At 37.8% G+C, this 131,118-nt stretch overlaps 2 protein-coding genes across 13 annotated transcripts in view; both read right to left on the reverse strand.

The window, feature by feature from the left end:
- Nucleotides 1-12,313, reverse strand: part of CCDC18 (coiled-coil domain containing 18) — an 89,549-nt gene extending 77,236 nt beyond the window's left edge. For 4 of the 9 annotated variants that reach the window (XM_027854834.1, XM_027854839.1, XM_027854837.1 and 1 more), the window contains exons 1-6: nucleotides 11,824-12,313; nucleotides 9,024-9,158; nucleotides 7,561-7,735; nucleotides 6,349-6,519; nucleotides 5,680-5,786; nucleotides 1,874-2,002 (exon numbers count right to left, since the gene is read on the reverse strand). In XM_027854834.1, coding sequence (XP_027710635.1) covers nucleotides 1,874-2,002; nucleotides 5,680-5,786; nucleotides 6,349-6,519; nucleotides 7,561-7,735; nucleotides 9,024-9,158; nucleotides 11,824-12,275 — 1,169 coding nt within the window. In that variant the 5' untranslated portion in view covers nucleotides 12,276-12,313. Of the gene's footprint in view, nucleotides 1-1,873; nucleotides 2,003-5,679; nucleotides 5,787-6,348; nucleotides 6,520-7,560; nucleotides 7,736-9,023; nucleotides 9,159-11,072; nucleotides 11,485-11,823 lie in introns of those variants that run through there. The other 5 variants (XM_027854836.1, XM_027854835.1, XM_027854840.1 and 2 more) reach the window with 4 other exon arrangements.
- Nucleotides 12,314-59,166: 46,853 nt separating this feature from the next.
- MTF2 (metal response element binding transcription factor 2) lies at nucleotides 59,167-119,957 on the reverse strand. Of its 4 annotated transcripts, none has more exons than XM_027854807.1 (16): nucleotides 119,628-119,957; nucleotides 93,843-94,041; nucleotides 93,632-93,713; nucleotides 92,761-92,817; nucleotides 89,936-90,031; nucleotides 89,405-89,505; nucleotides 88,818-88,966; nucleotides 82,762-82,857; nucleotides 82,010-82,078; nucleotides 79,477-79,600; nucleotides 70,289-70,356; nucleotides 69,726-69,896; nucleotides 64,071-64,179; nucleotides 63,892-63,944; nucleotides 63,686-63,790; nucleotides 59,167-62,904 (listed from the first exon to the last, which is right to left on the reverse strand). In XM_027854807.1, the coding sequence occupies exons 1-16, from the start codon at nucleotides 119,630-119,632 to the stop codon at nucleotides 62,547-62,549; spliced, it is 1,842 nt and encodes a 613-aa protein (XP_027710608.1). In that variant the 5' UTR covers nucleotides 119,633-119,957; the 3' UTR covers nucleotides 59,167-62,546. The 4 variants fall into 4 exon arrangements, with proteins under 4 accessions (XP_027710608.1, XP_027710611.1, XP_027710609.1 ...); XM_027854810.1 differs by lacking the exon at nucleotides 119,628-119,957 and adding an exon at nucleotides 116,598-116,615; XM_027854808.1 differs by lacking the exon at nucleotides 92,761-92,817.
- Between the last annotated feature and the right edge of the window lie 11,161 nt (nucleotides 119,958-131,118).

The raw sequence follows: 131,118 nt of genomic DNA on the forward strand, positions 1-131,118 counted from the left end.
CTGAAGTATAATTTTCCCAATTTATTTTTCTTGCTTTTTTTTTGTAACATGGCTAATATGGACATATGTTTTCATGATTTCACATGTATAATAGGTATCATATTGCTTGCTTTCTGAGTGGGTGGGGGAGGGACTGGACAGGGAGAGAATCTGAAACTCAATTTTTAAAGAAATGTTAAAAATAAATAACTTTAAAAAAATAAATATAGTAAGTTTTTTTTAAAGACTAGAAAGATGGGAGTGGGGTGGGATTAGGTTGTGAAATGCTCTGCATGCCAAAAGGATTTTGTATTTGATCCTGGAGTTGATAGGGAGCTACTGGAGTTTACTGAATATGTTGACATAATCAGATCTGCACTTTAGAAAAATCACTTGGGTGGCTGAATGGAGTAGAAACTGAAATGAGGAGAGACTTAAAGCAGACTATTGTAGCAGTCCAGCAGTTAGATGATAAGAGTCTGTACCATTAACAAACTAATGTCAACTATGAGAGGGTTGTCTCTCTAATCAAGTATTCTTAGCCTTACATCATTCAACATTTTTATGATATAATGCTCCATTCGTTATCCTTCTATCTCAGAGAAAGCACATGTAAGAGAAGAATGGAATAGCCTCTTGTATAAACTAGTTGCTAGACTCTTGCTACCCCAGCCACTTTCTTTCTACCTAACTAGACTAGAATGGCTAAAAAATAAAAAATTACAAAGCAGAAAGTGTGGCCTAAGAGATTTTGCTGGCTTCCTTGGCTTTGGCTCATAATCTGCCTCTGATACTTTGTGACCATGAGTGAATCACTTAACTTACCTTCTATAGTGGGAGACAGACACGTATAGGCACACACAAAACAGACAAAGGTATTTTTGGGCAGGGAAGGCACTAGAAGCTGGGGAGTTCAGGAAAGGAACCCTGTGGCACTTGAGCTGAGTTTTAAAGGAAACTAAGGATAAGAGGAAGGAAGGAAGGAAGGCATGCATTCCAGGCGCAAAGGTAGCCAATGTAAAAGCACTTATATGGGAGTAAGAGGTAGGTCAGTTTGGATGGATGTTAGAGTACATGAAGATTAATGGGTATGAACTGAGGCCAGATGGGGAAGGGCTTTGAGTGTCTACATGTGACATGTGATGCTAGAAGTGATAAGGAGCCACTGGAGTTTACTAAGCAAGAAAGTGACACAGTCAACAGAATCAAAACTGCTTCAAACACCCTAACCTTCAAGGTCCTCAACTTACTCATTTTCCATGACCTACTTATCCACTCCATCTCAGCCCCACAAAGACATGGTCATACCTTTGATCTTGCCATCACCTACAAATTCACCACTTTCATGTTCATTGATTCTCAAATTCCTTTATCTGATTATAATTTGTAGTTATTTTACCTCTTCCTCTGCCTTGCAAACCCAAACCCTATTCTTCAACCTCACTGTGAACTCCAATTCCCTCAAAACCTTTGTTCTTTCCCAGGCCATCATCTCTTCATGGACTACACTCTCCTCCCTTCCCTATCTTGACCCCCTTGGTGAGCCAGTTCAACTTTCCTGTCCCTTGCCCCCTTATCTTTTGCCCTGCCAAGCTTCAGCCTGGATTACTGAAAACATCCACTACCCTTCCTCCTACACACATACTGCTGAACCAAGCTGGAAAAAATTATGAAACTGTACTAACTGAATTTTCTACACAGAGATGAAGTTCTCAATACCAAATGTAAAAAAAAAAATGCTGACATTAAAGAATTCTCATTAAAATATGTTTAACCAGTTGATTTCAGAATTCCTATTTAAATTACTCACCTGTTAGAAACACTTAATTATAAGTGTAAACAGATGTGGTCCTTTATATTCGCTACAACTAAAATGATTTCATTTTTAAAATACCTCTTTCCTTGTTTACTTTGTTCAATCAAATCCAATTTCAACTCTGAACATTTTTCTTTCAACTTCTGTAAACTTTGTTCCTTTTCAATCACAGTTTTCTGGCTCTGTTCTAATTTATCTTCTGCTTCCCTATGAAAAGAAGTGAGGTTTTAAGATAATAAGCAAAAGATGAGTTATTTTAGAATTCTGGTATTTTGTATACTTTAACTTAAATAGGGAATTAGGATTGTCTTTAAAAACACTGCAAAGAGAAAAATCTGAATCTGATATCTTTCGAATTAACTTATTCTCTTACTGACTGCTCAATGAGTCAGCATATATCCCTCAAGTTTCAAAATTCAACCCATTAATAAACATTTTAAATGGAAAGCAACATGGTAATGATTAAACTAATGGTTCCCTGAAACTTTAATAACTCCCACGATAGCAATTATTAGTATGCAGCAGTGATTAAGAAAAGACATGACAAAAGCTACCACGAATTTTATTAAGTTTATATTTTATTAAATACAAAATAATCCATATATATTTTGAAAATAGTAATATATTTATATTTTTGTGATTTCATCAGTAATACTTATATTCAGATGCAGACATTTATGGGTTGCTGTGTTTGGGTTTCACAGATATATTTAAACTTCACAAGTCTGACATCTAGCACAGAAAGCAAGGTTCAGAAAATATTTTCATAAGCTTAATATGTATTTAATTCAAGGCAAAACAAATTATTTTGAGGTAGCTAGATAGTGCAGTGGATAGAGCACTGAAGACCTCAGGAAAACCTGAGTTCAAATCCAACCTCAGGCACTTACTGTATGACCTGGGTAAGTCATTTATCCTAACTGCCTCAGTTTTCTCACCCATATAGTGGGGATAATAATAATAGCACATATGGCCCAAGGTTGTTGTGAGGATAAAATGAGATCTTTGTAAGGTGTTTTTCAAACAGTAAAGCACTATATAAATGCTAGCTATTAACGCCAAATGAGTATAAGGTACTCAGCATCACAAACTCACTATCTGCTACTAAATATCAGCCACAATGATATTTTTCTAAAGGCTCAAGAATTTGCTTCCCAGTCTTTCCTGCTACGGTCATTAGCCAGATTTTGGTGTTTACTCATATGACAAAAGTTAGGAAATAGGTTACCATGTGAACCAGAATGGTGTTCTGGGGGCTGGTAAGTAAAGAAAACGACAGCAGGAGAAAATACCACCTATCCAGCTCAGCTTCATTCACAGCCATGTCCTCTACCACCTGGCCCCTATTCTCAACACAGCTCCTGGAATAGTAACATAAAAACACCCTACCCAGAGGGCCCTTTATCCAAAGCTTTATACCTCCTTCTTCTCAAGGCAAATAACTGCCCTCCCCCACTAAAGAGAGAAGGCAAGTTGCCTGAGGTCAAAGTACCTACATTGTTCGTCCTTGTACCCCAGTGGGGGCCAGTAGGGTTTGAGGTATTTAGTAGGGGCTCAATGAATATCTGCTGACTGAATAAAGGAATGAAAGCTGCAAACATACAGTGGAAATCGTTTATTTAGTAGTAATGTTTGAATAAAGTGAAGAAAGGCAATTATATATTTTTTTACAGTGGAAAGAACAAAGTCCATCTCTGCCACCAACTAGTAACCTTTGCAACTTTGGGCAAGTCCCTCAGCCTCTCTGAGCCCCTGTCTCGTCTTCCATAAAATCAGGGGCATCTTCCCTTCCACCTCTAAATCTATAATCTTGGGATTTTAAGCGCTTGTTTTCAACCTACCCATGAAGGATTGACTGCATTGTTTTAAAATGGATAAGAAAATTAACTAGTTGAAACTTTAGTCAGAATTTATAAACTATACAACAGGTTTAGTCTTTTTTTAGCTCAATTACTGCATTTTGTCATGTGGACTAACAACAGTATTCAATTAACTTTTGTGGAAGGGATTAACTCTTTGCCATTAATTTTAATTATACCTGGAGCACAAGACTTGTTTTCAACTACTGCTAATTATATCTCCTCTGCCTACTTACTCTGCATTGAACCTACAGCCTTATCCTAGGCTACAAGTAAAGAGAAAATCTTTTTGCCAAATGAAATGTCTACTTCCTCAGTTGAAAACACATTTTTCATCAAAGATTGGAAAATACTTATTTAAATACCTTTCCACAATCCCCACACAAGTCAAAACCACAATGACAGTAAACTTAAGACAATAAAATCTCTTCAGAATGATAATTGCTTTGCTTCCAAAAGGTGGCGCTTTCCATCACAGGTGTATAACTGGAAGTTAGGAGGTGAACAACTGGGGCAATTGTTCAACTGCCTCTCTAAGCTGTCACATACACATTCATTATTGTATATGAAAATGTCAAAAATTTCCAGACTCTCTGGCACAAAAGTATATGCTACAGATTTTTTTCTTTTTTTGGGTTAGGCAATGGGGTTAAGTGACTTGCCCAGGGTCACACAGCTAGTGTTATGTGGCTAAGGCTGGATTTGAACTCAGGTCCTCCTGAATCCAAGACTGGAGCTCTATCCACTGAGCCACTTAGCTGCCCCTTATGCTACAAATTTTTTTAAAAAAATCTGGGGGATTCACACATGTGGCTCATGATGAGGTGTTTTTTTTTTAAATATTAGCATATTTAGTAAATGTTTACTGAACTTTATGCATATAGGTTTTTCTGATCCCTACAACTCATAGATCACCTTGATGGAATCTAGCCACTGCCCCCAATCCCAATATCTCAACTTCCTCATATGCCTCACTAGAACAGCAGGTGTATCAACCACATCCATCAAGTCTCAAAGAGGACCACAACAGTCAGCCATCCACCTTGCCCCAGACAGACCACAATAACCAGCCAATCAGAAAGCAGCACCAACAGGACCTAAAGTAGGATATCTGACCACTAAATCACAGCCTAAGTGGATGTCTATGTAGTAATAGCAAACAACAGTCCTAAGGTGAACTTATGATGTAGAGAGGCTTATTATAACATCATTATCATACAATAATGCCCTCTCAATGGGTTTTTCTGTATCCAATCTGGGTAACCGCATGCACAGTTCCAACAAGGTTAGGGCCACTCCCATAGCAATAAACCCCGCCTATATTTTAATATTCATATATTCTATAATGACATAATTGCATCTTTTGCTCTATAAAAATCCCTGTCTTGCTTTGGATAAGCTGCTGGTTCCTTCTTGGAGCATAGCCCACTTTCTAAGAGGTGTAATTCTCAATAAATGCCTTTGTTTGGGTTGGTGGTCTGAGTCTGTGAATTCTTTTGAGATGTCTCCACAACACACCTTGAACTTCAACAACCTCACCCAGATGCTTCCCAGCTTCTTCAAACTCCATTAATCTGATCACATCTTCTTCCCTTTTAGTCTCTGGTTTCTCTCTTTTAGAGAATTAAGTAAGATTAAGGAAAGATGAGGAGAGTAAGAAGTCTCAAAACATCCCATTTGTGGTTTGCTTGGTGTTTTGCCAGTGAAGATAAGTATTCTCTATTATATGATGGTACAAAATGTGGCAAAAATAAGGTACAGAATTTAATATATACCATATCTCTCTAATTATTAGAAATGTGTATATTTTAATGAAGTGGCACAAGGTACAAATATATCATCACACTTAAAAAAATGCATTATAATAGAAAGGAAGGCTCTGAAGATTAGATTCAGTGAACACTGGGCACTGTTTCTAAAAATACTGAAAGCTACTGACCATTGAGAATGTGCTGGAAAAAACAAAATTTAGTAAGGCCATACATTTAAGAAAGATAATGATGTAGAACGTTTCTTATTTTCTACCTCAAAACTTTATCTTGGGCTGAAACTTCTGCTTCCAAATTTGTAATCTGTTCTTCTAAAACTGGGACGCTAAAGGACTGTGATTGAGTACTTTCAAGAACACAGATCTGAAATTAAAAAAAAAAAAACATATTTAGTCTCTCTGAGCCTTAGTTTCCTTATCTGCAAAATGAGACTGAGCTAGATCAGAGCTCCACAGCCCCTCCCTCCACAAACACCTTGATGATCACTCATAAAATGGATAAATGTAGTAAGTTTTAGAGTAACCACCAATCTCTTTCCTTTAAAGACCTAAGTATCAAAAGAAACAACCCTGTTCCCCTTCTCTTCCTTCATTGACCTGAAGGTCATATTTACTTACCTTATTTACTTATTTAACAATTCAAGTATCTCCAATTATCTGGGCAGAGATTGTGTGGGGTGGGAGTACACAAAAAGGAAAGGGAATCAATTTTCCATTTCCCCAGAGTATATGATGCCAACCCCTTGTCCTACTCTAAAAAGTTCTAATTGGTGTAATACAATTGCCATAAATAAAATTCATCAAGGAGCAAGCAATACTAAATCAAATACAAGAATAATGTTTTCCTTTAATCAGGAAATGTAAAAAAAGAGTAGTTAATTACCTTTTGCCCTAAACACAAGGATTTACCATTTTAAGATACATACTTTTGTTCTTGATTGTGTCAATTCAAAATGGAGAGATTCTATTTTATTCATTAGCATATGATTCTGAGAGATCAAAGAAGCATTATGTTGCCGAAGTTTATTCAGTTTCTCCCGAAGGCCTTTATTTTCCTGATCCACACTTGTGTTAGTGATAGAAGACACAACATAAGACTAAAGCAAGAAAGAAAGTCATCTATTTTGGATCATCTTACTTCAAAAATCAAAGTCATTATACATTATAAATGAGAAATAAAGATTAACAACAGTTTTGTCAGTCAATGAGTGCTAACTATTTATTTACAAATAGGTCCAAAAATGAAGAGTCAGTCTAGGTACACTATTTTCAAATTACATTAATTAATAAATATGAACTAGATAAAGTATTTAACTAGGAGAATATGGTCTCCTGAATCCCACAGAATAGAAGAAAGAGTACTAGATATGGCTATTGGTACTGCTCACTACCTGTGTGTAACCTTGGCTAAATTGTTTAACCTCTTTGTGCCTTAGTTTCCTTATATGTAAATTAAGTGCCTTAGACTAGATTTCATCTCTGATGTGACTTCCAGTCTTAAATCCTGTGATCCTTCATAGCATTTGTAGGAATTTAGGTTGTAAACAAAAGTTACTTCTATCATCTGGCTTGAATCAATTCATTAAACTAGCCATGCATATTCCTTAAAAAACAAAATTGTCCACTAGTGTTCTCAGAATTGGAAAAATTGTGAAGGAATAGTAGGTAATACTGAGCACTAAATGTCTAGTAATTTCTGAATCCTAAAGGTAACAAGTGTAGTAATAATAGGGTTTGCTATTAAGAAACAATTACTCCTGGTAACTGCCACCATAATCAAACAATAAAACCAAGTTCTAAGCACCCTAGCTAGCATCACAGGTGGAGGTGGGGATGGGTTGGAAAACAAAGAAACAGATGGCAAGGCCCTTGCCCTCATGCAGCTAAAATTTAGTTGTGCAAATAAACTATGTACATACAAGAGAACATGACTAACAATACACAAAAGTTTGAAAATATCACTGCACTAAAACAGATACTTTTTAGGCAGCAAATATGAACAAGCATTGTAGTGTCTTTGTGCCCAAAACTATACCAGAGTTCTGAGAAATACAACACATAGTGACAGTCTCTATAAAAACCATAACACATTCAGAGAAGAAATATTTTACTCAAATAATGCTAAAAATAATAATAACCTTGTCTCTTGATTTTCTTTGGAGATCACTATTGCTGTAAGGCATTTTACCAACGTTTTTATGAGTAGAATAATTTACAAATCCAGGGTGGAAAGACTGAACAAGATCATCCACTGAGAGTTTCTCAAACCTTGTTGGATGGATGCTGTTCTCAGAACTGTCGCCTGGACTACTACTAGGAAAAAAAAGAAAAAATTCTTCTAGTCCTTAAATAAATACATGAAAAAAGCTCTTAAGTTCACAGAAATGAAAATAGAAAACAAAAGGAAATATTGGATTCACATATTTGAAGTTATTGGTTCTTCTATTTATTTAAATTTTATGTCTTTAAAAATTAAAATTTGTTTTGAAATTGTAAACCCCAGATATTTTCCAGAGTGTATGTTTCAGATTGCTTAGGATCGAAATAACAGTAATAATAAGCCTGCTGAAATATAGTGTAGCATAACAGCTAGAATACGACACTTGTGTCCAAGCTCTCTGTGTGACCATGGGCAAGTTACTCAACCTAAGCTGAGTTACAGAACAGCTGAGATTTGCCTCCTAGAGTATTAAAATAAACACCTGCTTTAGTCTTTGTACACAAATTTTAGATCACAATTCAAAAAAAATTTTAACATTTATCAAGCACGAATTCTGTCAAAGCATTCTTCTAGATAATTGAGAGGCACACACAAAAGTGAAAGTCATTGCCCTCCCTGCAAGGAGCTTACCCCATAAAGAGATGGGAGATTGATGTGCTCTAGGAAAGTATAAACAGACAACACTTTGAGCTTCAGGAATCCAGGGAAAGGTACAAAGGAGGTGGTGCCTAATGTTAAAAGGATTCTAAAAGACAGAGATGAGAAAATACTGTGGCCATGCGGACAAGAGACAGACTGATTTGTTAAGGGAACACCTAACAGTTCAAGTTTGTATGAAACACAAAATATTTTAAGAGAAATAATGTGAAAATAATTTGGAAAAATAAAATACGGTCAGACTATAGGTGGTTTAAATGCCAGGTTACAAAATTTACATTATACAAAGAAAGTCTGACTGAAGGGATTTTTTTTGTTTGTTTGTTTAAGCAGAGGAATGCCATGGTCATACTTTTCTTAGGAAGATTATTAAGCAGTTATGTGTAGGATGGATTAGAGAGGAGAAAATCTGGAGGAAGAAAGAAGACCAATTAGGAGGTTATTAAAATAGTTCAAGGGAGATATGATGAGGGCCCCACATGTCCAGATCTTAGTTTTCTCATCTATAAGGAAAAATATGATCTCTAAATCTAAAATTATTTGATTCCATGCTACAATTTTCTCTTAATATGAATGCTTTTCAAATATTTCTATTTTTTATTGTGGGTTAACTGTTTTTTCCTAAGTTGGGAAGGAAAAAAAACATTCAAATTTTTAATTTTCCTGGTATGACAATAAATTTAGGCATAACATACATAATTCTAGAAATTATCTATCATTTACCTATTAGAAAGCTCTTCTCCTAAATTCTGTAAACTCCATTCTGTTTTCTCCAATTCATTTCTTAATGAAGCAACATTTGCTAACAGATCTTCATTATCTTTCTGGTAGTATTCCAGTGAAACGGGTTCCACTTGGCTGGGGGGAAAAAAGTCACATTCTTCTATTAGCTTTCTTGATAAGTCACTTTAACCTCTCTGGACTTTAGTTCCTCACCTGTAAAATGAAAGGGTTGGACTAAATTACCTCTAAAGTCCCTTCCACTTCTAAGCCTATATTATCCTCTAATTACATGCAATTTTGTATGAATAAAAAATGCTAGTGTTCAACATGAGCAATTCTTTGATCTGGTAACTTCCAGATTAAACTGAGACTAGTCTAACCTATTTTTTAACTTCAGCTACTCTAAAATCTTTCATAATATAGTGCACTTTCTATATTACTTAAAAGCTTCAAGTCAATGAAAAATCTGAATGACATAATCATGCTGATAAACTAATTTATTATCTAATCCAAGTTCTTATTTGTCTTTAACTGTTTGGTTTTATACTTATCTATATTTGTGCTTTATAGATACCATTTTCAACAGTAGTTTCCTGAATTTTTTTTTCAAAATTAGTTCAAATATTCCCCTATATAGAAAACTTGATCTTTATCACATATATTTATAGAGAAAAAGGAATTGAGGAAGTTTGTGTAATAAAATGTCATGACAAAGATATACAAAATGAAGCCTCATCACATTGTTACCATCACTGCCAAAACCATTCAGGTCAATACTGTTTTTACTTTTGGAAGTTCTATCCAAATTAGAAAAGGTTAATCTTTGATAAGCACCTCTATAATGAATATTGCATCTTTGAGAGCACTAAAACTTTCCCCAACTGAATTCATCTTCCACAAAATACCATTTTCTGCATAATAATAGTTGAGTGATAAAGAAGTTGTATTAATTTAGGACTGTGATTCTTTTCTTTTACAGCTTCCTTCCTAATATTGAAATTAAATTGCTCATTCACCCACTTAAACAATCTCTTAACACTCTTATCAGCATGTCAGGGACTTATTATGGCACCCCTTCCCCTAATTCCCTCCAAAAAACATGGAGACAATATACCTACTGAAAAAGTGAGGGAACAAATAGTTTACAAGCCTAATAACTAGTAACTAATGCCAAATCATTTTCATTGGAAATTTTCAGAGTAACTTCACAAACACCAAAAAAATACACTCTGGCAGTGAGTAAGTTGACATTGTTTTTTCTTAATACATGAAATAACTGGACTCTTTTCAATTCTCAAAATTTGTTTTTGGCTTTAATGAACTTTTCCAGAGAAAATGAGTTGCCCAAAGGTCCCTTGCCCACGCTGCCTTACCTTTAATTTTAACATGGTCCCTAGTTCCCTGTGAAGAAAAAAGGAAATACAGGAAAACGTTGGATAAAGTTAAAGATAGGGAAGACCACTGGAATCCAACACTAAAACAGAAGTTGGTAGCTACTTTACTATATTTTAACATACACATATATTTAATGTAAAACTCTTTGGTTCTCCTAATTATTAACTAATAAATTTGAAGCCTATTGGCATATGTCCACACGTGAAACTATGCATAATGTACATATGTGTGTATGTATATATATGCACACAGAGATTCTTGGTGGATCATTTTCAGGTGGATAGGTTACTTTTTTCCCCTCACAACTATTATAGGGTCAATTCCTAAATTGGCTTCCTATACAATTACATACAAAGGTGACAATGACTCCTAAGGAATCAGTATTTCCCTCCCACTCTTCTACGTCATTTCAAAGTCCAAGAACAATGAATTTATTCAAGATGACGGCAGTCTCCCCCTACCCACATCCACCCGTGACTGTGGCCCTTCCCAGCCTCAATAACATTCGTCTCTCTCTCTACCCAATCCCGGCAGAACTTGGTATAATCGATTGACAATGGTAACTAAGACGATTTTTTCCCCTTCCCTCTTCCAAACAAAACTCTTCAGGCTCTACTCTTTCCGAGGAGGGCAGAATCCACCACAGACACACACCTTAAAGAGGCTCTCGGATGGAAACTGCTGAGAGCTGGGGAGGAAGAAGATGGGAAATTCTCCTTCAGCTCCCAACTAAGATCTGAACCAGACCCAAAGACGTGCCTCGAGGAAGCAAAGGTGGTAGTAATCTGGCTTCTCCCTTTTCGAGGGGAAAGAGAGCCAATCCTATCGCGATCCGACCACCCCAGCGCGGCGAGGGAGCGATGGGAGCCGGAGTTCATGGTTTCCCTCTGGCTGACAACGGCGCTCTCGTCAGGCCCGGCTCCAGGTTCAGTCTCTCCTGGACCAGCGCTAATCGCCCCCCACCGGGGCGGTATTTGATGACGGAACCTAGCCCCGTAGCAGCGAACACCTCTGTTTCTCCCCTGCCCTCAGTCGCTGCGGCCTCTCTATTAGGCCCGCTTGGGAAAGGTCCGAGCTACCGCACCAAAGCTCCCCTTCGCACGCCTCCCTCTCCACCTCTGATTTGTAACAGCCGCGAGAACCGTTAAAAACACCCCCCTTCCCGACTCTCCTATTCCGCGCAAGCGCAAGAAGCATCCGGGATGCTGCTGGAGCGGACAAGGCCTTTCGGGGACTGTAGTCCACGGAGCTCGTCCAAGTTGCGCCCTTCGGCGGCCCTAGGAACTACATTTCCCACAATTCTCCCACGAGGACAACGGCGGAAGGGGGAAACCTGAAAGGTCCCTTCATTGGGGCGTAACTTACCCAAAGTCCTCGCCCCGAGTGCGTTCTCACACTTACTCACCAGGAGGCTTGGGCTGTAGACGGTTGCGGAGGCGGCGGAGGCGGCGGCGTGGAGGTCTCGGGCGCCGGGTAGAGAGCGGCCGTGGCTCCAACTTGTGTTCCGCTCCCATGACCGGACGAGAAGTGGTCCTTGGTGACAAGAGCTGCTAGGTCTAGGGCTGAGACTGTGAGTGGGGCCGGCGGGGGCGGCCGAGCGGTATCGGGAGGCGACCTGTGGACTATCGCCCGAGACACCAAGCCGACCCTGTTGGATCGCGTCCAGTGAAGAGAGGACGCCTCGTACCGCCTCAGGAAGCCGGAAGGTACCGCGTCTGTCCAGCTGCAAACCTCGGTCAAGATGGACGAGCCCGGGGTCTGGATCCCCTTCTCTCTGCTCTTGGCCGCGGGCCCACTGGCGCTGCTGCCGCCTGCGGTGTCGGGCTTCTCGCCTTCGCTGGACAGCGACTTCACCATCACCCTTCCGGCTGGCCTCAAGGAGTGCTTCTATCAGCCCATGCCCCTCAAGGCCACGCTGGAGATCGAGTACCAGGTAAGCGGGGGCGGACCGCCCGCCGCCGGATGACCCCCCCCACTCCCACCCCCCGCACCTCTGGGACGGCCTGGGACGGACGCACCTCTCTCTGCACTGATGGGGTCAGCGGACTACATTCTGGGAGGCGAGGGGCCTCCCCTAAATGCAGCCGCCACCTCCCGGGGGTGCGACGCGGGGGCCTGTCGCCGCGTCATCTGGCAGGCGGGGAAGCCAAGCGGGCGTGACCCGGACTAGACCATCCGCCTTTGCCCCAGTGGGAACCGGGCTGGAATTGGTGATGTTCATGACTTTCCCCTTTGTTTCATAACATGCCCGTAGCTTTTCCTGCCAGCACTTGCATGCATGTGTGCTAGGGCTATGGTTGAAAGTTGCAGGACGGTGAGACACGTTGTCGTTGGGTTATTGGACGAAGGGGTTAACATTCCCCTAAATTTCTCCCGCTCTCTTCTTCCCCGAAGTCTTTTGCTTCAGTAAAGCATTCTTCCCTTGTGACCATATGGTGGTTATCCCTGCCTTAAAGTTGGATGCTTTGGGAAGTTGTCCATTTTTTGCCCTAGCAACTGCAGTAGATTTTAGTTAATGGAGTGAGCCCCTCCTTCCCTCCCTCGTTTCCGTGTTACCTGTTTTCAGAGTGTCAACTTCCACTTGAGTTTTGTTCACTGCAGCAAAATAGAGGAAAGGGAGGAGCAAATCTCGGGCCTTTATAAGAAATTAAGAATTTAATTTAAAAAATTAAGAATTTTAAAAGAAATTTGTAAATTCTTACAAATGTCATGCCTTTGTGCTTTAATTTAGCTTCTGTGGATGTTTGTCTTTGGCTTTCTCCCTTCCCCCTCCACCCTTTCTTTGGCCTTTTCTCCAGAGACTGATTAGAATTTTATTTAGAACATACTGGAGGAGAAAATAATATCATCGTCTAGTTTTGGGGGCAGCAACTGAAAACGAATATACTTTTCTGTTTTGCTTTTCTTTATTCATGTTTTTTGCTTCAGTCTTCAAGGCCAAGTCACAGAAGAGCAAACTGCATCAAAGTATTTGTTGTTAGTAGAATCCAAGTGTGACTGAAATGCATGCTGCTTCTAGGCTTCCTTTCAGTTTGTGAGTTTGTAAAAGCAGAATCCTTTAACTTTCTCTAACTAAACACACTAGAAAAAAAATTAAGCAGAAAAGAGCAAAAAATAAGAACATTTTTTATCTACATTTAGAACAAGATCAAAAATTTTCTGGTGCCTATTTTCTCACTGCAGAATAGGCATTATTACCAAAATGAGCTTATTTATAAAGAAATCATAAATTAAATTTATTTTTCTAGAGGCTAATTGTTCAGTTTAATCAATAAATATTAAGCAACTACAATGTAAAGGAAGCTACTTTGCTACGTGCTGGAGATAAAAAGTCAGCAACAAAAATAGTTCCTTCCCTCAACAGGCTTATTATATTCTGCTCTAAAGGATTTATTCTTCTATTTTGCAATCTAAAAGGTCTGCAAGTAGTATGATGAATAGTGAATTGAGAATGAGGGAAAGAGCACTAAGGGAGAGAGGGAGGAGCTGTGATTCATGGAAGGCTTCACAGATTAGGGGCCACCTAAACTAAGCCTTGAAAGAAGACCAGGATTCTGAGTGGTGGAGATGAGGAAGTAGTGCATTCCAGGCATGGAGATGGTTTGTGCAAACACACAGAGGCTGGAGATGAAACATCTAGTTCCAGGAACTAGTAGTAGCACCCTACTACTTTTAACTGGGTCTAGTGTGAGATAAGGTTGGAAAGGTGGTCAGCACCCTGATTGTATGAGGACTTCATTGTCAGAGAAGGAATTTATATTTTATCCTCATGGCAATGTGGAGTCACTGGAGGTTTTTTGAGCAAGTCAGCAGGTGACATGATCAGACCTTTGCCTTAAGATTATTTTGGCAGCATATGGAAAATGGAGTGAACAGAGAAGAGACTGGAAGCAGGGAGACCAATTTAGAGACTCTTATGGCATTGTAGGGGGAGGTAGTGAAGGCCTGAACATTTCATATGGTAGCCACATGAATGGAGAGAAATAGATGAATGGAATAGATGTTTTAGAGTAAAAGCCAAAAGGCTAGACATCTGATTGGAAATGAGGTCTGAGAGAGAGGGAAGAGTGTCAGAGATGAACTTGGGTGACCAAGAGGTGCTTCCTCTATGTGGAAATAGGGAAGTTTGAAGGAGGAAAGGAACTTAAAGGGGAAGATGAGTTCTGTTCTGGTCATGTTGAGTTTGAGGTGTGCATTAGGTGCTTGATAGTGCAAATATATATAGATATAAGCCATCTGTATAGAAAGCATGCATTGAATCCAGGCAGCAGATTTCAGAAAAGTATGAAGAGAAAGAAGAAAAGAGGGCCCAGGAGCCTTGGAAAGAAGGCAGCTGTGCTAAGGGAAGGGAGGAAAGTGTTAACAGGATTTTACTGAGCCAGTCTTTAACCTGAGAATGAGAAAACAACAGGCCAGAGACAAAGTGCCAGCAATCCGGTAGCCATTTCATTAATTAGTTTCATTATGAGGGACAGATTTGCAAATCAAGAATTCTCCTGATCAGAATTCCACCTTGCTGAAGTGAAGACAGAAATTATATACATACATCACCAGTGAGAAGGGAGTGGGGGAGGTGGCTTATTCCCAGAGCCAGAGTGTTTTCCCATGACAAATCCACAAATGGAAAACAATACAATTATGGAGCCCTGTGGGAGCAATATCACTCGAGTGCTTGGGGGTCATACTTGGTGGGTCATGGGACCAGAGTTCTGTGACGGGAACAGGTTCTACAGCCTTTGATTTGCTTCACTTCAGGTACATAGACCGTGTTCGTGAGCCTTGTCAAAGTTTGATTGGTCATTTTAAGCGGCATTGTAAATCTGACTCACAAGAGAGGCAATTCTGAAAAATCTAATTTATTAGTATATTCATTACACATATATCAATTATGATAAAAATCATAATTCCCTCCACATCCCCTCCTTTGGGCCAAAAAGGTCAGAACAACCCTTGGAGGCGAATAAGGAACATTCATTTGAAACATGATTTTGAATTTTATGTAAAAATAAGCAAGTTACAAGTTTAATGCCAAGGTAGGTGGCAAAGCAAATAAAGAAGAAATATCAGACCAGGGAGGGCAGAATGGAGAATGCTGCCAAGGTTTTTAGGCAAGCAGGAATGTAGATCAAAGGATGAGAGAGAAACATGCTTTAGAATGTTTTGACCCCATCCCATAAATCTTCCAATTGTTTGTTTAGAGCATTAAGGTCTTCCTCTGTTGGAGAGGATGGGTTGACATAGAAACAACATTCCTCCTCAGTGATGGCACAGGCCTCCCCCTCTCAGCCGTTAGGGCATCCAGCACCCTGAGGTTTTGCAATACCTTGAGGGCAAGTGAATCAACCTGAGTTTGGAGGCTGGTGACAAACCTCCCTGTGCACTCCAGGCTAGTTCTGTCAAGAGGTTCCCCACAGACAGATACAGCGTGCTGAAGGTGGCTTCAGTACCAGTTAGGGATCCAGTGGATGCCAACAGGGCCACAGTGGGAAGGAAAACAAGCTTTCACTGTTGATGGAGGGACTACTTTAACCAGAGAGGAACTTCAGCGGAGTGGTTCCCTGGGAATAGGGACAAATTGCGCATGGTGTAGACAGGTGGAGCTGCATAAGAATGGTCTTGTGGAAAGGGGCAATTCATTGGCAAAGGTACGGGTATCAAAGGGTGAATGCAGGCAGAGTGAGTGAGACTCATGGAGTTCAGTGCCTCCAGACATGGGTTATGGAACTTCTAGCACGGTTATGGAACAAGAAGCCTTTCTGGGATTCCCACTACTTCCATGATTTTCAACCATAAAATTATCCTCTCTGTATTCTATCCTTTCTCAATCTCTCTTTGCCTGTCTATTCCTGACACCTATTCTTTTTTCTCACCAAAACTTCCAGAACCTCCAACCCTCTCTGTTGACCTAGTGACAGAATGTCAGAATTGGCAGGGCCTTCAGAGGCCTTCTTGTCTGTCTCAGCGATGAATACACAGCTCCATAATATCCTCATCCCTAACCTGTCATCCCTGCTCTGGCTTCACTTTCCTCTCTTTACAACCTTGACCTTAATCATTATATACACTGTCCTCCACCCTGGACTCCCTTGCCCTTTACCCTATCAATCCTCATGCCTGGATCATCCCATCTGCCTTTTCCCAAGCTGATAAACATGTGTGGATAAACAAAGTCACATCACTTTGCCACCTACTTTCACTACTAATAATAGGCCCTCACTACTAAATAGGCCCAGGTTATTTGATGCTCTACTCTCAGGGCTGATTTAAACCTTCTCTTTTCACCTGAAACTCCCAATGCCACTCCACACACCACTTTCTTCCAACAAATGTCTTTCCTTTCTACTTTACTGGGACAAATACAAATCATCAAAAATAATACACTCCTGAATATCCTCTATTCTACGTCTCAGAATCCCTTCCCACATTAATCCAGAAGTTAAACAGATGCTTTTACAGTTGCCTTTGTTGTGGGTGAAGAGGTATATGTAATCCCCTCCCCCTAGTCCATTTGCTACTAGGGTCTTTTGCAGTGTTATGAGATGCCCCAATCCTATTCAGGGAAATCTATGGCCGAAGAAGCTGGTCAGAGGAATCAAGTGAGGCATTAGGAAAGCAACCCATGTGGAATTCAGAATAAAGGTGAAATTACATTGCATGGAATTTAACGATCCAAGGTGGGGGCCCATGTTGCCTCTTATGCCCTGGCTGCAGAGTGGAACCTGTGTCTCTATAGAGACCCATGAGTGTAATGGACCCTGTAGGTAAGGGTCTGATATTCTACGGACCCTAAAACCTGCCGTTAAGTCCATTAATTCTCAGCTAAAGTGCTACCTGTTACGGGCAGCACCTGTTATGACCCCCGAATCAAATACTTTTTGATAAAAGCAAAACTTTTTCTTCAGTTAGATTGGCACTTAGATTTGCAAAATCTAGTCACATTCTTGTTTCATGCTAGTTTCATCTTGTCTCTGTTTGCCTTTTTTTATAGTTTACATAACAGCTCCCACTCCAACTTCACTTACCAAGTGTAGGCCTTGGGCTCTTTTTCAGGATAGTTCCAACAGTGTGAACTTTTATCCAACTTGGCACTAGTTATACAAGTATGCCTTGTTCTATAGAGTAAGTCAGTGTAATAAACAGTATTTTAAGTTACAGGAGGAATAGTTGCTTTAAATTTATTTCAACAGTTTCAGTTCCCTTTACTCACAGTCCTGAATGATGAAGGAAACTTGGGTGGATTCCTTAGAACTCTGGACGAGAGCTTTGAGGCTGAGTGGATCAGTGGGACGTGATTTTCTATACCAGCTCAACAGGCTTTTAAAGAGACCTTCAACTCCAACCTACATGTAGCCCGTTTTACACAGGAAAGGACATGGGCAGATAAGGGCAAGAGTCAGAGTAGGTATTTTAGAGCATCCTCTGCAGTGGAGCCATAGAACCTTGAATCTTTCTAACCCTGAGACAACCAAAACCCTTCCTAAGTCATCCTGCTCGTTGTTGTAACAGCCTGAACCTAATAAGAATTTATATAGTAAGGTAGGTCATTCCAATGAATGCCTCTGCTTCAGAATCTTGCCCCTCCACTGACCCTTCTAAAATTCTGATATACTTCCTGTTTCAATATTTTTAGGTTACCTTAAAGCTACCATTTTGCCTTTTAAATGTGTGCTTTCAAAAGGCAGGAGTTGTCTGTATTCTTAAGCATAATTTTCATATCTTAGATATATTTATATTTAAGTAAAGAATTATTTTTAGTGTCTGTTAGGTACGTAGCACTGTGGATGTACTGTGAAGGATATAAAATTATATAATTATAAACTTTAAAAGTTTGAAGAGACTTCAGAAGTCATTTAATTCAGGCTGTAGTCAATATATGAATCCCCTCTTCAGCATTGCTAAGTGACCGAGCCAGTAGAACTCACTACATCACAAAGCAGCCCATTCCATTTTCAGATAGCTGTAAATGTCTAGGAACTTTCTTCTTTATATTGATCCAAAATCTCTCTCCCTGCAGCTTGAATTCATTTCACTAAAAACTTATCAGTGAATCTTCTATGTATCCTGACACTATACTAGGTGTTGGGACTAAGAAAGAAAAAAAATTGTCCTTACCCTCAAGGAATTTATATTCTGATGCATATAGATAAGCAAGTCTAAGTTGAGGCAGGAGAGATCACTAACTACTTGGGGGATCAGAGACTAAAAAGAACTAAGCCTTGAAAAAAGGTAATAAGGATTCTGAGAAGCAGAGATGAGGAAGTACATCCTGGGATGGAAAGTGGGAGGGAGGTCTTTTTGTGACTTCAGAGAGGCAGGAAATGGAGTGTCAAGTTCACAAAAGTAGTCTGGTTTGGCTGGAATGTAAAGTGAATGAAGGGCTTGTGAATACAATGTGAAATGAGTCTGGAAAAGTGGGTTGGCCAGATTATGGAAGGCCTTAAAATCTGAGCCAAGAATTGAGTGGTAGCCAGAAGCTGCGGGTCTTCACTGTTTTTTGTATTATGGACCCCTTTGACAGTCTGGTGAAGCCTAGGGACTTTTTCTCAGAATAACAGTGATTTTTAAAAAAATCATGATTGAAGGAAATGCCTCATTTCAGGTAGATATTAATAAAAATCAGGATAGTGATGTTCTTTCTATCCAAGTTTACAAATGCCTTGAAATCTGCCTGCAGATACCCTGGTACTCCATAGACCTCAAGCTAACCCCTCTCTCCTAGAGCTTATAGGAAAACCTCTCTGAAGGCTTTGTTTTTTTTATAAGGGGATTAAGTGACATAATCACAATTTATATAGGGAATGGATTAAAGAAAGGGGAGACTTGGAAGCAGAAGAGCTTGGAGGCTGTGAGGGGGATAAGGGCCTTAATCATGTTGATGTGTGCATGGAAAATGGAAATTTGTGAATGGAAAACACATGAAGACAATGTTATGGAGGCAAACTTAGTAACTGATGGGGTGTGAAGGAGGAGAGTAAAGGAAGGCATTGAGGACGGCTCTAAGTTTGTGAACCTGGCTGAGTGAGAGAATGGTGATAGCACAGTAAAAATGGGGGCATTTTCAAAAGTGAATGTTGCTGACTAATATCAAAATGGATGTGACATGATGGTGCAAAAATAGACCATATCAAATTGGAGTGGGGGGGGGAACTTTGGAACTCAAAATTCTTTTAAAGTGAATGAATGTTAAAAATTGTCTTTACATGAAATTGGAAAAATAAAATCATATTTAAAAAAGTGAATGTTGTAAAATTATAAAAAAAGGAAGCATGGCTCAAAAGATCTAGAAGATACTCCTAACTCACCCCTCTGCAAAAATGGAAGGTCCATAAATGTTGCACGTTGCACATATTTTCACATTTTTAATTGGTTGTACTGGGAGGTTTTCCCCTTTTGTGTGTGTGTGTGTTTTCAGTAATTTTTTAGGACTCCTTAAGGCCAGTATGGGCAGCTTGGTGGCACAGTGGATACATTACCAACCCTGGAGTCAGAAAAACTTAATTTTCCCGAGTTCAAATTTCGCCTCAGACATTTACTAGCCGTGTGACCCTGGGAAAGTCACTGAACTCTGTTTGCCTCAATTTCCTCATCTCTAAAATGAGTTGGAAAAGGAAATGGCAAACCAGTCCAGTATCTTTGCCAAGAAAACTCATAATGGGGTGGTAAAGAGGGAAAATGACAGAACAGGGCAGCAGGGAGCTCTCATCAACTCTTCACTTATTTTGAGCTTCAGTTCCTCTTCACCACCAATTTATTCAATTCTTTTCCAATCTGAAGATTGTTTTCTTTGGTAGGGAACTGAACAAAGCAGAATATTTGAATGGTTTTCTTTGTCTGTAGTTCATTCATGTTGCACCACACACTCCAAAACAAAGACTGATTTTTTTGTTTTTCTTGTTCCTTAGCATGGCTTTAAAAATTCATTTGGGTTTTCAGTGGCATTTTTATAAGCCTCAGCTTATTCACTGTTTTAGTGTTCCTCATACTGTTCTTGAAAGGGGGGATGATATAGTAAATAGAGAGCAGGGAGGAAAATCGGAGCTCCAGTCCTTTCTCAGACACATACTGCCTGCGTGAAGTGAAGTGACAACCTCTCGGTCAGTATTAATCAACGATCATCTTTTGAGCCCCCACAGCGAGCCAGGCTCTGGAAGTACCAGAAATGAAAGAATGCCTACTCAGAAGGAGCTTACTTTCCAATGGAGTAGATACCCAGCACATATCATAAACATAAAATGAATAGATACAAATATATACCAATGGAAGGAAGAACTCTAGCACTTTGGTAGATGCGTTCCAGGCATAAGGGAGCACCATTTCAAAGGCATGGAGATGGGAATGGAGTGAGGAACATAGAGAAGCCAATTTGTCTGTATTCCAAAGTTTGGGGGTGGAGTGGGTGGGTGGGGAGGAGGAGGATAATGTCCATAGAGGCTGGAAAGATAGGTTGGAGACAGATTTTGATGGGCTTTAAAAACTATTTGATCCTAAAGGTAATAAAGGGTTTGATTGAATAGGGAAATCACATGGCCTGATCTGCTCTTAAAGAAAGTTATTTTGGTTTATTGTGTAGGAGGGACTGGAGTGGAGACAGACTTGAGTCTGGGATGCCATCCAGCTGGTCTTTGCAATAATCCATATGAGAGGTGATGAGGGTCCAACTAAGGTAGTAGCCATGTGAGTGGAAGGAACGGTTTGAATACAAGAGCCGTTGTATAGGTAGAAATGGCAGGATTTGGCAGCAGATGTGCGGTGAACCAGGGTGAGGAGATGAGAATTATACTGGGGTTATAAACTCAAGATCCTGAAAGGATGGTGGTGCCTTTGTCAGAAACTGGGAGGTTTGAGAGAGAAGGAGTTTTGTGGGGAAAGATGAATTAATTTTGGATTTATTAAGTTTGAAATATCTCTATAGGTTGTGTAGTTTGAAATGTCTTATAGGTAGCTGATGATGCAGCTCTGGGAAGAGACTGGTTCTCTCTCTCTCTCTCTCACTTGCTCTCTCTCTCTTTTTATATGTATCTCTTACCTGGAAGTCATCTTTATAAAGATAATAGTTAAACCCATGCAAGCTAATGCCCCAGCAATTTGTAAGATTATATGGTTTAAAGTAGTTTAAAGGGTATATCTTGTTTGTACAGTTACATATTGTCTCTCCCATTAGACTGTGAGCTCCTTGAGAGCAGACTGTCTTTTGCCTTTCTTTGTATCTCCGGCACTGAGCATAGTGCCCGGCACATAACAGAGGCTTCATAGATGCTTATCAGTTTGAGCATTGCTGATCTGTATTGGTAAAGGGAGTTTCCTCATTGAAAGCTCACTACATCAATGAAGTCATAATTCTGGATCAAAAAACAAAAACAAAACAAGTAAAACAGTAATATTTGTGGTGGTTCTTACTATTTTCTTGTATTCATCATTGATTACATGTACTTGCTTCCATCTATTGTGTACAATAGATTAGAGTTGAATTAATTGATGATAAGACTATGTAATCAAATCAGTCTCAGATTAATAGATCATACCAATTTTTTCTTTGAACCTTTTGAAATATGATGTCCTAAAATCTAAAGTAGACTTCAGACCATGACTAAATATACCAGATAGTTTTCTCTTTCAGTTTTTTTGTTTCTTCTTCACTTAACAGTTCTTCCTTGTTGATCAGAATCAGGTCTGCTAATTACCAGCTCTGCTAATTATTTCTTCCACCTTCTGAAATGACCTTGCTAGCAAGGCAAGGCAAGAATTTAAGTTATTCTTCTTTTAGCAGAGAAAAAAACCCCTCGGATTTCCAGAGCTACATCTCTATGAGAGCCGAAATATGGAAGGACCAGAAGATAATGAAGTATAAAATAAAGGAAAATTTGTTAATTATAGAACAGGAGTTCCAGAGAGTACAATAGAATAGTACAATAGAGCAGATCTGGAGCAGGATGTTGGAGAGAGATGATTGAGGTGGTTGAAGATAAGATTGAATGTACAGTAGGGCTTAGGGAGGGAGTTGGTTTACCCATAGGTAGCCAAGGAGTCAGTATAGGAGATTGTTTACTAATGTAGAGAATATGCAAGACTAGGCAAAGAATGAGTAGAGAGAGGTCATAGTTCTGCCTCTCAGTTGTCAGACTAGTCTAATCTGTTCTCCCTTCCATTTTTAGTTTAAAGCTTTATAAATCCACCCATGTCACTTAACAAATATATTCTTCCTAATCCTCATTAGATACACTCCATCCCCAACTAAGAGCCCATTTTTCTGTATTTTAAGACATAGTCCAAAGTAACAAATTCCATATTCTAATGCCATCTTCTTAGACAACTGTTAACATTCTATATCATCCTTTCTCTTCTGAAGTCCCAAGTTTCATTTGGAAAGAATGATGAAAACTCTACCTGTACTTCAGTTTTGTTTCTGAGATTTTATAGTCCCTAGATATTAATCCCAAGTTCCTCCTGCCATTGACATTCATGCCAACATGAATCACCAGAAGTACATGGCAATGACTTAGTTTTGTTTTTTCCTAGGTGGCATTTTTATAACTGCTGTTTCCAAAAATGTCTCAGGAAAACAGATTAAGAGTTATTTAGGTGCTGATTTGAGTACTCCTTTATCTTCTCAGAATCATTTTCATGCTAGTATGCTTCAGGTAGAAACACAAATTTATCACAATTCTTTGAGACAGGTTACTGGAGGCCTCCTGGCTTTTGGTACCCTTTGAAACTTTGAAAGTTTCAGCTCTTTGCAGCCCCTCTGATAACTTCCTGATGCTATACCAGGCTCCAATCACCTTTGGCTTCCAGCAATGACTTTGTAAAGCAGGCTTGAACAGTTTCCTCAAACTTTCTTGACTATTTTGTGTTATTTTTCCCAGATGAGAATGATTAGTAGATAGCAAGAACTTGTTTGTGCTTAGGATAGACTAGATATCCTAAATGCAAATGGTCCTAGATTCACATCACAATTCTGTAATTCTGAATTAACCAACAACAGAGATGACTGCTGGAACATTCCAAAATGCCTTTCCACTTTCCATGTATCCCATTTGTAGCCAATCAAAACTGCCCCCAAAGATTTATGGGCTTCCAGGAACAGCAAAGCTACCTAAGCAGGTCCCTTTCAAACTTCATGTTACTTGGTTCTCTTTTGCCTGGGAGTGAGCAATAAGTAATGGGCTGTGGCTGAATTTAAAAATTGTTTCTTTAAGGAAAAAAGACAGATACACACTTGAAACATAAATATGATATAACATAGGATCTAGGTCCAAGAATTGGTGGAGGGGGAAAAAAAAACCACTTTCCAGGGCTGTGCCATTGAAGGGTGCCTGGCCTGCTGCTAATATGAAGCAGCAAAAGCTGAGGTGGGAACAGGAAGGTGGGACTTTGTATAGGAGAATAATATGTTCTTGTAGCTTTGAGAGGGAGCCTGAGGGATTGAGGCTTCACTCTTTTACATGTTCTCTCCAAAGTCCCTTGTGCATAAAGAGGGAATGCATAGGGAATTGAATAATCAGAAAGTTCCTGCAAAGGACCATAACAGCCACGTTTTTCTTTCTTCTGGAGAGCTTACAGGCTCAAAAGTAAAGTATAAGTCAAGCTTATACATTTGCATGTAGCAGACAAAAATATGAAACGAAACTGAAATTGGGTTGGTTAGTGCCCATGGGAAGGAAAAGACTTGTTCCTTCTCACAGAAACCCAGGTGCACTTGCCATATGTGACATCTGGTTATAAGTATAAATCAGGAAACAAATGAACACCAACCAGTCCTTCAGTTGTTTTGGGGGTTTGTCGTTGTTGTTGTGTTTTTCAAATAAGAAAAGACCTCAAGCAAATTGTATTGATTAAGAAAAGCTGCTGCCTTATGCCATTTTATGACTCCAGTTAGCTATTTGGACACTATATAAAAAGTCAATGGATATTGGGATTACTAGAAAAATCCTTTTTAAAAAGTAGAGTATTGGTAGTACTTTCCTGCTTTCTGATTAATTTTTATCAGAGACTAGGCTGCCAGCCTAAGCTGATAATGGATCCTGTCCATCAAAAGCTGCTGTATTTGGCATCTTGACATTTCAAAAAATTTAAACACCATCAAAAGAAATGCTATTTAGTTATAAAATATTTGTAGCCTTTTGGATTAACTTGAGTAGGAAAAAAAAGACATTTTATAGGTAATATTTTTAGACACAACAGACTGAAAATTACATAGTCAGCAATACACAGTATTTTCAGAACAAAAGTAGAAGTTTTTTACTTGTGATATTTAATATATTGAATGTGGTGAGAGGAAGGGGTAATCTCATGTATTTGTTCTAGATTGGCCCAAATGGATCATGCTAGAAAACCATTTCATGATTTCATAGCAGTAATCCAGTAAGAGTTGAAAGGAAGGAACAACTCAAGCTATAGTGGTCAAGAAAATCTTTATGAAGGAGCTAGAGCCGAAGGTGGGCCTTGAAGAATGGGTAAGATATGGAGAGGTGGTATTGGTAGAGTAATATTTCAGGATAAGGATACAGCATACATAAGCAGGAAAAGAAGCACTCTTGATGGGAGTGTAGAGTTCATATTACAGAATAATAGGAAATAAAATTAGAAAAAGTAGGATCATAAGTAGATAGGGACCAGATTATGGAAGGTTTGAAGGTCAGACCAAGTAATTAGGTTTCATCCCATAGGTAATGGGGAGCCACTGAAGAGTTTTGAGCAGAGAAGTAATGTGATAGAAAAATGCTGTTTCAGAAAGGTTAATCTAGCAATAATATACTGGATGGGTATACAATTATTTACTATCTTTTCCTCAGATCCTTAAAATCGAGCTGCTCTCCCCACAACTGTAGTATAATAACTATTCTTTCAGAGGTCACCAATGGCTCCTTTTTTTTTTAAATCAAATCTAGTAAACTTTTGTTGGTCCTCATCCATAACTTCTCTGTAGCATTTAACACTTGAATACCCTATTCCTTCTGACTTTCTTCCCACTTGGATTATGAAACAACATACTATTTTGGTTTTCTCCCACCTTTTTAACCATTTCTTTCTCCTTTGCTGGCTACTCTTTGTCTACCTGATTCCTTAATATTGGTTTTGCATATTGTTTGCATACTTCCTGTTGACAGTTTCATTCTCTTCTACTCAGGTGATTCCCAAATCTGTATCTTTAGGCCTAACTTTGCTCCAGACCCACATCCCCGCCTATCTATAAGACATCATCAAGACAATCGATGCTCTCTACTGGCACCTCCAGCTCAGCATTACCCGAATCATGTTTAGTTAAACCTGCTCCTCTTCATATCACTGTTAAAACCTTGGTTTTATCATCTTTAACCTTTACTTCTTCCATACCTCCTGTGTCCAGTCTAATTCATTTGACTGCCACGTTTTCTCTCACATCTATTCCCTCCATTACCACCACCCTTTTATAGGCCCTTATTACTACATGCTTGGACTATTACAATAAATTCTAACAGGTATTTTTGTGCCAGTCTTCTCCACCCCTCTCCAATTCATCCTTTGTACTAGATTAATTTATATTGTGGAATATTTCCATGATTCACATTATGAAATTATAGAATAATTACATTATTTGTGACATTAAAGGCATTCCATATAAAAACTACTTTATTAAACTTTTTTTCAGTAATGAGTCTTTTACTTCTCTTCCCTTCACAGGTTTTAGATGGAGCAGGATTAGACATTGATTTCCACCTTGCATCTCCGGAAGGTAAAACCATTGTTTTTGAGCAGAGAAAATCAGATGGAGTCCATAGGTAAGTAAGCTGTTTAGGTTGCCAGTTAATTGGGCAAGATAATGACAGTGAACTCTGGTGCAATACAGTTGATAGGCTGATTTTCATTTTGACCAATAACACATACCATGATGCAATTTACACAGGGATGATTTATTCATACAACCAGTCATTGTCTGATATACATCCAGAGTCAGCTTGAGACACAGGGAAATCAATATTTACCTTATTGTCACACGTTATTGGAAGGTTTTGTTTTTTAAGCAGAAACAGTCGTATCCAACTCAGCTCTTACCTATTCAACAGTTAGGCAACTAGGTGACACAGTGGGTCACAGCACTGGACTTGGAGTCAGAAAGACTTGAGTTTGAATCCCTCCTCAGATACTTACTTACACACCTGCCAGCTGTGTGACCCTGGGCAAGTCAATTATCCTTTCTCAGCATCAGTTTCCTTATCTATTTACTTCACAGCAAAAAGTTTTTTGTGAGGATCAAATGAGATAATATATATGAAGCTCTCTGCAAACCTTAGAACGCCTTGCTAACTGTCAGATAAGATTCCAATTAACTGATAGTTGTTTCTAAAAAGAATCCAGTGTCTCCTCAAAGGCTGATGATATACCACCACAGAGCACGTACAAAAGAGTGCCACAGGCCCTGAGATGATTTCAGAAAATTCTCTGAGCCATTGTAGAATCATTAAAGCGAGTATATGGTTTCCAGCGGCGACTTGAAGGGGACAGTACTCATTTGGATTTTTAAAATCAGTTGTTACTTTATAATTACACCTCATTACTCTGGCACAAAGGTCATGACTGGGAAATAGGAGAAGATAAAGGTATCGAGTTAATCTTAGAAGATAAGAATGAGATGTTCCTATTGAGCAGGGCATCAAGAACCATAGAAGCCTGAAACAGGGCACAGTAATCACAAAATACTGGAGTTAGAAGGATTCTTCAAGGTCAGCCATTATACTCTGAGCCACAAAAAGGCCAGAAAAGATGAATTTAAATAATTGGAGAGGTGTGGGCTGCCAAGCCAATAGCCACAATATGGTGGTAATCATAGATAAAAGTATGAAACACCTGAGGGAAAGATGGAGATTATTTCAGTTGCTAGATAGAAGCAGAACCATAGGATTTGGCCATTAATACGTGGCCAAATGAGCTCTGAAGTAGCAAGAAAAAAGGTTTGGGTTGACAAAAAGATGTGTCTTTACTACAGTGATTTGATGTGTTGATAAAGATATTTAAGAGAGATTTGTAATAGGCAAAAGGTTGAGAATGGAAATAGATTGCAAAATTAAGTATTCTGGGCAGATATTTAAATGTTTCAGTCACCTACAACTTTGGTGTAGGTACCCTGTCTACCAGCATAGGTAACTGCCTCCTTTACTATGTGGCCAAACAGTTCATCTCCTTGTGGTCAATCTGGCAGTGAACCTCTCTGAACCTTAATTAGGCAGTCCTTTGACCAGATGTTTTGAGGCCTTTGAATTTCCTTCTAGATGTATGATCTTTCTGTCCTAGAGCAAGGTGCTTTTGAGTCCGAGGTGACGGGGTTAATATTAACCGTTACCTTCACACAAACATATATGCACACACAGGCGGAGCTGACCTTCCTGGCTATAGACTAGATCTGTTGTGCTATTTTAAGTGATTTCTATTCAGTGCAATCCAAATGTGATTAGGTTGCTAAATAGAACCTTACCTTAGTTTGGCATGAATTATTTTTCCAAAGTGATGATACTTTTATACCAGGAATTCTTAACCTTTTTTGTATCATGTATCCCTTTGGCAGTCTGGTAAAGCCTATGGTCTGCTCAGAATAATGTTTTTAAATGTTTTTAAATAATTGAAATTAAATAATTTAAATAATTTAAATGTTTTTAAATAATTGAAGGAAATGCTAAAGAGGTTAGCAAAACTAAAGGTGTAATTTTTTTTCCCCTCTCTAAATTTACAAATCCTGGAAATCTACCTCCAGACCCCTTCTGTGCACCCCAGGTTAAGAACCCTGCTTTAAACAGCTTAAAAGCAAATAAAAGACAACATGATTTGGGGGGGAAACACTGGACTCTGAACCAGGATGATAGATTTAGAGCCAGAAGGGACCCCAGAGGTTATCTAGTTTGACTCCCTTATTTTACAGATGAGGAAAATAAGACCCATAGAATTGCTAGAGCTAGAATTTCACCCAAGTCCTCTGAGTCCAGCATTGTTCCCCGAAGTTCCCCCTTCTTAAGTTGCCTCAATATCCAGGTTTGACCCCATGGTCTGCTGCTTTATTCTCTCACTATTTACTACCACCACTCCCCTATTTCCAACTGGAAAATCCTCATTCTCTCTAGGTTTATCTGCTCCTGCTCCACAGTTACTGGGTATTGCTAGAGGGAAAGTCATGTAGTTGAGGTCTGTGCCCTGATCTTCATCTGCTAATCCAGTGTGTGACCTTAGATAAGTCCCTTTGATTCTCTGGGTCTCAGTTACCTTGTTGGTAAAATGAGGAGGTTAGGTTAGGTAAACTCTAAGGACCTTTCCAACTCTAATATCCTAATTGTGTCAACATTTCTGTATATGTGGATTACTGGTCTTGTTGTTCCATTGTATCAGTTGTGTCCAATTCTTTGTGACCCCATTTGGGATTTTCTTGGCAAAGATACTAGGGTGGCTTGCTTTTTCCTTCTCCAGTTCATTTTACAGATGAAGAAACTGAGGTAAAAAAGGTTAAGTGACTTGCCTAGAGTCGCATAGCTAGAAAGTATTTGAGGCCAGATTTGAACTCAGGAAGATGAGTCTTTCTAACTCCAGGCCCAGCGCTCTATCCACTGTGCTACCTAGCTGCCCATACTGGTCTTAAGGAGTATTAAAAAAATTATGTTTAGACATGCTTTAAAGAAGGAATTCTTAATCTGTCCATGAACTTGTTTTTTTATTTTGAAAACCGTATTTCAGAATAATAGTTTCCTTTGAAATGCTATGTGTCATATTTTATTTTATGCATTTAAAAACATTATTTTGAAAAAAGGTCCATAGGCTTCACCAGATACCAGAGAGGACCATGATACAAACAAGCCTCAGAACCTTTAGTGTAAAGTATCACACCCTTTTGGAGAAAATGGCTCACACCAATCTCCATCTTAGAACTAAGATGGTTCTATTTAGTAGCTTATTCATATTTGGGTTAAGCTGAATAAAAATCATTCAAAATAGCACAAATATCAAATGTCACTGAAGTGTTATATGTTTTTAATGTACCTTTTAGATTTTTATCTTTTTTTCCCCCCCAAAAAATTGAGTTAGGGAAGATGATTTGTTTTTAACAAGCACTGACTGACATTTCTCAAAATTCACAAGATAAATGGTAACCAGACCTGGACTATTATTAAATATATTTTTCTCATTTTTCAGTCATAAGAGACTTGAATCACTTAAAGTTATTTCTGCAGTTATCATGAATAACATATTTACTGTTGTTGGTGTAACTAACATCAACCTAGCTTATAAAGGCTCTAATGTAACTGGAAATGTGTGTTTTTATGCAGCGTGGAGACAGAAGCTGGGGACTACATGTTCTGCTTTGATAATACATTCAGCACCATTTCCGAGAAGGTGATTTTCTTTGAATTGATCCTAGATAATATGGGTGAACAGGAACAAGAACAAGAAGACTGGAAGAAATATGTGACAGGCACAGATATGTTGGACATGAAACTGGAAGACATTCTGGTAAGCGTAATAATAGCCTATTATTTTGTAGTTTACAAAGTTCTTTTCTCACAACAACCTTTTGGGTTTTGGGGTGGTATGATTATTAGCCCCCTCTTACCGATTAGGAAAGTGAAGAAACCTAGAAAGATATCTGACCACGCAGCTAAGAAATTCCTGAACTGGGTCTTTAACTCAGCTTCCCCATTTTTAAATCCTGGATTCTTCCTTCTACATAGTGAAGCCAGTGTGAATTTAACTAATTTCCTAATCTGAAAATCATTTTAATTTAACCATATATGACACTTTAATTTTCACAACTATGTGATGTCCTTTAGCATCAGAATTGTAAAATTAATTTCAATATCATATATAAACATTTGATTATTAAAGTTATATTCAATAAGATAGAAAGCAAGTTGGAATACTAAATGATCATAATTACTTTATATATGTGTGTGTATCAACATGTATATTTACATGGAAATATATATATGTGTTTGTGTCTATCTCTGTATCTATGTCTACATCTAAGTGTGTGTCTGTGTGTGTGTGCGTGCGCACGCGTGAGCACGCATACCAGGCCAGCTAGGTTGCACAATGGATAGAGAGCCAGGCCTGGAGTCAGGAAGGCCTGAGTTCAAATTTGGCCTCAAACACTTATTAGCTATGTGGCCCTGGGCAAGTCACTTAACCCTGTCTGTCTCAGTTTCCTCCTCAGTCCAATGAAATGGAGAAGGAAATGACAAACTACTCTAGTATCTTTGCCAAGAAAACCCAAAATAGGGTCATAGAGAGTCAGACACAACTGAAATGACTGAATAACCACAAAATATGTATTTGTTGATCCTAACTGCTGTGGGTATATTGTTGACCAACCTTATTTCCTCATCCCGATTCTTAAATGCCATGGTGTCATGCCTATTTTCATCCTTGAGTTAAATTGGGGCTCTCGTGTTTCACTCTGTGGATTGCAGTCATAAAATTGCAGAGCTACAAAGAAAACTGAGCCAGACCCCCAAAGTGGTTAAGTCGACTTGTCCAGAGGTCACAGTTACTAATTCAAGTGGGACAAGGATATCATAATAAACATCATTTGCTCATATAATGGTTCATAGTAAGTTGGAATCTTTGATTTGGTTTGATAGGTGGCTTGATTTTTCAGTAATATTTTTTTCTATTTCAAATTTGTTCTCTCACCGAGAACTCAAATACCAAGCAGTCAAATGTCTTGGAGCATTACTACATAGATTTTCTTCATCCATGTAGCTTGCTTCTGAAAATGCTGGTTTAAATATCATTTGAAGATGATATATTTCTTGAGGGAAAAACATCCATTTCAGAGAGCATTCTCCCCCATCTTCTGATGAGTACAGCATAAATGGTGCATCATTTGGTGATCTCATGAAGTGATTAATAGGATGGTAAACTTAATAGAACCATTTTACCTACACATCTGAATCCAGTTATATTTCTACTGGAAAAAAATTTTCAGCAATATGCACCTATTGTTGCATGCAAATGCTATGCCTAATTTTTAAAACTAGTAAAACATTAAAAAACTCAAGTGAAGTATCTTAAATACTTAAGCAACACCACTATTAGGGAAAACCGTGACCCATGTTCTTCTGGTCTTGTTTCGTTACATATTTGGCCCTGCATTTCTATAGTACTTTGTAACCTTCATGCACTGGCACGTGCCTTCTTATAGGCTTCTCAGTGACTACATCTTATGCTTCCAAAAATAACTTTCCCAGAATAGTTTATTTGGGAAACTTGTTTAAATGTGTTCTTGGATAGTTCAGGAGAATACATAGTTTCAAAGATACACATTCCAAAGGATTTATTTTTCAGTCCATCCCTTTCAAGAGCAAGAATGTTGCTAGGCACCAATGCTGGCCAGGCCAAAACTAATGAAAGGAGCTTCTGCAACACAGCTTGCATAACAGAACAAGTGAGCTCCTAAAGAATTGTCCATAATCTAAAATTATTTAATTAAATTGCTCTCTCGTTGGCTTGCCACTATTGCTTCAAAACTGTTTTCTCTATTTCTGAATGATATTCAGTTAGCAATAGCTAATTTTGTCTGTTTCCATCTCAGATTTGTTCTCTAAATGAGGACCTAAATAAAGGTAATCAAATCTATTACAGCATTACTACATATATTTTCTTCATCCATACATTCTCTGTCAAATAATTATCTCTACACATGCACTTAAATACCCTAGGGGAGTTACTTTTTGAACAATCCCTGTGATGTATCCCCCTTCTAATAAGCAGACGTCTCCCAATTTAACTGTGAACCATTCCCCCATCCATATATCCTGAAAAGCTTACTCTTAAATGTGTGTTTAGATATGAAAATTATCAGAACTTGGAAGTATTTTTTTTAACTAACTGAAAGCTCACTCTTCATTGTGAAATTGTTTTATTTATTACTAGGAATCCATCAACAGCATCAAGTCCAGGTTAAGCAAAAGCGGCCACATCCAGACCATGCTAAGGGCGTTCGAAGCTCGCGATCGGAATATACAAGAAAGCAACTTTGACAGAGTAAATTTTTGGTCAATGGTTAATTTAGGAGTCATGGTGGTAGTTTCAGCCATTCAAGTCTATATGCTAAAAAGTCTTTTTGAAGATAAAAGGAAAAATAGAACTTAAAAGTCCTGATCAACTTAATGATAAAAGAGAAGGAAATCATGCAATAAATTAAAGAGTAAAGGCCATTAATTTTCTTTTCCAGCTTCCTTTTCAGCAAGCGCTATTACTTGTTTTAAGTGACACATACTGTCAATGTGAAAGAAATGTCTTCCCCTTCATCCAGCAAGTGCTGTTATTGATACTATAAACATTATGTTTGTCATTAGATTATACCTGCAGTTTTTTGCATTTGACAATTAAGATGAGACAAACCGTAGACAAACCACCATGTGTAAAGCAGTGTTCTTAAAAATCAGTCCTTGTTAGATTGGAAAAATCATTCCAATGTCTTGTATGTTTTAACCATTCAGTGAATTTATTACTCAAGTATATTCCAACAAAGTTAACTTGTATTCAAACTCTTACTTAGAAATTACTTCCTAAATTTTGTAATTATGGAATATCATTAAAAAGGACCTTAGAGATTACTGCCCCCCAAGCAGTCGTCCAGGTTCCACTTGGGATAAGTACACCGCTGTGTTCTAATAATGTTACCCTGCCCTTCACATTCTTACTTAGAAGCTCTCCCTCAGAGTAGCCTCCTCCTTTGCAGGCAGTTCAGATTATTAGGAAGGGTCACACAGGGTCAACTGAATCCCTCTTCTCCAAGGTAGCCTTTCCAGTATCTGAATTTGGTCATCGTGTCTTGGTGAGATCTTTTCTTTTTCAGGGTAAACATCATCCCCAGTTCTTTCCATCACCAGTCCTCATGGGAAGCAGTTGGGCATCTCCTCACTCTTCTCGCTCCCCTCCCTCGGGTACATTTCAGCTTGCCAGTGAGTCTGATAAGGCTATGCTAGAAAGAGTCTCTATTTCCAGTGTCGCAGAACAAATTAAAAACAGTGGGGTGATTTCCTTGCTTGTCCTGGATATAGTACTTCTATTAATGCAGACTAAATCACATTGGGTTTTTGGCAGCTGTATGACAGTGCTGATTTGGAGTAAGCTTGCTGTTGGCTAAAACCCCTGAGGCTTTTTGACAAGAAATGCTTTCTAAGCTACATCTCCCCTTTCCTAAATTTAAACAGTAACTTTTTTTGAGCCCATGTAAAGGAGTTTACATTTATCAATATTAAATTTCATCATGCTGGATTTGGCCCATGATTTCAGCCCGTCAGGATCTTTAGGGATCTTGATTCTGTCATCCAATATATTCTCAGTCCTTCTTAACTTTCTGTCATCCGCAGGTTTCATAAACATGTTGTTGGTCTTTTTCTTGAGTCATTGATAAAGATATTTAAGAGAAAAGGGCCAAGGACTTTGCATGAGACAGAATGACAAAATTTGAGAATTGGTAGGGGCCTCAACAGCCATCTCTTATCCAAAGGAATCCATTGCCCAGTGGTCATCCACCTCACTCGGGCCTGAAGCTGCCCAAGGAGAAGGAACCAACCACCTCAAAAGACTCTTTCTAGTTAGGATGTTTTTCTTTCTGGCAGGCCAAAAGGGGCCTCTTTGCACTATCCCCCTCCTGCTCCTGGCTATGCCTTCCAGGGCCAAGTGACCAAGCTTCAATTCTCTTCTCCATGACAGCTCCTCAGATACTTGAATACAGCTGTCCTGAGCCCTTGAAGCCTGTGTTCTCTGCATTTAAACGTTCCCACTTTCTTCAGTCCTCCATCTTAGAACAAGGTGGACTCAAAGCCCTTCCCCATCCTGGTGGCCTTTCTGTGGACTGTCCCAAGCTTATCAGTGTCCTCTTAAACTGTGGCATCAAGAACTGAACCCAGAATTCTAGATGAGATCTAACAAGGGCAGAGTATGGAGATCTCCTTATTCCTGGAAGCTGGTCCTGTCTTAATGCGGCCCGACATCACATTGGCTTCTTTTGGCTGCCATACCATGCTGCTGGCTCCTGTTGAGCTTGTAGTCCACTTTTTCAGAGCTGCTTTCTTAAGCACACCTCCCATCTAGACAGCTAGCTAATGCAACAGCTAGAGCACTAGGCATGGAATCTGGAAGACCTGAGTTCAAATTCTGCCTCAGAAGTTTTTAACTGCGTGGCTGAGCAAATTCTTTAACCTTTCAGTTTTCTTAATCTGTTAAATGAGGGAATTAGACTCAGTAGCCTCTTGAGGCCCCATCTTCTCTTAATCTACGATTCTATGATTCTGTACCGATAAAATTGATTTTTTGGGAGGTGCTTTAATATACATTTATTTTTGTTGAATTTCATCTTATTAAATTCAACCCAATATTCTAACCTATCAAAATCCTTTTGGATTCTGACTCTGTCATCCAGTGTGGTAGCTATCCCTCCCCCAGCTTAGTCACAAGTGAAAATTTGATGAGACTGCCATATATGCCTTTTTTCAAGTTATTGATGAAAATGTTAAACAGAACCAACTGTAGGTCCCTGGGTCCCAACACTGGAGACTTTTGGCCAGATTGACATAGAACCATTAACAATTCCTTATTCTAGCCATCCAAAGAGTTCTGAATCCTTCTAGTTGTATTATTGTCTAATTAATATCTTTCCATCTTCTCCGTGAGAAAAGTCTGAGAAACTTTGTGAAAAGCCTTCTTATAATGAAGGCAAACTTTATCTACAGCAATTCCGTCCTCTACCAGTTATCTGTCAAAAAAAGAAATGAGGCAAGGGCAGCTAGGTGGCACAGTGGATAGAGCTCCAGCGTTGGAGTCAGGAGGACCTGAGTTCAAATCTGGTCTTAGACATATAACACTTACTAGCTGTGTGACCCTGGGCAGGTCACTTAACCCCAACTGCCTCACCAAAAAGCAAAAAAAGAAAGAAAGAGGGGCAACTAGGTGGTGCAATGGATAGAGCACTGGTCCCGAATTCAGGAGGACCTGAGTTTAAATCCGGCCTCAGACACATAATACTTACTAGCTGTGTGACCCTGGGCAAGTCACTTAACCCCATTGCCTAACCCCCCCCCAAAGAAAGAAAGAAAGAAAGAAAAATGAGGCTAGACTGGCATGGGCTCTTCTTAATGAAGTCGTGGTGGCTTTATAATTACAACTTCCCTTTCTAGATCTTAACAGACTGTCTCTCTAATGATCCGTTCCAGAATTTTCTCAGGAATTGAAGTCAAGTTTATTGGCCTGTAGTGTGCAGGCTCAGTTTGCTTCCCTTTTTTGAAAATCAGAACATTTATCTTTTTTCAAATTTTTTGATTATATATATATACATATATATATATAAGGTCCTGTGTTAGGCACTGGTGTAGATGCAAAGCTACGATATGGTGCCTGTCCACGCGGCCTACAATCTCGCAGTGTCGTTTTTAGGTATAGTCATTCAGCCAGTTAAGAATCCACCTAAGTGGATTATCATCAAATTCCTTTATCTTATCCGCGTAGATATCTCGTGGCAGCAGTCTGGCTGCTTCATTGTTTAGAGGAGACTGAGCCCAAAGCTAAACAACTTATCTATGGTCATAGTTACATGGCAGAGCCAGGTTTTAAACTCAGTTTCTCTAAATCCAAATTCAGCACTTTTCCTCTTGCTCTATTGCTTCTTCCCATCTGGTGCATAAGGCTTGACTAGTCAGAACCTTTGTTGAAATTGTTATACCCCTACTATAGCCTGCCCCTGATCTACCAGCCTACTAGCCCTCTAAAAGAAGGGAAGTAAAATTAGTCTGATGTAACATGTTAGGATTCATAGTGCATTCATGCTGACTCCTGCTGATTATTGTTTCTCTGAGGACTCACACTCCATCCACTTAATAATCTATTCTAGAATTTTGCCTCGGGTTAACAAATCTGTAGGCTGATTAAAAATATGCTCTCTCCTTTTTGAAAATGTGGGCTCCTGGGACAGCTATGTGGTACAGTGGATAGAGCACTGGCCCTGGAGTCAGGAGGACCGGAGTCCAAATGTGACCTCAGAAATTTATTAGCTGTGTGGCACTGGGCAAGTCACTTAACCCTGATTGCTTCACAAAAATAAAAAAAGAAAGTGTCTTTTCTCTTCTCCTCCTCCTCAAACATCCCTGAGCGTGGTTAAGGGACTATCTCTCCAAAGTTCATTTGGTGTCCTACAGTGGAACTTGTCCAGGTTAGGAAAAATTGAACTCATTTAGAACAAGTAATTTCTCTTGTAATATTTCTTCACTCAACTTGGGCTTTCATTTCCTCTTAACCAGTTTTGTTCTGCTCTTCAGAATCTGAAGACCATTCTTACCACACAATATAGAGTGAAATAGGAATCATTATTCTACTTTCCATCCTGAACCGTTGAACCATGTACCCCACACGGTGTACCTGGTTTCTGCCTTTCTCTTTTTACCCTACTTAGGGGAAATCCTCTTTGTGTAAGCCTCAGCTCATTCTGACATTTAGCCTCCTGGCCCCTTGTTATAATAAATGCTACTCTTTTGGGTTCTTCCAAGGCTATATGCTACTAGTTCCATCTTTTTACGTGTCCTTTGAAAAGTTTGGGGTCATTGAAGATCTCCCCACGAATTAATGTCATTCTGTTTACTCTCTTTTTTGACAGGATCATGAGTGATTATCATTAGAATTTCATTTTTAGTGCCTCATCAGTCTGCAAGGACCCAGATCATGGAATTATGTCCATACATTTCCTCCAAGTGTTTAAAAATCTGTCCTCTTAAAAATAGACTTTGGTAAATATTTGCTTTTGAGTAGCATTCCGCTCCTTGGTAATCATGAAACTGTACTTTCCCCCCAAGCTTCTCTTTACAAATCATCAGTTACTCTTTGTAATAGTTAATGTTTCTCTAGTACTAGATGGTTTATAAAATATTTTTCTCCAAGTAGCCTTTTGAAGCAGAGAGTGCAAGCACTGCTTGTCTTAAAGAGGTCCAAGGCAAAGCTGGAGTTTGGAACCCAAGCCTTGTGTTGCTTCTGTTTCCCCTTGCCGCCCGTCTCCCTGCAGGTCAGCACAGCAGCAGCCCCCCCGCCCACTCTTGCCTTTTAAGAGATGAAATTGACCCTAGCTTATCCACTGCTTCAAACAGAATGGGACTTCTAGATGTCCCGGACTACCCTGTCCTCTCTCTGCTGATTTTGTGTCCTGTATTAGGAACTTTGTTTCCTCCATTAAACAGTTGTACCATCATTGATTAAGTGCCTACTGTGTGCAAAGTACCATCCAATTTTCTGGGGAAACATTGACAAAAAAAATTAATCCTTGGTCTCAAGGACCTTACGTTCTACTAGTCAGACGGTATGTAGTTTTATTTCCACGTTAATACTTTTTTTTCCTTTTTATCTTTACCCAGATATTTTCCAACATGTCTTTTCCTCACATTTATGGATTTTTACTTATAAAAAGATCTCTTTTGTACAACATTCACACTTCCATTGCCACATTCTAACTGTAAATCCCATCCTACCAAGCCTTGGATGTAAGGCCATATTTAACTCAAGTCTGACTTGGTTAAATATACATCTGAAGCCATAGATAGTATTCCCACACATAGCCCCAGCTTCCTTCCCTTCTCTTCCTGGTTCTTCATCATACTCGATATCTTCTCTAATATCAGATTTACAGTTGTATCTTCAATATTTGTCATGAATCATAATTGAATGAATCATCTGTGCTATTTGAGGACTTTGAAAACAGAAGCCTGATTTTCCTGCTTTATATATAGAAATCTCTCTTTGAAATAGAAGTATGAATGTGCATAGGGCAGGCTAGCCCACTGAGCCTTCATTCTCTTTTCATTTAACAGAACTTTCAGACATAATAGAGGTTTTTAAGATATTCCCAGCTAGATAAAATAGTTTTGCAGCTATGCCTATATCATTATTCATTGAACCATTCATTTTACATACTCATTTGCCTTCATTCTAAAATATTTATAATTGGTAGTTGCTTTAAAAAGGGAGAGAAACCACAGGAGTTTACTAAGTTAAAGCATTTCACTCTATTTATTCTGAAGAAGACCATAGTTAAATATTGCTGGTTTCCCCTAAGGAAATAAATGTTCTTTCCTACCCCTACACCAGGGAGGAGTATATTTACTGAATTAACTATGTGAAAAACTAGCAAATTTTTTATATTAACTATAGAGTGCTCTGTGATAAATCTTTGTATGTTACATGTATGCCAAGGGGTTTTAAACTTCTTAAAAAATTTTATTCTCACAGTTACTACCTTAGGAAAAATGTTACCACCAGCAGTAGTGCAGAAGCTCAGCAAAGAATCTAGGCCTAACATAAATAACTCCCTTTTTATAACTAAAAAAAGATTCAGAAGGAATTTTTAAAATTGTTTAATTGTGTAACTATTTTTCAACAATACCTTTTTAAAAGTAAATTTAAATTAACATGCAAATTAATATTTCTTCCCTAAAATGGGTAAAAAGTACCCTCTTTTCTGCTTATCAATTTGTGGCCTGTATGACCACTTGTATTAATGTACATTTAATTAGCTAATATAGTGAAAACTTAACTTTGAGAGATGTAGGTAAATTATTTTTGTACAAAATTGTTTGGAATCTGATTAGGTCATCGCAATGATCCAATCATAATGTAAATCCCCACGGGAAAAGAATTAGCAGTTAACAAATGATAGGGCATCAGAAAAAAAAAATAGTGAACAGAGTAGTAACTTGCATTATTTTTTTATATTGGCTTAAATTTTCTTTCCTTCTTTGCAGTATTTTACAAACCCTCTGTTGCATTTTTTGTGTGCAAAGTTTAAAATTACCCTACAACATTATGAACATGCTTTATTTTGTTACAATTGTGATAACTATTATTAAATAAGTTATGTTTTGTCACTTAAAGTTATGGAAAATCAGCCACATTCAATTTGAGTATGATACAGGAAGACTACAGGCCTAATTGACCATGATGGCCAGTGTCGGGTTCTGTAGCTGTTCATAAGTTTGGGTCATTCTATGGTCCGGACCCAAGTCATGGGAGGACTACTCAGTATTATTATTCAGCTGCATTAAATCCTAAGTAGGTTTTTATGAGTTAGCCTAAGAACTGATTAGTTGTTTTTAAACATCGGTTTTAAAGGAAATTGTGTCCTGTGTTACAAACAAATGACTTAGAAACTTTTAGAAAATGCTTGTATTGCATTTTTAACAAAGTAAATATGGCATTCATGTTAATAGACTGCCTCCATTTTTACCCCCATAATTATAATCAAGCCAGAATTGTAATATAGATATATATATATATATATATACACAAGATATGTTGCAATATCGACCTTAAAAGTAGATGTAAAACAACTTTATTTACCCTGACATACAGGGAGAAAACCCTTAGGTAAGGATGGCAATAGAGTCTTAAATTCCTAAACCTGAGACAATCAGATCTAAATTTTCTACAGATTAAATACAATATGGAATCTATGAATTCTTCCATAATTGACCAAAAGAATAATTGCTATGCACTATTATTAGGCCCACCTCTTTTCCAGGTGTCTAGGTGTGGCCTCTATATCACATCCAAAGGAAAAGGAAAAGGTATCCCTCTGGGACAGTGTAAGTATTGCTTATCAGCAGCCCCGTATGCTTTAATTCTATTAAGTTACTCTCTAGAAAGGAAAAGATGCAACCACAATTGTAAAACTACAACTCGTAAATCAGGGTATAGGTGTGAACTTTTGCATCTTTTCCATGAAACTGTGATGAAGATTTTAGTCTACCTCTTCCATATAGCTGGCCACTACTGTATGTGTGATCTGTACCCCAGCACTGACCTTGCTCCAGCTATACTTAATATGAATTCTGCCACTGATCTTAGACAACTATTCTAATAAACCTTTACTTTAGAAGTATGCTTAATTCTCAATGGTTATTTTATTTGGAGGATAAGGAACTTAAACTGAAAAGTATGAAATTTGTGGCTGCATTTTCATAGGCACTAAGTGAAAAGAGAAGAGATTATTGTGTTGCTTATTATCTTAGGTTATGAAAAGACAAATCCCAGTGCTAGACAAGTCCCAAAAAAGTTTCCTTTTCAGGAAAAGATGATATACTGTCATATTATTTTTAAAGTTGTATTGTTTTCACACTGTTTCAGCTGTCAAAAGTTGTCAATATTTTCTGTCAAATAAAATTATACTAAAAGAGTCATTATAAACAGCCTGGTGTAGCTTTCTTTTTTATTAAATGCCATATAACATATTTTTGACTTGGGGCAGGCATCACCTTCTTTTCTCAGCTCTGTTCAGTGGATAGTTATTCACTTGCCAGTCTTTCATTTGGATGTCAGTGTAGGACAACAACAATATTGAGGTTATATTAATTGAAAACAAATTAATACAGGTTGAAGTGTAATCCAAGATACGATAATTATAGTATCTTTTAAACCCAAAAAGGGATAGTCTCATCCCAATGGATGAGAGTTCATACCGAGCTGACCCCAGATCAAACCTCACCATCCCTCTGCGACCTTCATACCATGCCACCAGGTGGGGGCACCATTAAATCCTTAAAGGCCTGGTAACATTTGTTGGGTCAGCTGTCTCCAATTGGAACCATATGGTTGGATTCAAATTGTGCCTTTTGAACTTTCCTGTTCTTCTCTTCCCATGAAGGACATCTATAGGAATCTTAACAGGGATGACATAGTTCCTCACTACTTTCTGATGTTAAGCACCAAATGCTAAACATGTTTACAGCTCTCAGGCTTCAAGAGGACCAACAACACAGGTCCTCCTCCACATGGGGCATCATCTAGCACCAACCTTCCAGTACAACTGATGAATGCCAGGCCCTTCCTGGAGACCACTTCCCCAGCCCTTCATTGCTTTTGTCTTTCTGGTTGCCAGACAGTTGGGTAACAGGTAGTTTTTGCAAGGCCCCAACCACACTCTGGTTACGTAATCTTCTAGCCACTTAGTGTGAGGTAGCCTATCTTGCCATTTCCCTGGCCATTAAGATTTCAAAGCAGGACCCTATCCCCTGGCTGGAGACTATGATGGCAAATTCAAGCCTCATTCTATTGCTTGTCCCTCTCACCCACCAAGTGGTAGGAGTCCTTCAAATATCTGTTGATTGACTATCTCTCATGGATTATACGCCAAAAAGGGCAGAGGATTTGAAGTCAGTGGATTGGGTTCAGCTCCCATCTCCATCTCCTACTAGCTGTATGACCTCGGGCAAACTCCTTAACTTCATCTGTGAAATGAGGGCATTGGATTAAGTGGCCCCTAAGGTCCCTTCCAGCTCTAAGTGTATCATCCCGCCATGCTGGCACCTAATTAATCCTTGTTGATTGTTTCTGAGATTCCAGAGCATAAGTTGATCAGTTATCAGCAAGTGTGTATGTTCTTCTGTTCTTGGTGACATGGAACTAACTTCTCAGACTACAGGGGTCCCCTACATATTTAATGAGGTTCCATTAAAATGTTCTGGCTTGAGGCCTCCTTGAGGTTAGTCAAATGTCGTTCTAGACTCCTTGATTCCTATCAACCCACCATTTCCTTGAGTAGTTTGCTCTTTAAATCTCAATTTGGGTCAGAAGGGATCCTGGCAGGGAAGCCATAACCAGAAAATGCCCTCTCCCATACAGCAGTGGCTTCTGGTCGTACAAGCCCGCATATACCCAATGTTCTGTTGCCACGAGGACGCTGCTTAAATCCTTTCATCTCTGCCTGGAACTAGGTAATGTAAACACACCAGCTTCAGGGATGCACTGGTGCTTATACTCTCTACGGTAAGCAGTATGAGTAGGAGCTCTCTCCTTGAACACACCTAGCATAGTCTCATACTTCTTAAAATGCATCTGCTATCATTTTCAGCTTGTAGAATCTATTCCATAGCAAATCCAGAGTTGTATCTTGTCCCAAGGATCCAAAATCATCAAAACCATGGATTGTAGGCCTGAGATTATACCAACTGGTTTATTGTAACTTGTGTTGGAACTGTTACAGCCTGGTATGGTACTCACGTGCATAATTCCAAATTCTGCCACTTTCTCAATAATAGAATGCCCTCTGGGGAGCTAAGCTTGAATCTCTGAGGGTCACATCTTCCTTGTTTTGCCTGTAATACTTCCTGTAGCAAGCTGCAGCTGCTCTTGACATCAGTTATCCAAAGAAAACTGCTACTCATGGGACAGATAAGCCAGCCTAGCTGAAGCAGCAAGGCACCCCAAGTGGGCAGGCAGCATGTGCCAGGCAAACTGAACCTTCATCTTGAGCACTATTTCCCCTCAGATACTGATGGAGACAACTAAGCTCCCAAGCCCAAGCGCCTTGGGAATAGCAGTGTCCCCCAAATCACCAGACCTGCTTCCAGCTCAGTCCCCACAGCCATCGTGGAGGGGAAAAATCATTGTGGAGTAGGGACCCACCTTCCCTATCACCACCAGCAGTAACTGCTAACCAACTGCCCCTAACAGATAGGCCCAAGAGCCCGGGGAGTGGCCCCACCCTCCCACCTCCAATTAGTCCTGTCCTGGGTGGCAACCCCTATGGAGAGAGGGCCCACCAACTATCAACCAACTGCCACTCGCAGGGCAGGCAAGCCAGTCTAGCTGAAATAGCAAGGCTCCTTAAGGGAGAAACAGGAGGCAGTGTGCAGCAGGCAGGTCAGACTGCCATCACCACCTTGACCTCCATTTCCCCTCAGACCCAGATGGAGACAGCCAGGACTCAGAACCCAAGAATCCTGGGAATATCAATGCTTCCAGACCAATGTCCATGGCCCATCATCCCAGGAAGCAAACACTCTTAAGTTACAGCCTGTAAGTTTCTACCAGCAAGACTATAATTACATCTATTGAAGACTCAGAACAGAAAGTTCTTGTTAACAAAGTCTTTGGTACTGTAAAACTGTTCAACATCAGAAATTCATATGATTTTATCAATAGAAATGTTATTTTAAAAAAAGAGGCCTTGCCATCAGCTTTACAGCTGTACCCTAAGGACCATGGAACGTTTCCGTCTGACTTGCAGCTGAAATCTTCTATATATACTGTATCCCTCATTTAGCTCCATGGGAGCAGCGACCATCCTACTGTTCTATTTGTATCGTCAGGGCTTTGCACTTAGTAAACACATGACAAATGCTTCATTCATTCAATTATATTTATATTCACTAATGACACACCATCCAGGTGAAAGTTCCAGATTTATCAGAGGGTGCTTTCTTGCTTTAATGGCCTGGTGCCCTTTGCATCATCTATGCCTTTACTTTCACACGGATTCAGACACACAGGACCTAAAGGAGAGGGCATCTGTATCCACGTTGGTTTTTCCTAGCCCAAGGGTGGGGAACCTGCGGCCTCGAGGTCACATGTGACCTGCTACGTCCTCAAGTGCGGCCCTTTAACTGAATCCAAACTTCACAGAACAAATCTCCTTAATAAAAGGATTTGTTCTATAAAACTTGGACTCAGTCAAAAGGCCACACCTGAGGACCTAGAAGGCCACATGTGGCCTCAAGGCTGCAGGTTCCCCACCCCTGCCCTAGCCTATATTGTACGCAGAATTCATGGTTGACTAACATGGCTACCCATCGGTCTGGTAACACGCATCTTTGCACGTGTTGGAATATATCAGTGGATTGTTGTCTGTCCAGTAAGGCTTAATATTTGTTTACCTGACACAAATACAAGCAGTTTGTCTTTTAGAACAAAGTTATTTGTGTAGTGATCTAAAACCATGCCAAATGGAGAGACCACTGAATTTGGAGTCAGGAAGATGAGTTCAAATACCACCTCAGACATTTACTTAGCTGTGTGACCTTGGGCAAGTCACCTTTTTTGGCAAAATGGGGATAATGGCATCTACCTCACAGCGTTGTGTGAGTATCCAGTGAACTAATATTTGTAAAGCAATTTGCAAACCTTAAACCATCATAAAAATTGTAGGAGGTAGTAGTAGTACTAGTAGTGGCAGCAGCAGTAGTTTACATTTGTTCCTACAGATATATGTAAAACACAGTAATAGCCATGGATACTAAATAAATTGTTGATAATCCCCCTCAGATGTCTCCTGAGCCTTAATAATATTCCAAGCAAAATCACAAATGAAGACACAGTTGGAGCTGGCAACAAATTAATTACAGAAGGTTATAGCCATCAGGATCTTGAGAGATCATCTTGTCACTAGATTCTAGTGAACTACACTCTAATTTAACCCCTTACTTTTACAGAGAATGGAATTGAGGCTGAATACAATTGGTGGTGGTGGTGGTGGTCCAGGTCATTCGTTTTCAAAGAGGACCATTGACTTCATGATGTTAGGGCAAAATAGTGGATGAAATAGATTGCACAAAGTTGTTGGCCTCATTCTCTCTTCCAGAGTCCAGTGGCAAAACAAGAGTCAGGATGACTGGTGATGGCTCGGGATGTAATGGATGACCTTGGTGTATTCGATTCCTGAAAAGACTCAAGCACTCTGCGTTGCCTGCCTTCATGGCCATTGGAACAAATCTGTTCTAATCTGCCCATTCCTCTGGGAGAAGTCTTCACATGCTGGATGGATTTGACATCCATTAGATTCATCACTGATGGATTTGATGCTTGTCAGTTACCTTCAACCTGTTTTAGTTTGTCTGCCAAGACAGTTTATCAGGGTGATACTTGGATGAAAGGTGGCCGTCAAAGGTAGATGAGCAAGCCCTCACATGACAGGTACCATTCCTCCCTGAACACTCCATATACCCCTGAGTTCAGTAATTTGTCTGACATCACACAATTACTAAGTGGCAGATTAGAAACTGGAACCTAGGCCTTCTGGGTCTTTTTATCCCAAGTCAAGTACATGCTGTTGCCACAATGGGATGCTTTGCCTTGCCTCGGCTCCCCCCCCCCCGACCCTGTTATTTACATATCCATTGGGTATGACTGATGTGTATTTCCACACCTTCAGGAGAGAATGGAGAAACTTTCAATTGACCTGTGTGCTTAAAAGGATATGTCACCAGAGAAACCTAGAACTGGAAATTGTGTGTGGAGGAAGGGAGATGTGTGTTTTACAGTATTATTCTGAGAAGGCATCCCTAGTCCTGTCCTAAATTCACATCTTCCTAACTTCCCTGCTTGTCCTGATGGCATCACCATCCTTCTAGGCACTCGGGTTCCCAGTTGTCAACACGTCTCCTCCTGCCCCAAATCTAATCAATTCTCAAGTCTCATTGATTCTTCCTCCATAAAAGTCTGGTCCAGTGGAAGGTGTACTGGATTTGGCATCACAGCCCTGGCACTTGCTACCAACCTCTGTGACCTTAGTAAGGCAATGTGGGATAGAACAGAGAACACTGGATTTGAAGTCAGAGGATCTATATTGGCATGATGCTATAAAATGAGTGAGGACAGTGGTTGATTCTTTCCAGCTTTAAATTTATGATCTTGTGATCGCTTGAATATATCTTCATGACTACACAATGGCCCCAGTTCAGGCCCTTTACCCCCTTTCCATCTGTTCTGCTACTATTGTGGTGGCCCCTAGATAGGTCTCCCTGCATCATCTTTCCCTTCTTCAGATTATCCTGCACACAGCTGCCAGTAATTCTCCTAAAGCACAGGTCCTCCTATAGCATTCTCCTGCTCAGTAAAAGCCAGTGGCTTCCTGTTACATCAAAGATCAAATATGAACTGCTCTGTTGACATTTAAATTCCTTTACCACCTGCCTGAAACCTATTTTCGAGACTTATACATTACTCTCTTTCCCGAATTCTACATTCTAATGAATGAATGAAAATCATTTATTGATCCTTCTTACTATGTGCCAACCTCTGGGGATACAAAGAGAAAACAAGTGGGACAGTTTCTGTTCTCAAGAAGCTCATATTCTAATTAGGGGAGATTACACAGTTGTCTACAAGATGGATGGAAAGGCCCATACATGCTAAGGGAGAATTGATAGGACAGTCAGAAAGGTTCAAGGGTCCTAGGACACATTAGTAGGTCAGATGACAGCACCCAGGGTCTGAGTGATATAAAGGCATAGAAGATACGGCCTGGAAGAACTTAGGAGGTGGGGGCAAGGGAGATGGTGAGGACTGGTGGTCATCCATTTCAATGGAAGGAAAAGAGTTGGTGACTCCCAACTCATCTAGCTAAATAGGTTCTTGCTGTTTCTTATAATTAATGCAGTTGCTAGAACAGCCTTGTCACAAATGATCCCTATGCCTGAAATGCCTGAAATGCTGAAATTCCCTCCTTAACTCTGCCACTTAGAATCTCTAGTTTCCTTCCAAGCTTAGATCAAATGCCAGCTTCTACTGAAGTCTTTTCTGATTCCTTTCCCGAGTTGCTAATGTCTCTCCAACAAATTACCTTGAATTTTATTCTGTATGTATTTTGCATACCCTTCTATGTGTACATATTGTATTTCCTAGCATAGTGTAATAAATTCCTTGACAGTGGGGACTCTTACTTTTTTTAAAGTATTTCAGTGCTTGGCACATAGTAGATGACTAATAAATGAGTATTGAGGACTTATGGACCACAAGATGGAGGACTAGGGCTTGTCTCTGATCCTTATGACCCTCAAACCTCTCCAAAATAAGGAATATTCACAAGAAGTGAAGCCCAAAATAAGGATTATGCACAAGAGGTAAAACTGTCTCCACAGTCTAACACACTGAGAACCCTAACACTAATGAACCAAAGGCAGAGAAGACTAGTTTCTCATACCTGATGTGCTCACTCAGCACCTCTTCCTCCACTAGCCCCACATTCTGGAAGGGAGGCATAACCCAGCCAAGAGGCTTGTACTCCAGGACCTACTCACCAATTTCCTGGCTGCCTCTAAAGTCTCTCCTAGCTTCAGCCTCCTGAACCCCACCCTAGCCCTCGTCTAACATTCCAAAGCAATAAACAACAGAATTCAACTCTGCCCCACCCACCAACCTCTCAAAGCAGAAGTGGAAGTACAGGAAAATGGGAAGTTGTCTCTTTGTCTGAGATGGAAGCATCCCTGTGGGGCAACAGTGCTCAGCCAAAGAACTAATAAACAGAGGGGAAGGTAAGTCAGGGCACCATTGCATGTGGGAGACTCCATCAAGTCTAAAGAAAAGGCAACTGGCAACCAGCTAACGTCAATTCTGTTTCCCTCCTTCCTGTTTCTCTGTCTTGGCTGGATTTTTGGACAGCTCTAATTGTTAAGAAGTTTTTCTTGACATGAAGTATAAATTTGAATCGTTACAATTTCCACACATTGCTCCTGACCCTCTGGGGCCAAACAGAACAATTTTGTTCCCTTTTACACATAACAAGTCCTTCAAATACTTAAAGAAAACTCTCCCATCTCTCGCTGTTCCCCCAGCCAGAGTCTTTCCCCTGGCCCTTCAAATGATCCTCATTTGATATAGATTTGAGGCCCTTCACCCTCCAGACTGCCCTTCTCTGGACACTTCCAGCTTTTCTTAAACTATGGTGTGCTGCTTTCTACTACTAGGATGAAAAAGACTGCAAAGATAAATGGGTGGTGAAGAAGTAGAAGATTTCTAAAGGTCTAACAGCAAAGCAAAGGATATACTGGGTGAGTAGCACTTGAAGGTCAAATGAAAGGTTGTTTAGGACAGTGGAGATCTCAACACTTTTTTTTTGGCAGAAAGGAGGGAGCCATTTGAGGGAAAAACTGAAGGTGAAAGAATGACTGAAGGAACAAGATCCATTTAGGAAGACAAAGGAGGAAATGAGACCAAAGGCTGAGGTGAAAGTTAGAAGCAGCTAGGCAGAAAGGAGTCAGGAGACTTGGGTTTGACTCCTGTCTTCACTGGCTTTGTAACCACGGGCAAGACACTTTGCTTGACAAGACTCATTTTCTTTATTTGTAATGCTTTTCATTGCCTACCTCATGGGATTTTTGGAAAGAAAACTCTTTCCAAACTTGACAATTCAGTCTAAATTATGTTATTGGAGGGGATGGCCTTAGCAAAGAGGATGACCATAGGTAGGTGTGGATAGATGAACTCAGGGAGCTTTTCAATGGTTAGAGGAGAATTGATAATGTTCACGTTGCTGTTATTGTTGAGTTATTTTCAGTCATATCCGATTCTTCATGATCTCATTTGGGGTTTTCTTGGCCACGATACTGGGTTGGTCTGCCATTTCCTTCTCCAGCTCATTTTATAGATGAGGAAATTGAGATAAACAGGGGTAAGTAATTTGCCTACGGTCACACAGTTAGTGTTTGAGGCTGGATTTGAACTCAGGTCTTCCTGACTCCAGGCCCAGTGGTCTATCCAGTAGTCTATCCACTGTGCCACCCAGCCATCCCAATGTTGGGTAACCTCAATTTTTTCATTGAAGTTAGGAAGCATATATTTAGGGAGTGGGGATGAGTGGATCACATGTGAAAGGACCTGGTCATTACTACATAATCATCATTGGCAATTTTTTCTTCTGGTACAGATACTCCTCCGTTGCCCCATATGTCACAAACAAAGATGATAAGCAATGTGAGGTCTGGGACTGTAATTTATTCTTTGTATTTCTTACAAGTGTCTAATACACAGCAATACACATATAGGCACAGAAACATTTGTTAAATGTACCTACAATGATTCCTTAGAAAAACCATTCCAGGTTTTCTTGTCTTTTTTTTTTTAATTACTTTGGGAATATGAGTTGAAGGCCTTAAACTTGAAAATTTTAGTTTGAATCCACAGTAATAAACATCAGCAAATGCACACTTTTGGCCTTATAAAATGTTATAGGCAACTCATTTAACTTGAATGAGGTAGGTGCTATGGGTTTTATTTTCCTCATTTTACAGACGAAAAAACGGAGGCTGAGAGGGATTAAATGGTTTGTCCAAAGTCCCACAGCCAAAACAGATCTGAGGCAGAATTTCACAACAAGGCCATTCCTCTTTCCAGAATACCATAGTGTTTCTCCTTATCAGTGCTGAGCTGGGAATTTGTTGGGCAAGTCTTTTCTTGTATTATTTTTAGCAGCTTTGCTTCACTTTAGGAAGGTGCCACCTGACCCGGGAGTACCTCCCAGAATCTGCCTATGTCGTCTATTACCAGGCCATAGTCAAAGCTCTTCCAGCTTGTGCTCCACAGGTATAGCCTTTGGGAACCCCAGGGTCACCTCTATACCACAAAGAAGCATCAGGGGAGGACTTCAATAAGGGTTACAAGAGGGAACAGTCAGTCCAGAGTGTACTTAAGGCAATATCTGAAACATGCAAATTTATTTCTGGCTACTTTCCTGGTAGAGACAGGTTATATATATAAATCTACAGGGGGAAGCTATTCTTGCTTTCACTACTTAACCAAAAAACATGGCGGATACCATACTGACCAAGCCAGTTTTCTGTTGCATGAATATGCCATGTTCATTCCCTCAAAGGCACCCCATCTTATCCCTGAGAATAAACTGCCTTGAATCGTTACTTGTGTCTTGTCTACAATTGAGTTGGGGATACCCACAAGACAAAGACAAGACCATAGTTTTTTGGTTCTGTTTTGGGATGTGGGGGTTTACCTTAGCACTGAGCATCATGAATCAGCTGCCTGGAGAGGAGGCAATGGATTCCCTCTTAGGTTTTCAAGAGGATGTGTTTCAAAAGAATTTTCTAGTGTAAATGTCAAGATTCACTGTGGTACAAATAAAGTCAAATCTAAATAATTGGAAAAACATCAGTTGCTCATTCATGGGTAGGCTGAGCTAATATAATAAAAATGACAATTCCACCTAAGCTAATTTACTTATTCAGTGCCATAAACTACCAAAAAATTATTTTATAGAGTTAGAAAAAATAATAAGAAGATTCATCTGGAAGAACAAAAGGTCCAGAATATCAAAGGAACTAATGAAAAGAAATACAGAGGAAGGTGGCCTAGCCATTCTAGATCTTAAATTGTATTATAAAGCAGCAATCATTAAAACTGCTTGGTACTGGTTAAGAAATAGAGTGGTGGATCAGTGGAATAGGTTAAGTACGCAAGACACAGTAGTCAATGACTATAGTAATCTATTATTTGATAAACCTCAAAACCCTAGCTTCTGGGATAAGAACCCACTCTTTGAAAAAAACTGCTGGGAAAACTGGCAGAAACTAGGCATTGATCAAAATCTCACACCATATACCAAAATAAAGTCAAAACACGTTCATGATTTAGATATAAAGGCTGATACTGTAAGCAAACTGGGAGAGCAAGGAGTAGTTTACGTATCAGATTTATGGAAAATAGAAGAATTCATGACCAAACAGGAGATAGAGAACATTACAAAAAGCAAAATGGATAACTTTGATTACATTAAATTGAAAAGTTTTTCACAAACAAAACCAATGCGATTAAGATTAGAACGAAGGTAGAAAATTGGGAAAGAATTTTTACAACCGGTGTCTCTGATAAGGGCCTCATTTCTAAAATACATAGAGAATTAAGTCAAATCTATAAAAACACAAGACATTCCCCAACTGATAAATGGTCAAAGGATATGAACAGGCAGTTCTCAGACAAAGAAATTAAAGCCATCTATAGTCATATGAAAAAATGCTCTAAATCACTATTGATTAGAGAAATGCAAATCAAAACAACTCTGAGGTACCACATCACATCTATCAGATTGGCCAAGATGACAAAACAAGAAAATGATAAATGTTGGAGAAGATGTGGGAAAATTGGAACACTAATGCATTGTTGGTGGAGTTGTGAAATGATCCAACCATTTTGGAGAGCAATTTGGAACTATGCCCAAAGGACTATAAAAATGTGCATACCCTTTGGCCCAGCAATAGCACTTCTAGGGCTATATCACAAAAAGATCATACAAATGGGAAAAGGACCCACATGTACAGTAATATTTATAGCAGCTCTTTTTGTGGTGGCAAAGAATTGGAAATTGAGAGGATGCCCATCAATTGGGGAATGGCTGAACAAGTTGTGGTATATGAATGTTACTGTACTATAAGAAATGATGAACAGATTGACTTCCGAAAAACCTGGAAAGTGAAATGAGCAGAACCAAGAGAACGTTGTACACAATAACAGCCATGCTGTGCGATGACTAATATTGATAAACTTAACCCTTCCTGGCAATGAAAGGATCTAAGACTTCTCCAAAGGCCTAGTGATGGAAAATGCTATCCACATCCAAAGAAAGAACTATGGAGTTTGAATGCAGATCGAAGCATACCATTTGCTACTTTTTTTCTTCTGTTGAGTTTTGTTTCCTCTTTCTGGTGGTTCCTCCTATTGGTTCTAATTCTTGCTTACAACATCACTAATGTGAAAATATGTTTAATAGGAATGTATATGTATAGCTTATATTAGATTGTGCGCCATCTTGGGGAGGGTAGTGGGGAGGAAGGGGGAGAAAAATTTTAAACTCAAAAGCATGTGGAAGTGATTGTAGATAAGTCAAAAGAAATTAATTAAAAAAAAGATTCACTGTGGTAGCAGATATTAAGTGCTATGATGGGAGACACGTTCCTAAAGATGCTTCAATTAAAAAAATGTTAATTCTTGCCGATCTTCTGCAAGACATTATGCTACGTGTGGGGCCTATACCATGGATACACAAATTAGTACAATCCAAAGTAGAACATGGTATGGCTAAAGAAGAGAACCAAAGTTCAAAAAGAACATTTGAAAAGAGAGTTTTCAATGGGGGAAGGAGAGGTATTTGGGGAACACTAGATGGCTTAGAAAGGTTCAATGAAGGAGTTGTCACCTGATTCAGGCTTTGAAAGAAGAAAATAAGTTGAAGAACTAGTAAGTTAGGATGTTTGAGGGCCTACCAATGTCTTTTGAAGTCTGTTTAGTAGCTTGAGTAGGTGATATATTTCAATAGCATGAACCTCTCAGGAGGAGAGGTTGCTGAGTGGCAGTGGTAGAGAGTTTAGAAGTGGAAATAGGGAGCAAAGAGTATATTCTGATCCTCCCCTTCACTTCAAAATTGTGAGTCAGGGGTATGAGAGAAAATGTAGCTAATACTAGAAAGGGTAAACAGGTAAGCAGTATCATCAGGAAGGAGTCAGGTCTCCGTGAATGCCAGAATATTAAAGGAGTGAGAAAAGATTGGATGAAAGGAAATTTAATTATGGAACAGGTGTTCCAGAAGGACAGGGGAAGGAATGGGCAGATTTAGAGCAGAACATTGGTAGGGATCGGGGAAGCAAGAAGGTTGAGGTGGATGGAAATAAAGAAAAGGCCAATACAAAAATGGGGACCAAGGGAAGTGGCAGCGAGGAGCAAAATGTAAGCCTATTTCTCTGCTTGGTCCAATGTGTCAGGGGCATGAGAGAGGATATATCTAGTACCAGAGAACGTAATCAGGCAAAACAGCACTGTTTTCTGGGGAGAGGCAGGTTTTTGTGACTGCAAGGTAATGGAGCATGCCAGTGATGAACAGATGTAACAACGAAGGGTAATTTGTTAACAGAATAGGGGTTCTAGAAGACACAATAGAGGGAGAATACAGTCCTAAATCCTTTCCTCTTTGTTCATCACATTTTTTTTTCCTTTTAGTGATCTCATCTACCTACCATTGCTTATACCTCTATGCAGATGGCTCTCAAATTTATCACCCAATCAAGACTCTGGTAGCTGTTATCCAACAACCTCCAGGACACTCTTACTTCAATGAGTTCAGTATCTGGCTCATATTCTCTATGTTATAAAAGAAGTGATTTTTTGATTTTATATCCCCAGCAAAGTGCCTGACACATAGGAAGCACTAAATGCCCATTGACTAACTTCCAGCCCCTCTCACTTACCAATACCAGCAATCTCTTTTCTTTTGAGGTTCATCTCATCCAGCTAGAGTATCCTATCCAGAGCATAGTGGCTATTATCTACTGGCACCCAGGTCTCCCTCATTCCTCGTTCACATTGTTCAATACCTGGCTAAGTCTTTCTCCCAACCTGTCCTAGCACTCAGAGACTCCAATACACATGCTGAAATACCCTCAGATACCTTTCCTACCCATCATCACTCTCCTGAATTCCAATGATCTGCACCTTCATTCTACCTCAGCCATATATAGGGATGGTCATATACTCCACCTCATTGCTATTCACAAGTATTCCACCTCTACACTCACAATAACATTTCTTTAGTTGATCAAAATCTTATCTTTCTAGCTCTCCCTGAACCTCACCACCTTCTAAACCTATTTACCAACCTCACCAAAACTTTGTCATTCCATTCTTCCCAGTACGTCACCTCTGATTTGGTATCTATCACCTTCCTCCCTTCAAAATCTTGAGCTTTTATGAGGTAGCTAGGTGGTGCTGTGGATAGAGCGCCGGCCCTGGATTCAGGAGGACCTGAGTTCAAATCTGGCCTCAGACGCATAACACTTACTAGCTGTGTGACCCTGGGCAAGTCACTTGACCCCATTGCCTAGCCCAAAACAACAAAAAACTCCCCAACAAAATCTTGAGCTTTTTTAACTAGTTCAACTCTATATTGTCCTTGAATCACACCTCCCACTGTCCTGACCCTACTCATCTCTTGCCAAACCCCAACCCTAAATTACAACCGTAATACTCACGTACCACTTTCTTCATTCCTGCTCATATGCTTGAAGCCACATAATCTAGCTAACTGGGTCAAATTTATGTTCAACTCAACTAGACTTTCACTGCTATGCCTCTGTCTTTTTATTCTTCTGATTAAATATTTTATTAGTCCCTGTATATATTAAGGCCATCTCTCTCGAACTCTCCTTGCCATTTCCCACTTCAAGCCACCTCAATTGGGTCCCCCTGCTCTTCTCTGCTCCATTTTACAAAGGATGAAGTGGTCTTTCCTGCCAAAGTCAACACCAGATATAAGTCTAAGGAAAAAATAATGTATCCTATTCTAAAGCTAGGCACAACAGTTTAAGTGATTTCGTACTGTTAATGTGCTGTTTTAGATTATCCAATAAAAACACTTCCTTTCAGAATAAACGACCCAACATAAGTTTAAATTGTATTTCAAATATTATTCAGCACTTATTAAAATATTTTCATATTTTCATAAGACAAAAATTAATGTGGTACTTACCATTTAACATTAGTCTTACGATAAATCTATAACAAAAGTAACTACCATATAGTACTTAAACTTTTTATCTATGAGAATGACGATACATCTACCAAATTTCTGCTTATTAAGTCTGGATCAAATTTGGAAAGAAAATGTACATATGTAAATACATGTGTATTTTTTCCTTTTAGGATAACATTTCAAGAAATTGCATGAGCCATGACTATAAACACAATAATTCCAGACACTAATTTCTTAAAGAGCAAGATCCCCCTCTAACAAAACCCTAACTTGAAAGGTAAATTTTTAGAGTTTTAGAGACAAGGGTTAATTTGATCATTTAAGTTACTAGATCATCTAAGGATATTTCAGGCTTTCCAGTTGTCCAAAGAATTCATTTGAAATCACTGCTAAAGTATGACTGTCTTATTCTCTCTTCTGTGACCCTTTATACTTAGATATAATCATTTTATGTCTACTAAAGATTTTTTTTCTAGCACATAAAGAATTATGACAACTGCAATGGCAAGATCCTATTACGTGCTTTCCTGGAACCAATAGCCAAAGAAAGCGAGCCAATTCTGTTTCTTTCCCACATTACTTCTGCTAATTCCAGAAAACCCTAATATATATGGCATTGAATGTTCTGGATGCTCACTCCTCATATACTCTTGTATTCCTTACATCAAGGATTTTAAATAGGGACCCTCTACCTACATAAGTCAACATACTCCAATCTTATTACAGTAACTCTTGGTGATCTGGAAGTCTAAGGCACTATGCAAATGTAGCATTAAGGAGATCTTGCTTCTAGTCCCATCTTAACTACTGCTAGCTTCTAATGACCTGACTTTCAAGAAATTATTTGACCTAATTAGGCCTGAATGTTCCCAGGTTAAGGGAATTAGATTATTTCTAAGTCCCTTCTAGCTCTGATTCTGAATGTCTGGTAAACCTAGATTGTTGATATCAAACTCAAATAGAAATGAGGCCACTAATCCATGTGATAGGATCTGGGCTGCATACTTAAGTTTAAAAAACATAATCCTATGTTTTACTATATTTTTACTTATTTTAAAATACATTTCCCAATTACATTTTAATCTGCTTTGAGTAGCACTTGGGAGTGCTAATACATGTTTGACATCTCACCTAGACCACCACTTCAAATTTAAAAATACAAACAGTCAATAAACATTGAAGAAAGCAGCTGTCAAAGTTCATGTACTTTACTTCAAATAGAGAGGTATATAGCCACCTTCAGAGTCTGAGTAAAAGTTATCACAAAAAAAGAGAGGAAGAATTCTATTGAAAGGGAAAACTGTAATAGCATACATTAAGAGCCATTCTAGGTAAAGACAAACAGCCTATATATCTCAAGAACCCCTGATAACATAAACACTTTACTGCAGTGTAATAACTGATGTTCACAATTATAACCCTTAGCCATCAAGAAAACCAATATATTCTAAGAACTCAAGAAAGTATGGAATATAAATTTTTTAAGCTTAAAGGACAAGCTTTAGGGCAGTAATATTCTATCAACCAAGGGAATAGATGTTATTTCTTTTTCAGAAACTTCAAAGCAAACCCAACGGCATGGAAGAGTGGTGTAAAAAGGAGAACAGGAGGCACCCTACAGTGGGAATTAGCCACAAAAGGGAAGCTGGCAATGTGTGACAAAACCACTCCAAAGTTCACGATTTTGCTTAAGGTCATTCCTATTTATTTGGTACAGACCTGTGATTTCATTGGTGTAGGGAACTCTGAGTAGGGAAATTCCCTTCTCCAACATACATGGGCAACTGCTGTATAACCTATGTTCTTCATGGTCTCTGGGATCGCTGAAAGGTCAAATTACTTTCCCATGAATACACTGCTAGTCTGTATAGTTTCCCATTGGATCAGAAATTAAAAGACAATTCAGGTCCTGGTTCTGCCACCCAACTTTTGTGACTTGGGACAAATCACTTAATTGCCTTGACCCATTTCCTTCTCCGAAAACAGGTTGGTCTAGACCTCTAAGCCACTTTCCATCACTAAATCCATAATCCTATATCAAAAGCAGACCTTAAACCCAGGTCTTCCTGATAAGGCCAGCCATCTATGCACTAGGCCATGCTTGCAGCTGAGGTAATGCAAACAGAAGCTATGCATTTAAGTATTTTGTCATGCAGTAGCAACCTAAAAGCTCAGGCTATCTCCTATAATTTGTAGAAGTTAGTGGCAGTGTTGATACTTCTCAAAATATTGTTGCCTATTTTTACATCATATTCATTTTCCAAATATGTCCATTCCCTATCCCCTCCTCAGTGAACCATCAGTTGTAACTTATATTTTAAAAAAGGAGGAGGGGGGAATGGCAATCCAGTAAAACTTAACCCATCCATAGACTGCCTAACAATATCCTAAGGGCATCAATCAAGATAGCACTTTTGGAAAACCCACTCCCGTGGAACCCTTTCTTCATGTGGCTAAATGGCCTAAATGAGGTGTTATAAACTCTCCAATCCATCTTTAGGAATGATATTCCTAAAGCACTGGTCTGACCGTACCATTCACCACAACAAACTCCAGTGGCTTCCTACTATTTCTATGATTAAATACAAACTCCATTTGGGCATTTCAAGGCTTTGTTAGCACCTGCCTCTAATCTGCCTTTCCAGGCTTATTGGAGACTACTCCCTTCATACATTCTACATTTCTAGTCCACAAGTGTTATTTTCTGTTGCTCCCACACATTTTCTCTTCCCTCCCACCCTTTCGAACAGGATGTCCTGATGCCTGGAACATGTACTTCCTCCTCATCTGTCTCTTAGAATCTCCAGCTTCTTTCAAAGCTCAGCTTATGTTCTACCTCCCACATGGTAGGCCTTTTCTCATCTCGTTAGCTGCTTGTGCTTTCCTCTTAAATTATTTACACCGTATACTTTTATACACTTCTACTTACATGTTACATCCTCCTAGTAACAAATCCTCTTTGGTCTCAAAATGACAGCTTCATTTATGTCTTTGTGTCTCCAGTCCTAGGATGGGCCTAGCAACACTGCAGACACATTATAAACGGTTGCTTGATGCATGGGAGTATAAGTGTTGCTAATTTGAAAACTTTTAAATTACAACAGGATGATAGGTCATTGCTCCTACATACTTATTTTGATGTTTTGATAACATAAGTTCACATGCTTTAAAACTACATCTGTTAAGGGGCAGCTAGGTGGCACAGTGGATTGAGCGCTGGCCCTGGAGTCAGCACAACCTGAGTTCAAATCCGGCCTGGGGCACTTGACACTTACTGGCTGTGTGACCCTGGGCAAGTCACTTAACCCCACTGCCTAGCAAACAAAAAAACAACAACAAAAAAAAAACTACATCTGTTGACAAAGCTAAAATTAGAAGGCAAACAAGTTAACTAGAGTGAAAAAGTCCTCGAAGCAAGTTTCTCTGACAAGGGTTTCATTTCCAAGATATACAAGAAATGGACGGTAAACAAAGGATATGAACAGGTAATTTTATAAGAAAGAAATTCAAACTATAAATAGCCATATTAGCAGAGAGGCAGCTGGTGGAGCCGTGGTAGAACTGGACCTGGAGGCCAAAAGACCCAAATTTAAAATCAGTCTGATCACACACTAATTGTGTGATGCTGGGCAAGTCACTTCAACTGTTTACTTCAATTTCCTCAACTGTAAAACTGAAATAATAATAGCACCTATTACCCAGGGTTGTTGTGAAAATCAAATAAGATAGTATTTGTAGAAAGTACTTAGTACAGTGCCAGGCACATAGTTTGCACTATGTAAATGTTTATTTCCTTTCCTTTATGAAAATAATGTTCCAATTCATTAATAGAGAAATAAAAAACTAAAGTAACTCTTAGGTTCCAGCCCACTACCACCACCAGATTGGCAAAGCTGAGAAAAAAGGAAAATGACAAATGTTAGAGTGGCCATGGAAAGATGAGAGTTTGGAGCTATGCCCTAACAGTTACTAAGCTGTGCAAGCCTTTGGCCCAGTAATACCACCTGGCCTATATCCCAAAGAGAACAAAGAGGAAAAAGACCCATACATAGAAAAATATTCATAGCATCACTTTTTGGGGTTTCAAAGAACTGGAAGCTAAGTGAGTGTCCATCATTTGGCTGAACAAGTAACAGCATACAAATGTAATGGAACACTTTTGTACTATAAGAAATAATGAAGGGGATAGTTTCAGAGAAACCTGGAAAGACTTGTATGAACTGATGGCAAAGTGAAATGAGTAGAACAAGAACAATTTATACAATCACAACCATATTGTACAGACAAACAACTTTGAAAGAATTAAGATTCTGATCAATGAAATGACCAGTCACAATCTCCGGAAATACATAATAAAATACGCTACCCATTTCCCTGATGGTGATGGACTCAGTGTTCAGATTAAAATAGACTTTTTTGGACACAGGCCAATGTAGGAATTTGTTTTGCTTGCGTATTTATTACAAAAGTTTTATTTTTCACTTTTTTTCTCAAAAGAGTGAGAAAAATATAAGAGAAGGAAAATATTTTGTTAACTGAAAAAAAAAACTAAATTAAAAAGATGTTTTTTGAGATTAAGGTAGAATTTACCACTTTAACAGAACTAAGTTGTTTTCTGAGAACCACAGCTCATGTTATATGGTTTTTTCCACACCACGTTTATGCCACATAAACAGTGACTTAAAATAATTGTCCCCATGGAAAAACACTCACTTAAATCACATTAAAATCTCCACTGTAGTTATGTTTAATTTTGGGGAGGTTTCCCCCCAAAAAAGCATGCCTGATCAAGTACCACAAAAGAATCAGAAGAAATTTTTCAGGGGCATGTACTTAGGAAAGCATTCACATAAAATTTGGAAAAAAAAAAATCCCACATTTAAGGCAGGACTCATATAAATATATTCCAACCAATACAGTTTTGTAATAAAGTCATTATGCCTTATAACTAAATCCCACTTAACACTGTTGCATCACTAACATTTTAAAGATAGCACCTATGGAATTAACTACCTGTATACTGTTTCATCTAATATTGTGTTTTCCTGGTACAAGTAAGTACCATTAAGGAAGAGTATAACTAGAATAGTCATTTAAAAATTTACTTTTCAAAATTACAGACATTTCCTTTTCAATCAATCACAAGACCACTCCCAATCTATATAACCACCAAATTATATAACAGCCTATTGTTACTTATACAAATCAGATGTCTTCTCCATCCAAATCTAACAGTATACAGTAAAAGCCTCAGCAAGAAAGAATTGTTGTACATTCTACATTATCAGACATATACTGTACATTAACACACACAAAATACAAAAATGGTCTCTCACACTTCTAGTTTGATCTCACTTCTTGGCAAAGTTTGATACAAGAATACAGAAGACCTTGACAACTGCATTACATCTTACAAAAAGACATGAGTATTTACTAGCATTATTTTGATGTTTGCATTCTGGTCACATTTATCTGAGATTCTAAAGATTAGTAATTTCTCAGTAGCAGAGTAAAGAAAACCATGGTTAAAAATAAACTTCCTTAAACATGACAATTTAACTCTGGACAAAACAAATTTTAAAAATTGGTATTATATCTTCCTTTTCAGTATGGAGCAAATTTTAAAATCTAACTCTGGAGCATCCTAACATATAGGACTCTGATTCCTTCTGACTTGCAGATGTCCCAATATAAGCAAAAGTTGGAAAACAAGCTGGAAATTTAATAGGGTTACTTTTTTTCTGAGAGAGGAAATACATATCTTTCAAATATCTAAAATGTAGGATGGCTAAATGCTAAGCAGGCAATTTAAAATGGACTTAAAAATAATTACTTATTTACTTTGGAGGGCAAGGGGGAGAATGAGGGTAGTAAAAGTTTTCCACCATTAATCAGAACTAGATATATTAGCAGTGGAGTTGGAAAATCCTTACCTCTATGGCTAAGCGCAGTCAATTACTGCACCAGTGTGTATTTTCAAACAAATACAAAGGCAAAACTCATTATCTCTTTTAAAAATACACACAATTTAATGTTGGTCTGTTTTAATTCTAAGTAAAGCAATTCCAAAAATACAAACTGAACATCAGAGCCATGTGAACCACCAAGATAAAATCAAACAGACATTCACAATAATTAAATCTAAAGACAGTTTAGCTGGATAAATTGTCTTCCAAGCATGTTATAGAAAGCTTTACTACAAATACTGCTGGTGTTCAGTTAGAATTAAAGGACTTTGGGAGAATGAAATAATGTGAATACAAATGGAGTGAATCATGTTACACGGGATTTACACTTTTCCATTACCCCTAGATTTAAACAAACATTCAAAAATCAACACAAACTTTGTGTTATCAAAATATTGCAGCTGCAAGGAAGGCAACTTTAAATGAATAGCTAGGGGGAAAATCAGGTTCTGGCAGCGGCAAACAGAAGTAAGTTTTTAGTTTGCACTTTTGTAAAGCTCCTTTATTTCTGGCTGACCAAGAACCAAGCACAAGGACAACCATGTTCTCTGCTTCTTTTGGCTATGATGTGACAGGAAGAAGTCATCTTTTGAAGATGTTTAAGGAAATAAAGCAACTTTATAAACAGTCAAATAATCAATTAATGGAATAAATAAACACTAACCCACATTTTTAACCTATCTTCTATGACATCTGACATATTTTTTCATTTTGGTGGCAAATTTCCAATTTTTAAGCTAAATAACACCAGTCATTTTTAAGAGTAAAATGAATAGCCACCAAAATATGAATATTCTTCTGTTTACTCTTTGGCTAAAAAACCCCAAAAATAAAACAAAAATAAAGAAAAAAGACAAAGAAAATACATCTAACACTGGTGATAAAAAAATTGTCTTTTTACATGTAAAAATAAAGTTATCAATTTAAAACTTGGTACATTTTATAAAAACAAGAGGTAATGTTGTAATAAAAACAGTGGTAGCCTAAACAGGCAACATACTGTTTGTGAACCCTGTGCAATAAAATACTTTGTTCATACTACATTTATCAAACATGACTAACATTACTACAGACACTGTAGGAATCTTTTGTGGAATCCCTACAGACTTGTTAAAACTGGGAGACATTTACAATCATAATGTGCCACAAAAACTTGAATACGTTACTTTTAGTAGGAGATAATATTCATATCTGAGTTTTGTTTTAGGTTCTGAACAGCTGAGTTACAAGGACCAGAACTGAAAAGCATTACATGAAGCCCATGAACACTGTTGTTCACACCCTTCCATCAGAACACACTGCACTGGTTTGACATATTTCTCTTCATACATAGCAAGCAACAGCACCTGATAAAGCCTGAGAAGAAATGCTGCTGTGTAAATACTGCAACTATTCCTGAAAAAAGAATTATGGGATATATATATATATACTCCAAAGCTGCCCATTCCCATAATTTGTATTGCATAGGTCACATTAATCACACACATATATATACATATAGTTATGTGTATATATATATATATATGCACATGCAAAGAATATATTAAGACGACAATGAAGTCTAGTCATGGAGCAATTTACAGGCTCAATATATTTTTTACACTTTGCTTGAAAGAAAAATTTCAATATTTTACAGTCTTTCAGTAGGCATTATATACACTGCACTTTACGAAATCTAAAAGGTATTGAAATAGAAATTCATTTCTGCAAACATTTTGGTAACAAAACAGACAACGTTTCTCCAAAGACTTGTGCTATCTACATGATCTGTTTGCACTGAAACCCACTAATCACAAGAACTGACTCAATGGAATACCTAGAAAAATTATCTAACACCATGCATGAATTTGAATCATTTTAATATCTTATCCTAGAAACAATCTACAAATCTTAAGATTAAAAAATTAAGTCTCTGTTCTGATTTTAAAAGATAGTTTTTATGACAATATCCATTTTGTTAACAGGTACATGTTAAGGCTATTATTTCCTTGTGATGTTTGGGGGGTGTGTGTGTGTGTAGTTGTGTGGTTGCGTGTGTATGTGTGTGTTTTCAGAAAGAGAGTAAAAGCCAGCTCCTTCAGGGCTCTGAACTGTATCTACAGAAGACGCGAGTGCAGTGAACATAATGTTCAGTCAGTCCTACAGTCAGGATGCAGTTGCTCCTTCCCACTCCACCAGATACTGCACCTTTCCGTCAAGTGTCACCCGGCGAGCCAATACCCTATATTTTTCACCACATGCTATTCTACCTGCAGCACCAAAATAACTGGTAATAGAGTTCTTTAGATGATTAAGCTGTAATTCCTGATCTGCTAAATTATTAAGAATCTCTGTGTTAAGTTCATCAAACTGATAATCTTCTTTGCCTTCATCATCTTTCACAATTTCAGAATTCTGCGTCTGGAGTGCTTTCCGAGGAAGGCGCCCCCTTCTCCTCCGCAGGTGTGGTATTGCAGCAGGCCACGATCTTCCTGTTCGAGTTCTCTTTCTGGAGTCAGATAACCTAGAGGGTATAAGAAGAATATCAGTCATCAGCTAATCCAACTTGTACCTGACTGAGAATTCTCTGCTCAAAATGTTCTTATCCTATCACTTTCTGAGAAGTGACCTCTTTCAGGCTTCTATTTTCTAGCCTTCTATTTGTTATTAAGCTATCTATAAGTTATTAAGCAGTTATTTTAGGGTTTTTTGCCCATCTAGAAGTTCATCCTCATTAACTTTTTCCTCTAAAACTCCACATCAAAGCAGCGACTGAGGGTTAACAACAAAGGGCTCAGAACTTGTATCCCCAATTAAACTCTTATGCAAAGCAAAAAGTAATTTGTTTACCTAATTTATTTATTTCAGATTGGATTTTTATAAGAGACTCTAAGCTTCTATAAGCAAGGGACCATGTCTTATCTAAACATTTTCTCTCTCCCAGTATCTAACACAGTGGTTGGAAAGCAATAGGTACTTAATAAATATTTGGTTTATTTTTGTGCAATAGGATTTTCTTAAAGCAAACCATATCTGTGTTTCATGTCAGTCATGAAAAACCTACAAAATGCAACAGGCCCCGAAAAAGATAATATATATAATTTATACTGCAAATATGTTTTAAAAAGTAGAAATCACTTGACAGGTTTAACACTAAACATGGCAAATCTCTCAGCAAGGACACACTGTGCTGCTTTGCAAACTTCTGAAATGTTCTGCTACATCTTTAAAAAGAAAGTCCAGAAGAAAATCAGTACAGAAAACTACTGCTTCAAACAAAAGAATAAATCAGAGCTAGTTGTTACCCATAATGCCTGGAAATAGTAGATGAGGTAGTTTCTTTTGTACTGGCAGCACCCGTGAAATCCACATCTGAGGTATTGGATGAATGTGCAGTTCCATCAGGTTTCCTAAAAAATAAATAAGAAGGATATTTATAATATTTTACATAAAAATTAAACTAAACATTCAAAAATAAATTTCAAGGAGGGAAAAACAATGTTCTATTTACCCTATAGAGGAAGGTAAATCCAAGGCTGGATTCTCTGGAACTGATTCCTTTTCCTTCAAATATAAGAAAATTATTGAAGCATGAACTCTAAAACAAGTTTTAGAAACCTTACTAATTATGAATGTAATCCTTCCCTGCCTAACATCACCCACAGAAGATATAAGCATGCATATACTTACCAAAGAAGATGGTTCAGAAGTCTTTTGAATCATCTTTCTTGTATATGGGCCAGGTGGACGACCTACAGATTTTTTCTTTCCTTTCTTTTCTATACCATTACTCATGTCCCTGCAAAGAAAAAGATAGAGCATACATTATCAAATGAAATTTTATTAAATGAAGTGATCTTTTATTTAATTATTTTTTAAAATGTACCTGCCGTTAACCAGAAAGCTATTGCAAGAGGGCAGGTGTGAGGTGGTTAAAATCTGCAATAGGGCTGGGGCAGTATCAGAGAAGAGAAAGGGTCATATAGTCAGAGAGAGAGAGAAAGGTGGAACATCTAAGCTGAAAGTCTAGGTGTCTGGGAGGATGGTGGTATCCTTGATAATAACCAGAAAGTTAGTATGAAGGGAGAGCTGGGTGTTTGTTTAATTTAGGATAAGAAGTCTGGATATGTCAAGTTTAAGATTTCTATGAAACATCCAGTTCAAGATGTCCAATAGGCAGTTGAAGATACAAGACCTGAGGTCAGCAGAGAGGTTATAGCTGGATAAATAGGTGTATCATCTGCACAGAGATGAAGACTGAAATGATGGGTGCTGCAGAAATCATCTAGGGAAATCATATATAGAGAGAAGAGGGCCTAGGGTAGAGGCTGAAGGGGTACACTCCCGGTTAGTAGGCATGACCGAGATGAAGATCCAGCAAAGAAGACTGAGAAGGAATAGTCAGGTGGATAGGAAGAAAACTAGGAGAGAACAGTATTGGGAAAACTTAGAGAAAAGAAACTATCACAGAGAAGCGGGTGATAACAGTGTCAAAAGCAGCAAAAATGGGGGCAGCTAGGGGGCACAGTGGATAGAGTATAGGCCCTGGAGTCAGGAGAACCTGAGTTCAAATTTAGCCTCAGACACATAACATTTACTAGCTGTGTGACCCTGGGCAAGTCACTTAACCCCATTGCCTAGCCAAAAACAACAACAACAAAAACAAAAGCAGCAAAAATGTCAAGCAGGATGAGAACTGAGAAAAAGTCATTAGATTTGGCTATTAAGAGATCATTGATTACATTAGAGAGTAGTTTCAGTGAAACATTGAGGTCAAAATCCAGACTGCAGAGAGCACTTATCTATAGCTGGCCTTTTTAAGAGGTTTGGCCACCCAAGGTAGGAGAGATGTAAGATGATAGCTAGTTGAGCTGGACGGATCAAGAGAGGGTTTTTTGAGTTAGGGGGTGTTCATGTTTATAGGTAATAGAGAAGCATCCAGTAGACAGGGACAGATTAAAGATTAGTGAAAATCAAGATGCCAGAAGGGGCAATCTGCTGAAGGAGATGGGATGGAACAGGATCACTTGGGCATGTAGGGGGCTTTGTCTTGGCAAGGAAAAGGGTCAACTCTTAATATCAAAAAGTGGTGGAGGAGATAGTAGAAAGCATCTGGCTTGTGAGATAAAGAGGAGGGGAGAAGAGGGAGCTCTTGTTGTATGGCCTCAATTTTTTCAGTGAAATATGAAGCAAGGTTCTAGATTGATAGGGTGGGAGAGGGGGAGTCATGGGAAGTTCGAGGAAGGGTGAAGAGGTTGGAAAGGTCACTGCAGTTAAGTGAGATAGTGAACTGATTGCTACTATTATTGTTCAGTCATTTTGCTAGTTGTGCCCAACTCTTCATGACTCCATTTTGGGTTTTCGTGCCAAAAATGCTGGAGCACTTTATCATTTCCTTCTCTAGCTTATTTTACAGATGAGGAAACTAAGGCAAACAGGGTTAAGTGACTTGCCCAGGGTCACACAGCTAGTAAATGTGTGAGGCCAGATTTGAACTCAGGAAGGAGTCTTCCTGACTCCAGGCCCAGCACTCTATCCACTGAGCCATCTAGCTGTCCCCAGTGAATTTATTAGGGAGGTATAAAAGAACTACCTTGCAACAGTGAGGGAATATGACGAGCTGATATAGAAAATTCCTCTCTTCCAAAATGATCATGAAATTATGAGATATACAGAATATCTAAGACACTATAATGGGAATCAGGTCCTGTTAACAGAGGCCAGATAGAGGAAGTTAAGAAAAAACAGGAAAGTATCTCAATTCCTCTAGCAACAAAATTGGAGGTAGAGCTAAAGGAAACCTAGGTTAAAAAAAAAGTAGGATAAATAAAGAACTGTAACTCAAAAGTCAAACTCAAACTGTGACCTACAGACTACAAGGGAATGGGTTATGGCTGGGACTCATAGTACCTTTAAGTTGTACTCTCCTCTGTACTGGTAAGGCTAGATTCTCTAGCTTGAGTAAGGTAAACTATCCTTAGTAACATGTGGCTTATGCCTCTAACTTCTCTCACATTATAACAAAGTTCTTTTACATCTAAATAAGAATATATAATCATTTGAATAAATCTAAGAACCAGAAGAGAGAAATATGGGTGAAGAAAATAATTTGGGTGAAGATCAACAGAAGTAGAATTGAAAAGATTCTTTCATTAGAATAACTTCCAGATCACCTGGATGCATTACTTTTCCAGTCTTATTACGTATTACTCCTTTGTTACAGAGCTCAGCCTACTTATCTTCATTCTTCCTCATGCTGCATTACTGACTTTCTCTGACATGCCCTAAAAAATCTCTTGACCCTGAAAGCTTCACTCAACTCTATGGACTTCTCACATTGAATTATCTGCCTCCCTGTGGCTTTTCCCTCTAATTGGCTGGTTCCATTTCCCTCCAGGCTGCACTCCTGACTTTCTGGACTTTCTTTACCATACCTTCATCCCTTTCCCTTTTCCCCCTTCAACTTCCTTATAAATGTTATCTTCCTCCATTAGAATATAAGCTTTTTGAGGGAATGGAATAGTTTTCTGCTTATATTTGTATTCTTTGAACTTAGTGCAGTGCCTGGTACATAGCTTAATAAATATTTCTTATTGTTGTTATTGCTACTCACACATGATACTGTCTTTGTATTTTTGAAATGGCTGTATCCTCATGCCTTGATTTCACTTTTTCCTGACTTCCACTTTTAAGAATTGCAAATGTGACATTCTATATAAGCCTTTTTCCTTATCCTCCCAGATGCTAGTGCCTTATCCCCCAAATGACTTTGTATTTCCCTACTTATATATGTACATATTTTCTCCCCTGGTAAGACTGCAAGCTTCTTAAAGGAAAAAATTGTTCATTATTTTCTTCGTAACCTCAGCATGAAGCCCAATGCCCAACATATAGTAGTTACTTAATAAATGCTTATTGACTAGTTGATAAATGAAGTCAGGCAATAGATTATAAACCTGGCACAGAGACCATCTCTCACTTTGCCAAAATCAAAGCAGCTAATAATTTCTTGAATGGCTTTAATGATAATTTCACACTTCAAAATGTAGAGAAGGTAAAATTCCATTCCGGATCTTTGGCTCTAACAAGGAAAAACTTGATGGAAATTACGACAATCCTAGAAGAAAGGGACCACTCTCCCTCTGAGAATCTGTGATAGAGGAGGGGAAAGTCAGGTATAGTATGACATACACCACAGATTTGGGGGGGAAAAAATATTTCAAAGACTCTAGAGGAAGGATATATAGGCTAACTTGAACTAAAATTCTAGAGCGGAGGTCAGCCCAGTAAAGACTGGAAGCTCTCAAGAATTAAATTCTTCAGATACAAACAGAAGCAATTCTGATGAGGAGAAAAGAGAAGAACTGTCTAAAGACATTGGTACATATACACAGGGAACTCAAAAACAGTCTAATTTTAAAAAGACATCTATGGACAACAGAAGAAAGGGAAATTAACAGAGAATGAATACAAAAACATGGCACAATAATGTTAAGAATAATAAAGTTCATGATAACCTGAAGCTAGTAAGAATCTCTAAAGACAATGAAAAAGGGTTTTTGTTTTTCCTATGTTAGGGACAGAGGGAGAATTAAATAAGGTATAAGACTGATGCTTGAGAAGACAACATTATAATCATAACTGAAACGTATATAACCCCCACCAGAAACTGAATGAGGGAATGGAATGTGTTCCAAAGAGCAAAGGAGCTCATGATGCAACCTAAAGTAATATCCTCTACAAACGTAAGCCTAATTGTTAATGAAAAAAGATGGACATCCAATAAAAAAAGCTTCTGAAGCATTCCTACAAAGAAAACTAGATCTGAACATATCGTTTCGCCATCACCTCAAACATAAATACGCAAAAGTTAAACAGAGTAACCAAGAAAGGCACAGACAACAAAAGTAATTATATCTCAGGGAAAAAAAACTAAAAAGAGAAAGACACCTATGAGGTTTACAACAAGAACAACAAAATAATAGACTATTCTAAAATTACTCAAGGAAACGAGTGAAAGCAGAAATCATAGAAGAATTGGTGGTGAAACAGGACTAAAAACATCATGGACTAAACCTCTTAATACTCCACCTAAAGGTGAATTAATGTTGAGACTAATTTACAGAATGGGAGAGGGTACATAAGAGGGAGAGTGAGGAAGAAAACAGAGGGGAATATGTGAAGTACTCTCATCAAATCAACAGTAAAAGGGAAAATAACTCCTGTAGCCTTTCGGGAAGAAGAGGATCTATAGGTGAATGGGTGAGAAGCCAAAAGGGAGGACTGAAACTGGGGGCCCAGGGGGCCAAGAGGGAGCTCTGACTTCAGTGGTGGGTAGGGATTTCTAATACTACCACGGGAGAAAGGAGATGTTTTATGAAAGGAGGTAGGAACCTTACAAACTCCAGGCATTTGGTGCTTAGGGAGAGTACTCATCCAACCTCAAGAGGAGAATCAGAGCTCCTGGGGGCAACCAACACCCAGAAATGGAAGACAGGGACTGAGACATTTCTTGGCAAAAGGGGAAAAACATTATGATGTGAGAGGATAGGGGGTAGTAATGAATAGAATCAATCAGAGACAGAAAAATTCCTACCACAGGGCAACATTTTATCACCTTCAAGAACTGATTTCTTAGAGTGAGGTACAACCAAAAATGAGGGGCAGAAGGCAATCTCTATAAGGCAATAACTTTAAAATCATTTAGAAGAAGCTCAAAATAGGTACGCCTATTAGTTTTAATTTCATGAAGAATACGGAGACTAAAGAAAAAATAAATAAGAATGAGAGCTAAGAATCAAAGAAAAAAGTTAGACTAAACAGAAAAAGGGAAGAAAAATAATGAAGAGAACAAGACAAAAAAAATCCTTTTTAGAAGATGGTACAGAAAATGAAATTAAAAAAAAAAAACTAATAAAAGAAGTTGAAGGGGAGGAACAGAACTAGGAGGAAAAAAGAAGGGAAAATTTTTTCCAAACTAAAGAAAAAGGTGACAAATTGGAGGGATGGTGGGGTTGAGGGTGAAGGGAAGAGAGCCAGTGGGAACAGGATTGCATTAAAGTAAATTAAGTTAAAATAACGGAAAAAACAAAGTGCTATCTTTATAGAAGAAGGGTGGGTAGGGAGAGAAAAAAACTTCCCAAGTAACATTAATTCAAACTAAATAACTGAGGCTTTAGAAATGACCTTATAAGTAGAAAAATGCCTGAATTATGTTACCAATAAACCAAAAATATTATATTGATAAAACATGCCAAGACCTTATTATTAATCTGCCAACTAAATCTGGAAATGAGCTTATGTATGAATAAAATAAAAAGTTTAAGCCAGAGAAAAATTTTTTACCTAGAATCAGGTATAGGTTTAGATGCTTTTCTGCCTTTAATTTTGAATTCATGAGATGTTCCCTCAGGTTCTTTCTCCGCTTTAAAAGCCACGTTTGGTGGCACAGGAGGAACACGAATTCTTAATCCAAATAAATGTTTCTTCTTCTTAATTTCTTTTCCTGACATAAACCTACATTAATTAAAAAGGAGATTTTTAAAAAATTTATACAGTTTTAAAAACCATTTCAAGTGATATTTTGAAAATTGTTTTCAAGAAATGTCACCATCCTGAGAAAATGATGAAATTTTGCCATTTTTGCAAGAACATACAGTATCCATCACCACCTAATAGCTAATATCAAATAACTTTATCCACTGCTACTACTTTTATGCCTTTAAAGGCCATCATTTTTGCTTTAAGGCTTAGGGTACCTGGAAAGAACAGGGCTGACAAAGTTTAAAATGGAATGCACCTCTACTTTAAATAATGCTTCTAAATCCCACAGCTCTTAAACAATGCCCTCAATCCTTATACTTACTAAGTGTCTCCCGCATGGGGATACATAAAATAAATCAACTTACATGGTCTTGTAATCATTTAATGCCTCCAGAACATGCTCATATCTTTCAGATTTTGGTGTGTCTGCCAGCTGTGAAGTATCAAGAAACAATTTAACATACTAAAATTTCAGCAACTAAGAATATACAGGTGCTTTGGATATTAATTAGATCTATGGTTTTCAAAACAGTTCTATGGTCAGAGGAAAATATTTCATTAAAATTATTTTAGTGCCAATCATGAAAATGTCTGACTATATTTTGTTGCTTTGCTTTTTAGTTATGGGCTTTAAAATAAATATCTTTAAAATACCAGAAGAAAAGCATTTAAATGGGAAAGGTAGGTAGATACTTATACCATTTTATCATTCAACATTTCCTCTTGAAGACAGTGGTAAGAAATATTAGCCTCTGTAATTTTGGAATGTATCAGCAGATCTAGCATTTAAGTTTTGAGGCTATTTCAAACCACAGCTAGACCTGGCTCCTACCAAAGTACTGCAGAAAAGTTCCTACAATCATAAACTGAAAACTTTTTTTTTTTAAGACTCTAATGTAGGAGCAGCTAGGTTGTGCAGTGGTTAGAGCTCCGGCCTTGGCGTCAAGAGGACCTGAGTTCAAATCCAGCCTCATACACTTGACACTTACAAGTTGTGTGACCCTGGGCAAGTCACTTAACCCTGACTGCCTCACCAAAAAGCAAAGAAACCTGTTTCATTCTGGAAAAGTTTCAATGTTGCTCAACTTGGACTCTCAAAAGATAATTTCCTCCCTTTCTCAATGTTTTAGTCTTGAGGCCCATCAGAGAAATCTTAGATAAGCCAATGGTTGGAAGGAACGTATTAAAATAATGAGGCCTTATGTAAGTATCATTCTAAATAACATAGAAAAGGACATCAGCGTTCAGTAAAGCTGCTATATATGTATACATCATGTAATTCAGTCTACATCAAAACTGTCCGATGCTTCATCTGACATAAGCTAAAATTCCCAAGAGTTTTTCAAGAATTGTTCAAAGTGAAGTGTACTGAAAACATCTACTAAGTAGGCCCAAGTCCATGAATTAATGTTTTAAGATCTGTCATAGATTTCTGAAGGGCCAATGGAGACATGTTACTTCCTTAAGAGGGAGGAAAAAAGGATCACAGAATTGGATGTGATCTTACGTCATCTAGTTCAACTTCTAACTGGATAAATCTTTGGCAGGTTATCTGTTAGGATCATAATTCAATTCAAACATTTATAAAGGCCTAAAAGGCACTGTTAGGTACTAGGGAATAAAAAGACAAAAACAAAACAATTACTGTTGCATGGAGCTTTTATTTCTTACTAGAGGGAAGGGGAATTAAGCAAAATGTACACCAATGTATGCAAAAAAAAAATACAAAATAATTTTTGGGTGGGGGAGAAATTACTGTTGGAAGCACCAAAAATGTTAATGTCTGAAGAAGTTAGGCATTTCCAAGAGGCAGAGAAGAGAAGTATTCCAGGCATAAGGGGCCATTTTTTCAAAAGTACACAGAGGAAAGATGGAATAGCACGTATAGTAAATATAAAGTAGGGCAGCTTGGCTCGAGTGTAGAGTGTGCATGAGATGGAGTTATGTGAAATCACTATGAAAAGATAGGTTGGAACTGGACTTAAATGCCAAATATGAGTTTGGGCTTTATATTAGGGAGATAATAAGCTTCTTGAGTAGGGAATAGTGTGGTCAGATGTGTGCTTTAGGAATACTGATTAGCAACTCCTTCGAGGAAGGAAGTTGATTCCACTAGTCAACAAATTCAATGAATTTAACAAATTTTTTTTTTATCAAGTACCTACTTTTCCAATGTGTTACAGCTCTGATTATCAAAGGTTTTTTTTTTCCCTTATGTTTCATCAAAATCTGCCTTCTTGGAATTTACATGCACTGGTTCTTAACCTATCTTCTGAAGCAATGCAAAATAATCTTATTCTCTTTTCAACAGGATAGCCCTTCAAATATCTGGGTCAGGGTGGGGAACCTGTGGCCTTCTAGGTCCTTCAGTGCAGCCTTTTGACTGATTCCAAGTTTTACAGAACAAATCCTTTTATTAAAGGGATTTGTTCTGTGGAGTTTGGATTCAGTCAAACGGCCACATTTGAGGACCTCCAGGGCTACTTGTGGCCTCAAGGCCACAGGTTCCCCACCCCTGATCTGGATATTTGAAAACCAACATATAAGTCTAAGATTACCTTAGGGGTGTTAGCAGCTACATCAACACTGTTTCATACTAAACTTGTGGCCAACTAAAGCCAACAGACATTTCACATGAATTTGCCAAGGCATATTTCCCTTATATTATACTTGCTGAATTGAAATTAAGATTAAATGCAGAATTTTCTATTTATTCTTGTTAAATGTCTTCATTTTGTTTTCAGCTTAGCATTCCAGTATATAGGCAGCACTTAAAATTGTAATTCTGTCATCTCTCTAATCAACTAACCCTTCCTGGTTTTGTGTCATTTATAAGTTGGATAAACATGTTTTGTATTGCTCACTCAAGTATTGATAAGAACATTAAACAGGCCAGGTGAGAGGGCTACAGTCTTGTAGCTATTGACTTAGCAACCTCACTATAAGTGAACACCCACTCATTAATCTTAGTGAATTTGCTAAGCTATCTTTTGCCTAACATCTATATTTCATCAGCCCACCTTCCACTATCTATAATACTTTTACGGGAGATATTGATAGATGGCTCTGTTGAAATCAAGATATTCTTTTGTATATAGGATTTCCTTGATGCAGCAACTAGTAACTCTAACAAAAAAGGGAGTAAGGTTAATTTGCCATGTTTGAAAATCTGTACCAGAAAGTTGCTGGTGGATCAATAGTAAACATACCAGTCTATTGTTCTCATAATTATCCTTTATTTGAAATCTGAAAAGCATGACATTTACTTGTTTCCAGTCTTCGAATACCTCTTCTATTTCCTAAGATTTCTCAAAGATGGACAACAATTAGCTCTAAAATTATAACTACAAGTTTTCTCACCACCATAAAAAAGTTATTTGTTTAGGCCTGATCTAAAATTACTAAATGCTTCTTCACTTACATCATGACCTCACACATTCTGGAATAATAATTCTGTTCTCTAAAAGGGCAAAAGTTGAAGTCATATAATAGAAGAAGTGATGGGGAAGAAACAGGCCCAAAATATCAAGGACTGATAAGCCTGACAATATTCTACCTATTTTCTAAGACTAAATTGCAAAATTATTGTATCATTTCCAATCTGAAGAATATTCTTGCTAGAAAAAAAAGAAAACAACAGAAATAACAGAATTGCTTTGCCTTCTACTATTTATTTACATCATAAAGCAATATGTCTATTTCCTTGATCCACAAATGGCTTTACATGCTTTTCGGATTGTCTTTAGAATTTTTTTTTAAGTCTCAGTTATTACTTGCCCTTTAACTTCCTGACATTCTTCTACTAAATTGGTATTTACTCTTTTTTACACATCATTGTGGTTATTTGCCCTTCCTTCTGTTTTCTGTATGTCTCTTAAAAATTTACATTCAAAATATCTCCCACTGCAGCCACACTGATTTCTTTAGATACTCTTATCTCTTCCCTCCTTTCAACAGATTATTTATAATTTGGTTTTCAGTTTTTAGACTTTCCTATCAATGTTCCCTTTTTATATATTTATAGTCATGTAATTAATGGGATCATTTTTATTTTCTTCTCTGAATCTGAAATGTGATTTCCTAACGTCTAAGACAAATTATTCAACTATGCACATTATGCCTGTTTGTCAATATAAAATCAGAAATCATGGTCCTTTTCATCCAAGCTTTCTGTCATTTCCATGGTGCTAGCCATTTTCTTCTTGCTGGTCAGTCAGAATTAAATACAGAACAGCAGTTTGTTCTTAGAGATGAAAGTGTTAACACAGTAAGTCAGGAATTTACCAAATATTCTGAATTTAGAAGATTTCTTATAAAAGGCTGCATGGCATCATGGGGAAAGTCAGATTAGAAATCTGAAGACCAAATGCTATGTGACCTTGGACGAGACACTGAACGATGCTGACCTTTCATTTGTTCATCTATTAAATGGGAATACTACCACTTAATCTAACTTATGCTTTTGTTGTGAGGGTCAAATGAGATAATATACATGGAAGCATTTAATACACTACTATGCAAATGTAATGTGATACAAATCAAATTTGATATAAAATGATATTATAGTTGAGGTCCCTTAATTGTTATTATAGCTTTCTCTCCTGCAAGTTTTCTTTTATTTTTATATATATATATATGTATGTATTTTTTGGTGAGGCAATTGGGGTGAAGTGATTTTCCCAGAGTCACACACCTTGTGAGTGTTGTGGGTCTGAGGTCACATTTGAACTCAGGGCCTCCTGACTCCAGCGCCACTGCTCTATCCACTGCACCACCTAGCTGCTCCCATCTAATCTACATTAAGAAAGCACTTCCCATTCCATTAGCTAAGCATTCTATAGTATACTCCTGCAACAATATCACTTCTGTTTCTTTCACCCATTATTCTAACCCAAATATATCTCTCCACACTATGTACTCTTGTAGAAATAAACCTGAAAAGACTGGGGAGTTGCTTTTATATTACTGCTTTAAAAAAATCAATGCCTCATGTATAACATGTCAAATTGCTTGCTTTCTCAATAAGGCAGGGAGGGGAGAGGGGAGAGGAGAGAGGGAGAAAGAATTTGGAACTCAGAGTTTTAAGAAACAAATGTTAAAAATTATTTTACATTAAATTGGGGGAAAATTATATATATATATATAATATATGTATATATGTGTGTGTGTGTGTGTGTGTGTGTGTGTGTGTGTATATGTGTATATATATTTTAAACCAGTGCCTTATACCAGCGAACGGGCTTCACTTTTTAATGACTGGATTGTTATTTATTGATTGGACACTCTTGGTTTATTGGATAATTTGTTCATTACAATTTGTATAGTATAACCTAATTTGAGAAAGCAAACTATTCCAGCAAAGAACACACAGAGGGAGGGGAGGAGTAGATGGTTTCATCCAGCTCTAGATCCCTTGATTATGTCTTTATCTAGGTCATAAAATTAGTCTCTCATTCTAATCAGTAAAAGATGTTGTAGTAACTATCCCTACCAAAAAACATGTCTAGAAGCTCAAAACATTTCATATATATTTCACTTGTTTTTAAAACTATGCAATTGGGGGCAGTTAGATGGTGCAGTGAATAGGGCGCTCTGGTCTTAGAGTCAGGAGGACCTGAGTTCAAATCCAGCCTCAGACACTTAACACTTAATAGCTGTGTGACCCTGGGTAAGTCACTTAATCCCGACTGCCTCACCAAAAAGCAAAAAATAAAATAAAATAAAACTCCGCATTTGTCTTTATAAATACAAATTAATCTTTAAAAAGACAAAGAGGAAACTAGTTTATACATAAATGCTACATAATCTGCTATTACAGAGGTTTATTATTCAATAACAGAGTTTTTAGATTCTCCTCAGCTATTAAAAAGGTTGCAGAACTATATAAACTAGTAATTCATTTTAATTTTGCTCCTTAGTGACAAAACTAAAACTACTTAACAGAGAACTTTTTATACGTGGAAAAAAAATCATTTCTATATGAAATAATCAAGAGAGGCAGCATGGTACATGGCAAGAAAAAAACCACAAAATCTGGAGTTGAAGAACCTGAGTTTATTAAATCTTGCCTCTGCTATTTACTACCTGGGTGGCCTTGTTTAAGTCCAATCTCTTCTCTTTGATAACATTTTTTCAGTTAGTAAAATGAGACACCTGAACTAGCTGACCCTCCAGTTCTCTTCCAGCCATAAATGCTAAACATATTTGGAAAGGAGATCATTCCACACACCTATATAGCTCTAATACCAGGAATTAAATGAGAGAAATTATGTCCCCGAGTTATTATTAAATTTTAGTAAATACTTAGGTTCTGGGTCTTGGGATAGAAGGTAAAAGTGACTTGCCTAAGGTCATAAAGGTAAGGAGGACTTGAGTAGAATAGTCAAAATTTGAATCCATGTCCTCTACATTATGCTCCTCCTGGATTTGGGCCAAGAGTAAGAAGGATCAATTTATGTATGTGTGTCTTTACTATACTCTAAAGCCAAAAAGAGTAAAGTCCTATATAAAACTAATTAACTGACTGTTTGCTGAGGGTTTAAGAGAGAGAAGAGGGTAAGAAATTATACTTTACCCTATCAAAGATCCAAGTGGGGGTAGGGGGTGGGGTGGTTTTAACGGGAATTTTGGATATATTTTGGGGTTAGTATACATTCAGTCCTATCTCCTATACCACCTACAATTCTACATAACAATAAGAATTAATGCTCAGAATCATGACCCGTATTCAGTATCCATAACCATTACAGAAAAGCATAATATTTTTCTATAGTTAACAGGCCACTCACCATTATAACAGATTAAAATATTTGTGTAACCTACTGCTGAAAAAATTGGAAGCTTTCAGTCTATTTGGTAATTTGATCATTACAAGATAGTCCATACATGATTTCATTAAAAGATATTCCATAATGGCTAATGTAATAAATAATGTACTAACAGACTTTAGAAAGGTCTCCAATATCAAGAGATGAAATAAAGAGATGCAGGTATTTTTTTTTTTTTTTTTTGCTTAACCTTTAATCAGGCTAAAGATCTGAAACATTATATACCCAAAGTCTAGTGGCTCAATTAAATGAAACATTTCTTTAAGATACCAAAACTTTCCTCTGTCTTAATAGAGCTTTGGTCACTACTCTAAAACTGTTTCTAATACTATTTTTTCAGCCTTATGGAGCAAAGAGAAATTGATAAAACTTTTGTATTTTTATGACAATATCTGCAAACTACAAAAATAGAAAGTATCATCAATTCCGCTGGTGAAGCAAATCTTTTTCCAGAGCTGAAACAAAGACAAAGCAATTTGATGGTCCTTAGCTGTAGAAAATTAACTTTTAGAAATTCACAAAAAGAACTCTTTTAGAGCTTATTATTCAACTTTAATTAATTTTATATTTTTCTCATAGAAACAAAATCTAAGCCATAATATTTAAAACATAATATAGGGAGAATATTTCAACTAAAATCAATTTTAAAACTCAGTCTTAAATCTGAGGTTGTAGTGTGTAAAGTAAATAATTACTGAAGAACTTCATCACTTTAAAGAATAAGAGTACTAATAGGTAGATCCTATGTAGGTCAAATCTAGATCTAACTGCAGTAGTGCTGAAAGTACCAGCCCCTAGAAGAAGCAAAGTATTTTAAAATGAACATATTACATTGTTTTCTAGATATACAAACTTCTAATGAAAAAAGATCACAGTCATCAGCATTTTAATCTTATTTTCCATTTTAAAAATAATTATTTAAAATATTATGAGACGGACAAATTAAGTTGTTCTCTCAAATTTTGCCAATGAAGGAAGCAGCACTGAAGGCAACTCATATCCTATTTTTTTAAACTATTAATAATCTTACTTACTGTACTGATTAACAATTTGTCAGTAGACAATATACCTGAGAAAATGTAGAGAGTACATCATCTCATGCAAAAATGTACAACCTCACTAGCCACTGAAAATGTAAATTAAGAAAAACCTGAAGACATATTTTTAAAATACCTGTTAAACTGCCTCTCAACCCTACATAGTCCCCCTTAAAAGATAAAAACTAACATTTGTGGGAATATGGAAAAATCTGTATTCTTACACTTCACTACTGGTACAGTAAATTGGGTTAATCTTTGTGGAGAAGAATCTGGTAACATATAACAAACATCATAGAATTTTGAAACTCTACCCCAAGGAAAAATATAAAAATAAGAAGGTAAACTACACAACATCAATACTACTTAATAGAGCTAACATTACACACATTAGCAATGATCAGAACAGAACTAAGGGATTTAAGTGATGTTTAGTCTACACTTGGCTCTTTTTAACTATCAAGCTACTTAAGATCATTTTTTTCAAATAAACTACTTTTTAATTCTGATTTCTAATATGCAGAAAACAGCCCCATTTTATAATGTTTGCAACAGTCTTTTCTTTAACACATTAAGTACTCTATTTGGTATGATTTGAATTTACCTTAAAAAATTTTCTCATTACCTACAGGCCCCAATAATAAATTTTTCATTCCTGTTAAATTAGTACACATTGACTTGTCTCTTAAATGTTTCAGATGATGCAAGGCTAAAATAAACAAATACAATTCTAGACATTTTACACTGAGCTAAATTACCTAGCAATAAAGAATACTCTATTCCTTGATCTGCGGGGAAAAAAAAAGTTGAAATTAAGTCGATCTCCTTAAAGATCATGCTCCCTGCAAATGGAAAGAGACAAATAAATGTAGAAGAATTCCTAGAAAATCCTCACTTCAGCCAACTTCCCTAGCTAACTTGTCTCATTCTGACATGCATATAACTTTGCTTTCATTCCAGTCAAACCTACAAAGGGAGTCAAGGTGAAAAGTAAAATCTCATTCATCATTCCACTTGCTCAAGTTAAGTTTGAAAAATTATAACATTGGAAGAAAAAGAAGGCAAAGCCAAGAGCATATACTAGGAGGAGGCAGCCTGGCATAGACAGCAAAAAGAATTCCTGAACTCAAAGTCAAAGGGTTTTAAGTTGGAAGCCTGCCTCAAGACACTCATTAGCTGTATAAGCATAGGCATGTCTCTTCAACTTCTCAGAGCCCCCCCTTTCCTCATCTGTAGCATGAGGATAGTAAAAATTGTAGCACCTAACACACAAGGTTATTGTGAGGAAAGTGTTTTTCCAACTTTAAAACCATGACATAAATTTTAATTATTTTAATATCCAAAACCAGAAGTTTTCTCAGTCCATCCTTCACCACCACTATTTTCAGCTGTTGCTGTATAAAACAGAACCAGAGGGGCTTTCTTTCTTCTAAATTGTTCCGGTCTCTTTTAACATTATTTCTATCTTTTATAATCAATAGGCAATAGCAGACAGATAAGACCACCAGTCCCATATATTCTCACTAGAGTTGTTTCTCCCCAGAATCAAAAATAGGTTTTACTTAGGTTTGCAAACCCTAAAGGCACACAGGTCTCAAGCAAGCTTATATACTTATGTCTTAGTTGCTTTAATTAACTAAAAAAAGAGAAAGAGAGAGAGAACAACTAATAAATGCTAATGCCACCTACCTCTCCAGGGTGCAATCTATCCCAGTTCTCATTAATGTACGTCATAAGTTCAAGTTCAGAATCAAAGTATTTCTTCTTGTGAATAACACTTAGGTTGTAAAGGCAAAGGTGTGCTATATCTACCCTGGAATTCAGAAATTGTCAAAACTTATGCAAACAAACTTTTGAACATGACAAAGAAATCACATACATTTTCTTTCACAAACAAATAATTAAAAGTCACAGGATGAAATATTAACGTAAATGGGTCAAGTGTCATGATTTGACAGGTATACTGTACAAGATATCCTTTTTCAGGTATGACCTGGAGGAGATGGCCTTTGCACTGAGGTCCCTTTTAATGCTAAAATTCTGTGATTCCTCAAAACAAAGGCCAGTTACATAAAAATTAATACAGAACAAAAAGATTGGGTACTCCTAGCTGAAAATTAACTCATTTTAAACAATTTATTAATAGAATCCTTATACAATAAAAAGAATTTGGGTGTAATTCACTGTAAGAGAACTTGCCCTGTATAAAAAGTACAACAGTTTAAAAAAATCCTTAATTCCTGGGGACTAGGCACCAGTCTGATTTTGGAATATTTATATCACTACTGAGTGATTGGAACAGATCAATTTTCTTAAGTGTTTGATATACTCAGGTTTCAAATGTTATCTATTTGCTATATATGTAGTTAGTTTCTCCATGAAAAAGCTGTCTATACCTCCTTTCCTCTTATTTTCTCCTTAACCCCCTACAATCCAGCTTCCAACTTCATTATTTTACCAAAACTTCCCTCTCCTTAAGTTACCAATGATTGAATTGCTAACTTCTTTTCTCAATCTTCATTCTTCTTGACCTCTCTGCAGCCTCTGACACTGGTGATCACTCTCTGCTCCTTGATTTTCTCTTCTCCCTAGATTTTCAGGACACTACTCTTTCCTAGTTCTGCTCTTACCTGACTACTCCTTATCAATCTCCTTTCCTGGATCTTCATTCAGGTAACATAACCTGTAGGTGTCCCATAGGGCTCTGTTCTGGGCCCTCTTCTCTTCTGCCTCTATATTACTTCACTTGGTGATCTTATCAGCTCCCAAAGATTTAATTTTCATCTCTCCATGCTAACGATTCTCAAATCTACCTATCCAGCTCTGACCTCTCTGATGACCTTCAATCTTACATCTCTAACTGCTTTTCTGACATCTTGAACTGGATGTCTAATAGACATCTTAAATTCAACATGTTCAAAACTGAAACTCATTATTTTTCTCCCTTAGCCCTTTGCCCTTCCAAACTTCCCTATTACTGTCAAAGGCACTACCATTATTCTTCCAGGCTCTCAGCCTTGTAACTTAAGTATCATCCTCAACTCTTCACCATCTCTCACCCCTACATACAATGGATTTCAAAGCCTGTTGATTTTACCTTTGCAACATCTCTCAAATATGCCCCCTTCTCTTCTTTGATATTGCCACCACCGGTGAAAGCACTCCAGCCTGGACACTGTGATAGTGTGCTGGTAGGTCTACTTGCCTCAAATCTCTCCCTACTCAACCCATTCTCCATTCTGCTGCCAAAGTCATTTTCCTAAACACAGGTCTGACCACATCACCTACCTATTCATCAATAAACTTTAGTGGCTCCCTATCACCTCCAGGATCAAATACAAAATACTCTATTTGGTGGTGTTCAAAGCCCTTCATAACCCACTTGCTACCTTCCTAGTCTTCTCACACCTCATACCCAGACAGGTATTCTTTGAGAAGGGCCTTCTTCTCATTCCATGAACAAGAACACTCCATCTTCACCTGAGGGCATTTGCTCTTCCTGTTTGCCATGCCTAGAATGCTCTTTCTATTCATCTCCACCTCTTGGCTTTCTTCAAGTTCCAATTACAATCCCATCTTCTACAGGAAGCTTCTCTTGACCCCTCTTTAATTTTGGTGCCTTCTCTCCAAATTACTTCTTACTTGTTCTATTATGTAACTTGTTTGTATGTAGTTGTTTGCTTTTTTGTTTTCCCTATTACAATGTTTCCTCCTCAAGAGCAGGCCTGTTTTTTGCTTCTTTCAAAATCCCCAAAGCTTAACCAGACCTGGTACATGGTAGGCACTTAATAAAAGCTGACTGACTGAAACAATTAGTAACCTAATCTATAAATAGTGATGGTTTCTGAAATTTTTCTTCCTTTCCATTCCCCAGGAATTACAGTAAAGAGTGAATGCTACATAAAAGTTACAAGGGTATATTTTAAATATAAGAACTGTCTGTATTGCACCATATGTTATGCCTAAGACAAAAAAAGGATAATTCAAATATGAAAATTTTTGAAAAATAGAGCATGTAGTAGAAAGTGGCTATATAATCATGATGATTTCCCTAGCCAAAAGAAAACTAACCTCGTGAAAACTATTTACAGGCTCAAGGGAAGAAAAAGAGACTGAGAAAGATTTCTACAGGGACTAATTTTTATTTAACTACATTAAATATTTCATCCTAGAAAGTATAAGTATATGGGAAAAGGTTTTTTTTTAAAATGCCTGTACTTACCATTGTAAGGGCAGACGTTTGAGGTATTCTGGTCCAGAACTACAGACAGAGCAAATGAATGTATAAAATCTAAGAAAAAAAAAATCAAATATATACCATATAACCAAGGGCACACACATAACATTCTACGTAAAGTTCATTAGGCTAAACTTCAGTATAATCAAGAAGACTCACAAGGTGAGAATATGCTTCTGAGTAAATGAATATATATAATTGATCTGGAAAATGAAACCGTTCACACCCCAGGAGGAGGAGGTAGGAGGAAAGAAGTATACAACAGGATGGCGTAAAAAGTCTCCTAACCTCCGAATCAGGAGACCTCAGATTTATAGCTTTCCATCTGCCACTGTGAACCTGGGCAAGTTATTTCACATCCACAGGCCTCGCTTTGACTATAAATATAAAATGAGGTGTTTGTCTAAATGATCAGTAATATTTCTTCTGGTTCTTAAGAGTCTAAGATCCTGCAATTTATATGTGTATGAGTTTTAACTGAACATTATATACAAAGTTCTCCAAGTATGGTGAACTAAATTATATTTCAACTCTACTTTTAAACTTCCTACACTGATATCTATCGATGCAAAATTTGTTTCAAATTTTGAAGCACAGCATGGAATTTTACACCTCTGGGGTGATCAAATTCCAACTCTTAAAAAATCAATGTTATGAGTTAATTGTAGGAATCTGAAACAGCACAAATATTAAGCATATCTTAAAAAAAGGAAAAGTAGTAAAGTTTGAATGTTTACCTGTCACCAAATAACATTGGCTTTTGAAGGCATTGCACGCAAGCCTCGTGAAACCACTGCTTACATTTGCAGCACTGCAACATTTTTAAATACCAGCTTCAAAAGAAAAGGATGTGAAAATTATTACTTTTCTATCAGAATCTTTTAAGAAAAGCAACATTCTTCATGTATTAGAAAAAAGTTTTATAGATGCTTATAAAAATTCCATGGGTTTTGATTAATCAATGAAAATGAGATATATTTCTTATTTATCTTGTTTAACTTAGCACTTGCCATACAGAAGACTCTCAATGAACTTTCGTTGTTGGAATTTACAGTTTTGCCAAGAATGTAGTGGACTTCAGTAACAGCAACATTGTGTGATGATCAACTATGACTGACTTAGCTCTTCTCAGCAATACAATGGTGCAAAACAATTCCAAAAAACCTCATGACAGAAAATGCTATCCACATCCAGAGAAAGAACTATGAAGTCTGAATGCTGATTAAAGGATATTGTTTTCACTTTTGTTTTTTGTGGCTTTTCCCTTTTGTTGTTTCTTCTTCCACAACATGACTAATGCGGAAATATGTTTCCATGATTGCACATGTGTAACCTATATTAGATTGTTTGCCCTCTGGGGGTGGAGACTGGGAGGGATGAGAGAAAAATTTGGAACTCAAAATCTTATTAAAAAAATGAATGTTGAAAACTATCTTTGCATGTAATTGGAAAAAGAAAATGCTATAAAAAAAGAATATAGTGAACTTATAATACTTATGACTGAGAAAAGAACTATTTTTTTTCTCTTTCCTCCTGGTAACTTCAGAGTTCTCCTCACTATATGACTATCACCAATCTCGAACTTAGAATATACCTAACAATAGTGCACATGAGCATTAGCCACTGCTCAAGCAGCATAAATGAGCCGTGACAGTCACAAAAGAATTGTAAAAAATTAGATGCAGGTTTAGATGTAAAGAAAGGGAAGAAGTTAAAAATAAATAAATAAGGCAATCTTATAAAGTCTAATAATCTTTGACATAGATTCCCAGAAAGAGTTAACTATAATGGGGGTATTTTTACTACCTTCTCAAATGTACCCACGTTACATACTACTATCTGAAGTTTTACCATTTGGAAGAGTCCTATTTTTCAAATGTAACTGCCCCTCGAACATTGGATGGTGGTGGTGGGGTGTCTTGTCATTTACAAATTGGCCTGAATTAGTTTGACCTCCCCCCCCGCCCAATATCCAAGCTATGTACTAAAAGAACTAAGAATTTTGATCTAGGTAATTTGGAAATATATAATTTTGCAACATGAAAGACTTAGGGAGCTAGGGTAGAATGAATGAACTGGGCTCCTGAGGGAGTGGGGTACTAGAAGGTATGAAAAGAACACAATAAAGAAAACAGGGTCCCAAAGAAAAATATCTACTTTAAAAGTTTGCCGAGACTTGATTTTGTACCTAGGTAATCTGTTTTCTCCTCTTCTTTCCTGCACACTGTTTTTATTTCTAAGTCTTTTGATGGAGCTTAAACTAGTACTCTATCTCTGTTATAGTGTGAGTTTAGAGAGTTCAAAATACCTGTATGGGCTAGTCTGGAAACCAAATCACCACTTATAGTTAGGTCCTGGTTAGAGCAACTAAAGAATCCTCTGAAATAGTTGCATTATTCAAAGTTGCAGTGCATATTTCTATTGGGCTAGAACCAATTACTATATTTTATTATACTGTAAAATATCCCTGACCTTGAATATATGCACCAATCAGGACATAACTGTGTAACCTTGTTCCTCTGGGAACATATTCTCAGAGTTCCAAACAAGTGTCTTCCAAATAAACTTTAAGAACACTACTAACTGGGCCACGGAACTAGGCCAGTGGACTCTCCAGTAACAGTGGGAACAGACTAGGTGCCACTGGATGTTTATTTCTCTGGAGTCCAACCCCCCTTCGTCTGGTGAGTCCTCTGGCCTTTGTCCCTGCTCCAATTCTCCAAGCTCCTACTTTGGACAAGCTCGCTATTCTTTGTGAGGAAAACTCCAGGGCCCTCTGGGGACCTGGTTCATTTCAGATCACTCTGGTAAGGATATCCTTTCTTAAACTGCACACCTCTGTTAACTGGCCTCTCTGTGTGCCTCTGTACAACTGAAATTGCATGCCTAATGGCATACCTCAGTAACTATGTGCCTCAGTTGAACCAGTTCTGTTTGTATCTGTCTTGTCATTTTGTCTGTTTTTGTCTTTGTAAAATGTCAAATGTCTGTATAGATTCTATTACCTTAAAAGATTTAAAATGCAGACAGTCAGAAAAACTTCTAAGGCCTGTAGCCAGAGAGTTTAAAACACTGGGAAAGATTAATGAACTTTCACAGCCGAAGCAATTGTCCTAGTAAGCAGGACTAACTCCCACTTCAGGCTTTCTGAGGGAGATTAGGTTACAAGAAAAGATTAAAAAAACCCCACAAGGCACTTTTCCCTCTGTCATTTCAGTTTTGACTATGTTGGAATTACAGAAATAAAGTCATATAATCAAAGTTGCAGAATTGCTAAAAACATCTTAGTAGATGAAGGAGTTTGAAGATTAATCATTTTAAGACTGCAGGAGAGAACTCCTGAGACTTTGAGGTAATTCCGGGAACTCACTACCACCTGAAATATCTCTAAGTTTTGGGGCACCTCTGCAGAATTTGTTCTAAGGAAAAATAAAAATTAAATTCTAAAAGTTAAAAGTAAATGACAAGATTAATAGCTTCATTGTTCCAGGACAATGAAGGAAGGCAGCTAGTTTGGAAGTAATCCCAAAATGAAGAAAAAAATAAAGTTTACACTTTATGTAAATGGTTTACACTTTATTAAAACCTCTTGTTAACCCTTCCTTGAATGATTATTTAAACTAGAGATCTCTTGTAACTCCCCCAGTTCTGAGACCCTCTTCCTCCCTGTTAACCTCTCTCATCTCAGATCAGATTCCCAAATACAAGTGTTGAAAAAAAAATTCTAGAAAAATGTAGAGAAACTTGAATTATATCCTGCCCCTCCAGTCATGGAGGGCCAATATGGGGGAGAGGGGCATGGGGCAGCAGCTGCAGTGGGACCCACCACTGGCAGTGGCCCCAACAGCCCTGTGCCCCTGGGCATTCTGCAGCCCATCCTCTAGGCAAGCCTGGGGGCATCATCCATGTGCAGTATATCCTGCCCACCCTGCCCCAGCAATTATAAGTGGCCCCAACTCCAGCACTACCTGGTCCCAAAGCTGTAGCTGTTGGGATGGTGGGGGAATGGGGGGGTGGGGTCAGGCCCCATGGCCAGCATCCACTTTCCATTGCCACCAGGAACTACCACCAATGCGAAGGTCCTGGCACCAGCCACCCCAGGCCCTGAGATTCCCATTCTGCAGCCAGTGCCCTCTGCCACACACCCCCAAAGCCTGGTCAATGTATCCAGTGCAGGTCCAGCCCTCATCAGCCCCTGCCCAGCTGCTGCCTGGGAAGGTTCTGATGCCCCTGGCAGCACCTAGTGTGGTAATATGAGGTGGGGGGACCAGGCAGCCTCTGCCCTTGGTGAGCCCACCATTCTCTGCTCTGGTTGCATAAACTTATTAACTGTGTAATCTTGAGCAAGTTATCTTAACTCTGGTTGCCCCAGTTTCCTGATCTGTAAAGAGAAACATAATAATGGTACCCACCTCCCAGGGATGTTGAGAAGATCAAAAAAATATAATGACTGTAGAGTGCTTAACACAGTCAACTGGCATATGCTAAGCACTACATTATTTCTTTAATTAAATGTAATTGTTCCATACTTGATAACTCTAAAGTGATTTTAAAATGTCAAAGATAATAGGATCAATGATTTTTATATGTGATAATTTGGAAATGCAACTGATACTACCCGAAGTTTATTTTTTGTGTTACTGTATTTCTAAATTCTCTTATATTGTAAAATTTGAGAGACCACTGTAACAGAAATGCTGTTAGACAAAACAACTTTTTAATCTGGATGCTATTACACATAAATTGGACTTTTAAAAAGATGTGATAAAAAATAGATATTTGAAAACTGTTAAATATTTAATTATAAAGCAGATAATAATATATAATGGCAAATTTTCATTTGAAATTCTTGGTTATTATGGAAGTATATAGAATGGTTTAAAGATGTACTTCAACATATTAATGACAAGTCAACTACCAGGTATTTGCTGTATGTCTGAAGCCCCAGAATATGGGTAGTTTTAATTTACAAGTAAAGCACAAATGTAATGTTAACTGTTAGGAAAACATCAAGGAAAAGTATTTAAGCCCTAAATTATGGTTAGTGAAAATTGCTATTTAAGGTAAAAATTCCTGGGACTGTAATTTACTATTGTTTTGAGCTTTAATTACAGAGATAGTTGTCTGAACTATCATGAAGCTAACAGTAGAAAATGGCATGTGCTGTAGTCTGAGAACTGCTAAAGGGGGATATCTGTGTCTGGGAAGAGTTTTGGGGATGACTGTAGCACAGCCTAGGTAGGATCCTCCTGACTCTATTTCCCCATTGTACTATTTCCTTTCTGAAAGGAAAAGGAAAATTCCCATCTGGTTCTTACCTAAACCTTGCTTTTAATACCCTGCAACTACGTGATTGGCTGTCAGATATGACTCATGCCTGGAATCAATTAGAGCTAAGGGAGGTTTTTCCCTCTGTTCTGATAATATGACATTTTTATAACTATGTCCCTCTTTTTCCTTTTACAGCAAATTTCTAAAATCAAGAAGTTTTTTAAGTACAATACTGAGTCTATTAAATAATAGATTGATACTGGAACATCTCTGAGTTACTTTGAGAGGATGCAGTATGAACATCATACAATTTTAACTTATATTTGTGGTCAAATTACAATATGGGGATGATATCCTCCTAAGCGGAGAATGATCAAACAAAACAATAAGACAAAGATGTAATGTGAAAGTTTTCTAAATAAATGGAATAGTAAATTTTGAGAAAAGCAATAGGATTAGACTGTTTTCTCTAATGAGTATATACATGTATATGATTGGCTTTCAAATTTATCTATCATAAATTATCTATTATAAGCTCTCAAAATTGGATTAAGGATTTTACACATAAATTATGTTGATAATGGTAAAGAAAGTAAAATTATTTTCCCATTGTATAGTATCTGTCCGATCATTTTAAAAGGCAGAACAGGCCATAAATGAGCTTCCTAAGAAAAAAGCACCAGGACCAGATGGATTTACAAGTGAATTCTATTAAACATTTAAAGATCAACTAATTCCAGTACTAAATAAATTATCTGAAATAACAGGCAAAGAAGGGTTTCTACCAAACTCCTTTTACAAAACAAATATGATACTGATACCTAAAACCAGGAAGAATAAAAACAGAAAGAAAATTATAGACCAATTTCATTAATGAATATGGACGCAAAAATCCTAAACAGAAAGATCACAATATATTCATTTCTATTAAAAATTTGAAAATACAAGTATAAGTGTGTCTTTCCTTAAATAGATAAAAAACATGTTTATCTAAAAACATAAGCAAACATTATTTGTAATAGTGATAAGCTAGAAGCCTTCCTAGTAAGAGCAGGTGTGAAACAAGACTGCTTTGCCTAAGTGACAAATGGCAGAGGTATGGGCGTGTCTGTGTGTGTGTGAGCGCGGCCGCACACGTGCGCATGTATGCAATCAGGTGAATATGGTGTTTCACACATAGATATATGATCTTCAGGTATCTCTTAACACTGTGAAAAACACTTCTCTCTTATTAGATGCCTCTTTAAGTGACTAACCATCTACTAACCACCTGGTTTCTGCAACAGCACACACCACTCCAAAGTCCAAGAACAAAGCCATCATCCCAAATCACTATACCTTAAGAAATGGCTCTGCCCTTAGGAGCTACTTGTGTATAGCCATCTATCCTTCGGACCCTACATTATCAGGTGGCCCCAGACTGCTTTAGTTGATAAGTCTGCTTCTAATCTGTTGCTCACCATAACTCGAGAAAAAGAGAAAATTAAAATGATTAAATGAGTAGAAAATATTATCTACTTACTCTCCAGGGCCTCCACAGTAGCAGTAACACTGTTGAGCATTGGTTTTATGACCTGGATCCCATTCTAGGTCCGCCACACTATAGGGTAAAGTCTGCTTCATGACTTGTAATGCTTTGGCATTTGGTCCTTTCTTAAGCGCACCACCCCTCTATATTAAATTTTTTTTTAAAAAATAAAGACAAAGACAATTGGCTAACAGTGAAGGCTAAATTTTAAACACCATTTAAAAATCAGTGATTTACAATGTCTCCAAAATTTCCATTTTAAATAGTTTTAGAACTATTATTAAAAATTTACCTTTATTGCTTCTGTCATTTAATAAATACAAGTCAGTACAAACATTTATTAAGAACTTCTTTATCACTCCTTTCTTTTGCATCACTAACTCAACTTCAGAATTGCTAACAGTGGCAGGATACATGTAGTCTAGTAATCCTTATAAAACAAACTGTGAAGAGCACTTGTTTCTACACTGCTTTAATTATTCTTATTTTCCCATGAACAAGTTATATATAAATGAAAATTAAGATAGAAAAATTTACAAATTTTACTTAGGACCACAGGACAAAAATCTTAAAATATATACCTTTGTGGTTGTTGCAAAAACACATTGCCGACAGAGCCATTTTTCATCAGAGTCAATCACACTGGAATCAATATTAGGTGTATGGCACAGCTGATGATACCCTAAATTTTGAAAAACAAATTAGATGCCCAAATACGGACAAGTGATTTACCAAAATTTCAAGGAGATATTTCAAAATAAAATTATCTTGCTTACAACATTTAATATTCTCCAATAATATAAAATATTTTTCTTTTCCCTGTAAAAGTATATACCAAATCCCTTTTTAGTTCTTAAATAAGATGAACATAGAATTCAGTTTCTTGCCAAAATATATTCCACATTTCAGGAGCCAATAAATTCAATTATTACATTGAACTTATTCAAAGTAATATTATATAACATTATTTCATGTAAGTTACATGTAATGTAACATAAATAAGGCCTCAAGTTATCAATGTATCAAAATCTTTATTATTACTCATATACAGAGAAATCTGTCTTAAGACCAAGAAAAAAATTAACATTTTAATGAAATCATATCCTACTTACCTTGCCCACACTTATCACATATAACCATTTCATTAGGAGCTTCTGAATACTCTTCCTGACATATTGTACAGACCATTTCCCCACTTCCAGTGGCTCCTGAAGATAATTAAAAACATTTTTAATCAAGCAAAAAAAAAATACAGAGAATACATAAAGAAAGGCTTCATAAAAGTCATTTCCACGTACCAGAGAATGGCTTGTAGTAAGAGTGCTTTGTTGACAGAGTTAGGAAAACTCTCATTAAGCAATACTTAATGAAAACTTAAAGAAAACTGCTGTTTTAAACTAAAGGATCTATCATATCACAATGCAAGTTACAACAGTTAAAGCCAAGACTTTCATGCTTCCCCTGTTCTGCTACGAAGCAGCAACTGTTGTCACCTCTGTGCCTTGCTCACATTGTTTCCTATGCCAAAAATATACTTCTTTTTCACCTACTGAATTTCTACACATTCTTTAAAGCCTAATTCAAATGCTTTCTCTTCTCCTAATTCTGTATCTTCTCCCATGGACCTCACACAGCACTTTGATTTGCCACTTTTTAATGCACTTATCGTGTAATATTATGTATTTGTCATCTATGTTTGTGCTCTACCTCCCTACTGGACTGTAGCCAGTAAGCTCAATGAAAATAGGAACGGTGTCTTTCCTAAATCTTTTATCTGCCCACCCAGTGCCTAGCACAGGCTTCTCATATCAGAAACTTTACAAATATGTATTTTCATTCCTCTTAATCATGACATTCCTCAATCATCCTATACCTTCCAGAGAAAAGTCTGCCTAAACTCCAAAACTAATCACTAAACACAATAGAAAATATCTAAGGGTATGTAAGAGAGCAAAGGGATAGTCATAATGGTAACTGACCAGCATGAGCTCTTTATTGGGTAAATTATCTCAAAGCAACCTTTTTAAATGACCTAATTATTCTTTTAAGGCTTATGTTGGTATCAGAAGACAGATCTATTACTTGTGGAAAGCTACACATTCATTGTCTAGCCATTAAAATATGCATCTCTGGCTCATTCCTTGTAGTGGGTCTCTTGCTTCATACATTCTCCTTCTGGGGCTACTGCAGGTTCTAAAGCTTGATCCACAACTGCATACACAATCTTTTGTCATTTTGGTAGCAGCAACAGCAGTGCAGCTAGGCACGGGGAAGAACACTGGACTGTCAGGGAATGTTGCATGTAAGGTCTTTTAGTCAAATGGGCTTCATCACCCACACAGGATCTTCCCTTTTCTTGCCACTTGCTACCACCATAAAAACACTAGACAAATATGCTCTTTTACTGTCTGGGGAGCAGCAAAGAGGGGGAATCATAGGATCACAGGAACGAGTCAAGAAAGATCTACATTAGACAGTATCACTTGATAGCAAGTCATATGACAGTAGGTTTCTAGAGCAGTAGTTCTCTGAGGGCTCCCTGGGGCTCCCCAAAACCCTTTAAGGGGTCTACAAGGTCAAAATTATTATCAAAACAATACTAAGCATTTTTTGCCTAATGCTCTTCCCTTTTCCAATTATGTATCTATGTTGAGGCCAGATTTTCTTTTACTTCAACCAAAACAATACACTTCAATAGACTGAATGCAAAAGCAGATATGAGAATCCAGCTGTCTTCGATTAAACCAGACATTAAAAAGAATAGCAAAAAGCATGTAAAAAATAATGCTACTCTTCTAAAAAAATTTGTGTTTTGGAAAATATAATTATTTTTATTAAAAATATGTTAACTTGTAATGTACTTATTGGTTATTTTTAAATGAAATATTTATAAATCATGTTTTAATTTCTAACACAGTAAATACTGATATAACCTATATAATTAGCAAAAATTTCTTTTAGGTCCTCAATTTTTAAAAATGTAAAAGGGTCCTGAGACCAAAAAGTTTAAAAACCGCTGTTCTAAAGTATAAATGAACCCCTATGAAAAGACAATTTAAAAATCCAAATTTACAAATCAAAGTCTAAAAATTATTCTTTTGGGATTAGAGAGATGATTCAGCCTACTAAGGTCATTGTTGTTGGAGCCCTGCTGTCCCTTTAAATCCTCTGGTTTAGTCTGTTCTCACTGCCTCCTCAGTTCCATCTTCAAAGTATGCCACCATCCCTCTGAAAAGATTAATTACAGAATGGTTACTTCTTCAGAAATATTTAAGCTTTTGAGTATCTCAGAACTAAGAAATATAATTACACAGAATGTGACTGAACGAAGTTCTTCTATTTTCTAGTTTTCTTCAATAACTTAACAAGCATTTGTTAAACATCTAACATGTACCATAACTGTGGCTGGTGCATGGAAACCTTCCTTCCAAGAAACCAGGAAATGGAAAGCTCTAGTAATTTACTATATAATTATGACATGGAGCTGAAAAACAGAACTCAAAAGCTAAGTTTAGTTTTCTTATAAAGTAACCATTATGTAGGGAAATTACTCCCTATAGTGCTAGTGGCTAAATTTTTAAAAGGGCTAGTGGGAAAGGCGCTGGAGCTGAGACAGCAGCAACAATGTTTTAAACCAATCAACTTTAGACCCTCTATAGGGAGTATCTTCTATGGAAAGTACTTTAATAGAAGAAAGCTCTATATCAGAGTTCTAAACAAATTAATAACTAATAGTCCCACTTCTATGTTTCCTTTCTAGATTAAACACGAATTCCTTTCGATTCCTTCCTGATTAGTTACCTGGTAAGGAAATCCAGAAATGGAGCTTCACTGGGCTATTAGTATACTTAGAATTTTGATATAGAGATTTCAACATTCTTTTTGCAGTTAAAGGACTTTCCAGAGAGAATACATCCTGTAGAGGGCCCATACTTACCAGATTTAAAGGGCAGCTGTGAAACAATCATCCCAACAACTTCCATGAAATAAGTATCTGCAATCATAATGTATGTTAATGGGAAATTTTTTTTTTATGTTATGTTAAAGCCATGGATACCTGAATTTATTCTGACATCAATCCAAATCTAATGATTAACCTCATCAAGAGGTAACAAAAAAAATGGAGCAGCAATTACTACCATACTCTTATTTATACATATTTTCTACTATAAAATAGGAGAACCATTTACTTATGTGTATCTCAGTGAGTCCTAAATGTGACTCACAGGATGTTGTTGTTGTTGAGTCATGTCTGACTCTTTGTGACCCCACAGACCACAACCTGCCAGGCCCTTCTATCCTCCACTATCTCCTCAAAGCTGTCCAAGTTCATGCTCATTGCTTCCATGACACTATCTATCCACCTCATCCTCCACTGTCCCCTCCTCCCTGTGCTTTCAATCTTTCCCAACAGCAGAGTCTTTTCCATTGAGTCCTATCTTTTCATTATGGGGTCAAAGGATTTGACCTTCCTAATGAACATAGGCTCATAACAGTCACTTCAAATGTTTATGATAGTTCATAGAAGTGTCCACTTTTTACCTAACATTTTTTCTTCTGTATGTCAGTAATGCTTCCAACTTCCGTCACATTATAATTCTACTGATAAAGATCCAACTTTTTATAACCCAAGTGATCTCTCAAGCACCAATGAGATATAACAAATCTGGGACTAGGTTGATTATTTTTTCCCTTACTTTCTTAAAGATGAGATATCTATTTGAATAACCATATTCAAGGGGCAGAGACAATATGAAAATAATAAGATTTCAATATAAATCACTTCTAAGAAAAATAATAACACATGCCTGTTTGTATGTCCTTCCAGAGAACCCAGGATTTAGAACTATCTTCAAATATGATGAAGCAGCTCTGTTTCAATATGTTTATCTGTAACAGAAGAATATTTAGGATGACCTTTCTAAAAATGGTAAATTATAACCATAAGCTCAAAACTAGGATATGATTTTAGGTTAAAATGTAAGTTGTGATAACAAAAGACTATTTTAAATAACTTGCCTTTTTGATAGTTCCAAGATAAAATAAGCCATCTGACCATCTAGCTAGGACATCCTGACCTTCTTCAAATTTACATGCTGGTTTTTTGGCTTTCTGTCCATCCTGTAAAGACAGTTTGGTCAAGGATGTCGGGGTCTTTTGGTTTCGACGTAAAGGAGACCGCTTATGGACCAATGAATTACACGCCCCTGTAGAGTCTCTGTTTAGGAAATAGAAGCCATTTAAAAAAAAAACAACAATAAATAACCACATCCTACATTTACAAAGCCCTCAGAAAAATTCTTAGGCAAGTAGTGCAAGAATTATACCCATTTTATAAGTGGAGAACCAGATTCAGTGAGGTTAAGTGACTCGTTCAGGAAGCATCTGACTAGTAAGTAGTAAGGCCAAAGTCAAATACAGGACTCCTAACTGCCACCTCAGCAGTGTCTTTCCTCTAGCTCCCTTGCAATGTACACTGTGGCAAAGCAGGCTGTCCCTATTTGAACAATGCATACTACGCTCTTTGGACATGCGGGGCAAACTACGATTATACCATACTGTCTAAGGGAGAACAACATGTAGTGTACCTTCTATGCATGTTTGTACTAAGAAATGGATTTGATATTTGCAAATGGATGTCATAGACTCAACCACATAAGTAAAACAAAACCTATCCAACCAGGTCCAGAGGTACTGATCCACATTCTGGTCTGCTACAATGATTAATAAAAATACTTGCTACAGAAAATGGTAACTAGAAACTCAGGGTCATGTCTGCTAACAAAGAGGTAGAAAAAAAGCAAGGCAGAAGAATACTTCTTGATATTTCCCCTAGCTGACTCAGGTAGCTAGGTGACACAGTGGATAGAACGTTCAGCCTGAAGTGAAGACGACCTGAGTTCAAATATAATCTCAGATACTAGCTGTATGACCCTGAGCAAGGCACTTAACCTCTGTTTGTCTCAGTTTCCTCAACTGTGAAACGAGGACACTAATAACAGCACCTATCTCCTAGGATTGTTGTGAGGCCCAAGAATTTGTAAATTACTTAGCACAGTGCCTTGCACACAGTAGGCACAATATAATGCTTATTCCCCGCCCCTCTTCTCTTTTCCTTTGCACCCTCCACACACTAGGGTAAGGATCAGCAATCATTCATTAGCTACATATTGTCTTGATATATTTACTTTGGCCACTACAGGCATAGGAAAAAGGATAGGGAGACAACTGAGAAAGATATGCATATGCCAATTATCCTTTGCCCATGCAAAGTCATAATGATATAAGGGGAAAATAGTTAACACAGAGGACATTATCTATGAGGAGAAGTGGATGCAGGTGAAAGAAATGGCCATAGATGGTTCAGTGGATAGAACTCGTGCCTAGATTCAGGAAGATCTAAGTTCAAATCCACCTCAGGCACTTATTAGCTGTGTGACCCTGGACAAGTCACTTCATCTCTACTTGCCTTAAATCTTCTGGAGAAGGAAAAGGCAAATCACTCCAGTATGTTTGCAAAGAAAACCAGTAATGGGGTTACTAGGAGTTAAACAGGACTGATCTACTGAACAAGGTGGCACAGTAGAGAGGCTTGCCTGTAATTAAGAATATCTGAGAATCTCAGATATTTACTGGCTATATGATCCTGCGCAAGACACTTAACCTTTGTCTGCCATAGTTTCCTCAAATGTAAAATGGGGCTCACAATAGCACCTACCTCACAAGTTTGTTCAGAGGATCAAATGAGATAGTATCTGTGGAGCACTTAACACAATGCCCTGCAGATAGTAAGGGCTTAATAAATGCTTGCTTCCTTTCCTTTTCCCTGAACTTTCCTTCTAAAATAGCAGATTCTGGCCTTAAATGGCTATGTTTTAAAAATAAAAATACCTCTAGAAAAGTTAACACCTAATACAGAATCAGCTAATATCACAACAGAAATTGGCTAACAACCAGCTGAGAGTAAGAATGGGACACAGAGTGTTCTGGGAAACAGAATTTAAGGGAAAAAAGAAGCACTGATAAGGAGATGTGGGGTAGAGCCAAAATAAACCAGTCTTTTTCATGATTTTGCCAAGAGCTGGCCCTGATTATACCTCTCAAAATCATCTCTCATAACAGAGACTGCTGATTTTTCTAGGCATTGTGGACCATGAAACATTAATATAGACTTCATTTTAAAGTTTTATTGATTTCTTTCGTTTTTTTATGCCATCATTTCTCAATACACTTCCTCTGCCCACCCCCAACTTTCCCTGTAACAAAACAGTAAAAACCACCATAGAATACACACAACACAACCATCTATATCTGTGGTCCTCCACTTCTCTAGTGAGCACTAAGAGACAACATGGCAGAACAGTTTTAGAACTAACAAGTTGAATCTATTACATGCTTTTTAAAAATTTTATTTTTAATTTATGGAACAAGCATTTCCATAACACAGTACAATGAAAAAGATGACTGTATATGAAACTGCAAATCTACTATGCACAACTTGCTATTCCTTTGAAATATACAAAATTACGTAAATTTTTTTCTTTCCCCCATCCCCTAGAGATGGCTACCTACCATTAGGCACAAATAGGTGCACGCGCGCGCGTGTGTGTATGTGTACACACGCACACGTAAAATTATTCTATACATACTTCTATTTATCAGTTCTTTCTCTGGATGCAGATAATGTCTTTCTTCATTTGTCCTTTATTGATAATTTGGGTATTTATAAAAGACAAAACAACTTATTTGTTCAAAGTTGTCTTAAAGCAATAGTGCTGTTACTGTATACAATGTTCTCTTGGTTCTACACATTTCATTCACTATTTCAATGCAAGTCTTTCCATTTTTTTTTCTTAATCACTGAGCTCATCATTTCTTATAGAACACTAATATTCCATCACAATCATATGCCTCAACTTGTTCAGCCATTCCCCAGCTGACAGGCAACCCAGCAATTTCCAGTTCTTTGCCACCACAAAGAAAGCTGCTAGGAACATTTTAGAACATATAGGTTCTTTTCCTTTCTCCCTAATCATCTCTGGAAACAGATCAAGTAGTGAGATTACCGTGTCAAATCGTATAGGTAGTTTAGAAACTCTTTGGACATAATTCTAGATTGCTTTCCAAAATTACTGGATCATTTTACAATTTCACCAATAATGAATTAGTGTCCCAATTTTTCCACACCTCTAACATTTGTCACTTTCCCCTTCTATCACTTCAGTCAATCTGGTAAATGTAAAATGGTATCTCAAGGTTGTTTTAATCTGCATTTCTCTAATTAACAATGATTGAGAGCGTTTTATGACTACAAATTGTTTTGATTTCTTCACTGATTTGCATTTTTATAAACAACTCTCTTTTTGTTCTTTACACATAGAAATGGTGTTTATCCAAATTTTAATAAAAAGAAAATTTTAAAAACAAATCTTGCTAGACTCTTCCTTTAAAAAAGACAAAGCTGCTAAGCTGCTAAAGCACAAAAGGTGACGATCAGATTACGTAGTTGGATTTCAGAGAGGCTTCTGACCAAGTCTCATGACATCCTTATGGACAAGATGGAGAGAAGTAGGCTAGGTGATAATGTGGTTAGGTGGCTTTATCCAATCTCAATTGGGCCCTCACTATGTATAGCAATCCTTTTGCTCTTTTATGATTTGACTCTACCTGTCTCCAGTGGCTATTCCAAACCTCTGTCCTCAGACCACCAACATAACCTCTCTCTTTCAGAAGAGGATCTTACTTCATACTTTACTGTGGAAACAAGGGCCATCCATTACGAGCTGTTCTTCCCTAACTCCACATCTAAGTCTTTCTCTGATATCCTGTTCTCTCTCTCTCTCTCTCCTGAGAAGAACAGGTGGGACCTTCTAACCAAGGCTAACCTCTCACTCCCACATACTTGCAAACTCTTGATTTCATATCTTCCTATCTCTTATGACAGCTCAATCATTCCATTTCTTTCTCTTTTCTTCAATGTCTCCTTATCTACTGGCTCCTTTCTCACCACCCACAAACATGCCCAGGTTTCCTTGAACCTTAAAAATTCTTCATTTTACTCTCATCTCTTCCATGCTATGGTTCTATAATACTCTTCTCCCTTGAACAAGTTCCTGGAATAAAAATGTCTACACTCATCATCTCTATTTCCTCACCTTCCAGTCACTTCTTAATCTTTTACAATCTGATTTCATTACTCAATTGAAACTACCCTTTCCAAAGTGACCAACAAGTTCTTAATGGCTAAATCTAATGGCTTTTAGTTAGTTCTCATTCTTCCTGATCTTTCTAAGAGTATGATGCTTTTGAATGAACACTCCCCTCCCTCCTAGAGATTTTTCTTCCTAGGATTTTCTCCTACCTGCATGATTCATTCTCAGTCTCCTTTGCTGGATCATTCTCCATGTCCTGCCCCTTCTTCTCTTTCTCCTGGTAACACTGTCAACTGGAGTTCAATTATCCCTATGCAATAACTATCAAATCTACTTATCTATCAATCATCTCTCTCGTAAGCTCCAGTTCCGTATCTCCAATTATCTACTGTACACCTCAATGTGGATGTCCCTGAGGCATCTCAAACTCAACATATGCAAAATCAAATTAATTTTTTTTCTCCCAGACACACCTACCAGTTTTACAACCAATGAACTTCAAATCCTTGGAAACATCTTCAACTTTACCACCACCCTGGAAATCATAAAGACCTGCATTCAAATCTGATCTCAGATACTGTGTGACCGTGAGCAGGTCACCTAATCTGTCTGCTTCATCTCCTCATCTGTAAAATGGGAATAAATGCACCTACCTCCTAAGACTGTAATGAGGACAGAATGAGATATATATAAAGTGCTTTGCCAACCTTAAAGCACTATGTAAATGCTATTATTAGCTACACAGGTTCACTCAGTTGTGAATACTCTTTTCCTCTCCATAAAATTATTTTATGTTTACTTTGCACATATCTTATCCTTGCTTGTCTGCATATATGCTATTCTGTCTGAGCCCCTTGTCAACGATTAAGTTCACTGAAGGCAAAGACTTTTATTTTTGTCTTTGTATCCCCAGCATTCAGCGTAAAATCTCGTAAAACTTATTTGAATGACTGCCTCCCCCACAAAGGGAAATAACTGATGAATTGATATCAGCATGGAGAGAGGTCCCAAGTGAACTGCCCCAAAGAGGTATCCTTATGCCTATGTTGTTCATCCACTGATTTGGATGAAAGTACAGATGATCTGCCTATCAAACCTGTAGATGATAAAAAGTCAAAAAGGACAGCAAACACACAGGAAAACAAGATAGATCCAAAAAGGTTTCAACAGAGCAAGAAGTCGAATACAATATAAAGTAATAATTGCGTGATATTATGCATGTTAAGTGCTTTGTAGAACTTAAAATGCTTGGTAAGTGTCAAGTTATTAAAATTATTATCAATAGTGATATGTATCAAGTCCTAGACTTACATTCAAAAAATTAAAAGCATTAACACAGAATTGGAGAAGCACAGCTAGTAAGCAGTATGAAAAAAATCTAGTAGTTTTACTGGTCTGCAAGATGAGTCAACATTATGGCAAGATGAACAAAAATGCCAATAAAATCTTAAGTTACATTAATAACGTATCCAGAATGAGAGAGGTTACAAAGCTATTGTACCATACCCCTGGTCAGTCCGTACCTGGAATTCTTTTTCAATTATAGGCACCATAATTAAGAAAGGACACTAACAAACTAGACCTGCATCCAGAACAGAATGATGAGGGGACTGAAAACCATATTACAGGATTAGGTGTGGAAACTGGGAGTATTTAGCCTGGAGATGAGATTGAGGAGTGGCATGACAGCTCTTTCAGAAATTCCATTTAGGGCACAGCTAGGTGTCACAGTGGATAGAGCACCGGCCCTGGATTCAGGAGGACCTGAGCTTAAATCCAGCCTCAGACACATAACACTTACTAGCTGTGTGACCCTGGGCAAGTCACTTAACCCCACTGCCTAGCCAAAAGGGGAAAAAAAAATTCCATTTAGAATAACTACAAAATGTATAAAATACTTGGGAGTCTACCTACCAAGATACACAGAAGAACTATATCAATACAATTGCAAAACACTGTTTATAAGAATAAAGACAAGCCTAAATAAATGAAGAACTATTAACTGCTGAAAGTCTGCTGAGTCAAATGATAAGATTACTTTATACAACTAAAAAAATAACAAAAATCATTTGAAGGAACAAAAAGTAAAAAAAAATAACTCAAGGGAATAAATAAAATAAAGAAGGGGACTAGCTGTATCAGATCTTAAATTCTATTATAAAGCAGTAATCATTAAACAATATGGCATTGGTCAAAAAATGGAGATGTCAAGCTGTGAACAGATTACGTACATAAACCATAGAAACAAATGAATTCAATAGTCTGATATTTGATAAAACTAAAGGCCCAAATTAAATAAAATCTTACAAAAACTACTAGGAAAATTGGACAGCAGTCTGGCAGAAACTGGGTTTAGAAGATCAACACCTCAAACTATAACATAAGCTAGATCTAGATATAAAAAGTCACATCATAAACATATCAGAGGAATAAAGAAAAAATAACCTTGCAGATCTATGAATAGGGAAAGAGTTGAAAAATCAGAGAAAATAAATTGGACTTATTTGACTACATAAAACCAGAAAGTTTTTGCACAAATTCACTGCAGCTGTGATGATGAGAAGCTGATTACTGTCAAATGGGGAATTAGTGACAGAGCAAAGATTTGAACCCAAGTTCTGATTACAAATCCATTGCTGTTTCCCCTTTGTGCTCATTTTCTTCCATAAACTTGTCTTGACAGATCATTTCTAAATAAACAATTCATCTATTATACTCCCTTAATAAACAATAAAGCAAGCCGTTCTAATATAACAATTAAATCTGATAGCACATCAAGATGCCACTCTTCAACGGGAGTCAGAGCCATTTATAATAGAAAGGAAATGTGTTTTAAACATCAATCATTTGGAACCAACACTGAATAATGTATCTAACCCATGTTCTAGCACTTATTTAAACAATTGGTTCATTCTCTAGCGGTCATTCTGTATACTGTTCACAGAGAATCACAGCTCAGAGGTTATTGAGCTGAAGCCTCTCATTAGACAGATGAGGAAACTGAGGCTCAGAAAGGTGAAGTGACTTGCCCAGGGTCATCTGGCTAGTGAGTAGTAGACACAGGATTTGAACTCAGGTCCTCTGACTCTAAATCCAATACTCTACCCACCACCCATCCCGCACACTAAGAATTATTCTCAAATTTTCCCTCTCCCTCAATCTTCCTTCATATCCAAGCAGTTGCTGAGGTACATGGCTTCAATCCCTTTCTCAAATCTCCAACATTCTTTACTAATGCAGCTACCCTAGATCAGGCTTTCATGTTACCTCCTACTAGAAGCCTTTGCTGATTCCCCCACAGTTGTTACTGCATTCTCATGCCTACAATAATAGTAGTAGCTGCAGCTGCAGCAGCTAGCATTTACACAGCACAAAATTTTAAGGTTTCAAATTACTTTACAAACATTATCTCATTTTATTCTCATGTCTCTGGAAGGTAGATGTTATTATTATTCCCATTTTGAAGATGAGGAAACTGAAGCAGTCAGAAGTTAAAAGAGATTTGCCCAGAATCACACAGCCAATAAGTATCTGAGGCTGTATTTAAATTCAAGTCTCCTTGACTACAGGTCCACTGTTCTAAAGATTGAGTCACTTAGCTGTTGCAAATTACAATTTATATACTTATTTATTTACATGATTCACCAGTAGAATATAAGCTCTTTGAGGGCATAGTCTTTTAAATTTTATTTTTGTAGCATCTAGCCCAGTGTTTGGCACAGAATAGGCAATTAATAAATTCATTTTGGAGTAGAAAACTAAAAGTCTCCATTTAATAGGAACATAGCTTTTCCTGGAGACAAAACAATGAAGGAAAACTACGTTTATTAGGTCACTTTTTGCTGCTCTACAAGAGAAAAAAATACTTCTGTAAATTATTCTTGGTGTGATTTTTTTTTTGGTACAACAACAAAAAAGAAATGAAATGCCCCACAGCATACAGTGAGTATAAACAATTCAGCAGTGAAACCAGTACACTGCATTTCAAAGGACAAATAATTTGCAGCTTTTAAGTATCCAAACGCTGATATGTATTTTGTCCTTTATCTTCAACCAACAATTTAAGATTGATATTGGGTAATGAATTAAGCATTCTTTCAAAAACTTTCAGTCAACCATTAGTTTGTTGCCACTAATTGAACATTATTTCTGGCAGTAAAAAAGGAAAGGTATTAGGTTAAAATACCTATTGTTGCCTTTTAAATGACAAACAGTGTTTCTGTCCACAAATTTCTATATTAACCAAAAGGGAAAGGTGATAAATCAGGTTGGGTTGTATTCATGCAAACTGTCACTGATTTGTAAAGAAGAAACAGGTATTACCTCCTTTCATTTCATATAACTAGATATTCAAATTGGGCTGAAATAGAACTGAAATTACACTTTCATTAGAAAAAGCAGGGTCACTGTCATAGCACTGGCAGAAATAGGCTAGAGGTATGAATAGCCTCAACAAAAGAAGGAGAAATCCTGTGTACGAACATGGATTTGGACAACTAAAATACTACAGAAGCTCAGCTCCTCATGAATTCGGTCTCAAAATTAAGAAATTTCATTTATATACCATGATGACATTTGTATAATCCTCTAAACTTTCCAAAGCACTTTATCTCATTTGTTCCTCACAACCACACAAGATACCTCCTACAGGCAGTTATACCTATTTTACAAATGAGGAAATAAAAATGCAGAAAGGTGACATGACTTGTTCAGGGTCACACAGCTAGTAAGTATTAGAGGCAGGATCTGAAGTTCAGATCTCTGATGATTAAAAACTTAATGGTCTTTCCACTGTACTATACTGCTTTGTATATGGTAATTTAAAATAATGATAATTGATATAAAAGTGTTGAAAATCCTACCATTCCAAGAAACTTAAATGATTCTCTATTGAGATCAAGTATTAATTGGCCTCAATTAGCACTGATTATATAAAACCCTAAAAGACGATGCCATGAAAGTCCTGCACTCAATATACCAGCAAATTTGAAAAACTCAACAGTGGCCACTGGATTGGAAAAGATCAGTTTACGTCTCAATCCTGAAGAAGGGCAATGCTAAGGAATGTTCAAATTACCGAACAACTACACCAGCCTGCTCTTTCACTATTTCTCAATTCACATGTCGCTGACGCCTACACCTTGCAGAATCCTAAGCATTACCTTGTGGGCTGGTTTTCAAAGAGGCAGAAAAACTAGAAAGCAAATTGCCAACGTTGGCTGGATTACAGGAAAAGCAAAGGAATTCTAGAAAAACATCTACTTCTGCTTCATTGGCTACACTAAAACCTCTGACTGTGTGGATCACAACAAAATGTGCCATGTCCTCAAAGAGGCGGCAGGAGTACTTGTACTTGTTTCCTAAGGAACTAACAGAGTACTCTTACTTGTCTCCTAAGGAACCTGTCTGTAAGACAAGAAGCAACAGTTACAAATGAATATGGAACAATGGATTGGTTTAAAGATTGGAGGAGTATGATAAGGCTGTATTATTGTTACCTTATTTAACCTAACACAGAGTACATCATGAGAAATGCCAGGCCGCATGAATCCTCCATGAATTTAAGCATTTACCACTGTCAAGTGCTAAGCAACAGGGTTAGGAAAAAAAAAATCAAAGATAGTCCCGAACCTCAAGGAAGTCACATTCTAATGCGGGAAAGAATGTATAGGGGGGGGGGGGGGTGGCAATCAAGGAGTTATTGTGGTTTGGAAAGTTACAGATACGGTGAAAGAAGCCACAGGATAATTGATTGGCACATTCTTTCTGGGAGCACTAGCAGTATTGATTTGATTATGGTTTCAGAAATTAAAGAAGGATGAGGGTGAAGAAGGAAGAAAAAAAGGAGAGCGTATATGTGTACAACAGCAAAGAAGATGGGAGAGTAAACAGTAGGATTGCTCTAAGAAAAGCATTCCGTAAATCTTTAAGAAAAGGTCGTCCATTGTACTGTATGAGTACTACCATTACTCTAGTAAAAACATTATATTGACTACTGAAGATGTATAATATAAAAAACAGTTGAATGGCAGCATCCTGAACAACCTTCAGCTTAGCCTTCTCAGTCTTCTTTCCACTACAACTGTGTTCTTACCTTGCCTTCTCTAACAAATGGAAAGTGAGAGGTGTATTTTGCAGCTAATGCAGGGCCAACAATTCCCCTCTTTTGCAACACTAGATCCATACTCTCCAGAGTAGGTCTCATTAGCTATGAATTCTAACCAAAATCACCCATATAGACAGGTTCTCACTATTATTGTATTATGACTCTCTTTAGCATTTCCTCATCTCAAATTTAATTCCTTTGTTAGCTACTTGCTATACTTTCCAGTTGGAGGAAGAGACAACCAAAGTAAAATAGGAGAGTAATTCTACTTTCTATCATCTGTTAATATATATCTCATCCCTTCTTCACTTCTCCTAAAAAGCAAGAGTCTTATCTCTTTCTCCTTATGTTGTCTCTTGCATCCAACATTGCTTTTTAAAAAGGGAAAAAAAAAACTAATTGTATTTATTATGAACGTCAGTTCATACCAGGTTTTAGCCTGACACAATTTTTCCCTGACCACGTCACTTACCACCTCCCTCGGTTACTCATGTTTGTATTCTACCTTTTGTGTATTGTATCCCTTTAAGTCTGAGATTATTTGATAAACTCTTTCTGTAGATACATCAGTCTCTTAAGATGCTTTTTCCTTTTCTTTCTGATCAAAATAATTTGTAATGGCATAATCAGGATCCTGTTCTTAAGGCACCAATCATGGGATTCTAATCATAACAGAGCAGTGAGGAGGATTTCATATCACAACACTGTTTCCTGTGAATTACTTGTCTAATATATTTCAAAATCAGTTTACTGGTTTACTGCAGAAAAAGTCCAAGGCAAAAAGAAAAATTTAAATTAAAAAAGAAAAATACCTGTCACTCAACTGCACCCCAATTTTACTGACCATTGTTTTGCTTGTTCATATTAAGCTTCCAGTCAAAGTCCATTTTACATGAACTGCTATATAGCCAATGTCTCATATTTTGTATTTGTCCATTTGTGGTTTTTTAAAAACTCAAAACACTCACTAGCTGTGTGACTCTGGGGAAGTCATAACCCCAACTGCCTCACAAAAACAAACAAAAAACAAACAAAAAACAAAAAACCTCAAACATATGACTTTATCTTTTGTCCTGTTGCAAAAGAAACAACCAACCAACCAGTGGGCACCTAAGCGGCATAGTGGATAAAGCGCCAGGCTTGGAGTCAGGAAAACTTGAGTTCAAATCCAACCTCAGACATTGTTTTTGACTGCCTTTTCAAAAGGAGGAGGGAAGAATACTGCTGCAGAACAGGCTGCAGTTGCCACGTCAGTCTTCCCTTGCTTTAGGAATGTAATATTCACTCCTGCAAAATCCTTCTTTAGGAATGTAATATTCACTCCTGCAAAATCCTTCTATGTCCAATTCTTGGAAGATGAAAATGTAAATACAATGAATGTAATGGGATGTAATGAATGTAATGGGAAAAGTTTTTATGTGTTCCTAAGCCCCCAAATTAAGACTCATTTGTGTCAAAATATCATTTAATCCCATTAAAATGGATATAATTACTTCAATAATAAGGAGGCCTTCGACTCCTAGTCAAGGGACTCACCTTCACTCACTGTTAGCCCAGAACTCATTGTAGGCCCCAAGTAGATCTAAAAATTCTCCTCTATTATTGGTTAAGTGTCATGGGAAATGATTCCTCCCCTCACCCCAAGGCAGTGCTGCCCTATTACTCACATCTGCTCTAGAATCAGCTGAACCCAAAGCAATTCTACCCGTACCACCACAATTAGAGGATATATGTGTGTCCAGTTCCCTGCCCATCATTTCATTTGGAGTCATTAGCTTAAAACAATAATTAGCCTTTTCTCTTATGACAAGAAAACTAAAGGTCATGTTAGGTTCTGTGGAATCTTTTACATACTGCAACAAAAATTCCTCAAGTTTCTCCATGATGGGATGCCTATTCAAAGACATTCTTAAATTTGTACCATTAACAGAAGTCTTGGCAACATCCGTATCTATATATTTTTTTCTTTTGAATGTAGATAAAAAATGGAGTGCCAGCATCTTTGTTGCCTTATACTTCATCAATAAGCGTTACCATAATTACACTAAAAGATAAGGCTTTTTTCTTTCCAAGCTCCTTAGTTTTTGTTTTATTTGTTTTATAACCGCTTCCTTCATTTTTTTTTTTTTTTTTGCTTGTTGGTGAGACAATCGGGGTTAAGTGACTTGCCCAGGGTCACACAGCTAGTGTCAAGTGTCTGAGGCTGGATTCGAACTTGGGTCCTCCTGATTCCAAGACTGGAGCTCTATCCACTGTGGCACCCAGCTGCCCCCCACTTCCTTCACTTTAAGAGACATTATAAAGAGTTTAACTCAAGAACTAGGGTTCATTTGGCTGCTTATGAAGCAATGAAATTCAAAATGATCTGAGTAAATATGAAGAAATGTTTCATAAGCTCAAGTAAGCATAGTAAGCGAAACTCATCAAGTCAAGTTCTCCTAATCCAAATGGCTTTATCTCAAGATGTAACAGAGTAGACAGAGCATAGGACCTAGGAGTTAGGAAGGGGTTTGAATGCTGCCTCAGACACTTACAAGTTGTATGACTTTTAAGCAAATCATTTAATCTCCCTGGGTCTCAGTTTCCTTACATGCAAAATGAGGGGTTGGACCTAATGACTTCTAAGGTTGCTTCTAGTTCTATATATATATATTTTTTTAGGCAATTGGGGTTAAGTGACTTGCCCAGGGTCACACAGCTATTAGGTGTCAAGTGTTTGGTCTGAGGCTGGATTTGAACTCAGGTCCTCCTGACTTCAGGGCCAGTGTTCTATCCACTGTGCCACCTACCTGCCCCTAGTTCTACATTTTTGATTCTATAACTGTATACTCTAAGTTCCATGAAGGAAGGCATCATATCTTTTTTTAAAATTTTTTAAAATTAAATGTATTTTTAGTTTCCAACATTCATTTTTATAAGATTTTGAGTTCTAAATTTTCTCCCTCTCCCCCAAGACAGCATGCAATCTTATAAAGGCTATACATGTACAATTACATTAAACATATTTCCACATCACTCATGTTGTGAAAGAATCAGAAAAGAGAAAAACCAAGAGAAAGGGAAAAAAAAAAACAGTATGCTTTGATCTGCATTCAGACTCCATAGTTCTTTGTGGATAGCATTTTCCACCATGAATCTTTTGAGATTGTCTTAGATCACTGCACTGCTGAGAAAAGTTAAGTCTATCAAAGTTGGTCAAAGCACAATGTTGCTGTTATGCAACATTTGTTTTATATATATATATATATATGTATATACATATACATACACACACAAATATATTATTTATAAGTGTTTGCTGAACTGAACTAGTGATAAAAAAGTAAACAAATTGTCTTCTCATCACTACTGACTTTTACCCATACCCTGTGCCACCTCTACCCCCCTTTCAACTGTCCCTTCAGAACCTCACTACTCCTACCTACCCTCAATTCTATTCTATTTATAGGAATCCATCAATGGCCTGAGAATCTGGGAGAGTCCCAGATTCTTAGTAACTGGCAGCTATAAGAGTTATTGGTTCCAACTTCTGGAGACCAGGGAAGTATTGGGGCATCTCAAATTGAAACACTATACATTTTCTCAAAGAAACATGGAAACGAATGATTGTTAGCATCCACATCTGATACATATGTACATATATCAATGTTCTATGTTGTATCATATGATATAGTTTAGCTATATTTGAAATCAAAGAGACCTTCACAACGAAGTCTCTGATTGTAAGCATTAAGACACTATTCCTATGGGAAAATGTTAAATTTTAAACAATTGCCTTACAAATGATTTTGGGAACAAAGTCTATTCATAAATTGCAGTCACACAATTTAAATATTAGTAACTTATAAATGATACGTACGCTTACAGTCTCAGTTAAGATAACCAATTAAGCAGAATATTCCACTCCTACATCAATTTAGGTAAAGAGTAAGAATTTATTCTTCTTTACATGACTAATATGGAAATATGTTTAATATGATTGTACATGTATAGTCTCTATAAGACTGCATGCCATGATGGGGAGGGAGAGGGAAAGGAGGGGGAGAAAATTTAAAACTCAAAATTTTATAAAATGTAAATGTTGAATGTAAAAAAAGAAAAAAGAATTTATTCTTTACAAAAAGGGAAAATATGACAATTTTAGTTTAGTGTAACCTTCGTTGCTGTTTATGTCCAGTTCTCCATGACCCCATTTGGGGTTTTCTTGGCAAAGATACTGGAGTGGTTTGACATTTCCTTCTCAAGCTTATTTTTACAGATGAGTAAACTGAGGCAGAGAGGATTAAGTGACTTGCCAGGGTCACATAACTAAAAAGTGTCTAAGGACAGATTGAACTCAGGAAGAAGAGTCCTCCTAACTCCAGGCCTGGCACTCTATCCACTACACCTAGCTACCAATGTAAATCTAACACTCCCTTAAACTCTGATGTATCATAATGGCAGAATGGTATCTACGGGTTTCCTCACATCAAATTTGTTAATTTATATGTCTTCGTTGTGTTCAGTCCTCGACCAGTTAAGCCAAACATAGTTCTTAATAAAAGTAAGATTTCTTTTCACTTCAAAAGTGAACTTCAGGGGGCAGCTCGGTGGCACAGTGGATACAGCACCGGCCCTGAAGTCAGGAGGACCGGAGTTCAAAACGGGCCTCAGACCAAACACTTGATACTTACTAGCAGTGTGACCCTGGGCAAGTCACTTAACCCCAATTGCCTTTAAAAAAAAAAAAAAGTGAACTTCAGCTTAGGGCTGAAACCCAAGCCAGGCATAAATTCTACATTTCCCTATCAGATATCAGACTTGAGTCCCACAGGATAAAAACAGCATGGGAACTGCCAGTTTATCAAACAATGTCTGAGTTATTTTCAGTTCCAGTTCCAGTGGCTTTCATACACTTCAGAAGTTACATGTAACTTTGCAGTACTTAAAATTCATTAAAAAACAAACAAACAAAACAGTGATACTAAGCACAGGATGTGCCATTATTTTATAAAAAGTAGTTTTTAAATGATACTTTTTGTTTAAAATTGTTGCCACAAGAATTTCCAAACCTATTAACACACTGTCTAAAAAAAACCCAAAAACTTGCCACAATTAAAACATGTTTCATGCAGCAAAATAATGGAACATTCAATAAGAAAGCTACATACACATCATATTTTACATTTACCAGTATCACTGAGATATTGCTGGGAACAAAAAGACAATTCTAAAGGAAAAAATATGTAGATCAAGTGAACAAGATTAAGCCCATACTCTGTGTCAGGCACTGTGATAAGCACTATGGATACAAAAAAGGCAAAAACAGTTCCTGTACTCCAGGAACTTATAATCTAATGCAGGAAAAATATGGAAACAACTATGTAAGTACAACATACAAATAAAATGTGAGGTACTCTCAGAGGGAAAGTTGCAGATGATGGGATTTTAGCTGGGGCTTGAAGAGGGAAGCCAAGACATAGAGGAGGGGAAAGAACAAATTCCGGGCAGGAGGACAGCACGTGAAAAGGCAGAGTCAGGAGATGGAGTGTCCCACTTGAGGAACAGCAACAAGGCCAGTGACACTGTAGACTATATGAAGAGGGTAAAGTGCAAGAAGGTGGAAAAGTAGAAAGGAACCAAGTTAAGCTAACAGAGAATTTAATATTTGATTCTAGAAGAGAATAAGGAGCCACTATACTACTGTGGAGTCAAAACCTCCTATTTTTAAATAGTGAGTGACATGGTCAGGATTGCACTTTAAGATCACTTTAGTAGATGAAGTGGAAGATGAATCAGAGTGGGGAGACACTTCTGTCAGAGATACCAACCAGTAAGCAACTGCAATAATCCTAGTGTGAGGCAATGAGGGCCTGAACCAGGTTTGCTGGCAGTGTCAGAGGACAGAAGGGGGCATATGCAAGAGACGTTGAGAAGGCCGAACCTAACTTAAACCTGCCAACAGTTTGGATTGGGGGAGGGGTGTGTGTGTGTGTGTGAGAGAGAGATTAAGGAGTGGAAGATGATGCTTAGGACCAAAGCCTGAAAGACTGGGGGGATGTTGGTAAAAGAAAAGGGTAGAGTTTTGAGGGAAAGATAAAGAGCTCACCTGCAACCTTCTTAGCTACATGTAATATGAATGGACCCAAAGAACCTCTGCAAGGTTTTATATATGCTATATTGTCTCAAAGGCTATTACATAGCACACTTTGAACACAAGATTCAACAGTAAAAGTATAAAAATACAATCAGTAAATTTTAAATCAATTTTTACAGAAAAAATGTTAAAATATTACATAAAATTAGTAACTTAAAATTATGTTTTACACTAAAAAAATCCATTTGTTTTTAAATTCTCATTATATACAAGTACTCTAAATGTATAAAACTGTCAGTGTTTTGAGCCATTAAAGGTAATACTGCTAAATACTGAATGGTATAACAAAAATGTTTATAAGATAATTAAAAGACATAACAATTGGCTAAACCTTGATATCACAATTATAACTATAATCAAATTACTGTATGAACAGAGTGGTAAAGATAAACCTGTCCAAGGAGTTAGAAGAAAAGTTGACAAGGACATACAGCTCATTCAAACTGATATCTCTCAGTAGTGTATATGTGCATTCTACCACAAAGAACCATCAAAAACTCGTCAAAATTGATATACGTATCTGGAAATTTGGCATCGGTTTATCAATGAACACAGCAAAGATGATACAGAATCAGTTGATTATCATTGTTTCAAAAGAATATAATTAAACCCTTTATAAGCTAGTTTTTTAAAAGCTTTTTCAAAAAACAAATATCCATGAAACTAGGTCGAATGACAAATGAACTCTAAGTATGAAAACATTCTCTAATGTAGGTTTCCTTTTAGTCATTCTGTTGAAATGAATGTTATTTTATGAAGTCTTTAAAAAAGTTTCATAATTCTCAAAAAAAAAAATTAAAAAACATTTACAAAATATTCATAAACCTAAAAGAATAACTGATATCAAACAATCATATTCTTCACTAAATAACTTGTGATACTATTAAGTTCTGAGAAAAATTAATAAGAAAAGCTATGAATTTTTTAAACAATATGTCTTATATCATTTAGTACCATTAAGCCATCAGGCATTTCTTGAGAGAGAAATCGTAAAAGAGTTTTCAATTTTTGCAGAATTTGACTTTGAAATCAAAGTTTCCATCATTGCAAATTCTGACAACTGCTATATTATTTATCTTTGTGGAACTACATATGTATTACTAACCCTTTTTCATTGGCAGTAATTATAATTAAGGTGCATTCCCCAAGCATTTATCAGCTTTGAGGCCAGGCAAGTAGACCCAAGAGAGAGTTAGATATCAAGGAAAGCCAACAAAAGGTTAAAAAAATTTCCTACATTGATCAAAATAACTAATTCCCAAGTAGATAATGGAGAGTTGTCTGCATGTATTCAAGCCCAGACAGCAGTTTTCACTTTAAGTATGAAAGACCTAAACAATACTCTAAATCTGATAACCACAAGTTTTGTCATACAAAAATAAGGAAATGAATTGGTTGAAAACTTCAGAGGTATTTATTACAATCCTGATCGCAAGAGAAAAAAAAAAGATGAACCACCCTGTCATTTCTGGCAAGCCACTGCATCCATCCCAAGATGCAACTGGGAGCTAAAAAAAAAAGAGATGAGCTTAGTTTTAGATAATACTGAGATCAATGAACTTAGTAATACCTATCACTGTAAGTTCACAAAGCACTTTCCCAGCTCATGTTATCTTCACAACTATTTGAAGTAAGTAGGAGGAATTATTACCCCCACTGACAAGGAAAGAAACTAAAGCAAAAAGAGATCAAATGACTTGTCCCAATTTCCAAGGTCCAATTTCTAATCAGTAACAGAATCAGGACCAGAGACAAGTCTGCTATTTCCAATGTGATACTCTTTTTGCCCTGAAGTTCAGAAAAGAAAGAAAGATTCCTACTGTTTTCAGGTCTTCCATGTCAGCTCCTCATACGGTTCTCAAAATATTAGACAGGCTCGATATTATTTTTAGTCTACAATGTGGATTAATGCCACATCCCACAGTGCACCTAGGGTTTCTATTGGAATATTTTAGCTACAGCCTAACCTTTAGTATTTTAGCCACAGGGCTTCTCCAGATCCAGTGCAAACAGGTTTCTATTGGTAAAGGTGGATACTTCCAGGCCTGGTCTAAATTGGTTCCACAGCATCCTACAATATAAGTAGTTTAGGAAACAGACAGATCCAAAGTAGTTTAAGGATAGAAATATAAAACCCTCCAATAAATTATTTCTCAGCTTTGAATTTTCACAGCCACTTTCAGACGATTTCACAAGCAATTTACAAACAACCCTTCAAATACAACCAAGAAGGCAGGAAATTAAGGTTTTATGAAACTGTAACTCCTATTAATCATAATTGTAGTGTTACCCCCCCAAGTGTTATGCCTTCTCTATACTACAAGATTGTAAGTTTTTAAGAAGCAGGAGCCATCTTTTCTTTTATCTCCCTCACTTTCTCAACATACTGTATTGATTTGCTAATGACAAGAGAGGTTACAACATTAAAACTGAGAAGAATGTTTTGAAAGAGAATCTGATAGATTTTTAAGGCTGAAAGACATAGGGTTAGGGACTAGACCTGTGATTTCAACTCCCTGTACCAATGCAAGTTGGCACCTTATCTCTAAATTTATAATCTCAGAAGTTATTAGAGCATTGAAAAATTAAGTGACTTGCATAGATAGGGTCACAACAGCCCATGTGTGTGTGTCAGAAGCAGTATTTGTATACAGGTCTGAATGAGTCTGACATTGACTTTCTATTCAATATGCCATGCTACTCCTAGAGGGTTGAAAAGGCAAAAGATTTGAAGTCAGAGAACCTAGGTCAAATTCTCATTCTTTGACTTACTGCGACCTTGGACAAATCACTTAACTTCTCTCAGTCTATTTCCTCATTTGTAAAAATTAAGTTGGACTAAAATTATGATCTGTATGTACACTTTCAACTCTAAATCTCTGATTCTCCTAATTAGAGATTGCCTCTCCCAGAGCATCACTTCAGGGCTTCTTTTATGTCCTAACTAAAAGCTTATCTTCTACAGGAATTCTTTTCCAACTCTTCTAAATTCTAATGCCTTCCCTCTGTTAATTATTTCCTATTTACTTGGTATACAGCTTGTACATATTTGTTGTCTTTCTCTTTAGATTGTGAGCTCCTGGAGGGCAGGAATTGTCTTTTGCCTCTTTTCTGTATCCCCAGCACACTGCCTACTTGGACAAAGTGCTTAATAAATATTTGATTACCTCCTCCTCTCTGACCATCTCCTCTACACCAATAACCTGGCTCCTATCCTCTCCTTTCCTCCCTCTATCCCATCCCACCCTTCTGTTTTGGAAGAATGATCATAACCATATAAACCATCTGCCATTGTTTCTGGATGGGATGCAACAGTCTACTTCCCTATGGTCTCATTCACCATTCCTGAAACTTTCAGGACCAAGTGCCCCTCCCTGGCCAGCACTGTCTATGTGTACAGCTTTGCCTTCAAGACAAAAGTTACTTTTGCTTTTTTATTTGTATTCTTAGCACTCAGCACAGCCTAATAAATGTTTTTTCAATGTATCAATCTGTCATCCTGACTTCTCTTTTTCCCTTTATAAGAAATACTAATGCCTCTCTAGGAGGGAAAAGGGGAGATACATATATATTTGGGATACTACGGTAATGTAAGAAACAAAAAATATCAATAGAATAACAGAATCTGAAAGGATGTTACACGTCTTTTAGGCTGACCTACCTAATTTAGGAATACCCCCATATAATCACCCTGAAAGATGAGTTTCTCCTGAATATTTCCAATGGCAAGGCACTAACCCCTTAAATGGCAGCTTATTACATTTGTTGGGACAGCTGTGAGAAAGGGGTAAGGCAGCACAAGGTAGTTTACTCACCCTTGTTTAAGCCAGCTATGGCCACTACTACTCCAGAAGATACCCTTCTCATGTTCTTTCTTAATTCCTTTAGCCTAAAAAAGCAACCCTGAAGGATTAGAGTTACTAATTCCTCAAAATAAGTAGCACCAAAAGTGGCAAATTGAGAGAAAGAATCAAGAGGCAAACCTTTTACCTTTCTGCTACTAAATGAAAGAAGGTTTGACAAACTCACTAATTTTTCTGTGCCTGATTCTGTCAACCTCTGCTTCTTTGAACTTCTTAAACTCTCAACCTGGGCAATATTTAGATTGTTACTCAATTTTTCCAATCAAAAAATTTTTTTGCTACTTTCATCAATCATGTAAAGAAACTCCTCTATAATAGACATTTGTCACATAACATAGTTAACAGTCTACATCAATCAACAAATATTTACTGAGTGCCCACCCATTTTCTACACTAAACACTGAAGACACGAGGACAAAGGTGACCATGGACCCCATCCTCAAGGAACTTAACACTATCATAAGTTTATACACACAATAAAGTTATTATTAAAGCTTAAAACTGCACTAAGACTTCTGGGGACTCCTATTACATGCAAAACAATTAACTCTTTTTTGAGCAGGAGGTAATGGCTGTGGTAGAAGTGAAGGGATCCAGAAAGGCTTCATGTGGATGGCACTTGAATTGCATCTTAAAGGAAAATGGAGATGCTAAGAGGCAAGGAGGGGCTATATTCCAAGCCTTAAGGACAGTCACCAAGACCTGAAATGGAATGCTATATATGAGGAAGAGTAGGGAGGCCAGCTTTGCCCAAAGTGTGGAGTGCATGAGGGGGAAGCAAGCTAATAAACATTTCTAGTGAATACTATGTGCCAGATATTGTGCTAAGTGCTAGGGAGATCATAGTATAATGGAGGAGAGAGAATGAAAACAACTATGTACAAAGATACATATAGGATAAAATGGAGATAATCAACAAAGTGATGTGACTAGAATTAAGAGGGACTGGGAAACATTTCCCATAAAAAGGTAAAATTTGAGCTTAGACTTAAAAAGGAAAGCCAGAAAGCAGAGATGAGGGTCAGCAATCCAGGCACAGGAAACAACCAATGAAAATGCTCAGTTTGGGCAGCTAGGTGGCTCAGTGGATAAAGCAACGCCCCTGAAGTCAGGGGGACCTGAGTTCAAATTGGGCCTCAGATCAAACACTTGACACTTACTAGCTGTGTGATCCTGGGCAAGTCACTTAACTCCAATTGCCTTTAAAAAAAATGCTCAGTTTGGATATGTCAAGTTTAAGGAACAGCAAGGAAGCCAGTGTCACCAGATGTTAGAAGTGAGGTGGGGTTAAAGGTGTGGGAGAGAAGGTCAATTGTGAAAGGTTTTGAATGCCAAACAGGATTTTATATTTGATCCTGGAGGTGATAGGGAGCCACCGGAATTACTTGGAGGGTGGTGGCGTGGTGAAAGGGAAAGCTAACATGGTTTGACCTGGGTTTTAGAAAGATCACTGACAGCTGAGGATGGATTCAAATGGGCAGGAACACCAAACAGCAGGATCCTGCAATAATCCAGGAATAAAGTGAAAGCCTGCACCAGGTTGGTGCCAGTGTCAGAGACAGAAGGAAGCATATATGAGAGATATTAGGAAAGTAAAATCAGCAGGCCAATAGGACTTGACTGCAGACTGGATTTGGGGAGATAAGTGTGAGGAGGAATCAGGAGGATAATAGTGTCCTCAACTGTAACTGGGAAGTAAAGGAATAGGGGAAAAGGAGGTGGGAAGAAGATAATGAATTCAGTTTTGGACAGTTTAGTTTGAGATATCTAATAGGCAATTTGAAATATAACACTGGAGGTCAGCAGAGATGTTAGGGCTACATATGTAGATATGAGAATCATCAGGATAGAAATGACAACTGAATCTACATGGGGGAAAAAAAACAAGTGAAATAGGACAGAGAAGAAAATAGGGCCCAGGACAGAAGAACGTTGGGAAACACCCTCATGACTTGGATGAAGACCCAGCAAATGAGACTCTGAAGGAACTGGCAGGTTGGTGGGAGGAGAAACAAGACAGAACAGGATCACCAAAAACAAACAAACAAACAAAAACAAACAAAATGGTGATCAACAGTTTCAAAGGCTGAAGAGGTTCCTGAGTGGTGGTAATAGAGGGAGAACCTTGCAGTGACAATAGGGAACATTAAGTATTCCAATTCCCCCACCTCTGGGGAAGAGGGAGGGGGGAATGAGTGAAAATGAAGCAAAGGCTGGAAAACAGAGGTCAGGGAGGTTGTCTCTTGAAGACAGGGTCAGGTCTCAATAAAAGCCAGAAGATGAAAGAAAGGGAAAGGAAAAAATTTAAGATGGAAACAAACCTGTTGCATACATAATAGGCATTACAGAAAGCACAGTAAAATAGGTGGACAGCTTCAGAGGGGGAACATGGTGGGTAGAGGGGAGGACTGGTTTGAAGGTAATGGGAATAAGTGATGAGGGATTTGGTTAAATGATGTCACCCAGGAATTCAGAGTCATTGGGATGGGGAAGATATGACCAAATGAGAGTTTGTACATTCTTAAAAGAATGAGTTCCAGGTAGTTTTCGTTGTCCAAAGTGGTTTGGCCTCAGGGTGGAGTTCTCTCAGGACCTTAGGCAGTTCAGGAGAGGGGATAATAGGCTGCAAACAGCAGAAAGAAACTAGGTTGGTGGAAGAGCTTTAAATTACAAACTGAGGAATTTGCATTTGACTTTATAATTTATTTTAGAAGTAATGGAGAACCATTAGAGTTTATTGAGTAGTGGAATAACACTGTAAATGTGCTTTAGAAAAGCACAATGCTTTAGGAAAATTGCTAAGTCAGTTCCTGTCACTACATGTTTCTTTATAAACATGATTCTCAACTTGATAGCAGTCCTAGTTTTTGGATACTAATAAAATAAAAAGAAAAATCTCTTGAAATGAAAAATCAAACTTGAAATCTTTTTCTGCCAAAGGAAAAATCTCACAGCAGATCTTACAAGTAGCTTTCTATTGGTCCCGAAGTGGCTATTCTGATAGTCTGTTTGTTAATCTTTATAGATAAGACAGAAAACACAGAATATGGGAAGGATAAAAAATGTGTAATTAAAAAACATTAAATGAGGGGCAGTTAGGTGGTGCAGTGGATAGAGCACTGGCCCTGGAGTCAGGAGGACCTGAGTTCAAATCCGACCTCAGACACTTAACACTTACTAGCTGTATAACCCTGGGCAAGTCACTTAACCCCACTACCTAACCAAAAAATAAAAAATATTGAATGAATTTACTTTTCTATATGAATCAAGTCCATAGAGAAATATCTTTCTTCAATAGCACATTCCAGTAGTTTTTATACTGTATTCTATTTCAATAAATTATCCATCCTAAAAACAAGTAAAAGGAAATCCACAAAAATACTACTTTAGGAGGAGGTATTCTAGATAGTTTTCAGAAGGTCCTATTCCCAGCACCACCACTAGCTAGCTAAAGAGTCTGACAAAGTCAATTTCTCTGTTAAATTGGATTATTATTATCTGTTCCCTCTCTACCTCAAATGAAAGTTACATGGTCAGACCACATGAATTCATAACTGTGAAACCTTGTCCTAAAATATTAATAAAGGCAGTCCTTTCAGTCCACAAATATTTGGTTGGGTATATTATCTACAAGACACCACAGGGGAATAAAAAATATGAACCCTTGGGGGGAGGGGGAAGGACTATGTAGTTTCTGATATAGTATCTTAATGAAGGCTGTTAAGGTTATTCAGTTTTCCAAATCTGTAAAATAAGGGAGCTGAACTAGATGGTGCACCTAAGGTCCCCATTAGTTTTACAATTTTAGATCTGGATCTATACAGATATAGTTGAACTCATGTAGGGTGGAAAGGGGAGGTGTCTAGATCTGTGATTTCATTGGTACAAGTACTTCCAATGAAGAAACTCCCTCTACCCAAAACATCTGCAACTGTTTTGAAACTTAGTATCTTAGAAAAGTTTCCAGGGTCACTGAGAGGTTAAGTGACTTGTCCAGGGTCACAGAGTCAGTATGTATCAGAAGCGGGATTAGAACAAGTTTGTATTACTAATTTCCTTTAATATTAAAAGCATTTATGAACACAAGTCAAGAAGCAGGTGAATAACCAAATGAAGTATTTTAGGTAGCTTTCGGTATTTTGAAAAAACCTTCTGAACGCAAAGGAATCATTAAATTTAACTTCAAACATTTTTACTTGCGTTGTTTTTTAAGCTATCATTCCAAGTACAATGCAAACAATATTCCAAATCTCAGAGAACAGAATATTTTATATTCAGAAATGTGTTTTCTGTCCATAACTACAAGGTTCTTAAAGTTGTCACTCAAAATGGTTCCATTTAAGAACCTTTAAAAAAAAAAAAGTACACAGTACATAATGTGCATTTTATTGGAACCAAAATAGATATTTTAAATGTTTTTTTTCTTTTGCAATCTGCTAAACAAAGTATCCTGAGCTAGTAATAAAAACATGAAAATTGAAACCAGTATGTAAACAAGCTAAACAAGGAGGTCACATGGAATCAATCTAAAGGGAAAAGCTTCTGCTACTACTAAAGAATGTGAAGTAATATTACACAATATTTACATATTTCTAGCTATATACTGACCTCACATTTTGTGCTCCAATGCGTATAAGAATATCTCTATTTTCCTAGTTTAGTCAGACGATCTCTAATGGAGTAACCAACGCAAAATTTCTCATACCCAAACATACCCATCCTTCCCATTGTTCCCACCTCCTTCTTCTAATTACCCCCAATATTCTCGAATGCCCACTTCGAACTGCAAAAGCCAAATTTCCTGATCAAGAACACTAGACTGGAAACCAAGAGACCTGAGCTTTCACTGCCTGGCTCTGCCAATGATTTACTTAAGGATTTGGGGTTTATGGCTGAAATGCTTTAAATAGCTGACATCCTCAGTTCTAAAAACCCACCCCCGAAACCCATCTGGGCAGTAATGCACAATTTCTGCCTACCAAGAATGTATGGAAAAACCAGGTTTAACGAAATCAAGTCAAGGAAACTCCCTAAGTTCTATCCTTTCCCCTCCTCCCCCCCAGACCCCCACCCCCGTTCCTCTGAGATCTAACTACTTTTTCCCCATAGTCTTTGCTGCCTGCCCTCCCCCACCTCCCAATTCTTTCTTGTTCCTCTTGTCAGTCTTCACTTTCCGCACTCCCCAGGTTCCTTCCTGTCTGTTTACTCTGTTCCCCACAGCACCCCCACCTGGCGTGGCAAACTACCCTTCCCCCCCAACTCCTCGTCACCAGGTTTCATCCTGCCCCTCCAACCGTCTCACGCCCCCAGGTTCCTTCCTGTCTTCCAGTCGCTCGACCCTAACCCGACCCCCCCACCCCGCCATGGTTTCCTCCAGATCCCCCTCGCACCCAGCGCTTTTCCACCCACTCTCTTCACACTCCTCCAACCTTGAGCACCAGCTTCCCCCCCAGCGTCCATCTTTTCCCCTTTATCTAGCCCTCCCCTCCCCCCTCTTCCCGTCCTCCGTGCCCCGGAAGCGCCGGGTCCCAGTCCAAGGTTTCTCACCTCATTCGGTCACTTCAGTGGTGCCAACCGCTTCATACAGGAAAAAACAAAAATAAAAATAAAAATAAAATTTAAAAATAAAAATAAAATAAAATCACGTCCCCCTGGGCGTTTCCCCCCCCCTCAGAGTCTGCGCCCTCGCCAGGCAGCCGCCACACCGGGCTGCACACACAAGAAAACACACGCCGAGGTCCTGAGGAGTGAGGTTTGAGAGGAAGGTTGAGGGGGACGGGGGCGGAGGAGGGGGGGCGATGCTCACACCCGCCTCCAACACAACCCCGCTTCGCTACGGCCCTTCGCCATTTTGCTTTCCCGCGGAGTGCCAGTGCATTGTGGGAGCGCGAAAGCCTCCTTGCGCCGAATGGCAGCTCTCCAGAGCCGCGAGGGGGCGGAGTCTACAAGGCGGACGCGGAAGGACGGGGTGCCCTTCGGCTCCGGCCGTGGGTGAACAAAGAAGGACTCTTTTAACTTCTCGGTCGACGGAAATGGGATTCTTCCGCCGCCGGCACTAACACAATAGTGCAGCCGGCGGAGCTCGTGGTGTTATTGCTTGGCGGTCCGGGAGCTTGCGGTGTAGGGTGGCGCTCGGCCCCGACCTCGCCGACCAACCGTCTTTTTTTGTTGCTGTTGTTTCGGAACAGGGTCCACGGCCTCCACTTCCTAAAGCCCCATCCCCGTTGCTCGAGGGAAAATGCTCGCAGCTTCACGAAAGACGGGCCCCCGTCTTCTGCTTTGCCTTAGCCCCAGGCCTGCTCGTGGTCAGTCAACCCTCTGATCTCTAAATCCAGGTTTCTTCTTGAAAAAGCATCGGATTTTTATACCTGCCTTCCAAAGGCCTCAGAATATAGATCATAACTCAAGACCTGAAAAGCTTCCCAAATGCGGGCCAGTCCTCCCCACTCATTTTACAAATCGAGGTCGGGGAGGTTAGGAATTCACTTAACCCGGCAAACTGCGTTTTTAAAAATTCCTTCTTGCAATTAAGTAAACTCCTTGAGGGCAGGTATTTTCGTTTTTTTTTTTTTTTGTTTTGTTTTGTTTTTTTTTGGACTCTTTGTTCCCTGAGATGGGCGCTTAGTAGGCATTTACCTTGAATGCATTAATGAATTCTTAGTTGCAGACCTCTTTTCCTGCCTGAAAGTAGAATAGCTTGTCTCTTCGCGCCCCCTCCTCATTTTAAATAACAATAGCTTACATTGACAGTTACAAGGCGAATTCGTGTACATTTCCTCTTTTTAATTCTCCAAAAGAAGTAGCGTAGCGCAAGTGAAAGAAACACGGTTCTGAGATTACGTGAACTGGGACTCTAACCCCCTGATTTTGTGTCTTTTAAACCCAAGGTAAACTATACTGACCCTTTGAGGAAGGTAGTTCAAGTGTCCTCATTTAAGAGATGAAAGAACCTGAGGCTCTGAGATTAAGTGATTTGCCTAACTCTCTAATCCACGGTTTTTCTTTTTGCAATCCATTAAAGCAATCCATAAAGACCTTTTGAGGAAGTGTTCCCATTTAACAGATGAAAAAAGCTGACTCTCAAAGTTTAAATGATTTGCCTTAGGTCATGTAGCTAGTGACAGGCAAAACTAAAACCCAGAGGTTCTGACTTTTAAATTTAGTCTTCTTTCCGTTGTACCAGGGGTTCTTAACCTTGTGTGTGTGTATGTGGTGGACCCCATTTACATATGGTGAAGCCTATGAACCCCCTTTCAGAATACAGTTCTTAAATGCATAAAATAAAACAGGATCGCAAACGAAAATAATTATATTGAAATTATTAAAATTATTATTTTTTTACGTTCACAGACCCCATATTTAAAACCTCAGCACTATATACATTCATCCTCGAATAACAGAAAGCGGCTCCTTTGGGGAATCTAACCCAAATCAACAAAAATTAAGCACCTTTTTAAAAAAAAATATGGCCTTAGAGATCAGGAAGACCGGGTTTCAGGTTCCTCCTCTGACATATACTAGCTGTATGGCCCTTGGACAGTCACTTAACCTTTCAATGCTCTACTCTAGGCAACTCTTAGACAAAGTTTTCAGAATGGTTAGTTGCTGATTTGCAGTGGTAGAAGGAGTTTCTTCATTGTAATTCCCTAAACCATTGAAATTGGTGGTCTGGCAAAAAATAAAAAACAGAAACCTGTTCAATGCACTGCCAGGTGACAGGAAGACAAAGCAAAGGGAAAATTGTTCTGCCAGTAAACGAGTTTACATTCCACAGTGGGGACACAACATGTAAATTGCTATGTATGTGTATATATTTTGAAGAGAAGGGGAGGGAAGAGAAGAATAGGAGAGGGAGAGAGAGAGAGAGAGAGAGAGAGAGAGAGAGAGAGAGGAGATAAGGAAAAGCTTCCCATGGGAGGTGGCACTTAGACCAAGTCTTGAAGGAAATTAGAGGTCCTAAGAGGTGAAGATGAGTGAATGAATGCCAAGCATAGGAAATACCTTTCACAAAAACACAGAATCCTATGTTTGTATTGCTAAATTCAGGGAAGAGCAAGGCCAATTTAGCTGGAAAGGGAGTGATGTACAGTGAGCCTGGAATGATGGATTGGAGTCAGATTGTAATACCAAGCTCAGGAATTTTGATTTTATCCTAGAGGCAATAGGGAGTCCTGGAAGATTCCTAAATAGGGATATGATATGATCAGACTTGTGGAGACCCTGCATTATTAGAAGAAGAGATGGTGATGTTTTGACAGAAGTGAGGAATTTTGGAAGAGGTTTGGTTTAAGAGCAAAGATGACAAATTTCATTTGGTAAGAGAGGAGTTACAGATTCTAGATCAGAGTCGTGGTCCATCTAGTCCACTATTCTACAGCTAACAGAAGCCCCAAGGAATGACTAATGGCAAGTGATTTCAATTCAACAAAATTTTATTAAGTGCTTAGTGCCTGTTTTCAATGAGAATATGATCAAGTGGCAATGGAATAAGATATTTACACAAATAACTATAATGCAATTTATGATGAAGTGAATAGAAGAGCTTAAACAGTGAAGTGAGAAAGTTGAAAAAGAAGAGATCACTTTTGGAGAGGGGAAGGAATCAGGGAAGGCACATTCAAGAGGCATCTTATTTGGATCTTGGGGGGAAAAAAGGATTTCAACAGTCAGAGATGGTGGGGAAGTGGGGAAAGGATTTATTCCAGGTTTTAGGAATGTTATGTTTAGTCAAAGGCAAGAGAAAATTAAATCAGGTAATAGCTATTATTCTAGTTTGGCTGGAGCATATGAAGGAAACTAGTTTAAATAAGTCTGGGAATGTAGTTTTGAGGTACATTGCAGAAAGCCTATAATTCTAGGCAGAGTTAGTATTTTATCCGGTCAGGAAGGGGAGTCACTGAAGCATTTCGGGGCAAGGGTGTGCTGTAGTAGCGGCAGTAACTGAAATAATACTTTAAAATTTACAAAGCATTCTTTCTAGGCATTATCTCATTTGCACTTCACAACAGCCTGTTTGGTAGGTGACATCTTCTTTGGTAGGTATGATCTATAGGCGTCATCTTCATTTTCCAAATGAGGAAATTGGGGGTCAGAATGGCTAATGGCCAGTGTAGTGGAGATGGGATTTAAAGATAGGTCTTCATACCTCCAAGTCCATGGCAGTCAACTCAATCAGTCAACAGACATTTATTAAGCATTTACTATGTGGTAGGTGCCCTAAATAAGCGTTGGGATACCAAGAAAGACAAGAAAGAGTCTTTGCCCTCAAGGAACTCCAGGTCTAATATGAGAGACAACATAGAAACAACCATATACAAACAAGATATATACAGGACAAACTGGAGATAATCACAGAGGAAAGTTGCTAGCATTAAAACAGGGATTGGGAAAGGTTTCCTGTGGAAGGTAGGATTTTAGATGGGATTTTAAGGAGACTGAGATGAGGAGGGAGAGCATTTCATACATGAGAGACAGCTAGTGCAAATGTCTGGAGTCCCCAGATGAACTATTCTGTATAAAGAACAGCAAGGAGACCAGTGTCAATGAATCACAGAGTACATGGAGGGTGGGTTAAGTTGTAAGAAGACTGGAATGGTAGGAAGGGCTCAGGTTATGAAAGGCTTTAAAGCCCAGATGATGTAACTTTTAATCCTGGAGGTAATAGCGAGCCACTTGTCAGACCTTTGCTTTAGGAAGATCAGTTTGAAAGCTGAGGAGAGAATGGACTGGAATGCAGAGACCAGGGAGACCAACCAGCAGGCTATAATTGCAATAGTCCAGGTGTGAGGTGATAAGGACCTGGACACTGCTGGTGGCAGTGTCAGAAGAAGGAAAGGAGCATATATGAGATATGTTACAAATGTAGAATCATCAGAAATTGGCAACAGATTGGGTATGGAGAGGTGAGAAAGAAGGAGAGAATGAGGAGTTAAGGATGATATTTAGGTTGCAAGTCATGGCGACTAGGCAGATGGTGGTACCTTTGAAAGCAGTAAGAAAGTTAGGAACAGGAAAGGGGAAGGGGTAGGAGGAGTGGGAAGATAATGAGTTGGGTTCTGGATATGTTGAATGTGAGATGTTTATGAGATGTCCGCTTCAAAATATCCAATAAGCAATTGAAGATATAAAACTGGAAGTCATGAAACGTTAGGTTTTGGACAAGTAGATCTGAGGGTTATCTGCATAAAGATGATAATTGAAACCATGTGAGCTAATGAGATTACCAAGTGAAGTAGTACAGAGAGAAGAGAAGGTGGTTCAGGACAGAGCCTTTGGAAGCCCCCATGGTTAGTGGACATGATTTGGATAAAGGTACAGCAAAGGAGACAAAAAAAATAACCCCAAGTGGGAGGAGAACCAGGAGAGGAGAGTCTCTCTCTCGCTCTCTCTGTCTTTCTCTCTCACACACACACACACACACACACACACACACACACACACACACACACATACACACATACACACACATACTAGAGAGAAGAGGGTATCAAGGAGAAGGTGATTGACAATATCAAAGATTGGACATGGATCAAGGATGAGGATTGAGAAAAGGCCATTAGATTTGGCAATTAAGAGATCACTGTTACATGAAAAGAACAGTTTCAGTTGAATGATGAAGTCCAAAGCCAGAATTGTAGAAAGGTTAAGAAGAGAGTGAGAGGAAAGGATGTGGAGGTTTTGATCATAGATGGCCTTGTCATGGAGTGTAACCATGAAAGGAATGTGAGATATAGGATGATAACTAGTGGAGATGGTCAGATCAAGCATCAGTTTTTTTGAAGATAGGAAAAACATGGGCATTTTTTAAGGTAGTAAGGAAGCAGGCAGTAGGCAGGGAGAGACCGAAAATAAGAGAAAGAGTGGGGATGATAGGGCAATCAACAGAAAGAGATAGGTTGCAGTGGAATCACCTTTGCTTGTGGAGGGCTTGCCTTGGAAAGCAGAAAAGCCACTACTTCATGTGAGATAGAGGTGAGATAGTTGTGGAAGGTATCTGAGAGATGTGAGTTGGAGAGAAGTGGAGAAGATAGAGTTCTCAGCAAATGGCCCCAATTTTTTTAGTGCAATATAATGTAAGGTTCTCAGCTGGGAGGAAAGGATAGGTACAACTTCACATATTGGATAAGGTTCTGTATTTGGAGTTAGAAAGACCTGGGTTAGAACTCCACTTTTGCTACTTACTAGGTGTTTGACCATGGACAATTCATTTAATTTCTTTGAGTCAGTTTCCTCATCTGTGAAATGGGGATAATGGGTGACAGGGGCTTTCAGTTAACCAGATGTCTACTGGAGCTTTTTCTTTGCCAAAAGTGCAACAACTATTTCTTGCTTTAATGATTATTTCATTCTTCAAAAGACAGAGCAAGATCCCAACTATTGGGTCAGGAACTTACTATCTGACAAAAACTTCTGGGAAAACTGGAGCAAAAGGGTGATGTTACATGAAAATTAGTATAGCCTAGAACAAATTTCCCTTCAGATCTATAGATAGGGAAAGAATTAATAAACAAACAGAGGTAGAGAGGTTCATGGGAGGTAAAATGGATAATTCTGATTACCTAGAATTAAAATGTTTTTGCACAAACAAAACCAATGCAGCTAAAATTAGAGGAAAAGCAGGAAACTGGGGGAGGGGGCACATTTCTTTGCAGCAAGTTTCTCTGAAGAAGATCTCATTTCTAAAATACATAGTGAACTGAGCCAAATTTATAAGAATAAAAGTCATTATTGAATTGATAAATGGTCAAAGGATATGAACAGGCAGTTTTCAAAGGAAGAAACCAAAACTATCAATAGTCATGTGAAAAAAAATGCTCTAAATCACACATTAGTAAAGAAATGCAAATTAAAACAACTCTGAGGTACCTCCTCATACTTATCAGTTTGGCTAAGATGATAGAAAAGGAAAATTGCAAATGCGGGAGGGGATATGGGAAAATAGACACACTAATGTACTGTTGGTAGAACATCAAACTAGTCCAACCATTCTGTACAGCAATTTGGAACAATACCCCCAAAATCCACTAAACTGTACATGCCCTTTGACCCAGAAATATCATTACTAGATCTATAACCTAAAGAGATCAAAGAAAATAGGAAAATAACATGTATATACAGAAATGTTAACAGCAGCTGTGGTAGCAAAGAACTGGAAACTAAGGAGATTACCATCAACTGGAGAATGGCTGAACAAGTTTTAGCCTATGAAAGTTACGAAATATTATCATGCTGTACAAAATGATGAAGGGAATGGTTTCAGAAAAACATAGAAGACTTGTATGAACTGATACAAAGTGAAGTGAGTAGAACCAAAATTTACACAGTAACAGTAATATAAGTAATATAGTAATATAAGTAATATAAGTAAAGAATCAATTATGAAAGAAGTAACTGATTAATACAATGAATGATCCACCTCAATTCCAATGGACTCATGATGAAAAAACACCATCCATCTCCAAGTAGAGAACTGATGAACTCTGAGTACGGATTGATGCTCTTTCTTTCTTTTTCCTTGTCTATTTTTGGAACATGACTAATGTGAAATTTTGTCTTGCATGATTTCATACTTGTAATAGGTTTTGTATTTTTTGCCTTTTCAATGGATAGGGAAGGGAGGGGGGAAGGAGAGAGGAAGAGAATTTGAAATTGAAAATAAAATAAAATTTAAAAAATTTTAAAAGGCAGAGAGAATCTTCTAAAAGAGAAAAAGAAAATCTATTCTGGACCCAATTTTCACTGGAAATGAAGAACTGTTTGCTAGTGTGGAAATGATGGGAATCTTAGAGAAAAGCAACCATTCCACCTTATAATTTGTTAACAGAGAGGGAGAAAAAAGTTGGGAAATTCACCCTATTTTGAGAAAATAGATATCAAAGAGTTCAGAGAAAGGGTAGGTCAGATGCCATGAAACAAATTTCTAGAGGGGAAATTTGCCTATGAGGAATGGAAAACTCTAATGAAATCCCTAGAACACACACAAAAAAAGAAACAATGTCAATGAGGAGGGGAAAGGATGTTGTCAGAAGTTGATAAAGATGCATAAGAATTTCGCAAAATGACTTAGATTTTAAAAACACATGTGCAGAAGACAAACTCAGCTTGAAATTTGAAATCCTTCATAATTTGACTCTAGCCTATCTTTCTACACTTATTGTGCATTATCCCATCTTCATACACTCCATATTCTAGTTAAACTGCCCCACCTGCTATTATTCTCTGACCCTAGCATTCCATCCTGTCTCTGTACCTTTGAACAGGAGGAGGCATCATGGAATGGGAAGACTTGTGCATTTGGAGGGTTTTGCTAGCCACTGTGCAAAGTGCTGGGGTTACAAAGAAAGGTAAAAATCTGGTCCCTGCCCTTAAGGAGCTCATAGTCTAACAGAGGAAACAACCAGCAAAAATAAATGTCACATGCAAGATATATTTACCACAATGTGATTAGAAGGTATTCTCAGAGGGAAGGCACTGAGTGGGGTAGAGATCAAGAACAGCAGCTAGGTGTTCTCTTACTATTTCATTATTTATCTTGAGCATCAACTGTTCATCAGCTACTTTTAGACTTTCCAGTCCAAAGATAATTTTCCTGGCACATAGCAAATGCTTAATAAATATTTGTTGACTGATTTACTTGATGAGTGCAAATCACCTGGCCTGGATGATTCCTTAGATGCTAGAAAACTGGCAGACATGATTGCATTCTGTTAGGGATAGTTGAAAGATCATGGAGAAAGGGCTAGCAAGGAAAAGGGCAAAGGTCCAAGTTTTCAAAAAAGGGCAGTACAACCTATATGCCAATGAACCTGACTTCAATTCCCAAAAATATCCTAGAGTGTATTAATAGATAGTGAACACCTAGAAGGGTCAGCTTGGGATAGAGCCCTATGGCTCATGGGATAGAACCCTGGGTCTGGAGTCAAGAAGACCTGAGTTCAAATGAGGCCTCAGACACTTAACTAGCTGTGTGACCTGGGCAAGTCACTTAATCTCTGTTTGCCCTAATCCACCGGAGAAGGAAATAGCAGTATCTTTGCCAAGAGAACCCCATGGACAGTACGGTCCACAAGGTCATGAAGAATCAGACATAACTGAACAACAACAAACACCTAGAAAAAGAAGTGATTACAAATAACCTGTAAGGCTTCATTAGGAACAGGTCAAGCCAGACTATTCTTATTTCCTTTTCTGACAGAGTTACTAAAGCACTAACTCAGGATAATGATATAAAACATTTGATAAAGCTTCCCATACTATTATGGAGTAATATAGTGCTGTGATCTTCATAAAAATACAAATAGGCAAGTTGGAACCTGGTTGAATGGCCAGGTTCAAAATGTGGTCATTAATAAATCTATGTTTGACTTGGAAGAATGGCTCTTAAGTTGTGGCCCAGGGTTCTGTTTTTTGGTGCTGTGCTGTTTAACAGTTTTAACAGTGACTTGGATAAAGTCATAGAGAGCATGCTTATCAGATTTTCAAATGGCCCAAAGCTGGGTGAGATAGTTTACACACTTACTTGACAAAAGTCAGGATTCAAAAATATTTGACAGCCTAGAACGCAGAACTGAATAAAAAAAGGGGGAAGAAGGAGAAGCTGGGAGAAAATCTAGCAGTGTTAAGGAATGGTGGACACAGATGAAGATCTGTTAGAGGACTTAAATCTTCTTAGTAAAGTAGGAAGGATAGTCCTCTGTTGAGAGACATGAAAGTAGAATTGGAATTAGGGGCCTGAGGAGAGAGGAGATATGGAAAGAGTATTGGAAAGAGGGGGATAGGGAGTCAAGAGAGGATTAAAAGGACTTGAGTTTGAATTCTGCCTCACACTCTTTTTAGTTCTATGGTCTTGAGCAAGTTTCTTAAACTCTTAATATGTTTCCTCATCTGGAAAGTAGAGATAATAGCATCTATCTTACAAAGTTACATGAGGATCAATTTTTTAAAATATGTAAAGTGCTTCACACAACAAGATAACCCCAGTCAATCCACAGAACAACCAAGATCAGAATCTTTTCATTGACTTAGAAATATAAACAAAAAAGGATTTAATCCTCACTTTATAATAAAGTTGAGGGGTGGCTAGGTGGCTCAGTGGATAGAGCACTGGTCCTGGAGTCAGGAGGACCTTAGTTCAAATCCAACCTCAGACACATAACACTTACTAGCTGTGTGACCCTGAGCAAGTCAGTTAAATCCCATTGCCTAGCCAAATATATGTATATAATTAATATATATATATATATAATAAAGTTGAGCTTCTTAGCAGAATCAAGACCAGAAAAGATATGAAAGTCAATAAGGATATAATTGGACAAAATTTTAACCAGCCAACCAAATAGCATTTATTGAATGCTTACTATGTGTTAAGTGTTGAGAATACAGAGAAAAAGCAAAAAGAGGAGCTCATATTCCAATGAGGGAGACAACATATATAAATCAGAACATAAAAGATAAATACAGAGAAGATGGAGGATAACTGTAGAGAAGATGGCAATGGGGGCTAGGGGTACAGGAAAGGTCTCTTGGAGGAGGTGGAGCTTGAGTTGAGTCTTAAGAGAAACCAGGGATTCTAAGAGTTGGAAGTTGAGAGAGAGAAAAAGGTAAATGTCTTTTATATTGGTTAATACGCAGAGACGGAAAAGAACTATCAGAACCCACAGGAGGACAAAACATTCTAAAATGACCTCTCCCCCATTGAACTTCTTGCCAAAGGTCAGGAAAATGATGGCACTTAAAATGCATTCCTTTTACGTTAAAAGGAATGCAAGTTCCCCTAGAGTAATCAAGCTACTAGATGATTTCTCTCTCTCCCCCATAAACGTTAAAATTGTATCTGTCTGTATAGTAGTTTGTTTGTCCCCCCCTCAACCTTCTCTCCCCAGTTTAGATACTGTTCCCAATCAAGTAATTTGTGGTAAAAGTTTGTGGGTGAATTTAAGAAAATAAACAAAATCAACCTTCTTTTTTAAGTCATCTTAAAACAAAATAGATGATTATTGTTGAAAAGTATCAATACTAACATAAGCCAAATAACAGATGAATGTATACTATTATTTGATTACATCCAAAGGAAAGAGTACAGATTAACAGTGAAATTGAGAAGCAACTGCTCACAAAACAAATGTGTATTAACCACTTTTTGATGAATTAAAAGGCTTTTGCATTTATTTTGATATTTTACAATATGTGAAGCTTTAAACATACAGACTCTCCTGATTATAAAAACCACACAAAGAATCAACAAAGGAATAATCTCCTGTAAAATGATATCCCACAGATAACTGCATCACAACTTTCCAAAAAGCAATTTTCGAAGTCATGCCAATTTTGCTTATTTTTTTCTCTCCATCTTTTCTTTGCTACTCCATAGAAGGATTATTTCCATGAATAAAACTAGTTTTTCTAGCTCTTTTCTCTAACTGCAGGTTTTAGAAATTGTTTCCCTGCCCCATCTAGTTGAAAGGCCATTTGGCTTTTGACAAAAGATGGAAATAGACAATGTTGGAGGGGAAGTGGATAGAAATGTACACTAATGCATTGTTGGTGAACCTGTGAATTAGTACATCTATTCTGGAAAGCAATTTGGAATTATGCAAATAAGAGGTTAAAATATCCATCCCCTTTGACCCAGAGCTTACACTGCTAGGCACTTAACCAAAGAGATCATTGATAAAAACATACACAAAGACATTTATAGCAACACTTTTTTGGGGTAGCAAAGAATTATAAACATAGTAGATGCCCATTTATTGGGAAATAGCTAAAAAAAATTGTAATACATGGATATTATGGAACAAACTGTGATGTAAGAAACAATGAACATGATTGGGTATAGAGAAGCATTGAAAGACTTACATGAACTGAGGCAAAGCAAAGTAAGCAAAGTGAGGAAAACAATAACCACAATGACCACATCAATGTAAATAGAAATAACAACAAAAATAGAACAAATGGCGATGAAAAAGAACAAGTATGGCTCCAAAGAAATAAGATTATCTCCCTTGATTTCTTTTTTTAGGCAGGAGTCCCAGGTGTGAAA

The sequence above is a fragment of the Vombatus ursinus genome, unplaced genomic scaffold (genome assembly GCF_900497805.2).
Source record: "Vombatus ursinus unplaced genomic scaffold, bare-nosed wombat genome assembly UNPS02010639.1, whole genome shotgun sequence".
Classification (NCBI taxonomy): Eukaryota; Metazoa; Chordata; class Mammalia; order Diprotodontia; family Vombatidae; genus Vombatus; species Vombatus ursinus.

Excerpts from the sequence above, each read along its gene's own strand:
- MTF2 (XM_027854807.1), bottom strand. Across the intron at positions 88,967-89,404 it reads TTTTTGCAACAACCACAAAG|AGGGGTGGTGCGCTTAAGAA; the intron begins GTATATATTTTA and ends AATTTAATATAG. Across the intron at positions 70,357-79,476 it reads ATAGATTGCACCCTGGAGAG|CTGGCAGACACACCAAAATC; the intron begins GTAGGTGGCATT and ends GATACTTCACAG.